Source organism: Vidua macroura, chromosome 1, assembly GCF_024509145.1.
Source record: "Vidua macroura isolate BioBank_ID:100142 chromosome 1, ASM2450914v1, whole genome shotgun sequence".
Taxonomy (NCBI): Eukaryota; Metazoa; Chordata; class Aves; order Passeriformes; family Viduidae; genus Vidua; species Vidua macroura.
The window spans coordinates 139,680,325-139,824,503 of record NC_071571.1 but is presented as its reverse complement, the minus strand read 5'-3'; the positions used below and the strand labels follow the sequence as shown (position 1 = coordinate 139,824,503).

The 144,179-nt window shown below is 39.3% G+C and overlaps 3 protein-coding genes and 1 long non-coding RNA gene across 4 annotated transcripts in view; 3 read left to right on the top strand and 1 right to left on the bottom strand.

Annotated features, from left to right (window-relative positions):
• The window catches only part of RAD21 (RAD21 cohesin complex component), a 21,203-nt gene extending 16,701 nt beyond the window's left edge, over nt 1–4,502 (top strand). Inside the window, exons 12-14 of the mRNA XM_053976657.1 lie at nt 274–423; nt 890–973; nt 2,705–4,502. Of these exons, the coding sequence (XP_053832632.1) occupies nt 274–423; nt 890–973; nt 2,705–2,896 (426 nt within the window). The 3' untranslated portion in view covers nt 2,897–4,502. The remainder of the gene's footprint in view (nt 1–273; nt 424–889; nt 974–2,704) is intronic.
• A 26,347-nt stretch (nt 4,503–30,849) lies between these two features.
• UTP23 (UTP23 small subunit processome component) lies at nt 30,850–34,968 on the bottom strand. Its single transcript, XM_053999911.1, has 3 exons — nt 34,708–34,968; nt 32,502–32,676; nt 30,850–31,623 (listed from the first exon to the last, which is right to left on the bottom strand). The coding sequence occupies exons 1-3, from the start codon at nt 34,893–34,895 to the stop codon at nt 31,237–31,239; spliced, it is 750 nt and encodes a 249-aa protein (XP_053855886.1). The 5' UTR covers nt 34,896–34,968; the 3' UTR covers nt 30,850–31,236.
• A 13,785-nt stretch (nt 34,969–48,753) lies between these two features.
• On the top strand, nt 48,754–134,702 carry EIF3H (eukaryotic translation initiation factor 3 subunit H). Its single transcript, XM_053992162.1, has 8 exons — nt 48,754–48,906; nt 66,659–66,815; nt 116,665–116,832; nt 118,334–118,433; nt 119,827–119,976; nt 128,087–128,207; nt 132,290–132,422; nt 134,438–134,702. The coding sequence occupies exons 1-8, from the start codon at nt 48,787–48,789 to the stop codon at nt 134,533–134,535; spliced, it is 1,047 nt and encodes a 348-aa protein (XP_053848137.1). The 5' UTR covers nt 48,754–48,786; the 3' UTR covers nt 134,536–134,702.
• On the top strand, nt 48,997–51,019 carry LOC128815428 (uncharacterized). Its single transcript, XR_008439633.1, has 3 exons — nt 48,997–49,282; nt 49,846–49,991; nt 50,260–51,019. It is a non-coding gene; the product is annotated as an uncharacterized LOC128815428 (long non-coding RNA).
• Nucleotides 134,703–144,179: the final 9,477 nt, after the last annotated feature.

The window sequence follows — 144,179 nt, the reverse complement described above, 5'->3', positions numbered from 1 at the left end:
GTAGTTTGGATGGTGGCATAAGTGAAGTTACTGGAAAGCCTTTTTACTTTACAGTGGTAGAATTTCTGGTTTGAGTAAAATCTAAAGGATTGAAAATACACATATGGACAGCAAAACAAAATTGGTTTTTGGTTTTCAAAAATGAAAAATTCTGACAAATGGCTAAGATTATATACTTGAATTTTATTAAACTGGTCTGTAGCACCATCATTCTATTGTAAAAGAAGTGACAAAATGATACTGTTTGTTTAACTGTATTGTGTGCTCTTAAAGCATCCACCATCACAACAGCTGGAAATACCACCTGTAGAAATGCCTCCAGAGGAGCCCCAAAACATCTGCCAGCTAATACCAGAGCTAGAACTTCTGCCAGAAAAAGAGAAGGAGAAGGAAAAGGAGAAAGAGGAAGAGGAGGAAGAAGAAGTAAGAACTCTGTGTAGAATCAGTTTGTGTGTTTCCCAGAAGTGGATGAATGTTTGACTGTGGATTCAGTAAAAGGCATAAGAAATAACTCTTTTGTCTGTTCTCATAAATAGCCCTTGGAAATTTAATTCTTAAATTATTTCATGAGCATTTAATAATATTTATATTATTTAATTTTATAAATTACATATACATTCTGTTTTGAATTAGTGTTCTCCTGTTCTTACCCATGGCTGGATTAAGCCAGTATATGTTTATGATGCCTTAGATAAGAACTTTTGAACTTCGATGGTGTGGTTCATTTTAAGTAGCTTGTGCTACTTGAAGAAAGTAGCTTTCTGCAAGAAAACCAGCCATGTCCTCAAATAAGATAACTTAAGTTGTCTCTTAGCTACAGTATTTAATATCCTGTGGTAACAAACAGACCAAACTTCATTGGTATCTTTTATTTTACATTTGCTTCCAGGAAGAAGATGGCACAGGGGGTGATCAGGATCAAGAAGAAAGGAGATGGAACAAGAGGACTCAACAAATGCTCCATGGCCTTCAGGTACACATGATCATTTGTTTTCTCTTAAAGTAGCTTTTGAGTGTGTCCACTGATGCTTTTGAGCCGAGTTAAAAGGTGAAGAAAAAGCTTTTTTTGCAGTTGATGTTACAGCCTAAAATACCAGTGATCTTAGAGGGGGAAGAATGCGTGTAGTTGATTAAATATGTATCAAATAATTGTATTAAAATTGAATCTATAATTTTATAATTGTCACTTACTGTTTAGAGAACACTTGAAATAAAATTCGCCCAAGTGTTTTTCAGCCTTTAAGTCCACACTTGGTGTGCAACTAAGATTCCCAGAAATTTAAATAATAAAGCAATTGACTGTATTTTTAATGAAATCGTAGCACCTCTGACTTTGTGCTATGTGTCTTCAGGCAAACCACCATAAAGGTCTAGGGATAACACCATTGTACAGGATATTTACTTCCTGGCTAGGCTAGTTGGAAAACTTTAATGCTATGAGAAACTGAATCTCTTGACAACTGCGGAAATGTGACTTTGGCTGATTTCTAGCATGTGGGTTCAGTCTGCACACACATATATCTATCTATTGCTCTCTGTGTTTGTCCTCCACGTACTCTTGGACTACCTTTGCCTTTCAGCCTGGTTTGTAGCTCCTTTGTTCCCTTAAACATTTTGGCAGTTCGTGAGATTTGGCTGTCACTGAATGCCACATCCCAAATGGTCATGCACCCCCCCCTCTTCTCTTGCCCAGCTTTAAATGCAGAGCATGATGCCACATGACATGGATTATGCTTTTGGCCAGTTAGGGTCAGCTGTCCTGGCTGTGTCCCCTCCCAACTCCTTGTGCACCTCCAGCCTACTTGATGCAAAACAGCACCATATGAGCTGTTGTGAAGAAAATTAACTCTGCCCCAGACCAAATCAGCACAACTGATTAAAATGAAAAAAGTTTAAAAATAATTTCTAAAGTATACAGATGTTGAGTTGGTAGTGTTGTGTAATGTTTTCCTCCCTGAATTTTTATCACAGTTTCTGAAGAGAGCTTTAGAATTCTCTTTGGCCATAACTGCTTTTTTCAATTCTTTCTTCCACGTACCCAAAAGAGCATCATATTGGATGGCTGAAACATTAAATCTACAATGAGATTTGGAGTGAAGGTCTGATTAATATAAAATAATTTGGTTTGGCCAGCCAAATACCTTTTCATCTAGTTGAAATCCATTCCAGGGCAGACAGTTCTGCTTTAAATCGAACACAATACTTTGATAAAATCTAAGTGACTTTGGGTACTTAGTTTAAGACAGAGGAGTTTTAGAAATAAATAGGCTTTCACCTTGGGAAATTATGCATCTTTTAAAGAACGTTAGCTCTTGAGATTTTACTTTATTGTTTTTGGAATTACATTTATTTTGAGAAATAAAACTTGATTTTTCTTTATTTTATTCCGATTAAGAAAAAATTGTCCTGTAGTCAAAAAAGACTGGTTAGCTGTTGCTGCAGAAATAAAATCTTGTGCTATACAACACTGTTTCTGGAATACATCCAGCAGATTCAAGAATGATTTTTCACACATCTCTGGGAAGCCTACTAGATTTCATTTAGCTAAGATCCATGAAGAAATTCTCATGTACATGTTGTAATGTTCCCATTCCTCTGAATCCCTCAGTGTCCTGTGGTTGACAACAAACAATCTTGCCAAGAGGCATTGTTGTTTCTGTGTAGTTCTCTATTTAACTTGTGGTATCAATGTTGTTTTTTTCAGAGAGCTCTTGCTAAGACTGGAGCAGAATCTATCAGTTTGCTTGAGCTGTGCAGAAATACGAATAGAAAACAAGCAGCTGCAAAGTTCTACAGCTTCCTGGTACTGAAAAAGCAGCAAGCTATAGAGCTGACACAGGAGGAGCCCTACAGTGACATCATTGCCACCCCTGGTCCCAGGTTTCACATTATCTGAATGGTTTCCTAGAGCAGAGCTAGTGCTCCTCTCACCAGTGCGTGCGTGTATTGCCCCGTCCATAGGGCCCACAAGACCATTGCAGAAAATTTAGATTTTATTGTCTGTATAAAGTCCTTGGTTTTCTCTTGGGGTTATTTTGGGGTTTGTATTTTAACTTTACCACTCAAATTTTTAGTGAAACTGCTGGCTGGGTTGGGTGACTTGAGTTCCAGCTGCAGAAACCAGACATCTCAAGCACCCAGATAAAGATTGTTTTAGCAGCTCAGAGCAGATGTGTGCAATATTGATGCATGTGATGTTGAGTATCAATGAAAATGTCTTACAATAATTTGACTAGTTGATTCAGTAGAGATATTTTTAACCTATATAAGTAAATCTGAATGGCCAACCTTTTGTCTGATTAAAACCTTTGCCAAACTCATCTGAAATGTTCAGTCTGCTTCTCATAGTAGTAGTATTTTTTCTCCCCTTCTCTAGATCTTTGTGCATACCGTGGGTCTCTTAAAGCTGCCAATATGAAAGGTAGTGCCTGATATGTCAGCTTGCTGTGTCACTGCATTTTTGCAGTCAGATTTTTGTAGCCCTTGATGCTAAGGGGAAACCAGTGTCTGTGGAAAGCACTTCCTCTACATGACACATGAAAGGACAGAACATGTGAAGCGTTTTAGACGAAACATTCCTTTTCACTTATCACCTTGTTATGGTCCACTACTGATAATGGCTAATTACTGTTAATAAATGACAAATGAAAGCTAGTAATTTCATTTAACCATTTAAGAAATCATAATGCTTTAGGTTTGCTAGAGCTGTATATAAATTCCAGACTTTTTAAAACAGACTTCTAGATTGTAAATTATCTGATTTTTTTATTAAGCAAGCATCCAACAGTAAGAATAAGAAAAATTGCTAAATTCAGATACCACCTGTACCAAAAGAGCAACAAACTTTGAATATAGAGTACAGATGGGCACAATTCCACTTAATTGTGTAGTGTATTAATGGCTCTTTGGATATATTTATGGTTTTAGTATCAATTTTTTCTGATAATGTACACTCCCATGTTCAAAATGTTTTATCAGTTTTGCGAAAGAAATCCGGTTTGATTTTATTTCTAAAGAATGAAGCTTTACTGTTAGACCAGGTAGCACCAGAAATTATGTGAATATGTTGATTATGGAGACCTGTCTTAACTTTTTTTAGGGCAAAATTATTCACACTGAAGGTTCTGGTTTTAATGTTGGCACTTTTGTGAAATAATTTTGGGACTCTTAAATTTCAGTGTATACTCAACTGTAAAGTTATGTGAATGTTTAAAAAACTCTGAGACTACATGATGACCATGTTTTAATAATCCTTGAAAAAGTTAATTGTACAAAGTTACTGCAGCTTTATTTTCAACATGATGTGCCTGTAAAACCATAATTTTCTCCTTTGTAAAAAGAGACATTGTAGATAACTTGAATGTTTAATTATAGAAAAGGTCATTAGTTTCTTGTTACACATTTTTAGTCTGTTTTTGTTGCTTTTCAAAGTTATTATTCTTGAAAATAGTTGATGCTGTTATGTATAACTTTTCTAATAAAAGTTGTGTTATAAGCTGTTACGTATTAGATCTGTGTCTTGTTTGAACACCTCCCATTTATGTAGGAGAGACTGAGCACTATGAAATTGGTTATTTTGGTATTAGGTATGGAAAGATTTTGCTCTTTAAAAGATTAAACTTGAATATGTAAATAGAATTCTTGCCATTACTAAGGAAGTGTTACTCTACTGGCTGTACTGTGCTTTTGTTCAAGGATTCTATGCTAGGAATGTGCATGTGGAAAAATACGGGACACTGTCTATAAAATGTGATTTATCTTTGTGCCTGTCCCTTCTGAATGCCAGAACATCTCCAGCTCGGATTCTTGTAGCTCTGCTCTTCCCTTGCTTCTGGAATTGCTTCTGCATGTATGTCAGTGCCTCTGAAGGTACATGCTCCTCCTGGTGCGTCCAGACTCTTGGATCCAAGCCTGCAGCACATGGAGTCGCTTACCTCTAGAGTTTATATATATATAGGGGCAGTGAATTCTGACTGACACAGGCTGAGTGAGCTGACTTAGTCTGGGCTCCACACACAAAGGACTGTCCTGCTTTTGAGTGACCTGTGGAAGGGCCCAACCTGTGTGTGCTGTAATTCCTGTGGGATGCAGGCTGGCCTGTGCTGAGCCAGCCCAAGTGTGTGTGTGTGTGCAGGTGCAGCACTGGAAAAATTACTTTCATTATTTTGGTTCAATCTCTGTGAGAGAGAACTGTGGGAATTTGGGCACTTGGACTAGGATGAAAGCTCTTCTGGCTTTCCTTATATCAATAGATTTTATCAATAATCTAGTGCAGTTTTATCACCAGTTTGGCTCTTTGTTACACCACTGTGATCAACACTCATGATAAAGTGGTTTTGCTCAAATGTATGCCTGGTGATGCTCTAATCTGGGACACTGAATGCAAGCTCTGCTTTATCATGTACAGGATTTGTTACTAGTTCTGACCATGGCCTACAAGTAGTACCAATAGGCTTGCATTTCTTGGAAAGGAGGCTTTGTGGTAATGCACTGATCAGCTGTTGAATGATGTGTAAGGAATGGTGATAGAGCATTGGTGTTGATGGTGAGATGGAGAAGGGCTCTCTGTTGCACAGCATTCATTGTTTTCTCTATGACTGCTGCTGTTTTTTTTTTTAAGTGCTTCAGTATCTTGGTAAAGAAGTACAGCATCTGCATTTTATTATGGTTCCTCCTCAAACAAATGTTGAAATGGTTTTAAAGAAATTAACCATAAGCATTCACTTAGTGTTTACTGGATAGGAAGACATTTTTGTCGCAGCTCAGTGAGTAACATCTCTTTTCAGAAAGCTGTCTTGGGAGGGATTTAGATTTGATCGAGAGCATTACTGTAAAACGTGTTCTTCACTGCTTCCCAGTCAGGCTGGACTGGCTCTAGTGCCTTTGGCTGTCGTGCTGCACTGCAGCAGTGAGGGGAAGAAACCGCTGTGAATGCTTCTCTGTGCTCCATCTTCACATTGGTGGCACTTTTGTTCTGTCTGCAAAGCTTAACTGCTCACAGTGGGGGTACTATGCATGCCTGGCTTTCCAAATTACTCCTTCTTAGGGTGTAAAAAAGAGAACAGTTCAGGATTCTAAGGAAGTATTTCTTCAATGAAATGGAGTAGTTGAATTCCTGCCATAAGTGTGTGATCACCTTAAAGCCACACTGCTCTTTTATTCCATTGGGGTGGAAGGAAAGAAGGCAGGTGATGTTATCTATTGCTGGAGGTTAAATGAGGTTAAATAGTGCTCTGTTTCTGGGAAGAGTATGAGTAGAAGATTCTTTCTAATTCACAAGATATGATTTAAACCAAATCTGCTTGGGTCTTTCCAGCTGACATCCTACACTGGCAAATCAAGGAAGTCAAATTTCCAACGTTTTTTTTTCCACTCCCTGTTGTTCCACTGCTACACCTGAGTCTGTGTCATGGTATTTAATATTACTTTTTTGGGAGTAGTGAGGTTAAGGTAAATTTTTCTGTTTCTAAACCTCTTAAGGGTCCATAGATTGTACGTTTCCTCAAGTGGTTGTGTTTATCTTTGTGCTTTTTAAGACCTTTCTTCTGTTTCACCTCCAAGAAGCGGCTGGAGTGAATATACTGTGAATTTCTGTAACATGAACATATAGAAAAGCTAAACTACCAAGAAATAAATTGTCCCAACACACAAGGAAAAAAGGACAGTTCTCTGCATTTTTTGCTGACCTCTAAAGGTCTAGTAAAGCTATGGAAGAGACAAGAAGAGGAAGTAGAAGGGAAGATTTTCTCTAGTTCTTAATAACCTGGTTTTATATTTGTTTTAACTTAAAACATTTTCATGCAGAATAAAAAAAAAAATCCAAAATCTCAGGTAGGAGAACATATTCATATTAGCCAAACACTAATTTTAGTGTTCTATTATGAGTAGGATAAAGTGCCAGAAACTTTCTAGGAGAACACACCCTCCGATTTCATTTGGGCTTGATATTCCCCAGCAGCTAGGAAAGATGCAAGGGGTAGTTTGGTTGTCATGAGCTGTGTCTCTGCATGTTCTACTTTCCCCAGGCCCCCTGCTTTTCTTGTTTGCCTAATTTTTGTTTTCAATAAAAACATTAAGGATCATAGCATAGCCTGAAACTAACACTAAATAATTGAGGATGTGTGATTGACCTTTAATCATGGATGTTTATAAATGTTTGACACTGATTAAGAATACATGTGATGAGAAACAGAGAGTTGCTCATGACACTTGGCACCAATCTAGAGCGGATGGGGGTTTAAAGCCAGTGGTGTTCTCCATGCAGGGACTCCTCTCTAAATTAAACTGTACTGCTACGTTCTTGAAACACTTTCTCCTTCCTTGCCTTGCAGTACCCAGGTAGTGCTGGCAATTATGTGTACAATTTAGTTTTCTAGGTTTGGGGATATTGGGAACTGATTCAGGGTAAAACTCACCAAAGCAAACAGTGGTTTTTTTTTTTTTTTTTTTCTGAGCTGGATCAATTTCTACATCCTGTGCACTGGGCAGCCACACAGAAACTTGTGCCAGCATAACACAAGAAGCACCAGGCAGGAGAATAGAGAAGGGAAGGAATAAGGATTTCTTTTTTGTATGGCTGTGCCAACTTTGCATGTGTGTTAAATCAGTTTAAGAAAACTACTCACAAAGTTGCAGTTTGAATTCAGGAGTCCCAGTCCTGGCTAAAACTGTGTACTGGCCTGTTCATCATCAATTTGCACACCACTTATTAATATTCTGTTTTTCCAGGGCAGACATTGGAAGTTCTCCTGAAATCAGGTATTTCTGTGACAGAGCCCAAGCCCAGCCTCTGCCAGCAGATGTGTCTGCACTAATTTTCTGTTCATTTTGTGAAAGTTAATATAGCCAGTCCTCACGTTACTGGAGAGGAAGCCAGAATCGCAGTCAATTCACCGGCAGCATGTACCACACATCGCACTGGATTGCGAGCTCTGAAACGAAGGGATCAGATTACCATAGAACGTTCCACTGCTGAGCATTTTTACAGAAAAGTTCAGCTAAATTTGTCTTTGTACAAATTAAGCTGCTTCTCATATTTCTTGACTATGAGACTAATCTCCAAAACAAAAGAAATGCTGATGTTTAAGGAATAAGAAACCACAGTCAACGTTGTAAGAAAAAATAGAAGGAGAATCAGCTTAGCATTTGGATTTCAAAGCCAAATTTGATGCTTAGGAATGTTTCTCTGGTCAAGTAACTAATGAGAGACCCTGAAAATAAACTAATGGTACCATTTTGCACTTTGTAATTATATGAATGCAAACGTATACCTAGTCCTGCTGATGCTGAGGGGGGCAGCAATGAGCTGGAAAAGGCACACATAGATTTGTTATGGTGGCAGCTACTTAGCAACACAGGCTGCAAGCTTGATCATGTCTCGAGACTGAAATAAGTGCAGGAGACACCAGTGCTTCCAGTGCTAAGTTTCATCTCCCCATCTGTGAGAAGCAGTTCCGTTTCATTAACGGTGGCAGGCTGCTTCCTGGGCTGTGAGTTGGGGCTGGGACCTCTGGGATCTCTTGCCTTCACCACTGAGCCTATGGAATTATATAGAGGCTCTCTGATAAAAAAAAAAAAAAATTAAAAACCAAGCCCAAAAAGAGCAGACCCACCACATGCAAAGAGGAATCTATCAGGAATATTTAAATCATTCTCATGTCAGCAGCAAAGCCACCATCAATCCCATCTCTCTTGTGCTATTCCCTTGGCAGGGCAATGTGACCATCGGAGTGTTGCAGGTGTTGGGCAAGTTCTGCTGATCACCAAGGAGCTGCTTTTGGTGAGGCACAGCTGAGCAAGCAGCTCGGGCCCCAGTGCACACAGCTGTGCCGGAAGACTTGTACTCCTGACCCGATTGCTCAGAGTTGCTCCCTGGAGGCTGATGCACGTTACTCTCAACAGACAGAGCTGGGGAGGAGGAGGATGAGCCTTCCGCAGAGAACAATGTTAAATCCAGCAAGAGGGGAGCACGTATAGCCTTACATGAAATTATTCTGCATTTATGGCACTTTATTCTTATGACTTAGTACTGCCATTTCTATTAGGAAAAGACCCTTCTGGCTCAGTGTGATGTGAGATCATTCAGATTCCCTCATGCCCTGAGGAAAATACAGCAGGTACCAAACCCAGCCAGATGTGCTGGGCACATGTATAATGGAGCAATAGGACTCTGAATCCCTAAGGCTGGACTGAAAGTGAGAGAACTGTTACGTTTTCATTGCAAACAAGGAGGAGACATAAGGTCTGCTAGCTGTGCAGGTGGATTCAGCAGGATGAGCGACAGGGCCTGCAGTTTGGCTGCTGGGACAAGGATATGAGAGTTTCCTACCTGCTCAATACAGCACGAGTTCAAATGTGAACATGCAATCTCTGTGGTCTTTCCTCAAAACCTCTCTTCTTCTATCATCCCTGAGGCCCAGTTTTTCAGCAGTAACAAAGTTTTCTGCCTAATCTGAGGGCCAAGACATTTTCAATTGAAGGACAGAAAGGGTAATTAAACATTTGAATGGGTTGCCCAGGGAAGTGATAAGAGTCACAGTCCCTGGAGGTATTTAAGAAAAGACTGGATGTGGCACTTTGTGCTATGGTCTAGTTCACATGGTGGTGTTTGATCATAGGCTGGACTCAATGATCTCAGATGTCTTTTCCAACCTAACTGATCCTGTGATTTTGTGATGACATTTCTGGAACCAAGGCATACTGCAAAGCAAAGCACACCCTTACCTCACATGCAAAATAAGGCATCATCACTAGAAAACCACAACCAAAACATGCTTACCATACTGGAAGGAAAGGTGAGACTACTGTTTCTAGATTTTCATGGTTACACACTCTTACCTCCTCAGCGTGGCACTTCTATTTTTGTATCAATGTGTGTGGTTTTAGTTAAAAACTAAACAACAGTAATTTTTTGAACTTGATGCTTTCTTCCTTACAGTAAAAGAAGCTAAGCATAAAAATGCCTGAGTAAATGGCAAAGCAGTACTTGTGATCTGTGAAGAAAATGGGACATGGTATGGGTGGTTGTGCCTGGTTGAAGCAGGCAGCACTGTATGAGAAGGGGACCGAGCTGTTGAATTGCAGTAGTGTAGTGACTGAATAAAACACACCACTCCTGGCTACACAGGTCAGAACCTTGGCTGGAATATTCTTTTGCCCAAAGGGAAAATGGATGCTGTTATGCAGTGGCCCCAAGTCTGGCAGTCAGCTGTGAGCTGTGAGCTCCCTGGCAGCCTTGGATTCAGGGTTTGCCAGCTCCACAGAAGCAGACTGTGCAAGAACACAGGAGTAAACACTCCTCCATGAACGACACTTGGCAAGCCACCTGGACTACGAAGTTCCACTCTCCTCCTTCCCCTCCAGCAGAGGAATTTCCCAGCCTGTCCTACTAGGAAGCCCAATTGTGCCTACCCAGGGTGAAGCCCATGTGAGAGAACCTTGTGAAGATGACTGATCTGTGTGCCTGACATTCCTCTCCTACATCCCATCACCTCAAGCAGATCACAGCTGCAGAGGAAAGCCCCATCACAGCACAACCTGCCAGTGGCAGAGGTGAGGAGCAGGGTGGAGAGATCATCTCTCACCAGGAGCCTCACAGTTAGGACAGAGTCCTTGCACTAAAGTCATCGATGCACAATCAGGTCTTTGTCACTTGGGAAAGGCTTAGACTAGAGTACCAGGACAAGGTGCTTCTAAGCAAAAATCAAGCTGGTTTCATCTGAATGTTATACAGATGTGAGTAATGAATGCTCATCCATGATTCTTTTCCACTTACTCCAATGGAGAATTATCAAGTCGGCACCAAGTTTTAAATCCACCAACATAATTTAAAGTGCTACAGTAAACTTGGGTCTGACATTTAAAGAAAAAATTGTGTTTGAAGGTCATTGAACAAACCTACTATAAAAACTATCTATAATTTGAAAACTTTAGCTTCTAATTAATGTTTTTCCAAAGAATTCTGTTCCAAACACAAGATAGAGAAATCCAGTTTAACTAAAAGGTACAAATAGCAAACAAGCACAACATATTTGATTGCAGAATGTATAATTTGATAAATCATCACCATAATGTAGTCTGTGCATGTTTAAAACATATCCTCCCATAACCAGGTCACAGATTCCCGTTAAATGTAGTAGAAGTAGCGAGCATTTAAAATAGTCCCCTACAAACTGTATTTTCTCCATAATTTTTTTCCTTCAATCACCTAAATTAGAGCCTTTTCAGGTTTAGGGTTTAGAAGCTCAGTTGTCTGGTAGGTATGAGTTCTTGATGAAAACCATGTAACAGTGGGCAAAAAGTCAAGAAAATATTGCAAGCAGTTCATTTCCTGTTGCCTGAAGGATGTGTGTGAGGTTAAATCTTTTGTTGTGACTCCATATTCCTTTCTGGAAGGGAAAGGATACTTGTCTTCATGACATTTCTGCAAGAATATTTTAATTTTAGAAGATCTCACTGTAAAAAAAAGGACAAAGCTGAGCAACTCAGGGAAGGCTCTTAAAGTACTATGAGGTGGAAACAGTCCACAGAAAAATATCATCAGCTCCTTGCTAACAACCTAAATATCTCCCTGTTTCACCACTGAGGACTGAGCTAACCTACTCCCTCCATGTCTGGATTGGTCTCAAAAAGCCAGAAACTTTTCTCAGAAAAAGTCTTTCCCAGAAATCACATTACTGAATATCCTTTTCGTGAGTTTGCAACTGCAGTCATTTGGCTTTCAGTTATTTTTCTCCAGCATTGGCAATTTGTTGTTTCTCTCAAATGTTCATCTGGCTCTGTTTTGCTTAATCATAGTGTCTCCCAAAGGTCTGCTCTAATGAGTTTTTGCATTCGTACCATATGCTTTCTTTGCCATGGAGAGGTTTCATTGTATACAAAACAGATTTTGAGACTCTTTCTATTCCTTTCTCTTTTATCCTCATATCTGAAAGGTCTTCCAGGCAAGAGTTTTCTCAGGTCTCTTTACCCAGCTAAACAATGCTCCCATGTAATTTAGGTATGTGACAAAACTTTGAAAGTAATTGTCCAGTTGCTTGATTTGGATTTAGGTTAACTAGCTTTTTTGGAGTCCTCATTTGAAATCCCAGAGGCCAAGGTCATCCACACACTAAGAATGTGGTGGCAGCTCCCAGTGACAGGAGACACCAAATTCTTAATGAAGGAGCTGTGCTTTTAAGGGTGGTAGAATTATATAAAAGGAATAAATTCTTTACTGTGAGGGTGCTGGGACAGGTTGCCCAGAGAAGTTGTGGAGACCTCATCCTTGGAAGCATTCAAGGCCAAATGGGACAAGGCATTGGGTTGGAAAGTGTCTCTGCCCATGGCAGGGGAGTTGGAATGAGATGATCTTTAAGGTCCCTTCCAACATAAACCATTCTATAACTCTGATTCTATGATTACCACCATTTCTGGTAATTTTTCTCTCTCCATGACCACAAATTCCCATTCCATTTTTCTCTCTCCATGACCACAAATTCCCATTCCACAGATCTGTTATTCACAGCACTGCTTAGCTTAGAGAAGATCTCAATTCCAGTTCCAGTAGCACAAAAGAATTCTTTCCTGCATTTTTCCTATATAAAACACTGTCTCTAGTTTTCTCTTGTAGATCAGTGGAAGCACCATTCAAGTGGCATTCCAGTTTTTCTGATTGTCCTTCAAGCTGAAAGCCTCCATGAGTGTTCTTTCCACAGCCCGTTCTCTGGTACAAAATGCAATCTGTTGTCAGGGAACATGGGGATGCATGGAAGAACCTGGTGCTTTTGGTCTTAGGAGCAGCAGGGATGAAAACATCTAGTTCCAATACAGCTGTGTCAGGAAGTCTTCTGGAAGGGAGCCATTCATGTACTGGCCATGTGTGAAGTACAGGAAGATGCTGACTGACCTGCAGGATGGAGGCAAGGACTGGTGTGCACTGGAGCTGGGACAATTGTGTAGAGGAGTTCATATTGGTGAGTATTGGGAACACTTGTCAGAACAGATTTGTTTAGAATAACACTGGGGAGAAGTAACAGTTTTCCTATAGTGAAGGACTTTATTATTTATGGTACTAGATTAAAAACAGTAACACTCCCTGATATTCCTCAGAAAGACACTATTTACCTTTTGGAAGCTGTCATTTCTCAGCCTGTTTGTTACTGGAGGCTCATGCAGATCTGATGCGCTTTGTCACCATCCCAGAGCAGCATTCAGGACAGTCAACTCCCTCAGCAGTAGTGCCAACTAGAGCTCAACTCAGAGCTGTGCTGAACCTACCTTTGCATCCATTCATGGCACTGAGAAGGATATCTCAGATCCTCTTGGTGATGAGAAATCCTGTCTAAGGAGGAGACTCATCACAACTGAAGTTCACTGGTGATGTCCTGCCCTCTCTGCTTTGCAAGTCGCTTGGCAAGTAAGCAGAGCACTAACACCAGAGGATGGTGTTTTTCTCTGAGACATTATCTAACTATCTGACAATGGTATCAAATATTACCTGCTTATCTAGACACTGCCAGAAGAGCAGAAGACAAAACTGTGCTTATGTCTCCAAGATCAGTTCCAGTTTGTCTGCTGAAGTTACTGCTGCTACAACATTTTACACTATTTGAGATTTTTTGCCAGGGTGTTTGTAATACTTTTTTTTTTTTTCAAATGGATTTTCAAATTATCTAGTTGCGTCTTCTTTTGCCTGGTTTTACAGACACTTCCCAGTGTTCAGGGTACTTTAATGCAAACACTGGGCTTACCTGTAGGATGTCCCCTGGTAAACTTGACTATTAGTTATACAAGCTCAGATTTTTCATAAGCTGACCTCTTGGAACACTCCAAAATATGTTGCATTAATGTATGGGAAGAGGCTTAATCTACTTTTATATCCATTTTCAATAAACCACAATTTTCTCCAAAAGATCTGCCTAAAACCCTTGTCTCCCAACTTGAAATATGTTTCTGAAAGCAATAACATTTTCCATTACACCATCAAAGTAGATATTAACTTTTATTTCTCTCAGTATCAGAACTTCCCATCCCTAAAGGGATGGCTTCTGTGTATCACTGCAAACTTGATAAATGACGTGTAATGAATTGAATTCACATCCCACCTTCAATGCAGGGTTATTAGAAAACAGAGGGAGCTACAGTAAGTGGAAAAAAAATCTCCTTCTGTTCTTAGCATACTTGGAGATTTCTGGCAAAAATTAGGACAAGGTGTTACCTCTGTATGTGCCCTTAACTGTAAGGGCAGCTTGACACATGCTTCACTCATTTAGAGAAAACATCCCTGTGATGGATGACCCAACTATAGAAAAATAACAGCCTGGTGAAAAATTTAACCTCCTGCCTTTCTAATACTTATGTGCTGCTGTTTTGCTTTAGCTGGCAGAGGAGGAGGGAGTCCAAGCAGGGACCTTCTCATCTGACCCACCACCCACACCATGACTACTACTGGAGAAAGGAGCACAGAAAAGCATCTCTTTCCCCAAGAATACAAATCTACCAAGCACTACAAATTCCAAATTATAATTAAACCCCCAGTAGAGAGAAGGAAGACTACCCCTTGATTTTTTGCACGTTGAATAAGATAGAAAAAAACTGTGGTAGCTCTCGGAGTTTAGAAAGGACAGAACAAATTGCCTGTTGCAGTCAGAAGCCACTTGCTGTCTGAAGAGACTTAGGCACAGGATTGGCTGCTGGGTGAGTATCATGGTTCAGCACTGATCACTGGTTTGTTATTTAATTTTCCTGTTTTGTTGTCCTATTGTAGCTGCTGTCTGCCTATTGTTTCCATGTCCAGTTGAAATCTCATGGTCACCCTCCTCTCAAGGTGATTGGTGTGGTGAAGGCAGGTGAGTTGGGCATGTGCTATAACAGAAGCCTGTCCTCTAACCCTGCACTTCAGATTTCTTCTAGTCAGGCTGTCCTGTTCAACAGCTACACTGAAAAACTCCAGTGAGAAATGGATCTGGCTGCTGTCAAAGAACAGGAGATTGGATGAGATGTTTGTTAATTCTTTAAAATAACCTTAGACAAACTGCAGCTTCCTTGGACTATGCTTCCATCCAGATATTCAGGTAAGCTATGTATAGTGGGGGTCTCTGATGCCTCTCTGATGATTCTCCTCACACTTTATCAGGAGCAAAACAAAAATGCTCTTGATGCTGAAATAAATTACCCTGATGTACAGATGCCTGTGTAGTGGTCAATCTGATGTCCAGACACATTCCTGGAAGAAGACCCTCAGATTACCGACATATTTTGTCCAACCCGAACCTGCAGGCATCCAGCCCTGGTGCTTGTTGAAAGGTGGGTACCAAACCAAATAGATGCTTCGTTTGGTCTCCTGCTCTTAAAACCCCACTACTTTCTTGAAACTCATTGTGTCCACCTCTTCCAGCCAAGCTCCAACCTGTACAGTGCACTCTGCTTTCCAGCAGCAAGCCAGGGCTAGCACAGCATTCATGTCTGATGGAAATGGCAGTTTCATTACTTCTAAAATGATTTGCTCAATGTGAAATGTGAGTGTTTGGCACAGAAAGATGCATAGCAGATACTACAGATAAAGCCAAAGGGTTTGGGGATATCTCATGCCTGCTAAAAGGCATGGCTAGAAGAAGACCCACCCGTTTCCCTCTAAAATGTTTGTGTGCAGGTAACAAAGATATGCAGCCTGAATGCTGATAGTAGATGAAAATGTTATAAAATACATTTTCAGGTCACATCTAGCAGGCAGACAGGCTGTCATCAGCTCTGATTCTGCCATTTCATTTTCACTCACTCTCATTCATGTGGAAAGATCCTGGAGCGCCCTGGGCTGTGATCTGCTCAGTTCTATTTTTGACTGTCTGCTTTCTGAAGGAAGGTGATTTCTCACATGTGGTGTTTTCCAATTATCACTTGTTGAGACATACCCCCTGGTTATATTACAAAGAGAATCAGGTGGCAAGTACATATTTACAAGTCTTTATTCTAGGGCACATGAGTACTTTATTGATCTGAGCTTTGAACTGAAGCTCTGGGTACTCTTGAGAATCATGTTTCCTCTAAGTTGACCCAGCCTCTTACTCTTCTGTGAGAGACAGAGAAAATTAAGTATCATCTAATTTATCTGTGTGTACATGTGAATAGGCTGTTGGTGGTCAATTGTACAATATTTAAAATATGCCTCTCCTACAATATCCTGTATTGTATGTGATATTAAACAGGCTTTTTTTTCCCCAGTTACTGCTCACCCACTTCTCACCAAGCTGTGGTTCAGCTGCTTCCTTCACTTCAAAAGCTTAATCTTTTTGGTCTTAAGTATTACTTTGTAAAGCACTTTATCAGGAAAGGCATGGATTTCTGGGGGGATGAGTGGATGAGCAAGGACCTTGCTGTGGCCTTTCTGTTTTCTCTGTCCCACTCTCAAGATACACAGGATTACCTCGGAGCTCTCTCAGCAGCCTAAGTTTGAAAACTGAAAAAAGCAAGTTAATGATGATAAATGAAATATTTCCATTAGTAGGGGTGTATTTTACAAGAAAAATGCGCTCAATTATTGACAACATTACAGTAGCACATCAAAGACAGGAAAACAAAACTCAGCAAGGAGGCTGGGGTTGCACAAGAACTTGGGAGGGGAAAAAGCTGGGACAGCTGACCCCGACTGACCAAAGCGATATTCCGTAACATATGGTGTCACCATCAGTGTATAAAGCTGGGGGAAAAAGAAGCAAGGAGGGAACATTCAAAGTGGTGGCATTTGTCAAGTCACTGTTATGTGTGATGGAGCCCTGCTTTCCTGGGAATATCTGAACACCCACCTGCCCATGGAAAGGCGTGAATCAATTCCTTGTTTTGCTCTGCTTGTGTGCAGTTTTGCTCTACCTATTAAATGGTCTTTGTCTCAATCCACACAAGATTTCTCACTTTAGGACTTCCTGTTCTTTCTACCATCTCACCAGGGGGATTGATTGAGTGGCTGTGTAGGGCTGAGTTGCCAGCTGGGATTAAACCATGACACTTCCCCATCATCTGCTGAACCAGCAGAGTCCTGGGGCAGGTCTCAGAAGTTCCCCAGTGCATCTCAGCTATGACAACAGGACCAGCAGGGTCTTGCTTGGAGCAGCCTTGTCATCAGTTGAGAGTTTCTGTGTTAATGTGCAGATCAGCAAAACCTCCAGTCACTGGTTTTCCTCCATTCCACAAGCTCCCAGAAGTGGCAAAAGTCCCAGTGAGAGCTACTGAGAAGAGAGGATCTGCTTTGTTGATGCTGTGGATGTTTCATGGCTAATAACCTTTGACTGTTTTTGGCAGCCACCTTTTCCTTTGCACCACAGTGGTCAGCAGTCATCTATTCTTGTTGAAACTTGAACAAATTTGACCTATTTCTGCAGCTGCTGTTACTTTGATGAGCAATTTATCCCAGGGTCTTTTTACCGTCAGTTTCCTTCTTCCAGCTGTTTGCTCACATCTCTTGGAATGATTTCATTAGATCAGCTTCAAGCTTATAGTAGTCAATACCCCAGTTTCTTTTACAGATCACTGAGATGTCGTTCATTTTCTTGTTTGTAGCTTTGGAGACTGAAATTGAGATGCATCAACATTCCCTTAATTTCTGATTCTTTTCTACCTATCTTTTTATTTAGAGACATCCTACTTTTTCTAGGCCAATAATAGATCCTTTATCCCCCTTCTTTTAATGCACTTTTTTCATTCAGAAAATCACAAATGGAGAACCAACTCATAGGGCTTATCATCTACAAGTACAAATATTCAGCCTGTGGTTAGTTGTTTTGGCTCTGGTTCAAATAAAAAAGAGTACCAGATGTAAATATGATACCTGTAGGGCCTGGGAAACTGAAAGAGAAAACCAGAGGTTTTCTGAGAGTGCCCTAAGTAAGTGTAGGAGCTTCCTGTCTAAGATACGAAGTCCACAGGTCTGGATGAAGTGTAGGAGCTTCCTGTCTAAGTCTGGACTGTGCAGCCTTACTTTGCACTGGGGCACCAGTCTTGGAGATTTCTGTAAGCAACAGTGAACAGAAAGAGTGCTGAGAAAGAAAAAAAGGTACGATCATGCTACAAAAAACATGGGCAACAAATTGCAAAGTTCAATAATAGCATCAGATAGCCAGGATGGAAAATGCCCTAAGAATGTATGATTACTCTCTGCAGAGGCTTGCAGTCGAAATCTCAATACACTAAGTGGACTATTTCCTTATCAAATGTGACAGAGGGCAGAGCAGACTGTAAGGTGCTGTACAAATAAGCCATTATTTAAAGTCACCCTACTGAATAGTCTGACACCTGAAAATTCATCTACCAGCGAGATACCGTGCCTAAGTCATTATCCATGCCTAAGTCATATTTCTGAACCTTTTCCACCTGTCAGTCATTAAGTTAGAAATCATTATGAGATTGAATAGTATGTTACTGGAAAAAGAAATGGTATGAGGAAAAAAAGGTCATTCTCCTCTACTCAGCTTTGTTTTCCATGCTGCCTTCTGTGCTTTTCCTGCTTTCTGTGTATAGGATGGATTCATCCTAATCTGAAGGAAGAGTCCAGTGGACACTTCTATATGTGCATTTCTGATCCATAGAATCACAGATTCAACTAGGTTGGAAAAAACCTTTGAGACCTCATCAAGTTCAACCTATGATCAAACATAATCTTGTCAACTAGACCATGGCACTGAGTACCACATCCAGTCTTTTCGTGAACAGCTTCCAGGGATGGTGACTCTACCATCTCCCTAGGCAGCCCATTCCACTGCCCAATCACCCTTCCTGTGATGAACTTCTTCCTAATGTCCAACCTAAACCTTCTCTGATGCAGCCTGTGTCCTCTTGTCCTATTGCTAGTTGCCTGGAGCTGCCTGACAAAATAAACCAGCGTGGTAGATTTTATTGAAATGGGTTTTATTGAAAAGAATAAGCAAAGGAGTTCATTTTTAAGGCCGCAAGGGTAAATCTGCTACAATTTTGCAAAGTTAATTAAAAACTGAACAATCTCATGATTGTATCAGTGTTCCTATTAAGACTAAATCAATAAACTAAGGGGTTCGAATCACGGAATTGGTAAATTAATGCAGTGAGTAATCAAACTGGAGGTTGGCAGTGAAAGGAATTACTTTATGTTAGTCCTGTTTTCAGCTCTCATGAGAAAAAGGAGCAGAATTCAAGGAAAAGGAAGGCAGCTTCCCCTCCATCTCTGGTTGCAGGCTGTAGTCTAACTAACTCATGAAACTATTTAGTCAGTGAAAAATCATTTTGGTTTCAGGGCCATGCCAAGGAGACATTGCAATCTCATCCTGTTTCACTTTGAGGAAATCCGATTTAGAGAGTTCTCAAAGGTCCCTCTTTAACACAGCCTCTTCATATTGAGCTGCTGCCAGTGGTTTTGGGTTAACTGCTCTCTCCGAGTACCACAAAAGCTATAAACTTCCCAAAGATGAAAAAAACCTCCTTCCATGACTTGCAAAATAAATGTTACTAAGAGCACCCACTGCCCCCAGGCTATTTGCTCTTTCCCTTCTCCAAGAACTTCTTCCCATCAGCAAATTGCCAGGTACTGCTCTCATGACCCATCTGCCTTGTGGAAAGGTTATTCCAGCAGAGAGCTAAACATGTCCTGTAGCAATGATTCTAGCTGAGTGGCTTTGGAAGTGGAAAAATTACCTATGATTAAAGACACTTTTCCTTATTATATCCATGACTCTGAATTTGCTATTCCAGTACAAAATGTCCATCTAGTTATTTGTGGCACATAGAAAGCCACTCACATGGATGCCACAGAACATCCTCCCTCCAGACCTGAACTAAGTGCCCCTACACGGACCTGCTGTCCCTCCACTCTGTGCCCACTCATTAGCTAAATATGTAGCAAAACTTCAGAACTATTTGAAATAATGACTTTGTTTTATTGCTTGTTTTATTTAAAGCCCCTTTAAAACTCAAGCTGTCTTATTTCTCAGAAGAGAGACCTAAGCCTCCTTGCTGTGTCTGTGACTTGCTGCCCTGTCTTTATCCAGTCCATTTCAGGAGGCTATACTCTGTAAAACTAGATGCCATGCTATTTTCCAAACATTTCATGCACTTTCTTGTCAATACAGAGTAATGCAAGGAAAACAGTGAAATTTTACCGGTGGAGATTTGATTCAGGCTTCACTGGTAAAATCTGGAGAGACACATTTTTAAAGATACTTCCTGGCAGACAGCTTGCAGGATTTTTAGCACTATCTTCACACCTGATTTGTAAGCTTTTGAGTTTCTAGCTCTCACTCAGACGAGTTCCTTCAGAAATCAGGTGTAATGCCAAGTTGCACCTTATGGGTGGTGGGTGCTTTGAGAAAACGTAAAATTGTTCTATTTTTTACCCATGTTTCAAACCCCTCTGTTACTCAAGCATGCTACTAGGCAAAGTGTCCCTGTAGGTATCTTTTCCTATGCTTGTCCTTTTTGGTGTATTGCTTCAGTTAGGAGGGTGACTGTCAGAAGAACACACTTTTTAAGAATGGATTAGGATGTTATGATCAACACAAGATAAGAAAACCAAAATGCTGTAATTCTTATCCCTCACATATAAAGTGGAAAAGATACTTCTGCTTTTGTTTTCTTGTGTATAACATAGGGTCAGGAAAGGTTCACCTCCTATGTCCATCAGTACAGGCTATTACAGGATGGAGGGTCAAATCCTAGTCAGGGTGGCTCTCCCCCGATGTAGTACTATCAATATTGTTCCTGTCCAAGTGCAGTGAAGTCCTCTAGGGTCACTGGACCACAATAAACAGTCAATATAACCAAATTATTTCCTCCAGCTGAAATCACTGTTATAGTCTAAGGACTGGGGGCTCAGCCAGCTGGGCACAAACTCATCCCATCTGGCAGAGCAGCTCTGCCACCACTGAGTAACTCCAGAGGGCTGGGTAGGCCATGGTATTATTGTCAAAGACTTCTGTGGGAGAAGGGGAAAATATACAGGCAGGTTAGTGCACTTCACTGAATTTGACATATTTTTAATGAATTAGAAAAAATGCATGGTAAATTCATTAAGACTTTTCCATGGGGGTCTCTAACCAGAATCCCCTAGCTGGGATTTGAAGGACTTGAGATAAGATGTAGACGTTTTTGCCTTGGATGAAGCCCAGAGAACATACTGGAAAGATAAATACATGCTTCTCTCCTCATCTTTTCTTTCTCTGTAAAACGTTTAGGCTTAGATCTTCCCTGGAGATAAACTGGCACAGTTTCAGTCGTTGCAGCAGAGCTGCAATAATTCACAAAGGGCCTGTGCATTTTAAATCACAGCAGTTATGGCAGAGAGAGAGAGGGAAAATCGCGAACCGCGGTCACTCCTGAAGGACCACGTCCCCTCCAGCCCCGGTCCCCTCGGCTGCTCTCCCTGAGCCCACTCCAAAGCCGGGCTCGGCGGAGGTTCTCTCTCATGCGCAGCACCCAGTGTGAGCAGGGTACAAGAAATGTGTGTGGAGCAGAGCTGCATTTTAGTGCCTGTCCCGGGCCCACCCAGCCAAGTCGTCCCCGCTGCCTGCGGAGCGGGGTCCCGGGCCACCAGCCTGGCCCTGAGCCCCTGGGAGCTCGGGCTGCCCCGCTCCCTTGCCCAGCACAGCGGAGCGGGGCCCCGGGAACCCAGCCTGGCCCTAAGCCACCCTGGGGCCCGGGGAGCTCGGGCTGCCCCGCTCCCTTCCCCAGCACAGCGGAGCGGGGCCCGCCCGCGGCCTCCCCACATCCTGCGCAGACCTCCGGCTTCCCAGTTAGCGTCCTTCACAAGTAATTAATGCAGAGGGCCGTATGCTGATTCCGCAGAGTCCATTAATCACTTGTGCTGAGGCACAGGGACTGTTTGTACAGAGTTTGCAGAGATTATCGCCCTGGCTCCAGGATTTGTCACGCTGCATTACAAATGGTGCTTTAGTGAGCTCCTGGGGTCCCGGGGGGCATAACCTGTCTGAGGCAAAGGCAAATATTGTCAACCAGCAGAGGTTTCCCAAGAAGGGGCTTATCTGTTCCAAAGTGCTTGATCATATAAATAGGACTTCAATATGAGATACCTATGCAATTAATTCCTCAAGGGTTACATTTAATAATGGCACAGAAATTAATCTTCAGTCACAGAAATAACACTAGCTGTTTCAGAGAATTCAAGTAAAAGCCTGTAGAGATATCCACTATCATGAATATTGCTTTATTTCCTCTTTTGATAAAAAAATGTTGTTATTATTATTGTAACCTGCTGAGATTTCTGTTTGGAACATGTTCCAACAGGGGTTAATTCATTAGTAACCAAAGGGAAGGGCGCAGCAGCCACAAAACAGCCAAGCCTCGAGCACTGTCCTCCATGAGGGCTCGCAGCTTTGAGATCCAGTCTCCCCTCCACAATCTGGTAGAAGGATGACCCACTCCCACCTTTTATATATTTGAGTGTGTCCTGATGGGACACACTCAAATATACAAAAAATGTGGTGCTTATCACTAGGCAGGTAAGCATGATGTCAAGAGAAATGTGTCCAGGGACTGGAATATACAGTTTTGGCCTGGAAAAAAACCATGCTGAGAAATCCTTCAGTAAAAAATCTGAAAGAGGGCATTCACATTCTTCTTCAGCATAATGCTATCAGGTATGTTTGTGGTGGAGGTAAGCTTGTGTATAACTGGAGGGTAGTTGAGAAAGCCTTAAAATCAAGTGTGATTTTATAAAAGTATACATGAAAAAAAGTTTTGCTACTTAGAAGTTTGGTAATTATGTGTTTTGAGCAATCCTACCACCTGCAGCTTGAGTCAGCTAGCTACTTCAGAGAGTTCTGGAAGGCACAAGTGAACAGATGGTGTGTTTGTTGACACCATCAGGTAGTGGGCAGTGAATATTAGTAAACTGGCAAGTGCCCACCAAAAATTATTCTAAAGTACATAATTAAATAAGTTATAAATAATAACAACAGCAACAACAACCCTAAAAAGTAATAATTAAAAATCTCATTAGTTGAAAAGGAAGGAGTGGGGGGAGGAACCAAGATTTTTTTTAGATTAATTATACAGCCTTATTTCTTACCATTTCCTAGTCCATTACACACAGAGTCCAAGTAAAAATCTAATAAATTAAACAGTCCTCAGATACTCTACATAACTGAAGCTAATTGTCTACCATTTTTATACTGTCAAGCATATGTAATAACAATGTTCTAGTTCTCACTATCATTAAGAAGTAAATACAGACTTGAAAACAAGTCCCCCAGAAATCACAAAAATGCAGTGATTTGCATGAATGCCATGTCCCCATTTTAATTTTACTATATTCTTCTCAGAAGCTTGGCAGGCCTGTCTGGGTTTTGATAGCACCAACCTTTGTGCAAATTTATCTCTGACTTAAGCTTAACACCAGTGGTGTTCTTTGTGTTTAGGGCAACAATAAATTTGACTTCTTTACTGCACAAAGGAAAAAGAAACACTGCAGTTCTGTGGGCATTCTAATGATGATGCAGAACTCTTTTTTTTTTTTTTTAATATCCAGTTCAATTAATTAAAAAAAATCTAATATGAGCAGGCAACTCATATTCTGAAAAGTCATTATGGATACTGAGAGGCAAGGCCTACAAATGGGATAAAAATACCAACATGGGACTTAAGGGAAGATTCTGGCTATGGACACTAGCACAAAACCTTTGAGGACTACAAGAACCATGGCAGGGCATGCAAAGAGGCAATCAAGAATGCTAAGGCTCAGCTAGACCTGAAATTAGCCAGAGATGTCAAGAACAACAAGAAATGGGTCTTCAGACACATAACAAATAAGGTAAGACACAGGACCATTGCTAAACATGGCAGGGAAATTAGCTACTTCTCAGTGCAAGGCCACTATCTATAATAATTGAAAAGTCATGGAAATCAAGGGTGGATCCCCCACGGATTGACACTGGGCCCCATGGTGCTGAACATCTTCGTAAATGATCTGAATGATGGGACTGAAAGCAGCCTCCACAAGTTTACTGATGACACGAAACTAGGTGGTGAGGGGGATATGTCAGAAGGAAGAGACATCTCAGAGAGACCTGGGCAGGCTGGGAGAGCAGGAGAGCAAGAACTGGATGAAGTTTAACGAGTGCAAGGTCCTGCACCCGGGACAACATAACCAAAGAGCTCAGAAGAGGCCACGATCTGTGCTTGGGGAGCAGCATCACTGAAAGGGACCTGGGGGTAGATAACAAGCTGATAACAAATCAGCAGTGGGTGGCTGCAGCCACAAAGGTAAATTGGATCCTGGGCTGCATCTGCAGGGGTTTAAATTGCAGTGGTAGGGACTTCACCATCCCACTCAGTGCTTGTCAGGCTGTACTTGGAGTACTGTGTCTTGTTCTGGCCCCCACATTTCAAGAAAGATATAAGCAGACTGGGGAGGGTCCAAAGAGGGGCCATGAAGATTATCAGAGAGCTGCAGAATCTGCTCTGTAGGGAAGACTGAAGGAGTTAGGTCTTTTTTCCCTGGAGAAGGCTTAGGGAGAATCACTGTGTTTAAAGAGTGACTACAAGAGGACACTGCCTCTTCACATAGATCCACATGGAGAATATAAGGGGCAACATGAACAAGTGGCACTGGCAGAGGTTTCATATCCACATAAGAAAGACATTTTTTACACAAAGAGCCTCATTCAGTGAAACATTCAGTGAAACAACCTCCCTAGGGATGGGGTCCCCATTACTGGAGGATTTTCAGACATCATTCAACAGGATGCTAGATAATCTCATTTAGACTCCCTGTTCTGTGAAAGGCTGTACCAAATGATCTTTCAAGGTTCCTTCCAACCTGGGCTGTTCTATGATTCTGCCTTATTCAAATTATCATTTACATCTTAATTTTAGGGTACAGGGATACAATCCTAAGCCTAGTGTGCAGCTGAGTTATATTTAGGATTTACTGTGCATTGGGTGAAGACTGGGCTCTTGGAACAGTATAAGCACAGGAGCCAGTTGAGCTGTGAATGCCAGTCTCTGGAGAGCTTGGGAATCAGGGATGCACATTCGCTGTCATTCCACGGGCAAGAAGCCCAGACATGTTCAAGGGCAGTGGCATTCAGCTCAAGCACCCATGGAGTGAGTCTGTGACAAACAAAGAGCTGAATGCAGAGTTCCTGTTCTTCACCTTTTCCCACAAGACTCTTCCTGTCCACACTCTTCCTTGAAGAACATCCATCTGAAGGCAGAGACTGTGGTTTTCTCAAGTGTGCCTGACTAAACTGAAATCTGCTTTTGTTTTAGGTACTGCTCTTTGTGATGCCAAAGACACTTCAGCTTGGAAAAGAGATGAATGAGGGGAAATATCACAAATATCAATTCAGGCACAAGTGGTATGGGAAGGATGACTAAGGAATGACTCCTTAAACTTTTACCTGTTATAAGGGCCAGCTGGTAGGCAGCAGATTCTTAATTGACACATGAAAGTATTTTTCGTAAGATGTGTTCAAGTTATGCAACTCCTTGCCACAGAAAATTAGAGGTTTAAAGTTTACATGGTTTCAAGGAGAGATTGAACAAATTAGTGAAACAGAAATTCATTGTCTGCTGTTAAAATATTTTTCTTGGGTCAGGAACTCCCTAATAAATTGTCAGAAAGTTGGAAAGTCATTTGGGGAAGCACCAAGAGGATGTTTTGTCAATTTTCATTCTACTCCTGAGAACAACATTCAGCCACTATAAGAGGCGTGATGCTGGCTGAGACAGATTTTTGGACCATCCTAGAAGAGCCCTGCTTGTATTTTTCAGAGCTAAAAGAGAGGTCAGAGTAGAAAGGGGGAGCCAGAAGTTCTAGAAAAGTGTTTGTTCTCTTAGTTTTTTTTTTTTTCTGAAAACCTGGCTGTCAAAGTGTGTGCCAATTCACAAAGTGAAAAATTTCCTGTGTTTCTCCAAGACAGTCTGAAAGAGTATCCACCCTGAAGAGTCAGATCAGTAGCATCTTTGGCCCCAGAGGAATTAATATGGCAACAAGATCATTCTGGATCAACCGCAAGTCAAGACTGCAACAAGAAACTTTTGAGGTCCCCTACTGAGTTCTTGGAAGGAGATTAGACTTTAAAAAGAACCCATAACATGCCAGAATTGCTGGCTGGCTATCCCAGAGTATTGCTGTGAGTACCCTCAGAAGTAATTAACCCTATCAGTAATGGCATGAGTAGGGTTGCTCCTGGATGTAATATCTGCATGCTGGGCAGTGAGCCACGTGCAAGGTCAGGCAAGCTGTACAGCAGAATGATTTGGCTGCAAACCTGCAATGCTGCAAAGTGAGTGATATTGAAAAACCATAAAGACAGAAAGTGTTTGGTGGCATGAGACTGACATTCTGCAGGACTTCCTGGGCTATCAGGACAGGATCTGTGAGCAGATCACTGAGTCAATTCAGCTTGCTGTTTTGAAAAGGCAGAAACTGAGCCACAAATGGTAATGGGGTTTTCTTAAGGTAATTAGAAAGATCTAAAAAAAAAAACTTGTTTATGGTTTATTATTGTGTTCCCTACTCTCCTTGACTGCTGAGCCATTTCTGGTTCACCTTTCACTGCTGACCAATTCTTTCCTCCAGTTAACACAGTGAAACCCTCATACATATTTTTTATCTTCCTTGGTTTCTTTAAATCTCAGTGACTAATATTGTCTTTTTTCTTCCTTCCAGCTCTCAGCTCTGTGTTGTTTTTAATTGGACCCTTGTTAACAGCTTCATTGTTTCCCTGTATCCATACACAAAGCACAGCTGCATGCTCTCCCTCTCAACTGCAGAAGAAATCAGAAAACAAAGTCCCCCTGAGGGAGTCCAGCCTGTCTCTTCTATAACAAGCTGTAGCAACTTTTACAAAATGACTGCCTCTACGCAGACAGCTGAGCTCTCTGAGACAAATCTGGGGCTTGGAGTGCACAGACATAATAATTACCAGAAATACATCACAAGCCCCTTTCCTGGCATTAGTTAGGCCATTCCTAAATCACAAGGTGCAGTCTCTCTCTCACTCCTGACTCTCCGGGTACAAAAAACTTTTGCTTTCTGTCATTCTCTCTCGGAACACTGCAATTTTTCTCCCTTAAATTGTAAATGATAACACCTGCTGGGGCTCTTATTTGTTCATTCCCGTATCTCTGGCTGCTCCCTGTGTGAGATATTACGCCCACACAGAGGTATGAAATATACAGTAGCTGTTTGTGAAACAGCTATATGAAAGATGCAGTGAATATAAATAATAGTATTGTTCCGATGTTCTTCATCTTGTATCTGACAGAACATGTTCAAGAAACTCCAGGAGCACTATAAAGCTGATGGAGAAGTCATTCACACTGTATCAGTGTAGCTGAAAACAAACGAGCAGGACTGATCTGGACATCCTATTTTATTTTCACCACCAGAATGTATTCCTCAAGTCATACCATATTTATATTTACTTTAATGGTTCATAAACATCCCAGGTTCCAGAAACTTCTAATTAACTCATCTATTTAGTGCCATTAACAGATGCCCAGGGAGTGATTTGTTGTACAGTACCGGATCACACTAACATATAAATCCAGTCAATTGAATTGGCAGGCAGTCTAGGTAAATGTCTTCTGCTGCTTGTAGAGGAGACTCCATCCTAAATTCAACATTAATGCCTTGCAGACTGTGGCTGATTGTTTTCTTCCTCTATTACTCTGCACACATAGCATACATTGTATTGTATAACACTGGTTATTTCCCTGTCTTTTAAAAGAAAAAAAAAAGATTTAGTGCGCTGCTGCCTAGGATTTGGGGTATATTTTTATAGTGTCTGAGAAAAGAGGAAATCAATAGCCCCAAAGAAGTTTTTGGTCAAGCTCCTTTTGATTTACTTCTGGCTTCTGTAGTTTCAAAACTGAAACCAGTCTCTCTAACACCCTAGAGCAAAATAATCCTAAACTTCATGAGAACAGTTATATTGGGAACCCTGTCTATAGCAAAGTTGTGACACAACTCCAGCCTTTTTATTGATAAATAAGGCAGTGGCTTTTTGGGCAGTACATGGAGTGAACATCTATGACAGCAAAGTTGGCTCTGTGGGTGCTCCCACAGTGGTGTTTCTCACAGGCCTAGGGATGCTCCTAGAGATTCACACTGCTGAATACCTAGAGGAACTGGGCCAGCTAAACCTCACAGAACCTGGCAGGCAGAGTCAGTGCAGCCCGAGAGCACCCACAGGGACTGCTCAGCCTGCAGCCACAGTGGTGTGAGCTGCGAGAGCTCGGCCCGGGCAGAGCCGGCCCGGGCAGCTGGGCTCGGTGTGACTGGCTGCTCCCAGGGTTACTGATTTACCAGTATAAACACAGCCAGTCAGCTTTGCCCTGCTGGACTTGCTTCCCTTGGAAACTAGGTGAGCTTCTCTTTCAAATTGCAAAGGGGTAAAACACATGGTCAAATAGTCTCTGCTTGTTGCCTGGGTGGGAGTTCTCTCCCAAAGCTCACAAATTACTTACCAAGCAGGATGAGAGTTGCACGTATGCAGCAGATAAATTTTACAGTTTTTCTCTTAAGAACTCACTCCCTTTTTATTCCAGTTCCTCCCAACAGCAGCACCACAAGTCAGTTTGTGTTCAAATGCTAAGGAAACAGATAAATGCTGTTTTAAATTCTGTAAGGTGGGAGTCTTTAGAGGACTGTTAAAATATTCTTTTTTTTACAGAAATTATGTTTGTGTCTGTTCACAGTCTTTAAAAAAGATGAATTTAAGCTTTGTGTTTCAATGGCACTGAAAGGGACTGCTGTAAATAATTAGCGTGTTTTCTGCTCAATTTTTAAAACAATATTTTTAGTAAAGTTTCTGTGTTTTAATATACTTTTGATTCAGAATGAGATTTTGATGGCAAACCAACTCTGCTGTCTGCTCCAAGTTTTACTTACAGCAGTGATATCTGTGGGTGGGTTTCAGGAGGGGGAAGAAATATAAGCAATATTTATGAAGGAATGAGAAGAAAAAATACATTAACATGGGACTGTACCCAAAGAAGTGAAGGTATAGGGACTATGACAGCTTGAGAAAGGTGTCAACCAAATACGCTGCATTAAGGTATTTCTAGGAGTTACTAAATTTCTCCTCAGAACTCACTTCAGCAATCCATGTGGGAACAACACCACGATGAGCATTTTAAGTTTCAATTAAAGCATTCATCTTGACTATAGTACCCTTCTGCCCTGCTTCTGTCTCTCAAAGTCTGTTCCGAAGATGCTTATGGTCTCATACAGAACAATGAAGGCACAGCCTGCTCCTAACAGCTGTGTTGCGAGGAAGGCCTGGGCTGGGGCTGCAGCAGTGTCCCATGCTGCAAGTACAGAGCACACCATGCACCTCTCTGTGCTGGCCAGATGTGACCCTGCAGAGTCTGCTACGACTGGCCAACTCCCATCACTCAAGCTGGCCAACTCGCATCACTCAAGGTTTAGCTGGCCCAGTCCCTCTAGGAATTCAAGCTGTGAAACAACTGTCTATATAATTTGAAAAGTCAACAGAAAGTGTCACAGATTATAGCTATGTACTCCAGACATTCAAGAACCTGTGCAGACAGTGCACAAGAACTACTTTGCAAATGCATGGTACACAGGAGAACTGTTTAGAACACAGTTTAAACCCATGTAGGTCAAGAAGCAGAAAGCTTTCCTTTTAAGAACATCTCAGTTAAGAAGAAATGCATTGAGTAAAGTTAAAATCTGGCAAGAGATGACTGGGAACACTGTGAGAGCACACTGATGCCACAGCATGTGCTATACCACACATCTTTCTATTGTCATTTTGGTCACTCACTTCAGACTAATGCCACCAAACATTTAAGGAGGCATAGGGAGCAATAGCTATTATAGAAAATCAGGTACTTGAAACCATTTTAGAAACACTGTCCTTGTGCTGCTTTAGGCTGGGGTAGTTAGTTTTCTTCACAGTAGCTGTGTTTTTGGATTTGTGCATAAGTGTCAAGATGTTTTTGTTATTGCTGAGCAATGCTTACACAGGGTCAAGTCATTTTCTGCTTCTCATCTCATCAGCAAGTAGGCAGGGGGGACACAACAAGTTGGGAAGGGACACAGGCAGGGCAGCTGATTCCAACTGACCCAAGATATTCTACAGCATAAGGCATCACACTCAGCATATAAAGCTGGGAAAGAAGGTGGGAGGACATTTGGAGTGGTGTTTGTCTTCCCAAGTCACCAATACACCTGATAGAACTCTGCTTTCCTGGGAGCGGCTGAACACCTGCCTGTCCATGGGAAGCTGTGAATGAATTCCTGTTTCTGCACTGCTTGTGTTTTGCATGCTTATTTTACTTTCCTTATTAAACTGTCCTTATCTTAACCCATGAGTTCTCTCACTTCACCCTTCCAATTCTCTCCATCCCAAGGCAGGGGAAGTTGAGTGAATAGCTGCATGGGTCTGAGTTACCAGCTGGGGTTAAACCATAACTCTCCTCTAACCCAGTTCTGATCTGTTTCTAACCTTACAGAACAGCAGAACAGTCATCAGGGCCCAAGTCCCATCACCCTCAGCTGTTTGTATTCCAGGAGTCCTGCACAGCTCTGTTACTGTGATGGCATTAGGTGCTACCAGTGCTTTGATACAGCATTTTTAAGTTGCATTTTTCCTATTAAAAATAAAGAATAAACTACAGGTGAAATAGGCAAGACTAGAGATGCCCTTATAATGTCAGGAATAACAACACAATTGCACACCCTCCGTGATTTTCTTAATAAATAAAGATCAACACCCAGAGATGTATTGGTTCACATGGTACTTAGAGAGAAATTTAGGCTGGGCTTTTGAGGGCAACTCTTTGCAAGAGTTAACTTTTGTATTCAGAGATAAATAAGCTATTGTGCTATTTTAGGTCAGTTTCATAATCTCTAACAGGCCAGCTGTAAAAACGAGTTTTATTAAGATTAGCAACCTTGATTTAGAAAGAAGTTTAATATCCCACTGAAATCTATATGGAGGCCAAGAAGCATTTCTAAAAAACTGCTACATAGCATGTGAATTTTAACACAAACCATGATGCTGGAGACAATAATGAAATACGAGGGTTCCTAAATATTTTTGTCACAAACCCAATACTAAATAACAGAATAAATTATTAGGACAATAACCTGCAAATACTGAGATACAGTAATAAGCAGTACCACCTCATAAAAATAAATTTTAATATTAACAACTCAATTTCATATGACTGCATATTAATCTATCTTTTTTTTTTTCAAAGTTCAAACAATGTTCAAATTCTGTCTTGTCTACAAAGATGGGTTTATTTTCCTTCATTCTTCTGCACTGACTGCATGGCTTCTGCTTTGACTCTATTTCGTTTTCTTTTTCTTCTTTTCTTTTTTTCAGCAGAAGGCTCCTGACCCTCCTGTGTTTTCTTCTTTTTCTTCTTCAGACAGCTAAGAGGATTGGGGCCGCCTGCCCTTTTGCGTTTTCTTCTCTTTTCACCTTGTTGCTTTACTAGTCCTTCTTTTTCTTTAAGCTCCACAATACTTTGTTTTTGGTACTCTGGAACAAGCTGATTTGTCTGCAACTTTTGAACAAATGCCAAAGATTTAGGAGAAGGTTTGTCTAGAACCATAGTGTTCTGAATAATAAAGAGGAGAGGAATTCCAGGCTTCCTTTTCACTTTGTTTGATAAGTCCTGGTCCTGCAAAATTAAACACTTTAGTCAATATTTTCAGATGAAATGGTATTTGCAATTCAAATGCACCTACTTTTAATACAAAACTATGAAGATAAATTACATTATGAAAAAGATAAGAAACTTAATTTAGCAGATATACATGACTTTCAGAGCAACTAAATTTCAGTTTCTCTCCTGAGTACCTGTACTTCTGATGCAAAATTTACCAACATTTTCCTTTTTCCTGCATGTATATGCATACATACATTTTTTGAGGAAAAAGTCCCAATTCACTTGTATGCAGACCACCACAACACAAGAAGTAACATAATTTTTTCTGTAATAAATAATTTTTAAACTCCTGTAACTTACATAACTATAAAGAATTCTGCTATAAACTCTTTTTTATATATTGTATATAATTTATACATGCAGTCCCAGTAACAAACCCCCCAAAAAAGCCTTTTTTATTTGTATAGTTATTTATTCTTTAGTTCAAAATGTCTTTAAATTTAAGTTATATGGATGTTAACACTTAATTTCATTTTTCAGAGTACTGTGCAAAGCAGTTTAGAGAGGAGGATGCACACACAAGCAGTATGCAAATTGACATTCACGAGTTGTTTTTTTCATGTCAATACCTAGTCAGTATGTTTTCTTACTCTTTCACCTAAACTAAGCAGTGTCATTACAGAGTAAAAAAATCTACTTGTTCAAGTAGGAGAAAAGATTCCCTGCTTCATTATTAGGAAATACATTAAAGAGCAAGTCAGGCTTTACATGATTAATTCCCACAAACTATTTAAAAACCTCACAATCAAGGTTACTGTAGGCTTCTTTATCCTTAGGTATCAAAATATCATTTCAAAAGAAATGGAGCTACATTTCCCATGAGCTTTTACCTGTGTAGCAATAAAGAAGCGATGAGGGTTGCCATCTTCAATCATGGAAAGTAAACAGGTTGAACCACTCACAGGATTCTTATGGTGAGAACAGTTTCGAACTTGAAATCTCTGGGCAATTAATTTTGCTCCATACAGTGCTTTCCCCAGTGATTCAAGTTCTTTTATAACACATCTGAAAACCAGAAGAGACAATAATTTTTAAACAAAAAAAACCCTCATATTTTTTACAACAGCAAAAGGCTGATGTGAGTTACTTAGGAATGAGCAACGCCCAGTTGTTCAGGCTCTGAACTCCAGAAAGCAATAGCCCATCTGAAGACATCAGCAAGGTTTCCTTGGCTGTAAACATGATTGACCAGTAATAAGATTAGGATATATTAAATGACTTAAAAATTCACATCAGTGACAATGCTGAGTCCTTAAATTTATGCTTGAATACCACTGAGCATATGAACCACTACCTAACAAATAAAATTATTTTTAAAATTTAATTTATTTTTAAATTAACTTATTATAAAATTTGAAAATGTAATTTATTTTTAAAAATGGAAATAAAAGATCTGGGGAAAAACAGTCCAGTCAGTCTAACCTCTGTGCCTAGCAAGAGTATGGAGCAGATCCTCCTGGAAAGTACATAAGGCATGAGGAAAACAAGGGCAACATGGCTTCACTAAGGGGAAACCATGAAAAATATGGTAGCCTTCTGTGACAGAGCTACAGTGCTGATGGATAAGGAAGGGCAACAGATGTCACCCAACTGCACTTAGGCAAAGCTTTGCACACTGTTCCACACAACTTCCTTGTCTTTACACTGGAGGCATGGCTTTGACAGATGTATCAGTTGGTGGATATGGATTGACTGGAGGGCTGCACTTGAAGAGCTGCAGTCAACAGCTCAATGTCCAAGTGGAGACCAGTGACAAGTGTCGTTCCTCAGGGGTTGGTATTGGAACATGTGACATCTTTAGTGTCATTTGACATCTTCAGTGACATGGACAGTGGGAGCCAGGGCACCTTCAGCACGTTTGCCATAGACACCAAGCTGTGTGGTGCTGTTGACACTCTGGAGGGAAGGGGCCTGGAGAAGCTTCAGATGGGATTGTGTAATCCTTATGAAGTTCAACAATGCCAAGTGCAAGGTCCTGTATATGGGTCAATGCAACCCAAGCACAAATACTGGGAAGAGAATGGATTGAGAGCAGCCCTGACAAGAGTGACCTGGGAGGTGTGTTGGTGGACAAGAAGCTCAACATGAGCTGGCAATGTGTCAGCAATGTGAAAGCCAGCTGTGACCTGGGCTTCATCAAAAGCAGCGCAGGCAGCAAGGCGAGGGAGGGGATTCTCTCCCCCTTCTCCACGCTAGTGAGACCCCACCTGGGGGTCACAGCGAGCCAGCTCATTTCCCCTGCAAGGCTCTTTTCATAACATTGAGGTGCTGTCTCAGCAAGTCAGCATTCTGACAGCAAACATGTCCATTCAGCTGGCCTAAGTGGAAGCTGGTCAAAATGACCAACTGATATTGCTGACAAAACAAGCAAGAAGTGACGTTTCAACATGACGGGAATAGTTTGGATCAAAGCAATTCCCAAACCTTTCACAGCTAAGGACATGACTCAATACTTTATACTGTTTAGAAGTGCAGGCCAGTTCCACAGGCTGTGCAAGAAGGCTCAGTGTGTTTTTTGAATCTCTTCCTGCTATTTTCACTATTTGCCTCCATAGCAGGCAGTTGACTATTCTGTTATTGCAGACATACAATGTAACTGTATTTTTGTATTTTAATATATACACTATACCTAATCAAATAATAACAAAGGCAACTTAGAGACAACTTCAGTATGCAGTGTGCATGCTTTACTTCCGTATCTTTGTCTAGCCCATCCTTGTCCTCCCTCGCGAACAGCTGCTTTGGAACAACCCGGCACTGGCAAGCTGCAGCTCCTGCCAGGCAAGAACTCCCTCCAGGCCCAGGAATCTCCGCTCGCCCCTGCTGTTACCACCTCGCCAAGCAGACGCTGCGGGTGGGACGAGACTCACCCGGCCCTCCCTCACACCGCGGGGTTACCGCTGGCCCCGCAGTTCGTGCCACTTTCGGAAAGGCAGCTGGGTGCGAGGGGATGCTCCCAGCCTCCTGCGAGTTACCCTCAGCCCCCAGCACCACCGCCTCCCCCGGCCGGCAGCCGGAGCGCGCTCCCCGCCGTACCGCGTGGTGCAGAGCTGCGCGGCGCCGTCCAGGTACCCGGGCAGCTGCTCCCGGATCTGGATCTTGTTGCGAAGCGCGGCCTGGCAGAAGGTGCCATCCAGCAGCACCTGGAAGGGCTCGCGGAACTGGAAATTGTGCTTGTAGAAGCCCATGATCTTCTTAGCGTGTTTCTGTCTCGTCACCCCCATGGCGTCCGCGCCGCCGCCCGGAACGGCCGCGGCTGCCCCGGAAGCTGGGCCGGGCCCGGGCGGGGCCTCCCCCGGAGAGCCGGGACCGGCCGGGGCAGCTGCCCCGTGCCCGGAGCGTCGCGCCTGCCCGTCCCGCCCTGCACACGGGTAACCTCAGGGTTGGTTCATTGCCCCTTGTTCTGCGGTGCTGTGCTGGCTCCTGCCGTTTGCTAAGATAAGAAATGCCGAGTTTTTCTTTTTTTGCTAGTTCACTGTACTGATAAAATTACAGTTGCTGTCGCTGAGACTGCAGTTTAATCACACATCAGCATACAGAATCACAGAATCAATTTGGTTGGAAGAGCGCTCTGCGGTCATCGAGTCCAACTTAGGATCCAGCACCACTTTGTCAACCATACCATGGCACTGAGTGCCATGTTCAGTCTTGGGCATCTCCAGAGACGGTGATTCCACCTCCTCCCTGGGCAGTCCATTCCAATGTCACATCGCCCTTTGTGTTACAAAGTTTCACCTAATGTCCAATCTAAACCTCTCTGGCACAGCTTAACGCTACATCCTCTCATCCTGACACTTGTTACCTGGAGGGCTTAGGAATACTTAAGAAGGCTTAGTCAGTGTCCATTTATATTTTTTGCCTGTATTGGCTACATCAGTCTTAAGTTCAATGTGCACAAAACCGAATATTCTACATTTTAATTTTTTCCCAAGACAATTTAATTGCACTGCAGTCTGGGGACACAGCTGTCATTGAAAAAGTGCACAAACTACTCCCTGTCTAACACAAAACATGAACACACCAGATACCTGACATTAAGAAACCAAACTTAATGCCTCTGTTTTAGTCAGGCAAGAGGATGTGATACCTTAACACCCTCAAAATGATAATTGGAGACATCTGTCTTGATATGCAGGTTCCACAGGAGACATCTTTCTGCCAGGAACAACTGTACTGCAAGCAAAACCATGGCAAGCACCTGCCAGTTTGTTGTAATCAGTCAGGCTGCTCTAAGATCATTTGAGCAAATACTCAGCTGTCATATTGGCCTTTTTGCTAGCAAATAGACATGGAAAATAAGTGCTTCCAAGTAAGTTAGTTAGTGTCAAGAGAAAGTGATTACGATTCTAGAAATTCAAATGCTTACATGGAAAAGTATTTTCAAGCACTTAGGATGAAAAGTGCAAAGAACAGGTGATTGAGAATATTTTCCATGGATCTAGTTGTGCTGTTGACAATATTTTTCTGCCACTGAATCCTTCTTTCCAGCTGTCTTCTGTGTTGTTGTGTGTGCTCCTGGCTATCATGGACATACATGGCTATATGCCTTATTATGAGCTAAGTGAAATGTTGAATTCATAATTAGACATAGTCTTATATATAAAAAGTCTTCATTTATCTTCAGTCCTGTAGCTGACGTGTTTCCATAATGCCATGATGATTCAGTTCTCCTATCTAACTGCAGTTTCATTGTTGAAGATGTTGGACAAAAACATTCAGCAAGACTCCAAAATAAAACCTTTCTAGAGAAATCATTTTTTCTTCAAGTAGGTTTCTGCTTGTTTGTTTCTGCGTTCTGTGTGTGTGTGATGACAACTAAGTAACTGCCCAAAGACAGGCACTTACTCCATGTTAAGAATATTTTCCACACCTTACAGCTAGAATGAGGAATCTCCAGTGATAACAGCTGCTATTACAGAATGGAGATAAAAATGAAAAACAAGTAAAGAAGAAATTGAACTAGTTTTTGAACTAAGTGCAAAGTAAGATATAATCCAGAGTCGGGTGTTAAATACCATTGCAATGAGACACTGTTCCTCTGGTAAATAGTATATTCACAGACAAGTTGTAATGTAGTTGGTATATGTGGAATATGTTCAGAAGGTTGTCTAGCAGGCAAAACACAGCATAGATTTCTCCTTCTTCATTGGTCAGAAGATGGCATTAATTGGATGATAAGCTACTTTCAGTACAATTATATTTCATATGTATGCAATTGTTTGAAAATTTATTTTTAATAAATTTAAAATATTAAAAATAAGGTCTATAAGACTACTATAGCAGTGCAGAGAAGTACAGTTCTTTCAGCATTTTCTTTCATATTTTGACAGTATTTTTCATAAACTAAAATCCACCATATTCCTTCCAAGTTCAAATCTTTTACTATTCCCATGAGCCATCTGTAAAGTGGATTTTTGAAAAAAATAAGCCTAGGGATATTACTAGAGGTGTTGAATCCAGACTCCTCTGGTACCTGGGGTTTGTTGCTGCTTCTGGTTGCTGAAATCCATCCACATACACTCTCTGGACCCAGCAGGATTCTTATGCTCCCATGTGTCCTGGACAAGTGTGGCACACACAGAGGGCACTAACAGAGCCAGCCAGTCAGACTACCACAGCACACAGAACTCTACCAGAAATTACACGTAATGCACATTCAGAGAATGAAGTGCTGCTCCCCCTCTCCAGCTGAACAAGACTGAAATGCCCAGGTGATCACTCACACATCCTCACTCCCTGTACTCACCAGAACACTCTCATTCACAAATCCCCATGGTCCCTCGGTCCCTCCAATGCCCATGCCTGGACCCTGGCTCTCCCGGACATGTATGTGTGTCTCCTGCTCACTGGCTAGTCCAATTTAAATCTGATAGCAGATTACACATCCACAGGATTAAATTCACTGGGGCAGGAAATTGAAGTGCAAAAGAAAAGTTAGAAACAAGCTTTATAAAAAGATAGGACTAGTTGCTGTGATCAGACAGAGAGCTCAGTAAGACAAATGTATTGAATGCTGCCAGCTCACATATGAGTCCCCTTACATCTCATTTTCCCATTTGTCTTCTTAGATCCTTCCTGATCCTTCCTTTCCCTGTCTTTGGCCAATTCTGTGAACACCCCATAGAAAATTTTGCAGACTCCTGCTGATACACCATAAGAAATTTTGCACAGTGCTATACACCCCCTCAAATATCTTGTGTCACTCATGGATAATCATGTTTTCCTATTATTACCAGAGACAAAGCTCAAAGAGACCCTCTTCAGGGTGTCTTCCTGGACAGCTCCTTTAATGGCCTCAAAGCCTCTGCTCCCCACTCTTGTCTTTGTTACCATCTACTTATTCAGTAAATGTTGTGCACCTGTGTGTGTTTCATAGTTCACATGCCCTCCTGTCATCTTTTATACTGAACAAACGCAATGAACCAGATGCTTTTGCATTCCACATACACTTACAAAGACTGTCAGTAGCACAGCAAAGCTTGTCATAAAGCTCAGGGAATGGTTATGTTTTAGAAATTTCTTGCTATTGTATTTTTAATTAAGAAGTTTCATCAATTATCTGGCTGCACTACCAAAAGACTGAGTTTAGGGTTTTGCGTGTTCCAGTGTTTTGGGGGGGTTGGGTTTGGTTTTGGTTTTTGTCTTTTTTTTTTTTCTTTTTAAGGTGAACATTTTATTGAAGCACTAACAAACCACTTGCATCTTCAGTAGCCTGCCTACCAGCAGTGTCATTGCAGAAGTGAGCCTGAGGAGCAATGTGGAGGTTGTTTTAAGATTACCTTTATTAATGTGACTTGCTTTGTCCAAGGACAAGAAACAGAATTTGAAATGAAGAACTTCTTTTTCTGAAATACAAGTCCTTGTTTGCTGCCAGACACGATACAGGTTTCTTGGTACAGTTCTGATCTGACAAAACAGTTCCTGTGTCTTTATCAATAATATTAATACCTTGAAGGTAAATAGACAGTTTTTATGAAAAAAGGGATCACTGAAGAAGGAGACCTTCTTTCTCTGCATCCAAAGTGGGAGGAGATGTTCATGCTGAACTTCCCAAGCCTGTGCAGAGGTGAACCAGACATTACAGGAAGCTGGGCTTCACCAGGCACACTGCACACAAAATGTGCTCCAGCAGAAAATTAGCTCTCTGCAGAGCACTATCTCTTGGCATAAATGAGTTCATCTCTGGTTTTGAGTGCTAGGTACTGCAGTAGTAGAATTAAATAACAAAATTGCAGTGACATGGATTACTTGAAGTGAAAGCTGTTCTTTACCAAAGGAGCTTTGATGTAGGCCTAGTAACAAAGATTTCCTCCTAATAGCTGGCACTTGTCAAATGCTTGTAGTTGAGAAAATAGCTTCTGATTCTCCCAAAGTTGTCCTGTGTCAGACCTTTTTAATCTGAATGTGTTGCTTTGGGCAAATGTGCTGAGTGGTTATCTGCAGTAAGTCTTATTACCATGCTTAAATATGAGAAATGAACTGATTTACAAAAAAAATAAAAGGGTAAGGTTTTAAATTCCAACATTTAAAAATAAACAAAACTGTAATAAACACAGCTCATAAATCATTTTTGGAGGGTATCTGAAAATACTTTCCTAGGTGTATTTTTTGATAATTTTTCTGAGGTATGTATAGGCCACAGAAGAAGATTCAGATACATTTACTGCTAAATTGTATTTGTCAGAATGTATATTATTCACTGGTGGCCCCTCCTGTCATTACCTTGGGGTTGGTATTGAGCTTTTGAATTTTAGTCTTTATCATGCATATTCTTCTTTTACAGTGCCTGTTTTTCTGATATCTCATGGGAATGCAGTATCTGGATTTATAATAACTGTGGCTGTGACAAGTTCTGTTTTTCCTTCATGGGTTGGTATGATTTTAGCAGATGAGAATTTTGTGTATGACAAAGCTTTCTGCTTTTCTGGCTCTATTGTTACCATAGCTAGAAAACTATTTCTGGCTTAAATACCATAATGGTCCATCACTAACTGTCCCACATTAACTGTCTTTTAAATTGTGTATCATAGGAAGCACACATTTAATGTAGAGTTCATAATATTTAGTTTCATAAGGGTAAGAAATAAAATACAGAGACTATCAATGCAGGTTTAAAGTGACTGCTTATAGTAGCATGTATTTTGAGAATGCTCTGGAGAACAAAGATTTTGCAGGCGACCTTATCTTTCTTACTAGAGCTGAAAGAAATTAGAGGGATGAAAATAATCAGTGGGATTCTTGACAGTTTCTCAAATGTTAAACCAGCTTTGCTGTCTTTTTTGACCTTGAACTAAATTCACATGAAAGATCAGAACAGATCAGAACAGAATCAGATCTTATCCAATGTAACTAAACTTTCTGGATAGATACACATCTCTGATGCACATAATTTAGTTTATGCAGCATTTTTGGTTAATGCAGCTCTTTATGATGTACATGTTAAACAACTGGTTTCATACTCCTGTAAGGACACACAAGGACATTGTTTTGGAGTAGCCTTCCCTCCCTGCACTGTTTCTCAAGATCTGCACCAGTTAGCTGCCATTCTGCACCACGTGTGACATACTGCAGTACTGCTCCCTCTGTACTCACTTGTAGAAGCCCTTGAAGGATGTAAAAGTGCCATAATGTAAAAAAATAGGAAGTCTTAGTGGAGTACCCAGGACTGGAATTGTAACTTCAATTTGTGAATTGTGAAGAACACAGGAGAGAGGAAGATACCTTGCCAAACCAAACTATCCTATATCTGATGTGCAAGATGGCTAGAGGGAAATAACAGAGTAATGCTTTACACCTCATCTCCTATTGTACCTATTGGTTCATTTTGAGCAGAACATCCCTCTCCCCCTTCTACTGTTTCTGATAGAAAGTAACTCCATTTTAGTTCTCTTAAACACCTACATGGTCTTACCTTGGTGATCACAGGAAGCTCAGAAGACATAAAACATTTTTGATTTTTGGTATGCTTACTTCCATGTCCTCAGTTCTTGTTCTCCTTAGAGAATGTTGTTATATTCATCATGGGATGGCTTGTGTGTCATTAAGAATCAGAAGGGTCAATTAATTGATTGATTAATTAACTGATTATGAAGAGAAGGCTGAACAAATTGACATCAAAAGAGAAATTATGTGAGAAGCCTACCTCCAACAAGAAATTAACTTATGGCCAAAATTCTGATTTATGCCAGAGAACTCAATTCAGTTGCCTGAGACACTATATGTATCTTTTCACCTTTTCATTGATTTCAGGGAGAAATCAGTTTACTGGGAACAGAGAAGTGGAATTTTTACAGTGTGGTAATAAATCATACATGCTCCCTATATTTACATAATTTTCTAACTTGATACTCTAGAAAAGTGTTTAGCTCTGCTTAGAAACATGTGGTAACTTTGTGAAATACCTTGTCTTTGTTTTCCAGGCCAAAATTAGCACTTAAAATGTCTGAGTTTGTTTTATCAAATGCATTTTCAATTAGGCAATTTTATTGTTAATTCCATTGTCATTGTTTTGCTCCTGTTAGCTGTATGCTAATGGGTTTGAGATGCAGTAGTAAATGATCCATTAATAATAAAAAATAGCTATAAACACTTGAAACATAAGAGTTAGTAAGAATAGAAGGTAACTAAAAACACTTATTGGAAAACATCTATTGAAAAAAACAAAGAAAAAAAAGGTTGAGTGGTGAAAAAACCCCCAAACTTTCTCAAGGAAAGAGCTTATATTTTTTAATATTTCCTTCACATGCAGAATTACCTTATTATACTACTGTCCATTTTATTTTAGTATAATGCTTATACTTCTGTCCAGTAAATGCTAAAAGGTTGCCTGTGTAACAGCATGGCTGAAACCTTCCATGGCCTCTGAAATCTCAATTCTTACAGGAAAGAAATTTAATTTTCCAAGTTTATATTCTAGTCCCATAGTTCCTTATTTCATTTGATGTTTGTCCCTGGGGGTTTCCATGCTGTTGCAGCTCCCACTTCTACAATTTTTCTCTCTCTCCTGCACCTTATTAGTTTCCATTTCCTACTTCAAATTAAAACAAAAAACCAAAACAAACAAACAAACAAAAAAAAAACAAACCCAAACAACAGCAATAAAACCAATTTCTTCACTTTGATTGTCTTGAAGAAAATTAGAAAAAAAAATGTGGGATAGACCTGAGTGTTGGTATCATTAACTTCTAAAATCACAACTAGCCTCGTGAGAAATAATAGTAATTAAAAATCCATCTGCACAAAATGCCCATGCATTTATGTAACCTGATCTTAAATTTTCCCATTGAGCTCCTCTGTGGAAAGTAGTAAACGTTAGATGAATACCTGACACTTCAGAGGGTGATTATTTATCAGTGAAACAGAATGTTGTAAATGCTGTAGAAATAAGTATGCAACGGTCCTGATTTCAGTGAATTGCAGCCGGTGATCAGTGATATCAGAACAAATTGGGAATGGAGTGCTGCCTCATTTATCAGGGAAAACCTACCTTAACATGGGTTGGTATGCCTGGGGATATTTTATTTCTTTGAGTCTTAAATTGCTGTGGTCAGCAGGACACAAATAGCTGAAACTCCTGAATTACACAAGACTTATACACAAGGCTGCTTCCTGAGGCTGGGGCTGGAATTTGGAATTGCCCTGCACGTAGCAGACCATGCTGCTGAATGTAACTGAGGTTATAGGTTCTATACTGTTGCACCTGGCAAAACTTCATCTGCTGGTGAGACATGAGGGCTCCTGTTACATCTTTTTTGGGGGGGGGGGGGGAAACAAAGGTAAGAAAAGAATGAGCATTTAAGGGATCTTGTCTGTTCCATGGCTTCAGAAATGTTATTCATGGGTCTTCTTGTTATCCTTCTGTTTTTCCCCCATGCTGGGGGATGAGAGCTGAGTAGCTGTTTGGCAGTTGGCCAGGGTTAACCCACCACATATATCTTCACAAATACACAGAGGGACCTCTTGTCATTAGGATTTTCACCCTCCCAAAGGGATGTGAGAGTGTCATGTAAAGGAGAGGCTCCTATCAAAAGGTGTCCTGTGAATTAGAAAGGGATTTCAAAAGGAGCAGACGCCATGCCAAGCATAGAATTATGTAGAACAGATTTATATTTGAACGTGAGGATTAAGTACAGCCTTAAAATCACTACACTCCTCCCAAATACAAGCCTTACTTTACATGGAAAAGGTGTTGGATTCTTAATTCATTTGTAAGCAGTGCACTGGCCTGCTGAGGCAGCATAAGTACATTCCCTTGGTGGCACACTGAAAAAGGTCACCAATGTATTTATATAGAGATGTGCCACAAGCCTGTGTTTCCCCATGTTTGAAAGCCTGAACCTGAATACATCACCTCTTTCAGAACACTGAGATTTTCTGAGCTTGAAACTTCTGTTAACTGCAAGATATTATAAGGCAATTTTAAGTTTGTGTTAGGAGAATCTTTTGCCACCTAGTTTTGGAGATTATTTTACTGGAAACAATTATTGCTCTTTTTGGAGATTATTTTGCTGGAAACAAAAATTTCTCTTTTTAACATAATTAATGTTGGTTTAGGCAACTCGAGTTATTTGTGCAAGGTTGTATTTGGTTGTTGTTATGTCTCAGTGCAAGTACAGACTGCTATGTGTATCCTAAGTGATTCTTCCCTATTCATTTACATTTTGTGATAATGAAATTAAAGTACTCATTATGCTTAGAAATACTTGGAATTGCTGAGAGGGCAGGGAAGAAAAACACAGAATTCAGACATGACCTATTTACCAAGTGGTAACAAGTCATTGCAGGCTAGCCCATCTCTGGTGCGTGGTCTTAGCCTGCAGCATACATAAATGAAACTCAAGTTGGTTAAGCCCTTAAGGTAAAGTCAGTCTGATGATTTGGAAGGGATTATATCTTTGAACCCTAATCAGATAATTTCTATTTAGTAACTCTAGTTCTGCTCATAGCCCTGATAGGGTGCAGAGGTGCTCTGGGGGTTATGACACATCTCAGTTTCATCAAGGTTTTAACTTAAACAGGACTGGGGAATTAAAGGGTTTCTGGTGGGTTCCAGCTGTCTTTTGATTTAGAGTATAATTTAAAAATGATTTATGGAGATTGTGCACTACTTGAATTTTCTAAACTATTTTGTGATGAAAGTCTTCTGTTTTGTGGTTTTCCTGAGTAGCTTAGGCAATGTTTCTGAATTCTTCACATTGACATCCTTTCCATGGCCTCCTTTTCAAGAATTCAGAATTTTCAATGGTGAAATTTTATCGCCTCTTGCCCCCAGTGATTTGGTGAGTTTTGTAAAGTAGAAAGTTGATATTTGTTTTTCATTTTTCATGTTAATCATAATTAACAAAATTGACTCAATTATTCTGGCAGTTCATTACGCAGTGAGCCCTATGCCAGTCCCTTGAATAGGGATATTTTGGGTGCCCACAGCAATATCTCTGAATATGGTGATGTTCCATGCTGTAGCTACTTGTTGGGGTTTTCTGGTGGTTTTTTTTTGTTTGTGGGGTTTTTTTTTTGTTTGTTTGTTTTTGTTTTGTTTGATTTTGTTTGCTGTTTGTTTGTTTTTGGTGTTGTGTTTTTGCTTTTGTTTCTGTGGTGTTTTTTGTTTGTTTGGTTGGTTTTTTTACATTGACTTTCTGTTCAGAAATTTTGTAGGCTAGGATAATATATCACATTCATATTATCCCAGGAGTTTACATTCTTTTTCAGATTCCTAAGAATTTGCCAGTGGTAAAGCACTGTGCATTTCAGAAGGTATGTTTTCCTATTTAAATACCCTTCAACATCTTTGAAGTATTCCACAGATCTCCAGCAGTCCATGGATGGGAGTTGATAATCACTGTATTACCACAGTCCTGCTTCCTGCTCTTTGTTTTCTTTAATTAAAACTATTTGATCAGATTTAGATTAAGGGTTAAGGGCAAGTGCCGGATTCTGCACCCACGATAGGGCAACCCTGTCTGTATATGGACAGGAGAAGGAGACGCTGGAGAACAGAGTCATGAAAAGGGACCTGGGGGTTTATGTCAAGTTGAACATGAGCCAGCATCACCAGCTGGGCAAGGGAGGGGATTGTCCTGCTCTGCTCTGCACTGGGGCGGCCTCACCTCGAGTGCTGGGGGCAGTTTTGGTCACCACAATGTAAAAAAAGATATTAAACCATTAAAGAGCATCCAAAGGAGGGCAACCAAGGTGATGGAGGGCCTTGAGGAGATGCTGTATGAGGAGCAGCTGAGGTCACTTGGTCTGTTCAGCCTGGAGGAGACCGAGGAAAGACCTCATCACAGTTTACAGCTTCCTCAGGAGGGGAAGCAAAGGGGCAGGTACAGATCTCTTCACCCTAATGACCAGTGAAACTCAGTCAGGGGAGGCTTAGGTTTGATATCAAGAAAAGGTTCTTCACCCAGAGGGTGGCTGGGCACTGGAACAGGCCCCCAGCGAAGTGGTCACAGCATGAAACCTGACAGAGCTCAAGAGGCATTGGGACAAGACTCTCATGCACATGGTGTGAGTCTTGGGGATGTCCTGTGCAGCCAGAGCTGCACTTGATGATCCTGATGGGTCCCTTCCAACTCAGCATATTCAATGATTCTATGACTCTATTATATTGTAAATTAAAACTGGATATTCATGTTACTACAACATCTAAGTGAAATATTAATATTGAATTAAACAACTTCATTGTCTAGGAAAACTTCAGAAGGCAATGCCAGTGGGAGTGCAGCCTTCAGTCATGGAAACCTAAGGGCAGGACTCAAATTTTCAACACGTACATGATAGCTGAGCTTGCTGGCCACAGCACACTGCCCTGAAGCTCAGGGATATTATTGCATCAGCCTCTCTACAAACTGCTTGTAGGAAATTCCCCATATCCCACTGCACATGCACTTCAGTTTCTTTGGGGCACAAGGCACATTTGACCTCAGTGTGTTTCAGTTTGGAAAGACAGGTGTCTGCTAAGGAAGGCAGGAGCCTCCTCTGAAATGGGAAAAAAAATGTAGACCCCCTCCCTCTGAATTGTTATAAATTTGAAATTAAAGGAGGCTTTCAGGCAAAAATATGGGAGTAGGAATAACAGGTCTTTATTAGGGAAGAAAAGAAAAAAGATAAAATAAACAATGCAGTGAATTAAAACAACACTGACAGAGTCAGAATACAACCTGACACCCTGTTAGTCAGGGTATTGGCAGCAGTCCAATTGGGAATTATGGCTGCAGTCTTCCTGGAGTGTCAGGTGTGGTTCTGTTGGAGCAGTGATCCTGTAGAAAAGGGTGTAGTCTTCCTCTGAAGATGCAGTGGGAGAGGCAGCTGTTCCTCTGGGAAATCCAGTGCAGAAAAAGCCATGCTAGTGTTCCAGAAACTCAAGATTAAATCCAGGTGGAAATGCTTGGCTCCTCTCACAATGGGATGCTGCAACTTTTATCAGTCATGCAGTGACATTCAATAGGCCATTAACAGCAGATGTCTCCCCAGGAGGAAAGATTGGTTTGTAGAAGAGAGAAAGAAAACTGTCCAATTAAGAAAAGATAACTGCCACACCTCTAACAGATGGCGACTGAATACATCTTGCCTTGCAATCTAAGACACAGTGATGCTGCCATTCTGAACTGCCCCTTCAATCTCCATTTAAGAATTATTTTCCCAATGGAAAATGTGAAGTGGGATTCATCATACCCTGCTTTAGACATCTATCACAAGGTGTCCTTAGCAGAGCTGGATGTCCAGATTTCTTGTTAGGGTCAATGCAGTTTAGTCAGTGATATCAGTGGCATTTAGGATACATTTTGCCGTGTTGGGATGATTATTATACTGGATTCTTTGCTTGAATTTGTTCCAGCACCAATGCAAGCAACTGATATGGACTATTCTAAGTGATGTTCGAATCATTTTATAGGAACAGGCAAATGTTGGGTCTGTGGCTGCAGACAAATACAGATACGTTTTAATATTGGTCTTGATAAATATGTTCCTTACCCTTAAATGACTGTTAACTACATTGTTGAAAAGATAAATTTTTATGAAGTCACATATTTGGCATAGTGTCTGAACAGATTTGGGGGGTTTGGTAGGGCTGCGTTGCATTTTTCAGAAGGAATTTGAAGAGTAGAGTTTGAAATTAAATTAAAAAAAAAAAACACACAAGAAACTCCTACCTCAAACAAAATAGAGCAGCAAAACCAACTCTTTTAATGCAACATAAACTCGTTCCTGAGAATTGCATGAGAAGCTGATAGTTCAGGGATTTGTGTAATGTTAAGAGTTTGCACTGATGCCTCGTTATTCATGCTCAGGACAGATATTCACGTCACTCCACAGCAGTTTGCTTTTTGTAAAGATACAAAGCTTTCAAATCTATAAGAAGTACATGTCCTTCAACATTTGCAGGTTTATTAGGTGTAAATTCTTCCTCAAGACCAGAGTCTCTTCAAGCATGCCGGGGAGCCCTCGCTGCAGCCCAGGGCTGGCCCAGCAACAGGGCTGGGAATTCACATCACTGTGGTGTCAGAACTGCCCGAGGTGGCCCCGGAAATGCACAGATGGAGGTTTCTGGGCTGTCAGAAATGGTTTTCCAGGGGCCAAATGGCAGCTGGACCAGGGCAGTGACCCTTCCTCTCCCCTCAGCACTGGTGAGGCCATACCTCAAATCCTGTGCCCAGTTCTGGGCCCCTCACTACAAGAAGGACATTGAGGGGCTGGAGTGAGTCCAGAGATGCACAATGGATCTGGTGAAGGCTCTGGAGCACAGGTCTGATGAAGAGCAGATGAGGGAGCTGGGAGTGTTTGGCCTGGGGAAAAGGAGGCTCAAGGGGGACCTTATCACTCTCTACATCTCCCTGAAAGTGTTGCCAAACAGGTTCTTTCACCTGGTGTGCAAAAGGCCAATCCACAGAGTTGAGGTATTTAATTTATTTACAGTTCTGTGCAGAAAGGTGCTGGGTGGCAAACCCACAAAGCCAGCACAACGACTAACAAAACTTTTCACTATTTGTACATTTTAGCAAAGGCACTAATGTTAATTCGTTAGAAGTTACTTAGTTCTCTTATTAATTAGTGTTCTATCTTCTATTGGTTAATGATTCTCTTGCTTCTCATGTTTATTAGTCTGTATGCTAAGTCTTTCTCTTCCTTTGAGTTGGTGGCTTTCTTGAGCCATCATTTTCCACTGCTGGAATTACTTTTTACCCCATGGGAGCTGATGCAGCACAGTTGTTGAGTTGTCCTTATTAGTTTCTTCCTTATCTTGGGGGTTCTGCCAGATGTCCTTATGGCCCATAAATTCTGCATTCTTTGTGTCCACTGACAGTGGCACATCCTTCTTCCCAAGCTCATTGTTAGCTTCCCCCTAGGTCTGAGATCATTGAAGCATATCCAGCAGTAGACCTTAACAAGGCAACAAGTATTTTTTCTTTCTAATGCCTGGACATCACTTAGCCCTTGTTAGCTGCTATCTAATTCACAGATTAAGTATCCTTTCTTGTTTATTAGGTTTGAAGGTATACAAACAGCAAACGTGAAAGAACATCCTTTCTTAAATGTTTTTTTTTTTACATATTTCACATTTTGGAACCAAAAAGGTTGAACCCAGATGGAGGTTGGCCTCATCTCCCAGGTAAATAGCGACAGGATGACAGGAACAGAGGACATGGCCTCAAGCTGTACCAGGGGAGGTTTAGGTTGGAGATCAGGAAGAATTTCTTCCTAGAAAGAGCGATTAAACACTGGAATGGGCTGCCCAGGGAGTGGAGTCGGCATCGATGGAAGTGTTCAAGAGACGCCTGGACGTGGCACTTAGTGCCATGGTGTACGTGACAAGGTGGCGTTTGGTCATAGGTTGGACTCCATGATCTTGGCGGTTTGTTCCAAGGTAAATGATTCTGTGGAGAGGCAAGCCGGCAGGGAAGGCTCTCTCGGCTGTCCCATGCCGGATGAGCTGGCCCAGGGCCCAAGGCCCAGGCCCCAGGCCGGGCCCGCAGCCCTGAGCCGGCAGCGCCGCCACGCCGGACCCCGCGCGCGCCGCTCCGCGTTCCCGCCCGGGGTCGTTTGGCCGCGCACCAACCCTGCCGCGCCGCCGCTTCCGGTATGGCGCGCTTCCCTTTCCGGCCGTGCGGGGCAGCCATGGCGTCGCGCAAGGAAGGTTCGGGCGCTGCCGGCGGCGGCTTCGGCGCCGCCAAGGGTAAAGGCAAAGCCGCCGCCGCGGGAGACTCGGCGGTCAAGCAAGTGCAGATCGACGGGCTGGTGAGCAGAGGGCCTGGGGCTTTCGCGGGCGGGGTGGCCGCGTGGAGCCGCCGGCGGGGCCCGCGCGTGAGGCGGTGCCGCGGCGGAGCCTCGTGTCCTGCTGGGGCCGGCGCTTCTCGAGGGGCGAGAACGGCTTCCTATCCCTGCCCAGCTCCCCGGCTGTGGCTGGGACCCCGTCCTCGTCCCTGGTAAGGGGAGCGGCTCCCGCCCTGTGTAAGCAAAGGCCGGGCCGGGACAGAGTGATTTGTCTCTAAATGTCCATTTCACCTTTCAGTTCCGCCGCCCCTGTGCTCGGAGTTGCTGTTTGCAGCTCTCCTACCTCATAGTCATACCGTATACCTAGAAAATGCCGCAGGTGTAAGAGCTGAGAAGCACGGTGGGTTTTTCCTTCACCCTTTGTGCTTTTTGCCTTCTCTGTCAGGGCTGCCAGGATCTCCTGCGTTTGCTTAATGGGAAATAAAATAAAGTGATGGGGTGAAGTGGCTTAGCAGAGAACAGAGCCATCCTAATACAGACAATCAGTGCAGGCCTAAAGTGCAAGAGCATCTACTAAAGTTGGTTCTTTGCTTTGCTGCTGGATCCTTTTGTGTTGGTTCAGGCCTTATAAAGTTGGTAACACTATTAATGACACAAGGAGAAGAAGTTACTTAGGGATAGAAACATTGTTTTTTCTTCATTAGCTTTGCCAAGTGTCAGTAGAACACTGTAGAACTGGAGTGCGAAGGAGAGAGTTGGTACCCTGGGTATGAGAAAGAAAATCATAGTTTTGAGACAAGCTTTGAAGCCTGCTTGGCATTATTAGTCATCGTCCTCTGCTCTTATCCTGGAGATATACAGTGTAGTAAATATTTGGGAAGGTGAAAAATAATTTATTTGTGTGTAGTAGGTCTTGTGAAAGAGGAAATCTGAATCCCATTTTTTCTGCCCTGTTCTGTCCAGCTATCTGTGTGCCTGTGGCTTTGGTGCATGGAACATTTTCAAGGAGTGGTGAAAACTGACCAGTTGTGAAACGTTCCTAAAAACCCAGCAGTGGATAGCAGACTGCTCCTGCTGCAGGCTGGTGCCATACACTTTGATAACAGCTGGTAAATTTGATTTATTTTGCTTCTGATTGTTCTCTATCAGGCACATAATCTGCTTTGTGAGCTGCTGTTGATTCAGATCAACTGTGAGTGGCCCTGATGCTCTGCTTCTGACAGTCCAGCAGGTGCTTATGGTGGTGTGGTTTTTAGGGTTTTTTTTTTTTTTTTTTTTTTTGTTTTTTTTTTTTTTTTTGTTTTGTTTTTGGTTTTGTTTTTGTTTTTTTTTTTGTTTCATGCTTTTTTTTCCTTCTTGTATTTTCTTCTGGTGCAGCACAGTGGTGCCTCTCACATGGAGTCACTACAGAGGGAGGTGATTTACTGAAAACGATGAAAGCTTTCAACTTTCCACCTCCTGAAGATGTCTCTTAGACAAAGTGTTCTCAGGACATTGACTTTGGTTCATAAACTTCTGTGACATCTGTGATGGAGAGAAATGTTGGCATAAATTTGCTTGCTTTGCAAACAAAGTGACTTCTGTTATAAGTCCTTAAAATGTCTTACTGAAATTCTTCTGAAGCATTTCTGATACCTCACTGGTTTAAATGTCTAGTCTGCTCTCACAAATTAACAGGACTTCATCAGTCATCTTGATGATGATGACCAGGGTGATTACATGCCAAGAATTCTGAATTCTGGTGGGCATCAGGGGAGTTGGTGATCTCTTTCTCTTCAGTGGTGTCTCATCTTTTGACAGTGTCACAATTAATCCTTCAAATGGGGCTGCTTTGAAAGCAAAGGCATGTTCAGGTAGGCTGCTTTGGAGTCTGTGAGTGCAAAATAGAAGATGCATCAGTCATCTCTGTATGTGAGAAGGTGAAAGTATGTTTAGAAAGCTTGATGTTTCAGAGGAATAATAAAGTAAAAAAAACCCAGTATTTGTAATGAAAAGAAGTTCTAAATGTCAGGATGTTACCTCAATGTGTAACCGTGCAGCAATATCTGCTTCTCGAGCCTCTTTTTAAAATCTGGTACAGATAAAACATCCTGGAGTTAACTTCTTTCTTATTTTAATCTGTTCAATTTCTTAATAAATAAACCTAGATTGAAAATAGATTCCAGTGTAGATGGTCTGGTCTTTCTAAGAAATTAGAAAATGCAGGGTAAAAAATAACCCTCCAGAAGCACATTATAAAATGTGTTTTTTCCTTCAGGTGAGATGTAAGAATTCACGTATTTGTTTTTGGCCATCCTGACAAAAAGATCAGGTCAGGTGCCATGTATTGCATCCTGTTGTCCTTACTTCCTGTTCTAGAAATTTGGATAGATATTCCATCATGTTTTCTCCAGTCAAGGAGCCCAAAGAGAGCTTGTGTTTACAGTAGTGCACAGGCTTGGGAGAGAGTGACTGGTGGGAAAGAACCTGGGGGTGCTGGTTTACAGCAACCAAACATGAGCCAGCGTGTGTCCAGAAAGACCAATGGCATCCTGGCCTAGATCAGGAGTGGTGTGGCCAGCAGGACCAGGGGAATGATCGTCTCCCTGTACTCACCACTGGTGAGGCTGCACCTCAAATCCCATGTTCAGTTTTGGGCTCTTTGCTACAAGGAAGTCATTGAGGGCCTGGAGCATGTCTGCGGACGGGTCTGGAGCACAAGTCTGATGAGGAGCACCTGAGGGAGCTGGGGGTGTTTAGCCTGGAGAAAAGGAGGCTCAGGGGAGACTTTATCACTCTCTACAACTCCCTGAAAGAAGAATATAGCCAGGTGGAGTTGGTATCTTCAAGATAACAAGTGATAGGACAAGAGGAAATCACTTCAGGTTGGTATAGAGGAGGTTTAAATTGGATATTAGGAAAAATTTCTTTACTGAAAGAGTGGTTTGTGGAGTGGTTAAATATTTTAACAGGCAGCCCAGGGTGGTGGAATCGCCATTCCTCAAAAGTGTTTGAAAAAACATGTAGACGTGACACTTAAATACGTGGTTTCATGGTGAATATTGTGCTGAGGTTGGGTTGATGGTGGGACTCGATGATCTTAGAGATCTTTTCCAACCTAAACACTTCTCTGATTCTATGATTATCACAAGCTGTCAGAAATAATTGTACAGAAATGCCATAATTTGCTTGCGTCTTTATTTTTTGCAAGAGGTGTTGATGGACTCGGGTTTGTTCTATTCTAGACATTCTTCAGTGGGAGCCAAATATTTTGTAATTCAGCTGCTAAAATTAATCAGATTTGGTTCACTGATATTATAGTATTTTCTTTCAGTAAGGTGCAATAAATTTCAAACTATAAGCTGATGTATTTTAGAACATAAGAAATAATTATTCCTTTGAATGATTTTTAGGTTAACGGAAGATTTTAGATTTCCATCAAGTCTTGGAGACTTCTCTAAAATGCTTCCCTAGTGAAACTTCTAACCATACTACACTGTCTAAAATTGCACTTATGGAGGACTTCCTTGGCATATTTATGCATTTCTTGTTATTTTAGTAGTGATATCAGGCAACACAGAAAACTGTCAAGGCAGAAGTGAACTGGTGCATTATTCAAAGGCATAAGATCTGCTAGGGTAACTAAGTAGCATTTTTACATGATGAGCATCAAAGTCTATGTCATTCAGAAATTGAACTAATATCCAAAACCAGATGCTCCATGTGGTGGATTGTGGGTTGTTGATAGTGGATTAGACCATTAATATGTGGGTGATAGATACATGGAAAATTTCTTCTGGAAAATAGCAGCTGTGGGATGGGAGATGGGCAACTCTTAGCAAGGCCAGTGTGCTGCCAGGCCAGATAAGTGGTATTATTAATCCCATTTGCCTTCAGGGTAGTTACAAGGCACTATGTTTTTACTGGGAAGGTGTTTCATTCTCTGCAATCTTCCGCATGAGGTTATTCTAGGAAGGAAGGCAAAAATAATTCATCTAACTAAATTCTTAAGCTCCAAAATTACTTCATCTTTTTAAATCCTACCCTTGCATTTATTTACACAATCAAAAAATTACATGCTCAGGAATGGTTCTGAAGAACAGTGTTAGCTGACTGAAAAAGGTTTGCTTATACATGGCTCTTGCAGAGTAATATAACTAGATCCGTAGCTCATGCTATAACAATATGTGCATTGGTTTTATAATTTCTTTAATGGGAGTGATAGTTCCTTTTTTACTCAGCCACTGCATATGATTTTTTTTAGACATATGTCCATTGCACAGAATTTTTACATATTGTAGGAAGTAGCAAAAGCTATATAGGCTTTTCAAAATGCCTATAGGTTTCTGTTCTTATATCTTCATAACTGCAGATGTGCAAAAGCCTTAATGCTAGTAACAAATTGCCACTACACCTTAAGATATCTGTGTAAGTTTGTTTATAGTAAATACAAACGTACATTGGCCAAAACTTAAATATGTTATGTCAAGAAAATGGTTAAAAGTTGTAGGCCTTGTCTACATTTGTGCACCATCATCACCAGTGGGGCTATAGTGCCACATTCTCTTGTGTCAGATACAACTGATTTAATCAAAGATTGTTACTTCAAGCTTCATTACATCATCCCTGATTTGGTGATGGTGTAGTGTGCCTAGTGCTTTGTATTCTTATCTGTGGTAAGTATATATAGAGGATTTATTTATTGATTTATAAAAACATAGATAATAATATATGAGTCTACATTTTTAAAAAAACCCTCACATCATTACTGATTTTTTTTTCAGTAGTTGCTGTATTCCTAATTGTGATATTTAAGTTGCATGTGCCTTTTTTTTTTTAATTACCATCCATTTTTGCCATAAAGGGGTTGGATACATTGGACTGTATCCTCAGCTCTTCATAGGCAGGAGCCCTTCAAGATGATAGTTTGATCACAGTAAATGAAATAAGGTACCATGGTTACTGAAAATCAATTTCTAAGACTTTTCTTGCAAATGTTTGTGTCAACTTTTGATACTATTGAAAGAAAGGAGGTAAAGCCTATATTGAACTGACTGAAATCTCTGACATTTCTTAAGTTGTGAATATTGTGCTTTTCCTAGCATTTCTTGTGTTTCTTTTTTTCCTTCTTTACCCTTTCTGAAGACTTTGCAAGAATGCACAGTGGTGGGTTCTGCATGCTGTTATTTGTAGAGTTTCTTGATGTTGCAGAGCTGTAGAGTAGTATTTTAGGATATAACATCCTTCAGGCTGTATTGTATTTTGTGTGTCTTCCAAAGGAGTTAAAATGGAATTTTAAGTTGAAGTTTAATCTTGTTGACTTTTCCTTGACCTGTTTCCCTAAAGAGTTAGATCACATTATGCTGGCTCTGAGAGTTGATGTGTGAATTGAATACTGGCTTGATGTATTCATGGATATCTTGAACCATGGAGAAGACAGAAGAGCTTTGTTTTATATTCTATTAATCTTCATGTGTTAACAATGAGTTACATGAATCTAACCCAGAAGGGAACTTCTCACATATAACCTGTGCTTAAATTCAGAAGAGAAAGAATGAATGTGTGCTGGTAAGTTGAAAGGGCAAGAGCCTCCTTGGAATTTAACAATTTTCAGGCTTAGTGAAATTTCTTGAACTGCAGTGAAGTACCCATATCATGATGTTCTGAGAATGCAAATTTCAGTGTGTTTTGTCAGTGGATAGGAGTGGATATGTGCTAACAGAGCACAAACTTTAAATGATTTGTAAGAGTGAAGTGGTGCACTCAGCATCTCCTAAGTGTCATGGTAAGTGTACCCTAGTGAGGCATTTAGAACTGGAACATCTGGTATCGCTTCATGCCATCAAACTAGTGTGCTGACAAAAGGAGTTACTCTAAGTGTGAAGGTAGCTTAAATGTGTTGAGCAGTGTTACACTTCAAGACTTCAAGGGGAAAGTCTTACTTCAAAACAAGCTTTTCTTTCTTTTGCTGCATGCAAAGAGAAATAATGTGTTGCCCTCTACACTGCTGTCACTAGCAGTTAAAATCCTCCGATTTTTGGCCCTCTTATGTGCACATTGAACTGCTCTCTGTCGTGGTAATTGTGAATTCATAGCTCCTATGAAAACAGAAGATCGTGCTCTTGTGATTCTTGTGATATTTGGCTGTGCTGATACTGAGGACAAGAGTATTTCCACCAGATAACTTTCAAATAAATTCCTACCTTTAGTGATTAAAATGTTGCATCTAAAATGCAGCAGATAATAGTCATTACCTTTTGTCCTGGTTGGTGTTAGCTTTGACTCATTGCATTGGGAGGTGACCAGTGATGGCTTTGTTGCTGAGGCAGTGCATTATGTTTGCTTGCACACTGAAATGTTCTCCTTTAGCTTTCAGCTCATTGTAAGAGGATTACAGCTTTGCAGCTGACATTTGGTGTGGTGTAGATGAGGGAAGTGTACACAGAATTGCAGGCCCCAGGGAGAAACCCAGCAGGTACAGATACGTAAAGGTCCTTGGTGATGTGTATGAAATGAACAACTCCTAGACCCTATTCAGTCTTAGAACTTTTTCTTCCACCTTTTAAATAAATCTTACAGACTGAAAGGCCTTCTAGGAAGAGGAGCAAACTTTTTTGGTTTTGACCCCTAATCTTTGAAAAAGGATCATGTATCTTCAACTTATTTTGCTATAGTATTTTATCATTAATCTTTCTTTGCCAGAGATATTTTTTGGATATGGTTACTTTCGATGTTGTTTTTACACATATTTACACACCAGCTCAAAATACCTTCTCAGTGATGGTTTTGAGCATACTTTTCTCAGTTTTGAGCATACTTTTCTTTCATATAATTGTTAATCTTCCAGCAGCATTATGATTGCAGAGATGTGATATTGGCTTTACCAACAGTGTGTAGCAGTTTAATTACGCTACCACATAACAAAATCATATCAGCTTAATGGAAAGTAAATTATTTGTTAATGTACCAAGTGGAAAAAATTTAGGCTTATATAATAAATATTCTTGTTAGTATTTTGTACGATTATTCCATAATCTAAAACTAAGACAATAGAGCTTAACTTTGATAACGTCTTTTTTAATATGCATATACAAAGTTACTTCAGCATAAGTGTGGGAATATTTTTGAATGACTTTTATATGGATATTTATTTTAGATAAGCATTCTGTTAATTTCTTTTGTCTTTATCAAATTTTAAAGTTAATAGACAGGCTTATTTACTCACTGTAGTTTGAAGATACGCCTGAATTTTGCTTTGTGCATGCAATAACAGGTTTATTCTCTTTTGTAAATATTTGGGGTTTTTTAAGGAAAGAGAGAGTTTGGATGTTGCTTTGAGCATGTAAGTCTTGTTGGTCTTTGCCTTTGTTCTGCTTACGTGTTGTATCCTGCTTTGCAGTGTGTTTGCTGCACATCCTTCCTGTTCCTTGGAGCCCATATCTGTGCAAGAAGCAATGTGCATACCCCTTCCTGTTTAGCAAGTTCTTTGGTGTTTAGGAACTTGGAGGTGTAAATCGCTTACCAATATTTGGGTGTTTTTTTGTGCATACCTGAGAAAAGTATGGAGTCTGACAAAGTGCTTCATCAATGTAGGGCTGAGTTTTGAGCACTTAGGTCTTGGGGTTTTTTACTATTACATTATTATCAATGCAAAAAAAAAGAGCTGTTTTAAAGCTTTTTAAACTTTAGATGAGACATAGGATATTTACTGCAGCTGTCATCACTCCTTGAAAGCAATTTGAAAGAAGTACTGCCTTCTCCATTGGCATTCTCAGTGATAAAATTAGAATGGTTGTTTTTAATCTCTTTGTCACAGTAGCTGTTATTAGAAATGGAGCTCTGCTGGAAGTGATTTTCATGTGGCAGTGTTCAGATGATGATGAAAGGCAAATCTCTGTTCGAAAGATGGGAAAGCTGAAGCAATAACTGACGTTCATGGTTTGGGCTTTTTTTTTTTCCTCCATTTTATACTTTTAAGTCAGCAGGAAAACTGAGACTCCATGCAGGCTTGGTTCTCTGGATTGCACTAGCTGTTACTAGGAGGATCTGTCTCTGTTGCAGCCCCTTAGCACATAACCAAGTGTTTGCCAGAAAGGCTGAGTGTTTCAATGTGGAAAAAATCGTTGTGCAAAAAGTTATAAATTATTAAAATGATATGGAAGTCATGCTTTAAAGGCACACCCTTAAATAGCATGTTCCAGTTTCATTGTGCAGGGTATGTTTTTTGGAAAAGATCAGTGGTCTCAGATGAACCCCCACTCCCTCATCCCCATCTAGGTCTGCCTTACTTTGCTAATTTTTGAAGGTCAAATAGATAAGGGTAACTGTCTTGCAGTTTTTCTTCAGCTTCAAAATGGTAGTAGTGTGGCACAATCTGATTAAAGAATAGGCTGTTAAAATTGCTACTGCTGCTTTTTTGGCTGTCATCTTTAAATCTTTTTATAGGAAGCTGCTAGAAGTTGATGCTGAAGAAAACTTTATACTTGCAATACACTCCTTGTTCACCATGAATTTTGAACACTGGTGAGTCACTAATACACAGAGCATGTGTATCAACTGTATGTTGAAGGATAAATGTAAAGTTCTGGTGTTTCAAGCAGAAAATGTTGAAACTGTGCCTGTCTCTACCACTTCTATATCATTTCCATATGTTGTGCTCTGAAGGAGTAGTCTTCAGCTTTCATTCTCGAAATGATGGCTAGATATTGAATTAATTAAAAATAATAAATATTAATTGTATTGGCAATTTGCAAAAAATTGCCTGAAATACTGAATGTTTTCAGAAGTTTTTTGTTCAGTGAGATTTGAGAAATAGAAGAAATAATATACTAAGTAGTCCCAGGGAAATGCTCCATCCTGCTTGCAACCAGCAGAATTTTGGATGTTAATCTCATCACATCCCTATCCCTGCTTCTGACAGTGTGCTAATAATGTCTAATGCCCTGCCCTTGCACGATGAGGTCCTGGGGCTGTCTTATGGAGGTGTTTCGATAAGGAAGTGATTCTGCAGTGCCCGTGGCCTTGACGGTTTCCATGGGAATGTGCATGAATCCATGTACTGAGAAGTGTGTTATGAAACTTTGTATTGCAGAGAACTACATTTTACCAGTATGTGAGCACAGCAGTGGGGAGTTTCAATGCACGTATGTCATGGTGCATTTTTACTTACATTGAGGCAATATTAAAGTGTGCTAATGGCTTGTGATTAACCCTGGAGATGGTTGTTAACCTGAACTGCTGTAAAAGTCAAGTGTAGTGGGACAAAAATGAAGAAGAGACTGGTCTATTTGGTAACACACACCTTGATTAACATTCAGTATTTTTCTGTTTTAATAGCCTTTGCTTTTCTCCACTGTTTAATTAGTTTTTCCTTTGATGTACTGCAGTTTGTGTTTAACTGCTTCCTTTTGCAAGAACAAGCAGCTCACTTGGACGTGAGTAAATAAATGACTTAAACAGATATTTCATGGTACCTACAAGACATTAGCTGATGAATGTAAATTCCAGACAGAGTCAAGGAAAACTACAGCCTATGAAAACCCAACACGCCTCTAGCCAAAACCCAGTACTCTTCCCTTCTAATGTTGAACTTGTGCAGAAACAGGCTTGGTGTCTGTACTGTTTCAGTTCTTCAGTCTGAACTCCACCTACCTGTGGAGTCTTTGTCTATTCCATTTTATAATTTGACTATTAACCAGTTTTAGTTCTAGGTATTGAGAAATGGTCTCTTTCATGTTCTGGGTCTGATTTTACATGAAATGAGTAATTTTTGTAATTTGAAGTAGCTTTTTTATAGGTTATGATTTTTTTTTAATCTTTGTGACTTTGAAAGTGTCCCAGTAATAGAATGAGGGAGCAGCTAACCCATATTTGCAGCAGCTAAGCTTGCTTCCAGTGAGTGAGCAGCCTGTGTGTCAATCACTTGGCAGTGTCTGTAGGAATCTGGGCTTGCACTGTGGGGACAACCACCTTGACTGGAAGTGGGGGCTATTGGAAGGTGCAGCCAGGCTGTGTTGCTGTAGGGAGGTCCCTTCTTGTTAGAATGGTTTTCCCTCTTGCTAGTAGGGAAATTCTAGAGCTCTTGAGTCACAGCAGTTCGGAAGTAATTCTTCTTAAAAAGAGAAATCAACTGAAAGAGCAGGTACTTTAAAAGTGTTTTCTGTGGGGTATTTTGGTGGTGGTTAAAGTTTTGCTTGCAGTTTGTGTTAAACATGCTGCTGAGCTGCACATAATCTATGCAAGAGTGTTCAGAAAGTGAAAAATGAATGTCTACTTTTTCTAGACTAAGCTTCAGGGTAAGCAAGGTAGAGCTTTTTCAGACACTCCAAAAAGTGCACATAAGCAGTTAATGTTTAGGAAGAACTGATAAAATGCCTCTTGGCCAGTCACTGACTAAAAATTGTGCTTTGAGTCAGCCATTTTCTGAGATAAAGTAGCAAGGGATGTTGTATCTGGGTTATTGCTGTATATGGATATTATCACATTCTTTGTCCTGTTGGAAAAAACCCCTAACCAAATGCTGAAGAAAAGTGAGATAGCTATAAGTAAGAGGTAGTCTGGGAAACCATCTAGATTCCTGTAATTACAGGGGGAAATGGTTCCTAAACCAAGCAGAAGTGACAAAAAAGACTTGTTACATCAATAATCTGTTATGATTTGGGTAATTTTCTTTAGCCTCATGCACATATTGTAGAGCAGAAAGGTTACTGATGTTCCCTCTTGCAGTTAAGTCATCTGAAGTCTTGAGGTTTACAAACTAAGCAAGTGTTACAGTACTAAGTGATGAAGTAAGACACCCAGGGAACAAAAAGCTTTGTATGCTTCTCATGTGCTTCTTAATACTCAAAAATATTAATATAGTACAGAAGCATGTAACATCATCCCCCCATAGTTCAAGATGGACAATTTTCCATTCAATTTAACATGGATTTCCAGAATGGTTTGATGCTGAGGACCTACACGAGACAAAATTGACAAACTCCTATAATTTATAATTTCATTGTGAAAATATATGTAGCATTCTCTGCTTGATGCCCGCCTCAGATCAATACACATTGTTCATTGTTGGTGAATTTAGTCTCAGCTCCAAGAAATCTCTGCTCATGTCAAAAGGTTATTTTGATATTTATACCCAATTGAGATGGTATGAAATGCATTGTTCTGTTATGCTTCCTATATAATTACTGTTTTAAGCCCCAAATTTTTGTCAAGTTCAAAAATAAGATTTTAACATCTGGTGTTGAATTAGCTGTTGAGTGACATAAAATGTAAGCTTACTATTCCAAGAACTGTATTTACAGTTCATAAAGACTTCATAAATGATGCTGTTTTGCCTCTAGCAAGTCAAGATAAAGGTAAATTATTGCAGGACATTTGAGGTCTTCTGTCCAAAAGATGACTGCTGTACTTACTAGTTAGAACAGTGAGGGCTAAGGCTTGTTATTTCTGAAGTTGCTGTTCAGAACAACATTTTTCTAAAGCTACTTTGCTTTTAAGTCTACTCAGTCTTGGCCTTAGGTTTTTCAACAGAATAGTTAGATTAAGTAGCTTTTGATTACTTCTCAGGGAATTAATTTTTTTTTTTGGCCACCAAACATAGTTAGAACTAAAGATAGCTGCCAGAATAATTATTTTAAGATGTTGAAGGTCTTAATGGTAAATGACTTTTAAAATTTTTTTTCTTTTACTTCTCCTGAGATAAAATTGGTCTAACAGCTTTAAGAACTTTTATTCTAAAGTTAAGTATGAAGAAGAAAAGAAAAAATGTCTAGACATCCATGATGTCAGAAATGGTTAAAAATGCAGTCCTGTTCAATGAGAGAATCTAGAAAACTTCAAAGATCTCTGCAAATAAGCTGGAATATGCATTTAAATGAATTCTGTGTTTATCAGTAGAAATTGTCATATTTATTGAGATTAGTATAATATGTAAAATTCAGTTTCACCTCTAATCTTAGTTTCATAGGATGGTTTGGGTTGGAAGGGACCTTGAGAATCATCTAGTTTCAGCCCCCCTACCATGGGCAGGGAAGCCTTTCACATGACCAGGTTGCTCAAAGCTCTGTCCAACCTGGCCTTGAGCACCTTCAGGGGTGGGGCATCCACTGCTACTCTGGGCAACCTGTGCCAGTGCCTCACCACCCTCACAGTTAAGGATTTTTTTCTAATATCTGATCTAGAACCACTCTGAGTTTGAAGCCATTCCCCCTTGTCCTGTCACTACATGCTCTTGTAAATCCTCTCCATTATTCTTATAGGCTCCCTGCAGGTGCTGGAAGGCCACAGTCAGGTCACCCCAAGGCCTTTTTTATCAGGCTGAGCAAGCCCAGATCTTTCAGCTTTTCCTCATAGGAGAGGTAACCCCCCAGCCTGTGTTGGTACCAGGGGTTGCTCTGACCCAGGTGCAGTGCCTTGCCCTTGCTCTTACAAAATCTCATGCAGTTCCTGTGGCCTACTACTCGAGCTTGTCCAGGTCCCTCTGGATGGCATTCTGTCCTTCAGGACTGTCAACCACACAACTCTGCTTGGTGTCAAACTCATGCCATGACTTTATGTGGTGGCAAGTCTTGTGCCATGAAGATTCATATCCAACAGCTATGAGACCGGGGTATCAACCTGTTGATTTTGTACTTACTTCTGACATGTTATCTGTCACAGTGCTTTCTAGAGCCCATTTCTGTGGCCTGCACTGATTAAGGTGGAATTTTCTATGTGTGTCTATAAACATCTGTCTCCTTAATCATCTGGAAGAATGCGTCATGTATATCAGACATGTTCTCTTAATGTTAATCGTTGCAGTAATGTCTTTAATTTACTTCAGAGTTCCTTTACTCCTGGCAGGAAAGCTGAGCGTCTCTGTTATTGTCTTATCAAATGGTGCTGTAGCCAGGAGACAAATCAGCTCAAGGCAAGTTTTTTTGGTCAGCTTCCAGAACTTGACTTTTGTAAGTGTAGGATAAGCACTTATCTGTAGTGTGTAAAAACCTCATCTGGAACTATTAAATTAACATTGCTCATGTTTCACGATATCTAGGTTTTTTGTATTTTTTTCCAAGTCTTTGTTTAAAAACAAAGCCATGCTTACTTGAGGATTTCAGAACTGTTTAATTAAATTTCATTTTTTCATAGCTAATTGGTTGTTTCAGCACACCACCAGTTGCAGATTTGCTTTTGATGTAGGGTTACCTGGGGAAGGCGACATGGCCACTAAATTAGAGTAAAATGTGGTATGTCTTCACGTGGGTATTACTTGCTAAACAGTCCAACTCTTTATCCAGAGGTGGCATATATGCATTTTATGTGTATCAAGAAGATGTTGATTCCAGGCAACTTTGAGGTTAACATGATTGTCTGAGTCATTGTTAATAATGACTAACATTGTGATCTGTCCATTTACAAAGCTGCATTATCAGTTCTCTCTTGAATTTGGTTTATGCTAGGAGTTTAAGTAAATTGCTCATGCTGAAACACTCAAATATAAAAGTTCATGGTTTGAGTTTTAAGGGTTTGTATGGAGAAGGCTACATATGTAATATGGATGTATTCAAATTGTATCACAGATTATTAGCAGTCATAGCTTTCAAGACCCTTTTGCCAAGCTAACTATTGATCACCGTTGCAGTAGTGTTAAGTACCTAGAGGATGTGAGTGAGCGTCTTGGCACCTTCCATGTGAATGCTGAAATCAGCTACATAACACAGAGTTATTTAGACTCTCTCCCTGTCCTCTTCCCCAGATGCTGGCAGTTGATGCTAATGGTTGTGACCACAAAGCTTTCTTGGGTGGCAAAAACTGTTAAGCATTTAAAAAGATATAAATGCCTAATTTAAGACTGTAGATCAGTGTGCTACATCATGTATTCATTGGGCTAACAGAAGCTCACTTGTTTGATTTCACATGTGTAAGACATGGCACAGGTACTGGAAGTCTGGTTTCAATGTGGTGACATTCGGCTCTCTGGAACACTGCCATAAATGAATCGTCAGTGCTTTGATTTACTGTTCTTTCTCTTTAGATAAATGCAGAAATGTGCATCTTGGTATATTCATGTCCCTGCAGTGGGATCTTCACAGAATCCTCTCCCCAAAGGCTTATGATACTTCAGCTGTGGGTTCATGTTACATGTATTTTTGTAGTGAGGTACAAACTTTTGAAATTAACAACTATGATGTCAGGATATAGCCCAATTTAAAATTTGGCAGTGTGCAGTTAAAATGTGTATCTTTGATGTTCTTAATAGTTTCAGAATGGCTTTTAAATATTTTTTTAATTTTTTTTTACTTTATTCTTAATGTTTGAGCTGTGCTTTGAAGATTTCTAGATTAGAAGCACTGCAGAATTGCAGCGGTTTTTTTTTCTTTAATTGAGGATTAATGGTCATTAAAATCTGACAAGTGGCTACTCCAAGTGATTAAATGACTTTGGTGTTTTGAACGCTAAATTTGGGGGGCCTCTTGAGTTTTACTTAGGAATTATTTGTATATCCTTTTCTAAAGAGTCATTCCGTACCTGAATATTTCTTACATGCTGATTTGCTAAATCGTGCTGCATATGATTATTGACTTGTGTTCAGGGCATTAGAGTTTAGAAATCTGAGGGCTTTTTTCTTATGTGATGCATTTTCTCCTTAAAAACATAGCCTTTTCTGGCTGGCCAGCTGTGTTACTTTAGTAACAGCAGCAGTTGAAATGGTTTGGTTCAGGTACTGTTAATTTTGTGTAGCTATGGCATAGCAGTGAAGGGTCTACAGGTATTTAAAAACAATCATAGCTTGTACAGAGGAGCAATATCTCCTATTCGGGGAATAACTGGATAGGAATTATAAATGGTGTTTCGAAGGTGAATCAGCATTGACTGAAAGATGCTTATACTGGTGTTCATTTCAATTTATTTAGGATTTTTTTAAAGTGTTATTTGGAAAAATGGATATTTTTCAATGTGCTGTGTTACTTGCATTGTTTATATTAACACTTACTACATTTATTTTCAGACCAAAATAACTACTCTGATTCTGTTCCAACACTTCACAAACATAGCATCTTTTAGGAAATATCTAGATACAAGTTAGTGCTCATTTTTCTTGGGTATATGTGGTTTATTCGTATGAAGTATTGGTTTGTACATTCAGTCAGAAATGTCATGGCGTTGGTGTTTGCATAGTGGTCAACTCTTCCTGCTGTATCTAGACTAGCAAACAAATGGAAATGACATTTTTAGTGTTGTAGCTGATGTTATTACTAGATAAATAGTTCTGCTTTACACCTGCAGGTCTGTTTTTAGTACTGAAACACAAGTTTCAGAGCACATTTCCTGCTTGGTCATATGGTAGTGTTTTGGTGGCAGGTTTTTCAATCTGCGTTGAAAAGTCTGCTGTACAAAAGACTGCTGTCTTATGTGCTAAATAAAACTGTCCAGAACCAAGAACAAAATGAAAACAAAAATCCTCTGTCATTGGATGCATCTTTTTATAAGCTATTTCAGTAGCTAATGTATTTTCCAGTGCAGTCATAAACACAAACTTCTGCAGTGTCCTAATGGTTGTGAAATTTGGAGTATTGAGTTCATGAACTTCTCTGCTCCCTTTCTCAGACTCTGTTGGAAAACAAGGTTGCAGGTAGGCTTAAATCCCTGGGGTCTGTATCTTCCTGGGTAATGTCTGCTCTGGTCTTCAGTCTGGAGATGGAAAAGTGCAGGCTTGTGTAGTAACTTAATTGTGTATTGGGGCATTTGATTAACATTTAAGAGCCTTGAACCCCTAGTTTTCTTTCTCCAAAAAATCATTGATACTCTGTGACAGCCCATGCTTGTTTCATTTGTGACTGCTTTCTGTGAGCAATTGTCATCAGAAATGCTGCAGCAAATTGGCATTGTATCACAAATGCTCCTGGAATTAAATCAAACAAGCAAATAACACTCATATTTACAGGGACAGTCAGTGTGCATAGAGAGCTCAAGAGAAAATGAGAAAAATACTGGAAAAGGTGAAGCTTACAAGACTGTAAAGGTGCTGAGAATAGTTGTATAGTAGACAACTGAGTATACTCTATGCTGTATTCTGGCAGGGTAGTTATGGATGCCATGACTGTGAAAGACACAGCTTATGGCAAATATATGATAAACCTTAGCTTTACACTAAATGCAAGTTGAATATTATTTATGTACTGACTCTGTGGTACATTCATCTGCTATGTCCAGGTAATCTCAAGCTGGTTGTTGCTGTACTGCTTCCATCACTGTTAAATACTGCTTCACTGCCCACTGATCTTAACTTCCTGTTTTCCCATGAAATAAGATGTATATAACCAAAGTATCTCTTTGTGTCTCTGCTCTTTAGACCTGTTTTAGCAAATTGAATAAAAAGGTGTGGCTGCAAAGGATTTGAGTGACAGATGTGGATGAATGTTGTTTTCTATCTATGATTGAGAAGCTTCAATACAAGTATATCTAGATTAAAGAGGAAGCACAAATGAGTGATACTGTAAATTGACAAGGAATCAGTGGATGTTAGTCCTGTTTGATACTGAAATCCACCTTACTTGAAAATGGGTATTTCTTTTCAGTTTTAGCCTCTCTGCCCTGCCTCCAAGTATGAAGCTCATTTTCTTATTTTAGCCCAAGAAGGCAGTGTATTTGCAAATAATTTCTACTCTAGTCTCCTTTTTCTTTCATTTAATCTGTATTGTGGCACTTTAATACATTTAATGGTGTTTTACAAAAACTGACATCTGCTAACCAACAAAGGAGAAAGCTAGGGACAAATATATGTTCCTGATGTGTAAGTATGAGCTTAACTTCCTTTCTTCCCCCCCGTAGAATGTTCATTAGAAGCCAGTACTTGTACAAAGACTGTTCTAAGGGCGATTGAGCTGAAATCTACTAAACTAGTCTGTTTGCCAGCAGATGTTAAAGTAGTATTGCTTTAATGAAAACATAATCATCAGACATTTTCTGTTGAATTTTGAATGGATGGATTAGGGTTTAGTAAAATAAACCTCTCTTACACTGGACAAAACCTAAGTTCTTTCAAGTCAATGTTTGTAGTTAATGTCTTACCTTATTGTAGTTCTTGTCAAGTATAAAATGTTATTCAAGTATGAAGTGTTGTTAGCAAATGACTGACTGTTTTGAGTGGTTTTGTTCATACTGTTCCAATTTACAGTATCATCTCATGAGAATTATTCATTGTAGAGTTCAGATTTAAGGAAGGAAGTGGAAATTACATTGTTTAAAATATTATGAGTAATTTGTGCATATTTTTTTTCTTTAATCATTGATTTTCCTTAAATACCCTATGACACACCATTCACATTATATAACTTGAACTATCATCTGAAGCAAAACTGCAGTGAGATGTACTTTAGAAGATTAACGTAATTGAAATTTGATGGGATCTGCACCTTTAAAAAATTCCTATCGGTTTCTGCATAGTTTTTTAAGATGTTTTGTTAGTTCCTTGTGCACTGTTTCCCTTAAGAGGGGGATTATTGGACCTGCAAGATACTGTTAAAAGCTCACAGTTAAAGCAACAAGCTAAAGTAAAAAGGATCAATATTTCATTTTAGAATGGTGTTTCAGAAAATTGGTTTAGAACTGCATTTTGATGGTTAATTTAATGGTCTTGTTTTTTCCCTGTAATATTAGGATGGCTGTCTGTTCCTCAACCTGTATTAAAATTGCTGGTGCTTAAGCTCACTTGGTTTGCAGCTCTAAACCATGCAACAAATTTGAATTCCGGATACATAGTTTGAGGACAAAAATAATACATTGCATATTATGATTTTATTGTTTTGTGTTCTAGGTTGTGTTAAAGATCATTAAACATTACCAAGAAGAAGGACAGGGGAATGAAGTGGTCCAAGGAGTGCTGCTGGGTCTTGTGGTGGATGATAGACTTGAAATCACAAATTGCTTCCCTTTCCCTCAACATACAGAAGATGATGCAGACTTTGATGAAGGTAATAGTTACAGTTTTGTACAACTTAGACTAAAAAAAAAGATTTGTATGAGCTAAAAAAACCTTTTTCCATAGTGAGCAGAAGCTTGTATGTACACAGGGAGATTTTTTACTGTGGGTTGAGGTGTCAGTGGGTTAATAGGAGTGCTGTCCTGAATATCCAAATAAAGCCTGTCTGTATAAGGGAAGTTATAGGGGATGAATACTGTATTATATGGACATGTAGTTTAGGATGAGACTCCACACAGGAAGTTACATTAGTTTCCTGTCTGTAATTCATAATCACTTCAAAGCTTTTTAGGGAAATGGCTGTGTGTACGTGTGTGCATATATATACATCTGGATAGAGCTTGGCACATAGATTGCCTCTCTGTGGATTTAATTGTATGCATTAAGTACTCATTGAAAACCTGGAGAGCAGAGCTTTGTAAGTTTTGAGAGGCTTTGGCTAATTTGAAGTCTGGTTACTCATTTTGCTTTCTAAGTGAGCTAGAATGTAGCATGGGTAATTTCTGTCTTAGTGTTTTTTTGCTGGTCCTAGTGATATTTTGTTATTGACACTGTAAGTTAGTATGATTGGCTTGGCATAGAATGACATGAAAATTATAAAGCACATTTAAAAGGTTTACAGTTCTAATCTTGATATTATAAGTATGTATGTGTGTATTTAATGATACTAGTAGAAGAACTTTATTAGGGCATGAAGAGTCAGTTTAACTTCAAGAGTAACTAAAGAGGCAATATAGTCAAAGTAGTTGCAGTTGATTCTGTTTTGATAATTCAGTTTGAGCAAGATTACTTAATCTGTAAGTATAAACTGTTTTTTCTTGTTTATAATGAGATTAGGTATTATTAAATTAATATTTTATCTTACAAGAAAAGAATCTTGGACTCTGCTTTTATAGCAGAGATAATTTTAAGAATTCTTTGCAACTTGGTAAGGTTTCATCACTGTTTATTGCTTCCTTTGTCTGATTATACAGTTAGGTCAAAGAAAATAAGAGTGCAAAACAAAAAGGAATCTTAATTGTCCTACAATAACATGGTGCTTGAGTCAGAACTATATTTTACTAAAGCCTAAAAATATTTTAAAGATTCCTTCTCTTCTGGAGTTCTTCAAAGATTTAAGTAATCTAAATTCTTAATTGGACCCCATGCTTCATTTTTTTCTGTAGAAAATGGCTGAATTATTTCCATGTAGCTGATAGGAGAGCAACTATTGAAATGAATTTCTCAGTGTCAGGGATGGATTCAGCTCACTGTAGAATGGCTCCCATGCTGAGCTGTAAGCCTGTGATCTGGTATGCAGGGTTCAACTCTTCATGTTTGGGAAAAACTTCCTTCCAGGAAAGTGATTTTTGGTACAAGTCTTTCCTTTTTTAGCAAGTAGGCAATAATCCTGACATTAAGTAAGGTCCAAAGGCAAAGCTTCCCTCACCTGGACCCCTTACCATGCTGTGGGCACAGAAAGCAGAGCAAACTCTGGCCAGAGTGGGAAGTGAACCTGTGGCAGTGAGACTGATTCTACCTCTGGCAGTGGTGGGGAATCTGCAGCCAAGTCAGGGAGCTTGCCATGCTAAACCCTGTAAGCTAATTCAGGAGAATTTCCCATTGGTTTCCATCTTCCTTAGGCTGTAATACATGGATCACCGAGATGTTGCCTCTGTATTCTTCTCAGTGAAATACAGTTAAATAGAGTGAACCACTTAGGAAATGCAAAATGCTCGTGTTCATTCTGCATTCCCTTTACTAGGGGTCTGTTGAGCATTTTAACCTATGTAGTAGAGCCTAGGGAAGATGAAAACCTAAACAAAATGGCTGTTGAGGTTGCTAGCTTGAGCCTTTAGTATCTTTTTAGGCTCAGAGTTGTCTTCTGTCTTGCCAGTGTGAAAAACAATAATGTTTTATAAATGCCCCCTGTTTGTTTTCCCTGGAGCTATGTTTCCCTATGCAAGCATCCTGCCAGATTTTCAAAAGATTCTTTTTTCTTCTAGATGCAGATAATTCAAGTAGAGAAATCTCTTGTTATATGCCAGAATATTAACATTCAGGATGCTAAAAACCAAAGAAAACAAGGCACCTTGTTCCCCCTATGACTTGCATGTTACTTCAGTACCCTACCTGGCTTTGCACAAATTTGCACAAATTCAGGCCCACAGATACGGAGGGAAAAAATACAAATGCCTTAGCACTTCAGCGCTGCTATCACACAGAATAATATTTAATGTTGTGCTCTTTTTTCAGGATGATGTTGCATCATCTTCTGCCTTTGTGTAGGCCTTAGTGGTCTCGAGGTGATTGTTGTTAAGAGAATTTGAGCTTTTGTACAGGAGGGTGATATTTGAGCAAATACTGTTGGGTAATTGGCAAGACACATTTACGTGAATGTTTTCCTCTTTTAAGCTGTGCAAACCTAATATAAAACACATTTTTGAGGGTGCTAAGAAAATATCCTTAAATTGAACTTGAAATAGGTATGCATGACATTTAAGAATCAATTTGATAAAGATGTATTTAAACTTGCTTACAACAACCATTTTTTTAGATATGCTTAGTTTCGCTTTTGTTATGGTGCCATTTTGTTTCTTGCTACTAATGCCTGAGATAGTATCAAATTTTGACTATTTGCTGTTACAGAATTCCTTCAAAAATTAATTTAAAAAAAACCCCATATCTGAACTTGTTCTTTTAGTGCAAGAACATTTTTTAATGCAGTTTGAATTGGACTATTTCTGAAACTACAGAAAACAGAGAGAGGTTTTTTAGCTTCAGGTAATTCTTATTTCAAATGTGGGCGGGCTGTCCACCACATATGAGTGCACAGGTGTTTTTCATCTTAGAAATTTTCTCCTGCACTGTTGTCTTCCTATGATTCTTTTTACAAAGTGCAATTTTTTTGGTTAGATTTCCTGTCAGGGTAGTCTTAAACACTTAGGCTGGCCTGCTGCAGCATGAGATTTTTAGTGGGGGTGAGAGGGTTCAACCCAGCTCTCTGTTAGAAATCTGTAGGTGAAGTTTAGTTGATGATGTGTGAGCTAATAGAGGAAAATTGCAGAATTGTTGAGTCCTCAACAATGCCTCAAAGATGCTTCAATGTGAATGTTCAGTATTTTAGGGCTGCACTTTGGGCTTTTGGTTAGGCATTTACTTTTCACATAATTGTGTTTCCTTATTGCTGGTGCACTTAAATCCTCATAGACATTGATTTTATTTTTCAAAGCACTGATCTTAAATTTCATAAAGATACTTTCAGTGATTTACACATACAACCCCTGCTCCTGTGCCCCCTGTCTCCCCTTCCCCACATCCTCCACCCCACAGATTCAACTCTTGTTTAAATCAGATTTCTGCTGTAAGGATTTTTGGCTTAGGTACTTCTGTGAAAAGTTGTAGTATTCCAGCTTGTTTTACTGAGGGTAGTTTTCTGAGAAGTGCTTTCACTTTAGGGCACTTCCAGGCCTTTGTCTGAGCATAGTTTTGCCGTCTTTCAGTTAAGGTTTACTAAAGCCCTTATTTTCTCTATGTTCTTCCTGATAAATAAATGTACTTCTCATATCTGTATATTTCTAAGCAACATGGTAAGTCCTTTGCACTTTATTGAGTTTATCTTTGGTCCTTTTCACTGAGTAGCTTTTCTCCCAGTTTAAAGGAAATTTATATTCCCTTCTTGGAAATACAACAGTTAAAAATTAATCATACCTCTTGTCACTCATTATAGATGTTGTGAGACATTATTTTGAAACAGATTTATTACAGTCCGATGTATTTTAGTAACTTAGTTACAAAGCTAAGGTAATAAAGTCCTGTGGTAAATACGCGGTGCGGAACTTTGAGACAGTTATATAATTATACATCAAAATGAGTTCTATATGGTTGTAACTTTCTCTTCTTTTATTAGATTCCCTCTGAAATGCTCCAGAAGGAAAGCTGATGCCTTCTCCCCCATCCCCCAACATGATTTTTACTTTGTTACTTAATAAGATTAATTTTGGTTTTCAGGTTAGAAGTTAGCTAGATGATTAAAGATTCAATTACTGTGGTTTTCTGTGCTTTAGATTGTATTTAGTTGTGTAATCATTCAGTAACAACTAGAAAAAACATAGTGCAAGATTTCCACAAACCCACCATTTTTTTAGCCTCAAATGGGTGCAGTTGCATGTAGACAAAGGTGTCATAACTCATAAATAGTGCTTATTCAGGGTTTTACTTGGCCAGGGGCAGCAGCAGTTTGAGCTGCTGTGCCTTACCTGCAGTGCTGCCTGGGCTCACCTGCGGCATATGGTCCTTGCAGAAGCAGAGGGCTTCAGGTGAATCACAGAATCATCCAGGTTGGAAGAAAACAAGATTATCAAGTCCAATTATTGCCCCTGAATTATATAACCCCTGAATCACATCTCCCAGGACCACATCCAGATACCTTTTAAACACCTCCAGGGCTGGTGAATCTGTCACCTCCCTGGGCAACCTATTCCACTGCCTGACTACCCTAACACTGGAAAAAAAAAAATTCTAATACCTAATCTGCATCTCCCCTGTCTCAGTTGAAGGCCGTTTCCTCTGGTCCTAACTGCAGGCACAGCAGCATAGACTGGCTTCCACCTCAGTACACCCTCCTTTCAGAGAGCAATGTGGTCCCTCCTGAGCCTCTTCTACCCAAGACTGAACAAACACAGCTCCATCAGCTGTTCCCTTAAGACATATTTTCTAGACCTTTCATAAGCCTTGGTGCAGTAGGGTCCAAATGGACTCTGTGAAGGTTGATTTCTTTTGCTAGTATTGCTGTAGAAGTCCTGGTGTCATTAAATCATACCCCCTCAGCAGTGTTGGTTCGTCTGCTTTCTGTAAAGGCTTCTGTCCAGGCTACATTTTTCAGTTTTTCTTGTTTTATTCTCAGTTTAAATCAAAGGTTTTATCATTGTATTTATCATCTTGTATTTCTCTTGTATTGTGTGACAGACCTTGAACATGCAGTGACTGTAACTGTTCTGAATAGGCAGATACAATTTTAGCTGGTTTTGTTTTTGCTGTTTTTGATGTGTTTTTTTTTTTTTTTTATATAGTTTTATTCTCTTTAGATATAGCCGTTGTAGCTCATGTCTATTGTCATTTGCTTTAAGAAAATGGAATGTTTATGAAATGAAGAAATCAGGTTACATGAAATTTGAGTTTTATTTCACTAAGGACAGGAGCAGATAACCCAAAAGCTGAATCACAGCCTTGGTTCTGGTTCCAGTTGTAGTCTGTTTATGTAAATTCCTCATCAGTGTTTTTTTGTAAGGCCTTTGTAATTTAGGAAGAAAGCCATACTGTGTAAATGTTGACTTTTCAATTACTGAGTGCTGGTGAAAGCCTGTCAGGTTTGTCCGTGCGCGTATGAACTTTGTTCTCTATGTAAAAAAGGATATAGAATTTTAAGGTTTTTTTGTTTGGTTGGTTTTGTTTCTTTTTTATCATTTGGGTGTAATGAATGTCTAAAATAGTCCATAGGCTCGATAAGGTTTAATTTATATAAGGAATTCAGATGATTATGACAAAGGGTGGATGGTCAGTTGTTAAGCACTCAAAATAATGTCATTTGATATTTGATTTTTTTTTTGTGGTTTGCCAGAACTGATATTGCAATATACTAATGGACAAAAACGTTATTTATTATGTGCTTGTCATCTAATAAGATGTATCACATATTCAAGGTTCTTTAATATAACTTCTAATCACACCTGAATTATTTCATACTTTACCTGCGCCTAGTGCAAACCCTTGATTTGTTTCCTGAAAGGAAGCAAATATTGACATGGTTTGTGTAATTGTGGTGGTTCAGTGGAGTAGCAGGCATGCAGCCTGTTAAGTGTTTTGCTTAAGTTTTCATACTGTGCAGACTTACCTGTAATACCTGGAGGTTTTTATCTGTAATGGGTAAGAAAGAAGAAATCTCAATAAAAGGCTGCTTTACGGGGTGCGAGCTGAAGTGCGCCTTGGGTGTGTGGATGCGTGTACTTGTCTCTGTCAGAGGCGGCAGTGTATGCCAGAGGATGGTTTTGTAATCACAAATGCTAAGGAACGGTGCTTTCAACTCTCGTACCCGAGGCAAGTGAATTGTCCGGGCGTATCCCCCCCCCCACTCGTGGCCGTGTGTCCCCCCCCCCCCCCCGTGGCCGTGTGTCCCCCCCCCCCACCCGTGGCCGTGTGTCCCCCCCCCCCACCCGTGGCCGTGTGTCCCCCCCCCCCCCCCCGTGGCCGTGTGTCCCCCTCCGTGGCCGTGTGTCCCCCTCCGTGGCCGTGTGTCCCCCTCCGTGGGGTCTCCCGGTGGCTGCGTGTCCCCGTAGCCGCGGAGCCGCCGTCAGAGGGCGCCCGTGGCCATCGCAAGGCCCCAGCCCGCGCCGCCCTCCCGGCCGGGTGCCCCGGGGCGTGCGGCAGCGCAGGGGTACACGGTACCTTCGTCTGATACGGTGCATCTAATCTTTTACACAAATGAATTCAGAAAATATATTACAAAGTGCATTGACTGTCCTGACTCAGTGTTTTTTCTGTTCTTAAATCAGCCTAAATGTGGTGTGTGCGCTAAGGCTCAGTGTAGATGGGAAGAATTTGATTCAGACTTCCATGTGTGTGTATCCTAAAAGCAGGACAGGAGCTTGCTTGTTCTGCGGGTTTGCTTCTTTGCATCCCAGTTCTACCACACGTAACTAAGAAAGAGGAGGCAGCAATTGTGATGTAACTCCTTGGTTTATCTAAGGGGATTTACACTACTGACTGTGCAGACTTAAAAATTGCTTATCAACTATTTCTCTTCCGACAGTATTGCACAAACTGCCTAAAATGCTTTGTTGACTGTATTTCTGGATTTTCAAGTTGATTTTTACTGTAGGGGCAATACTTTAAAGTGGTAGGTTAATCCTTTTGTTCAACATCTAATTTTATATCAAGAAAGAGAAATAATTTTCCTCTTTAAAGTATTATGCATATTAGTTTATTTAAATCAGTTTCCATTGAAATTCTGCTGCAAAATAAGTTAGTGTAATTTGATTTAAAATGCAAAATGTTCTACTAGCTCTTAGATTTTTTTTTAAAGAAAACATATTTAATGGCTTTTTTCCTTGAGCAATTTTAAACAGAAAAACCTAGCCTAAAATCTGTTGTAGGTTGCTTGATTTTTTTTCCCTGTAATTCGTAATTGCAGGAATATTTTTATCATACTTAATAAACTTACATGCTCTACTTTACTGAAAATTGTGTTTAAGGGTATTCACTTACTTAGCCTGAAAATGAAGTTAGAAAAGTCTGTTTTAAGAGCTAGGTAGTTAGATGTACATAACTGATTTTTAGCAGCATTAAAATGAGCTGGGAGATTGTATCCAACTCAGCCATGCATTTAAACATTTTGTTGTATGGAAGATTTCATCTTGAAGCCAGAAGTTTTTACTTCATAGCTTGTGTTCTATCTTACCTGTATTCTTTATTTATAATCATGATATACAGTAATTTAGTTTGTTATATGGATATTTCATATAATTTTGTAAGACTTGCGGAAGGTCATTAATTTTTATATGGTCAGCAATATGAAAGCCCAATTTATTTTGCCTTCAGTTTTGGTAAAATACTACAAATGAGCTATTCTGAATTTAATGTTTTTGGTGTTAATATAATCAGCTCAGCATTGACTAAAGATATAAAAGAGCACAGAAGCATATAACCAATTAAATAATGAAAGTGTGTTGAGTGTATGTATATATACATATGTATGTATATATATATGTATATATATATATGTATATACATACACACACACGCTTAGTATATGTTCTTGTGTCTACCTCTGTGTTTGGAGGAACTAAAGCTTCATTCAGAAGGAAGCCCAAACCTTGTGAATACAGCATTGTTGGTTCTGCTAAAAACTTTCAGCTTCTTCATCCTTGATGATTATTCCTTGGTCTTGGACAATGTGGTACAGGAATGGCTGTTTCAGTAGGATTGCCTGGATCTCACTCTGTGCTTTTTGCATGTCTTGCTTGGGTCTGTAGCATGTCCTTTCTTAAGGGACCAATTGTTTGTGGACCTTGTGGTTCCCCTCAGCCTTGGCCATACATTTGGACTCTACACTCATCTGTTCTTTTCCCAGTGGGACTGGACCAAGAGGAAGAGAGAGTTCTTTCAACACCTTCTTATTACCTCTTTCCATTCCCCCTCCTTTCCTTTTTTGCTAATGCAAGTATTTAGCCATTTCCTTTCCCAAAGAAAGCTGCAATAAACTTGAGGGAGCTGAAGGAAAGCACAGCAAAATGAGCAGATCACCTATTTTTTTTTCTGAGAGCTAAAATTAAGGAAATGCCTATAGTTCTATTGAGAAGCAGTTCAAATCAATACATCTGCGTGAGAGGTAATAGAAACTGATTGAAATAAATAGTAGCAGTAAATTATGAAAAATCATTTTCATTCTTATTTCTTGTTCAATAATGTTTTATGGACTTATCAACTGCATAATGTGGAAAAATTATGTAGCATTATTCTCTAAGAAAATGTTCCATACTCAAGTACAGTACACATGAAACCTAAGTTGCACCTCTTTTGTTCATAGTGTTCACATTTATTTTTTTGATGGAAAGGCAGAGACAAGAAGCTGGCCCAAGGTTCAGGACTGAATTTGCAATTAAATAGTTGAGGAACAGACTCGAAATCCGTTCTGCTGGCAGGAAACCCACTGCAGCAGTGGAGTTAGAGATAGAAGAATTTTTGTCATAAAAAATTGTAGAGCTTTAAAGGTGTTCTAAAAATACTAGTCTTTGGTAGAAAAGAGAGAAAAATCCTTAGCAGAATTTATGTTTGTATCTTTATTTTAGCGTTAGTTGTTTATGATTAATATGTATTGTGAAATCTAGTGCTGCAGTCAAAAATATATGGAGAAACTGAGAAAGCTCAAACTGAGCAAATCTTGCTTATCTCTGTAGTGTGAAGGTAATCCAGTGTATAGGATCTTAATATCAGCATAATTTAAGAAAGTAAAAACTACTTTAAAGCTCTAGTGAAGATGAGCAGGGTGTGCATAGTTGCACATGTAATAGGGTACAGTAACTTAGATTTATATAATTCCTTACTGACTGCATCCCCAAAATGTTTTTATTGCAGATAAGGCTCTCACCCATCTAACTGAAAAAGTTTACTCTGTTTTGGTTTATGGTGTATCAAATGATAAGTTGTAGTAGTAGTATGTAGCTTATAGTATGTATCTTGCCTTTTGTTTCACTGTGCTGAATGCAGAGTTTGATTTCTTTTATTGGATTACATGCTTCAGTACAGCATAAATTCATGCAGTAGAAAAATATACATGAAAATAGGTTGTTTACAGTAAAATACTTACATGTTTTTTTAAGTTTAGTGTGATAAATCCTCTGTACGTATTTATAGCCAACATGCAGACATGTGGAGTTCTAGTCAGTAATAATAATGGAAAGATTTCTTAAAACTTTTTTAGAAAACAAGACAGGCATATTCTTTGTGTGATATATATAGGTCATAAGGGACATCTGCTAAGGATAATTTTCTAACACTTGCTAACAATCCCAATATAATATGGCCTATTCATCAGTCATATTGTTCCTGACTTGGCTAGCGTGGATTTTAGTGATTCCCGATGTGCATTTAGACACTCTTAATTGCTAGTTTCTTGCTGTTCTATCTTATTGTTTTGTAGGACAATGCATAAGCGGGCACAGAATAATCAAAATGGTTTCCCTGGCCATATTAGGCACCTAACAAGAGATGTATTTGCTGTGCAATGTGTGCGTGTTTTGGCAAGTAGAAGTCTCATTGAAACAAAATAAATCTTACCAGGGAAGTAATTCAAGGATTTGAACATGCTGTTCGGTGCCTCTGTGTGTGTGTATATATTTATATGTAAAAACCTGATCCATGTGGTGTGCATTGCAGGTTTTATAGTGTTCTTTTATGCAGCAGAGAGATCGGAGGGGTAAGGGAGGAACTGCAGACTCTGAACATCATTATTTTGAAGTTCTCGATAAACTGTTACATTGTGCCAGTTTTGTGTCTTTGGTTGAGAAACAAAAGCTTCTTTAGAGATATTTGCAGTGGAGCTGAGATCTAATCTTTTAGGTTTTAATGAACTCAGAATTTCACTTAGCTGCAAGGCATTTGACTCCTGAAGAGGTGCATGTAATGTTCTTGCAGCTTGCACGCGTGAGGCAGAGAGTGCTGGGCTTCATTGTTTGAGGGGAGAGATGTTATGGTGGGGGTTAGGTTTTGATATTAGTGAAGCAGGAAAACTGACCAGGTGAAGTTTGGCAAAACTACTGAAAGGGGTATTTGCAATTTGACTTTCACATGTAGATGGAAATAGGGATTTTTTTTTTCTTTTTTTCTTTTTTTTTTCTTTTTGTTGTTTTCCTATTTTTTTTCTTTTCCTTTTTACCAATTTGTATTGCTCCATTGTTCCATACTGTGCTCTTACCTACAGATAGAATAATAACTGTTTAATGCTTTAGGATAACTGTTATAATAATTGTGTTTTTTCTTGATCTGTTTTTTTGCTACTCTGTGGTAGTGAAAGGAAAAAAAAGCTAGAAATTGTAGCTTTTGCAACAATTTGGGGGAAACTTTTCTTTATAACTTACCCCAGGTGTTAAATCTTGTTTAAAATTAAATATTGTCCTTCTGATCAGTTTTGGGAAGAACAAAACAATTTTATTTTCTAGATTTGTTACTTTCATTTTTACTCAGTTGTCTCAGCCAAGCAAAGTAGATGATCTTTAAAATCCCGCATAGCTGCAAAACATGAAAATTGTTTGTTGTTGCTTTGTTGTTTTGGATTTTTTTCCTAATTCTTTTAGTGATTTTTACTTCTGTTCTAACAAAACATGTTTAGGAAGACTGGATTGGACTATTAAAGCAGTGCCAATGATTGAGAATAAATCAGCCTGGGACTGTGAAGTCAGTTGTTGAGTATAGTTAAAAGACCATAGTCTATACAAATGTTGATTTCTTTCAGAGTTTAAATCTGTATCTCTGTGGCTTAAATGAAGTATTTTACTGGACTTAGTAGTTGTTGTCCACATTGAATAGTTGAAAATTTTGTTCATCTGTGCACATTTGATTTAAAGAGTTTGACAAAAAGTGTGTGTAAACTGCTTTGCTTAGAGTATATGCACAGTTTAAGCGGAGAACTGCTGATTTTCTGTAACTGCAGCCTGGGAGAAAGGAACAAGGAGAGACTGAGGAGGGAAATGAAAACGCTGTTGTAAGGATACAGTTTGGACACTGGGTGCCACTCCTGGTACACACTGAACCTCGAAAGACTTTCTCACGCAGTGGAACAGCAGGCACTTGTAAAAATGGAAGTCTTTGTATACTCAGGAAATTCTGATGGTCTTTGCCCCCTGAGCCTAGTGGTTCTTGTAGCTAAGAAACATTGTCCTCAGTCCTACAAGGAGTAACTAAAATACAAGGGCAGGATTTTTTTTAAATTTTTTTTTTCAGTTCTACGGAGAATGGTTTTCTAGACTTGGTATGTTGCTGTCTAGTTACATACCTCCCATCACGTATAAGAGAGACAAGAGTGCAACACCAACTGTTCAGGAACTAGACCAAATATGACAATTCTCCTCAGAAATAGAAAAAATAATTACAAAACCAATAAATGTTAATGAAATGTCTGCCTGTAAGCATATATATATATATATATATGTATGTATGTATTTTTTAATATACAGTTTTATTCTGCCATGTGCTTTGCTTTTAGATCATTTCAGTGTCAAATTCATTTGGTGGTGCATTACTTATGGAAGACTAGAGGAAAGGACAGTTGAGGATGGCTTTGGGATTGGTCAGTTTACTGGACTTGGAGGCAGTGATGGTTTCCAATCGGCACCAAGTGTTGAAGATATGAGGAATGCTGAGGAGATGGAATAAGGAGTGGGAGTAAGAAATGTTTAGATGTAAATTGGAATGAGGTTAGTGCTTCCACCCTGAAAGCTGTGTAGCTCTCAAACTAGGAAGCGTGACCTGATTTATGCTTTACTGTGCTCATGCCCAGAGGCGTCAGCTGGCTCTGGGTGTCCTGAACATTATACAAACACATACTTGCTCAAACATTTTAGAAACAGCACAGGAGTTTAGGTGTCCAGTTCTTAATGGCTTTCAGTGGAATATTGTTGGCATCTCTTCCTGGCTAATTTGGAAAATGAAATTTCAGTTATAACCGAAAGGCAAGTGGGGGTTTGGAAGGTGAAATGCCATAGCATTTCAGAAAGATTAGACCCCTAAACCTTATTTCCATGCAAAAATTTTGTTTCTTTTGTATGAAAAGAAATTGAAATAGTGGGTCAGAAAATAACACGTGCTTCGAGAGGAAGCAAGACACTACTTGAAATGATGAATGACAGGGTGAGGGATGAGAAAGTGCCTTGTAAAATTCTACTTTGATGCAATGGTGTAGAATTAAAAACAAAACATCCCTCTATCCTCAAATGTAGAAATCTGAGCTCTTGGTTTTACTGTTTAAAATGACACTTGAAAAAGATTTCTGCTATTCACAGTGCTCCATTGTATGATACTTGACCAAATCTTCCAAGGCATTTTTCTTATAATGGTGTTTCAAGTGAAAAATTAATTGATGCAATTGGACATATAAAGCACAAAGTTAAATAAAGAATAATTGTCAAATCAGGTTTTTTTTTCTCTTTGTCTGCTTGCTGTCAGATCTTATAGTAATTTTAAAGGTAATTACTTCCATAAGTAGTTAAAATTTTTAACTGTATTTTTACATGAAACTTTCCGATTAAATCTCTTAAAGTTGACATTAAATTTTTAATTTTTTGGACTTTTTTGGATAAACATATTGGCCCACAGAAAACTGTGGCAAACATTAGTCATTTGGTATTCCTCTGTAATTAGCTATGCTTTATGTAGATGGTGAATAATACAAAGACACACTGGTTTCTGTGGTTTTGCCAACAGTGGTAAAATGCCGGATTTTAAAATCAGTATTTTTTAAACTTTTTTTTTTTTTTTTTTAATATTACACCCTCTTATCAAAAGGCACCAGATATATAAACAGAGCCAGAAATGAAAGAACTGGCATAAACCTTTTGTTGACACCTGGAAATCTATTAAATGGGACACTTGAAATAATGAGTATAGCATGCGATAAGCTAGAGCCACCTGGGTTTTACTGGGCTACTTGATGCTTTGATCACAACTTTATTTAAAGAGGTGTCTGTTTACAACATCAATGTTCCTTGTCATCACTGTGATTTAGATTTTAATCTGACACAATACAAAGAGGAATTGCAAAAATCAAGACAGTACTCAAATGAGAAACTGGTATGGGAGAGATGCTAGTTCAATGTGTCAACCTGGGAACAAAAGCACCTGTTTAAACAAGACCTGTAATCTGAAAGAGCAGTAGATGACTTTCAGTAGATGTGGGGCACATCATGCCGTAGAGAGAGTGGTAATAACTCAGGCTTGCTGGCAGCAGGTAGAGGAGTTTACATGCAATGGGGTGCTCTCATCTTGGATGGAGGGATCAGGGTAGATGTCAGTAAGGCCATGTGTGTGTTGGTTTGGTGCAGCTGTGTCCCTTAGGAGCTGGTGTCACAAGGAGGCACGGCTGTAGGCCTGGAGCATAGCTCTGCAATGCACTTCTGGTCCAGCCTTGGGTTCTCAGCACAGCCCTTTGCACAATGCAGACATGCTCTTTAAGATTTCCCTTTGCTTTCTCTTCTTGCATTTAAATGGCACTTGGGTCCAGCCTCTGATCCTGCTCATCCTTGCTAACCAATTAATAAAATCTGATCCATTTTAATAACTTGAATAGGGGAAAGATCTGTTTTTATTCTTTCAATTGATAAAACTTTGATACAGTTCTGCAGCTATGAAATAAAGCCATCACTATATAAAAGTCGTGTAGGTTGTAAGTCTTTGAGGCTTTGCTGATTGGCAGAGGTTGGAGAGCTGCTTGTTCGGCGGCATCTGGGTGTTGGTTTGGTTGTGGATACTTGAGCATATTATTGAGCCTTGAATGACACTGCTTTTTTTGCTGAGTTATCTGCTGCTGAAAATTCCCTCTCCCCCACCTTCCCCCCCTTTTTAGTATCACAGCTATGTAACAGCTAATGTTTTATAGTAATGGTGATGGTAGTTCTTAATTGGGATTGTTTCTGTTGTGTGCTTTTGCTTTCTTCAGTATAGAGAGTATAAAGGGACATTTGATTAAATCTCTCTAAAGAAAAATGGTTTTGCCCAAGATCTTTTCCTGTGTCCTGGATGGTTGCAAGAAGAAGCAGCGGGTTCAACTGTATTAAGGGTGAGTCATGAGGAGAAACAGCATAAGAGTAGTGGTACAGTAGGGCAGGTTGAGTGGAAGTCTGGGGAGGTCGTGAAGGATACGTTAGCCAGATGTTTGCTACAAACAGTGTGTAATGGGAGGAAACGGCTATCAGATGACTTCTAGCTCTGTCCCTATAATTTTGATATCCTATTTATGCTGAATTTGAAAGAGACTTTTAAATTACTGAAACTGATGCATTTCAACTACTGTAATTTGATCAACTAGTTAAGTAATATTTTCCATACACCCTCCTATATGTGGAAGTCTTCATTTGTGCAGGGGCTGATGTGAAGGTGGTTTGATTTAATTTGAAATACGTACAGTTATGAAATGGAAACCCAACGTTTGAATGAAAACATCTCAACTGATGTAGTTCATGTATGTCAAAATAGTATAAAGAAGAAAAAATATTTTACTTTTAATTATTTGTCATTTTACTCAGTTGTATATGTTGCAGGTTTTTCCTTTTTAACATAAAGGAAAGTAGTTGATGTGAACATGGTAAACATAGAGTAATGCCCAAATGTCTTTTAAGATCTGCTGCTTTATAAAATAAGAACAGGTGATTTCAGTAGGAAGTAGGGCAAATTTGGGGGAAATAGGGCAAATCCTCCCCATTTTTAAATGTCTGATTTTGGTAGTTTTTCTTTTTTCTGTTTCCAAATTGCATACAAAAGTTGAAGCTTCCATATATATTTTTTATTGGAAAATCTGTTTTTTTCTTGATATATTTAACAATTGTAATGTTAATATTAAAATTCATTAAGTATGTGCACGTGATTGTTTCGTTAGCCCACATTTTCTGTTTCAGAACAAATAATGTTTAATAATTAAGCTAAATTTTAAAATAACTTTTACCACTGACTTTTTTGCATTCAAGGAAGTAGTACAGTCGTAGTTGAAATAGCAGTAGGTCTGTATTTTCAGGCCATGCACATGCACTCTGTCTGTAACCTTCCTGCTTATTTCACTTTTCCTTGCTTCAGAAGGTCTCATCCTTGTGTCACTATGCTTTTACTCACTTTCAAAGCTTAGAGTGAACCTCTAAACATGGCCACAGGAGATGCTGGGCTGCCTTGGTGGACTGAGGTCCTGTCACTCCTCCTGGTGCCCAGCTGGTGTGTACCCAGTGTTGCTGCACGCTCCAGGCTGGGGTCCTGCTCGCGCGCTTCACTCCAGCTGCAGTTCCAGCCAAGCCCTTGCTTGTACAGGTGTGAACTGGGAAGTGCCATATAAATGGGGACAGATGGTCACTGCCTGAGGTTATCTGGACCTAGCCTGTGTGATTAAGAGACTTTCAGCTCTCCCTCATCAATGGGTTTGTTTCTGTCTGGATCAGGTCTCAAATGTGGCACTCTACTTAATGTTAAAAAGGTATTGGTGAAAAACAGCAAATGTTAGTGGTCAATTTTTGTATGCAAGTGTCAAAGCATAACATTAATGTACATTCCCAATCCCCATTAACTCATTAAGTTACTTCCATCATACTTTTAAGTCTTTCAGCCAAATATGTGTGTTTTAAATATGGAAATACATTGATAAAATAACTTGTTTATTGTAAATTTAGATTAGAATAGTTCTCATTTCTAAGAGCACATTTTTGGATAGGCCATTTTTAGGAAAGGTGTTGCTAAGGTTCTTGGTCTTCAGCTCAAGTAGACTTTTTTGGTTTTATTTCTTAGTAAGGTATTGGAGATCCTTGACTCAGGTAAAGGCCTATCTCTGTGTTTTTGAAGATTACAGCTAACAGTTATAGTTACTGTTACTGCAGCTCTCCATGTCACAGGTTGCCAGGAGTGCCTGATACCTCTCCCTGAGGCTGGAGCCAACAGTTCTTTTGCAGAAGGTGTGCTGTAGTTTAAGAGCTGTGGCACCAGGTGAAGGAGCTACAGGAGCAAGTGTATAGGCTACATAGTATTTCAACAAAGGAGCAAGAGATTGACCGGTTCTTTTCAGAGACACCACAGTCTCAGGACTCTCGGGAGTCTTAAACCTCCATTGCAGAGGAAAAGCAGGTGGATTCAGAACCCTGCAGGGTAATTAGTCGAAGGACTGTTAGTCAAGGGTCTGTTCACGATGAAGGCTGGAAGCAGGTCACTGCACATTGCAGGAGGAGGGTTCCTCCTTGGAATTTGACAAGTAGGACTGGACCTTCTGCAGAGGTGTGAGGCTCTGGAACTAGAAAGCCAGACAACTGATGAGGTGAGTGAAGGTCTTTCCAGGATAGTGGGGCCTCCTAAAGCAGCACCACCTCTACCCTGCATCACCACCTCCTCTGTTAACAGAAGAAGTGGGGAAATTGCAATGGGAGACTCACTTCCAAGGGGAACAAAGGGCCCAATATGCAGAGTGGACCCCACTCACAGGGAAGTCTGCTGTCTCCCAGGGGGTCGGGTAAGGGACATTACTGAAAAACTCTCCAGTCTAGTAAAGCCCTCTGATTGCTATCCACTTCGGTTGTTCAAGCTGGTGGTGACGAAATAACAGAGAAATCTGAGGGCAGTCAAAAGAGATTTCAGGGCCCTGGAGCAATTGGTAGAAGGATCAGGAGCATGGGTAGTGATTTCCTTGAGCCTTCTGGTAACAAGGAGTAATATTGATAGGAATAGGGAGATCCATCACCTGATGGATCTGAGGTTGGTGTCAGTGAAAAAATGTTGGGATTTTTGACTGTAGGATGGTATACTCAACACCCAGTCTATCACCTGACAGTATGCATCTGTCTTAAAGGGGAAGAAGAGCCCTAGCACAGGAGCTAACGAGGCTCATTGTTAGAGCTTTAAACTAGCTTGGAAGGGAGAAAGGAGCAAGCAAGGCTTGCCAGTGATGAGTGATGGGACTGTGTGCCAAAACTTGAGGAAAGGAGTAGGTATTAGATACAATCTACCACACTCAAAATGTTTCTACACTAACATATGCAATGTGAGGAACAAACAAGAGGAGCTTTAGGCTTTGTCCCAGTCCTGGAGATTTGACATTACTGGTATAAGCTAAAGCTGGTAGGATGAGTCCCGTGTCTGGAGTGCCCTGTTAGATGGTTATAGGCTCTTCAGGAGGGACAGGCAGGGCAGAAGAGGCTGGGGATTGTCATTGTACATAACAGAAGCGTTTGAATGTATGGAGCTTACAGCTGGCAATGGCACAATTGAGATTCTCTGTGTGAGAATCAAAGGGCAAACAAATAGTGCAGATGTCTTCTAGACAGAATCCAGAGAGGTCCCAGCTAACTGGAAGCTGGTAAACATTATCCCAATTTTCAAGAAGGGCAAGAAGGAGGAGCCCAGAAACTACAGGCCTGTCAGTCTCACTTCAGTGCCTGACAAAGTTAAGGAAAATATTCTGAGAGATATTGAAAAACACCAGAAAGACAATGCAGTCCTAGGTCACATCCAGCATGGCTTCATGGGAGGAAGGTCCTGGTATCAAACCTGATTTCCTTTCATGTCAGGTAACTCACCTAGTTGATTAAGAGAAGCCAGTTGATGGAATCTTTTTGGATTCCAGTAGAGCTTCTGAATTCCTGTCTCTCACAGGATCCTTGTGGACAAAAATGTCCAGCCCACAGCTGGATAAGCACATCATGGAATGGGCGAGCAACTGGCTGATGGGTCAGGCACAAAGGGTTATAGTGAACGAGGTGACATCAGACTGGCAACCTGTCACTCCTGGGGTTCTGCAGGGCTTTATCTTGGGCTCTGTGCTGTTCATAAATCATAAATAGCTTGGACACGGGACTGCAAGGGACACTGAGCAAGTTCACAGATGATACAAAACTGGGAGGAGCTGTTGACTCCCTCAGAGGCAGGGAGGTCCTGCAGAGAGACCTTGACATATGAGAGGACTGGGCAATCCCAAACAATATGGAGTTCAGTAAGGGCAAGTGCCAGATTCTGCATCTGGGATGGAGCATCCATGAATGTACAGAAAGACTGGGGAATGAGAGGCTGGAGAGAAGTGCCATGGAAAGGGACCTGGGGGTCCTGGTCGATGGAAAGATGAACATGAGCCAGCATTGCTCTGGCAGCCAGGAGAGCCAACCCTGTCCTTGGGGTCCAGGGACATCAGGGAGAGCATCACCAGCTGGGCAAGGGAAGGGATTGTCCTGTTCTGCTCTGGGGCAGCCTCACCTCAAGTCCTGTGTGCAGTTTTGGGTGCCACAGTATGAGAAAGATAGCAACCATTAGAGAGCATCCAAAGGAGAGCAAAGAACATGTTGAAGGGCCTTGAGGGGAAGCCATATGAGGAGCAGATGAGGTCACTTGGCCTGAAGAGAGACCTCTTCAGTCCACAAGTTCCTCATGAGGGGAGGAGGAGGGCCAGACCCTGATCTCTTCTCTGTGGTGACCAGTGACAGGACCTAAGAGAGCAGCCTGAAGTTGTGTCGGGGAGGCTTAGGTTGGATATCTGGGAAAAAATTGTTCACCCAGAGGGTGTTGGGACACCAGAACAGGCTCCCCAGGGAACTGGTGACAGCAGTGACAGAGTTTGCGAAGTGTTTGGACAACACTTTGAGGCACAAGGTAGGGCTCTTGGTCATTTGCTGTGCAGGACCAGGAGTTGGACTGGATGATCCTTGTGGGTCCCTTCCAACTCATCTTATTCTGTAATTCTGTAAAGTGGTAAAATAATACACCTTCCAGTGTCATCAAAGATGGCTGTCATGTCTTGATTAATACCAGGTCACCATTCTCATTTTATCAAGTTGTGGCTAAAAGTGATAAAAGAATTGTAGACATGGATGAATAACTAGAAATTTCATAAAACCTATTTACTAATGCTAAATACATTTTGTCTGTATATATACATTTAAATTCTTACAACTTAAGACTACCCTGGTCTTCCCACTTTTTGTTATGTAGGTACAAAATTAATACAGTGTGACATAAAGGGGAGTCAGTAGACATCAGTAGTCTTTTAATTTAAAAAGTATTAACTGTTAGAAGTCCTGTTGATATTTTTCTTCCCAAAATGCTTTTCTCCTGTCAGAACTTGGGTAAAGGTATATGCGTGTTTCCTTTTGTCTCTGTGTAGAAGAGAGGTGTATAGTGCACTGAACATCTATAAAATGCTATTGCTGTTGGCTCTGTGAAAAGGGAAAATTACTCAAAAGAGACTTGGAAGAAAAGAATGGAAAGGGACAGAGGTTTCAGGCTTGGGGAACTGCAAAGCACTTCTGAGCTGTTGAAGGGTAAAAAATGACTTTGTTTATACTAGTAAATCATAACTTGAAGCTATAGTGAATGCAGGACTAAAGTGGATTTAGCCAGTGCTGTGTAACTTTGATCATCATTATGGTTTGTTTTGCATTTCCTTCGCGGTGTCCCAGGCTATCTTTGAAATGGCTTTGTTGTCATCATGTCATCCACACGTTCAGACTCCAAAACTGCTCTTCTGCCCTATATGGAACCTTGCAAATGCTGTATTTTCTTCAGCTTTCTAAAGTGTTTGGTGTCTTATTCCATCTTTTTGTATGGAATATCACTCTATGATAAATGAATTTTTACTGTCACCTCTTTTTTAAAGTCTCTCCCATTCCCTGTCAAGATTATGGCATTAGGGTTACATTTGATTTATAGTTCTCTTGTCTCTTGCCTTGATCTTCTTCTTTCCTTCCCCCAGCTTGTCCTGTTAACATAGAACAGAACTGCCCTAGCTTGCACTGCTGCTCTTTTTCCCCTGCACTTCCTGCTTGGAAACCTTTTTTCTGCTTGGTCTTCTGACCTGCAGACCAGGCTGATAAAAACACTATTTCTTTGCTGCACTGTCCTTTTTGCTACTTCTGCTGAATCTGTATCACCAGTGATCCTCAGTGTAAATTTTCCAGTGTTTGTTACTGTCTGCTCCAAACTTAAAATTGTGCTATTAATTTAGAAGGAAGTCTCCATCTAATATATTATTTAAATAACATTATGATGAATGAAGTGTAAGCATTCTAACTGGTAATAGAACCAATGCATGTTTTGAAAAATATGCAATTAAAAGTTAAATTCACAAGGGTGGCCAGTGGTCCTTTTGCTGCTTCTACTTTACAGCTTTTACGCTCATTAGATGGTATCTAGCAACAAACATTACATGCAGCTGACAGAAGTTTCATGGATCTTGTAGTACTGCAGCCAAACACACAGTCTGTATCCAACTTGCAGGCTGTGTGTTCAGGCAGTCTACCTGAAGCTGTGGATGTCTTGAACCAAATGCCCTGTTTTATGTAGGAAAGTGTAGGTAGCTGAACCACAAAAGTGCACTGTGTCTAAGATGTCTGCTGCAGGGAATCGAGCCAATGTGTGTAGTAGAGAGTTTTAATGGTTGTAAAGCTGCCAACACTAGGTAAAAGGTGGGATAAGAGAATGATTTGTACCTGGAGTGTGAGATTAATACCCTGCACTTCCATAGCACCTTTCATTTGACGATCTTGGCGTGCTTTATGATCAGTTAATTGCCTCATAACCTCTCTGTGAGGTAAAAGCTATCACTAGTTTACGGTTAAAGAAGCTGATGCATAGAAGAATTGAAGCAACTTCCTTGAGATGCCTGCGTAATTGTGGCAGAAATATTTGAAGTTTGTGTCATGCTAATTTTGGAATGTCTAGCGTCACAACACTTAATTTCCGTATACAAAAGGCAGTAATTGATTCTAGCTCTTTCTGTTCCTCCAGCTCTTCAGTTGTGTGAGTTCCTTCCTTGTGCTTTTTTTCCCTGTGGTCCTTTGAACTGTGGTCTTACAGGTGACAGCTGTTGAAAAAGGAAATTAAGTTCATTTAACTGAGTTAGAGCAATGCAAATTGTCTGTCTCTTTTAAATGCTGAAGAGCAGAGTTTTACCATGGAAATGGTTAAGTCTTGACTTTCTTCCCACTCTTCTCAAAATGCAGGTGTCAATATACATTCTTCATATGTTCCCTTTTGTTCTTGTCACTTAAAGAGATCATAAACCAGTAATCCTATAGTGCCTGAGTTGCCATGCTTGAAGCTAAATACATATTTTGCTGGTGGTGGCTGCACAATTCTGGGTGAACTAAAAAGTAGCTAACAATGCTGCTGTGAAGGCATGGCTTTGTCTCTGTTAGAATTTATGAGCAATAAATAAAATTTCATTTCTCTTTTAGTATGTGGACACACCTCTGTAGTAGTAGCATATGTGAAAAGCTATCTTCAGAAAGGTGACTCAAAATAGTAATTCTTAAGGTGTACTTCAGAATTGTTTTTGAACTGTGACAATATATATTCTGATTTAAAGGATAAAAATGGACACTGCGTACATACATACATCATGAAACATGATTTCCATATTATGTGTACCAATTATTAGTTGTGACTTCCTTTTGGTTTTACAACACTGGACAGTCAAAGGTAGTGAGAAAAATATAATAATAGTCATGTGCTCAGTAAGCAGAACACATTTTTTGACCTCGGCTTTGTAGAGGAAAAAGAAAAAAGTAAACAGGATTTTCTCTTAAAGTACTGTGGACTTGACAGAACTGGTAATTGGTTTTAATCTTTCATTTCAGCTGCTTTGCTTCACAAGATGAAGTAGGGTTTTTTCTACTTCTTAATATGCCACAGTGCATCTCATGCTGAAAGGCAAAATCATGAGGTGAAGTATTCAAGATAGATGAAATTTTTTTATTTACTCTTTTTTTTTTACTCCAGACCTGCGGTTTGTCTTTTGTTTCTGATCTGCGTCTCATTTAGGAAGGCCATACAGTACTTCTTCCTTAAAATAAGAGTGACTAGGGCTGAACATAATTTAACTAGTTTCTTAAAGATAAATATTTTGAAACAGATGTACAAACCTGGTCTTTGTTGCAGAAGACAATCTTAGAAACTTTTTAGGTGGCACAAGGTGATTGCTGTGATGAGAAGGATTCTTTCTAGGGAGAAAACTTAAAATCATTAAGGTTGGAAAGACCTCCAAGATCATTGAGTCCAGCCTTTTACTGAGCACCATAGCTTGTAGTGCCACATCCAGGCAATCCTTGAACACTTCTGGTGATGGTGACTCCATCACTTTCCTGCGAAGCCTATTCCAATGCCTGACTACCCTTTCAGTGAAGAAATTCATCCTGATGTGGAACCTGAACCTTCTCTGACACAGCTTGAGGCCATTTCCTCTTGTCCTGTTGCTTGTTGCCTGTGAAAAGAATTTAGCAGTTTTAAGTTTGACAAGTTGACAGGTTTTGAGCCAAGTGCAGCTGCTAATGCTGTTTTTAAAAACTGTAGAATCACAGAATGGCCTGGCTTGAAAAGGTCCTTAAAAATCACCTACTTCTACCCCCTCTGCTATGGAAAATAATTGTATTGTATTGTATGCATACAGGTAATGTTAACCAATTCATTCCAATTCATCATCCAACTCCAAGAAAATTAATTAGGGTCACAATTTGTGTGTTACAACTTTCAGAGGTTCATCCTGGTAAGTGTTCACACTGGCAGGGTAGAGAGTGGAGCAGAATTTGTCTCTTGTAAGAATACCTGCAAACCTTCTCACCGTGACTTTTCTAGTGTTTGGTACTTGTTCTGCATTTGGCAATTTAATTAAAAAGCAGACATTACCTGTTGCTGTAACCTAGGTAAAGTTATGGTCATCCTGAAGAAAAGCAAACCCCTTTGGTTGTTTTTCTCTTCTGTGTAGTACAAAATGCATAGTGTTCTGGGTGTTTTACTCATTTCTGTGCTCTTCCTGCATGGAGTTTCTCTCCTGCCAGACTCGCATGCTTTTTTCATTGTTGAAATGGTATTGATGCTTCACCCATTTTCAGTGCTCAGTTCATTTGTCACACAGAAGAGAACTGACTCTGGTGCCATAAAATTTGTTTTATTGCCAGTACATTTAAACACTTTTGATAACTTTTATTGGGGCCATTTTATTAAATTTGATGCCTGTGAATATCATGCTGAGGTAAAGATTGCTACTTCAGATGCCACAAATTTTATTAAATTATTATCTCAGAGCATGGTGGTTCTTTGTTCCTGGCCTGGACATCAAGTTGATTTGGAATCTGGCAAAAGAACACGTTGTTTGCTTCTTTTAAATTGGCATCCTGCTAAGTAGTAGGGCTTCCCGGTTGTGCTTTACACAATTATTTTTAAGATATGCAGAAAACCCCAGAAATATGAAGAAACTTCTTTTAAAAGCTTGATGTTTCATTGAAAGATACATTTATTTCATTTGCCTCTCCTACAAAACAGTTTGTAAAATAATAATGCCCAAGAAAACGTAGCTCTTAGATGCAGTGTTATTGTCTTTACAGAAAATAATCCAGCTAACCTATTTGAAACACCTATTTACTGTTTTCCCTTCACAGTGGGCTGGAAATGGAGTTTTTAGCATTTAATGATTCAGCCCTGAAGGAAGAGATTTTATTTTTATTTTTAAAATTGAATTGACTACTTTTAGTGCAAGTTAATGAGGCTTTGCTCCCAAGAAGAGTAAAACACTAGTAATCTCACTGCAGGTCAATATTGATTTGAAGATTACATTTTATTAATTTTACATTTTAAAAATTAATATATTTTCATTATTTAAAAACTTTGCTGTGTAAAAGCAGGTGTCCTTATATTTGTTGATAATAAGTAATTTTTACAAATGTAATGGATGTCATGAGATTCTGTGTAATGGAAACTATGTAGTAATTGATTTATATCATAACAGTGAAATAGTACTATAGGTCCATTCTGCTGAGGATAGAGATGTGCCAGTTACATCCTGGGACTTGAACAAGCCAAGTGGGTTACTAAATTTAAATAGTAAATGGACTACAAGATAATGTTCACTTACAGTTTTAACTGGGAAAAGAATGTCTTTATCATTGAGAAAAAAATCAGATGAACTAGCCATAGTTCCCAGTGGTAAATAGGCCAAGAAGGATTGGCAAAAAACATATCAGTGAGAAAATCAGAAAATTATAGTGTACTACTTTTATGTTTATAAGATGGTAATTTACTAGTTTTGTATTTACTCAGTGAGAGTTGCATAAGTAAACAGACAAAGCTTAAGCAGCAGGGACAATGGAAAAAAATATGGTTGTTAAATTGGCTAAGAGTGGAATGAGAAAGAAGAGAATTTATACATGAAGAAATAATGTATTTACTGTAGTGGGAGTTGTAATTCTGTGTTACTGGGAGTGAAGTGGTGATGGGAAGTAGAAGTTAAAAGGCAGGGTGTTGTTTTTTTTTAGTATAGTCCCTTTCTGTAAAGATAAGGCTGAAATGGATAAATTTATTTTCTACATTGTAAAAATCAAAGGATTTGATTCAATGCATAAAAACCAGTATTTGAGAAATTTGATGAACTGTGTGCTAAGTGATTATTTTACCTCCACAAGAGACCCTGAGGCCTGCAAGTTTTTGACACTGAGGGAAATGTGTAATTTTTTAAAATAACTCCTGCTGTTAACCTAAGAGAGAACTTCCATATGGAAACCTAATATATGTTCCCTTAGTTATGCCAGAAATGCAGATACGAGGTTTCATATAGGCTTTTCTGTGACTCCCAGACTCACAATTGCTGAACATCTGACAGCAAAGAATGTATTTCACCATAAACTGGTAATAAGCTGTGTTTTGTATGAAAAGAGGATTAGTAATCTTTGCCTTGTGCCACCTAATCTGATAACACTACAAAACACTACAAAATGAAAATGTGGGCATCTGTTCTAGAACATGTGGTGTTTTCTTTTTTAATAGTAATTTCTATTTTCAGTTTATGTCTTCTGTTCAAAAAAGATTTTGAAGCTTTTTCTTTCCCTGGGCTTTCATGGACTAATCCTCTACATGTGAAACCATGCTTTCCTTTTCTAAAAATGAAGGGAATGGATATGAAATGTGTAGTTACTTGAGCTGTAGGTAGATCTTCATGTGAAGGGCCAAACCGTATCAGACTGCTCCCTTTTTGTCGGAGGGAAAGGCTTTGTATGTTTTCTAAAAATTGCTAGAAGTACTTAATCATTGTGTATTCCATTATGGTAGGCAGTATTTCGCAAAAACCACATATAAAGTACATATTACAAAAACTTAGTGTGCTCTGTAGCTATTCTGAAAGGTGATCTGTCTGCATACCAGGAAAGATGTTTGCTTCAAACATACTCAAGAAAACAAGATTATTTTCTTAAGCAAAGTGACCTGTTTATACAAAATATTGTCACTTCAGGACACGTATGAAGTTAATGACTAGAATCTGTTTGAGGTGCTGTCAGATGGTAGTATATGTTTTTGGTGCACCATGCTTACTAGTATTCTGATGTTTCAGGCTAGATTTTATTTTAAACATAATTTACCTGAAAACTGGGCATGTAAATAGTGCTCTCCCTCCTTCCCAACAGAAACATAACTTCTAAAAATTTTCTTTGAGATTTTTAAAATGTGTCATTATAAAACCAGGTGGGGAACAAGACCTGAACAGTTATAAGAGTCACAGTATTTGAGGTCTGCTCTGTCTGCTGCTTATTGTAGGTATATTGTTTTCTTTAGGAGTAAGAAGAAAATGCATTTCAGTAAATTACTATAGCTGGATGGCCTTCATGGTAGTTGAAAAAGAAAGAGAAATAGCTAATTGCTAATAGGTTGTGTAATTTGTTATTGAAAAAAGGATACTTCACATCTATTAGAAGACTGCACAATATTATAACCAGCTAGACAAAAATGGACTGTAAGTCATTCCAAAATAAATAAAGCTTGTGGTTCTTTCTGTGATACTGAAAAGGAGGAAAAGTAAAATCTTTGGAAATATTTTAACACTTTATTTTTCTAAGTATAATTAATTAATGGCTCCTAACTTTTTCCCCGTCTACTTTGTATAAGTCAATTATTACCAATGGGAAAAAAATTCAAACAAACCAAACAGATTTTCAGTTACTTTTTTATACATTTCCACAAAAGATGAAGTCTGGTAACTTCACTGTTCCATGCAATGGGCAGCTTAGATCAGGATTTTTAAGCGTTTCTTTAGAATAAGCCAGCTACTTACCTGGTTCTAAAAATTCCACTAGTCTCACCTAATTGAGGAAAAATATAATGACGAATTGACCATCATCTAGTCACGCTTAACACCTAACATTGCAGGCACAAGGAATCTACTGTTTTTCAGATGGCTTTTTTGGCTATTTTAAATAGCCAAAAGGTGTTAACATGAAGGTAACATGCAGATTTTTCTGGTTCTTCTAATTTTTTTGAGTTTTTGGTAGCTGCTGTGGAAGTGTGGGCTATTGCAGACAAAGGGAGCAGTTTACAAAGGTGGAGGAAGGGTAGGGTAGAAGCTTGGGAATGTCCCTTAAAATTTCAAAGGCCAGATTTATTCTATTGAAACAAATCTCCCTAGGCTTACTTTGCACTTACAAAATTGTAAATTTACTCTCTCTGTCTTAGAGAGTAGCAAATTTGGTGGCAGGGGAAATCTGAATTGACATTTCACCCTAGGATGAGAATGTACCTGTAGTCTGGCCATAAAAAAAAGTACAACAGTGATCAGAATTAAGCAACAAATGGTAAAACCCAAATATGCTAAATGTTTCAACCTGTTAAATGATGAAAGTATTTACTGGAGGAGATGATAGTTTTTCTTTCCAAGTTTATAAGGCAGTACTATGTTACACTCTCACAGAAATATGCAAGTAAAGAGATGATAAGGTGAGATATCTTCCAATTTACTAGACACAGAACTACTTTCAATGTATAAACTTCAAGGGTAACACATTTGGTTTACAATAAGGTACATGCTTTTAATCAGGTTTTTCCTGTACTTTAGCTGATGCAGTCTGATTTTTTGCAAAACCTCTCATGAGTTCTTTGTTTAAGTACATTTGAAACTGTAATTGCACTCAGTATTCTGGTGAGATGGAGGGGCCTGTATCCCTGAGTGTTTTGTTTGTTTTGGTTTGGTTTTGTTTTTAAGTATATGCTGAAATAGTTTTTAAAAAATTGTTCTGGTGTTTGGATTCTTACAGTACCTCAGCCTTTCAAGTACTCAGTTTAATGAACTGTCTCTGTTAAAACACAAGCATATTTTCTCTGCTGTTTTTTTATGTGCCTAGAAGTTGGATATCTCAGAGGATTTTTAGAGTAATTTGTAAGCTACTCACTAATTTTTCATGGAACTCAGTCTTTTCCCATAAGTTGTATTTAAGTGACTCAGAAAGTGTAAATGGGTTCTTCAGTTCCTAGCAAAGTGTCCTCATTGCTTGCAGCATCCATTTGGTGGTGAGGCAGGTAAAACCAGCACTAGAATAGTGGCCCCAGAGGGGTTGCTGTACATTTGCTTATTTCTGTCAAGGTACCTGTAAACCAAAATATATGCTCATGCTGCATTTGTGTAATGCACCAACTGCCATGTTCCCTTGCTTGGAAGTGTTAGCAACTTGAGTGTTGGGATTATAAAATAGACCTGATAAATTAATAGATTTTTATCAAGCTTTCTCGAGCATCCTGGCAGAGGAGAGGTTCCTCAAAGAAAAGTGAGAATGATTTGCAGCTGGTTTTGGACAACTCTTCATAAGCAAAGTGGGCAGCGTTTGTGCTTTTTGTAAAAAATGTAGCTGAAATAATGCCAAAAGCTGATGGGAAGTGTGAGAATAGGAAAATGGAAATGAGCCTTTAGTATTGAAGGAGTATTTACATGCAGAAAATGGAAAGCTAGACAAAAGCTTAAAAGTGGAGAGATAAACTTATATTTCTTGTAACAACAGCTTTTCCTTTCCCCTCTAGCGTTCTTTATTAATGTATTCAAGCAGTTGAATAGGAGAACTATCTGTATTAGCTTTGTGAATTGATATGAGGAAATTATCAGTGTACTGGTCAAAGCTAAAGGAAGACCAATTATAATGATTTTTAAACAAGAAGATACCAAGAGACTGGACTGTTTATTTGTTGCTTTGTGGATCCTGTACATAGGAATGGCTGTATTTTAAGTTGCGATTGACTTCTTTTAAGAATGTGTCTAGGAGACAACTTGAGAGGATCCCCGCATTTTGACTGTAAGCATTGCATTTAGTGAACTTTATGTGTCAAAAAGAGCAGATGTGTTTCAAGGTGGGATTTTCTGTGCAAACTAAAGCTTGCTTGGATTGAGAAGAAAATGAGCTGTAGGGAGCATCAAGCTAAGGAAGAAAAACAGCTGGGAATAATAAGAAGAAAATACACTGGCTAGTTTTTATCAGCTGTCTTACTCAGAGAGGAAGTTGAGAGGTTTTGAGAAATGGGTAAAAGGTGATTCAGTGGGTTGCATAAAGCCTCAACTGGTGAAGTGGCTTTCATTGAAGAGGAAGATGCCCAAGAATGTCACTTGCCTAGAAAGGGTGTGGAGGTGTTAACAGGTGCTATGGGAACATGCTGTTGTGATCCAGTCTGAAGGATCAAGCTTAATTCAGGGACTTGATCCTGCATTTGCTGTAAAATTAAACATATGCCTCAAGCCGTTTAAGTTATTCTGCTATTTGCCAATCTATCAAGAATAGAAATCTCCTCTCTCTCTTTCCTCTCTCTTGCTCCCTTTCTCTTGCTCCCTTTCTCTTGCTCCCTTTCTCTTGCTCCCTTTCTCTTGCTCCCTTTCTCTTGCTCCCTTTCTCTCTCCCTTTCCTTTTTCACAGTTGAAATTTGAATAATATTTTTTTGTGATTCATCTTGTCTGCCTAGCATTATGCAGAGAGGAAGACACTTTCTTTGATGGTTCCTGTCTTATTTCATATAGTTTTTAATTGGTCATAGATTGAAATGCACTGTGTGCCATCATTTCCTCTGCATAACTTGATCGTACTCCTATTTGCCAATAGCACCAGAGATCTGTGTGTATGGATGGGGATAGTGATTTGCACACACTTGCGGATAGAGAGAAGACTGCAGAATAACTTAAAACAAGATATGTCAATGTTTTCAAGTCCTGCAACTCTGCTTGGCGATAAAATTTTCAGAAACTATTTCCTAACTTAATGTTATGTGAAAATACTCAAATCAGTAATTCTAACACCAGCAGTCTCTGAAGACCTTGACTATTAATGCGCTCTTCTATTGCATGTTTTTCTGTCTTGAACTGGATTGGATCTTCAATCATTAGAATACTTTTTGTATTGATATATGGTGCCCCTCAAATGCCTGTTTTCAATGACAAACCAAATGCTTACTCTTTAGACAGCTTTCCACACAGAAGTGAGGGGTTCTGTGGTTGGTTTTGTTTGTTTTTTTGTTAAGAGAAGATTTGTGCTTTGGAATTCTGACACTCCTTTTTAATCATTTGCTGCATAAATCCTGTGTTGGTATGTAAGGCACTCTGACTATGTATTTATCCTTCACACTGTAAATTCAGTGAATTAAAGTTTCCAGGTAATGACACGGGGCCCTTGCTTTTAGTTTTGCAATACTTTTTCAGTTTCTCAAATGTAAAAAACAAAGTACATAGGTATTATTTGATCAATTCTGTAAGTTCTGGATTACTTTAAATGATTTAAATGTTATTTAAGTGTCTTGCTGGTGTTTTTCCCAATCTGTTATAGCTCTTGTTAGGGCACTTATTGCTGGGAGCAGACCATTTCATTGCTCTGCAGTTTCTGAAGCAAATGATCATTGCTATTGGAAGACCTTTGTAGATAGAGTTAAATTTAAATATGTTCTTGGCTGTTAAATTTTGTAATTTAAGCACCCCTGGCAAAGCAAATCTTAGCTAACCAAGGCATTTGTATTGTGGTTTGAAAGCAACAGTTTATTGATTAAGTTGGATAGCTTCAAGAATGGTAAATTAACCGTAACATATAATTTATTCCTTCTTTGATATTTTTAGGACGGTTTTTTTTTAAATGATGAATAGGAAAAAAATATAATTGATTGGGCATTTCTAGTTACAGTGCTGTTCATTCTAGGAGTGATTTGTTCTCTGTAGTTGAACTTTCATAATGCATGTGATTTTATCTATCAGCCGAGGGATGGGAGTGGTCCCAGTTGTTCCTCTGTGCATTTGGCTGCCTGTTCCTGCCTCCTGCCTTGTGCAGGATCTAGGGCTTGCATGGCCACAGAGCAAGTCACATCAGCTTGTTCATCTACTGGAGAGTGAATCCAACACATTGATGAAGCTCGTGTAGCTGGAGGAAGAGGGAGGATTGGGTATGGACCACCCATTTCAGCAGCAGTTGAGGGTAAAGGATTGAGTGTGACATGAAACAGTCTAATTTTTGTTCCCAGCTTATTTACTTTTTTGTCTGTTAACACAGCAGAGAGTTTATCATAAAATTACGAAGAGCTGTAAACATTATTGTCATAACTTATTTTATTCTTAGCTAAATACACAGATAATGTCAGATACAGTAATTCTGAAATAAGCCTGAACAAAATATTACCTGTTTCACAGCTGTAGACTGTCAAAATCTGTAAAAAAGCTAAGCAGCTGCCATGACTCTAATTAAGGGAAAAACTAAATTTGACCTCACAAAGACAGAAAGACAGGTTACTTGAGCATTTCGATGACACTCGAGATTCATCGAAACTGCTCTACTATGTACAAGGCAGTGTAAATAGATAATGATTCCCTAGACCCTAGCATGGAAGCTTCATAGGGCTCTCTGCATCAGATGGACATTTAGGTTGTTTGTGTTGGTTTGGGTTTTTGGGGAATACAGGGTGGATTTTTTTACCCTACAGCTGCTTTGCGTTCTGAAAAACTTTTGCATCACACTTGTCTTCAAAGTATTCCAAAGTTACATTGCAAGGTGGAATATTTGCAGCAGTTATTTGGTAGAGAAGCTGGGGCTTGCTTGTTTTTTCTTAAATCTGAACAAATGCAAGTGCCCTCTCCACATCTCAGATCTCCTTGTGTCAGAAGCGGTCCTTTTTTGTCCATTCTTCTCCTGCAACCTTTCATCCCTTTTCTGCAGGGTGTCAAAGAGCAGGACACAAGTAACATCTAATAATTTGGTATGCCTGGTATTGCAATTTTATTTATGCATGATAGATTCTTGGTATTGTGCATGATTTATATAATGACACTACTGGCTTGTTCATGTTTTCTGTGGCCAGTCCTTAATTTCTGTTCCCTAGGTGATCACATTACATTTATCTTCTTCCTGTTTTTCTCCCATGTCTTGCATTTAATAGATATAAAACTTTTTTTTTTATTTTTCTAGTAATTTCATTTTTGCAAATTAAAGTGTGGGAAAAGGGCCCTGTACTGAGGGAGTTTTTTGCAGTACAGTTTGTGTTACCATGTAATCTATTTTTTAAAAAGTTTCCATGTTCCTCTGATTAAATATCTTAATCACTTTCAATTCTACTATGAAATTTTTATTCAAGAAAAATAAGTTTGGATGTGGATATCACTTCTTCATCTTCTGACTAACCAGATGCTTGCTGGGTATTTATGCTTTTTTGTCCCAGGTTTGATGTTAGAATTGTTTAGTGACCAATTTTGTTGGTCACCAAACAATGTTTAGTGATCAGTTCTGTTTCCACTGCCTGTAATGTTCCTACCATTTATAACACTGTATAAAATCCAGTCTCTCTTTCGTCAGTACTAATGGAAGTGAATGATAGTATGAGGTGATGGAAACATTTTATTTCCTAAACACTTCCCAGTTTGCAGTTGATTTTGGTTTCCCTGGTGGACTGATCTTTCACAGCTGTTGCAAAATATAAGTGCATTTTTTTCCCTGCTGTGCAGATATCTGCCTTTTTCTAAACTCTTCATGGCGCAAAAGGGTCTTTTTAAAATGTCACAAATATAAAGCAATTTCTGTTGGCATTAAATGTAAACATTTTTGCTGTCATTGTTTATGGAAGAAATTGAAAGTTTAGGAGTGATTGGGTAAAAAAAGATAAATATTGAGCAATCTCCTTATAGAAACAGGAATGTGAGTTACACATAGCTTGTTCCTTAGGAAATATCTTACATTCAGTTTTATCAGTTACTGCTTGAAAATACTTGGGGCTTCACTTCTATACAATTTTAGTAACTATGCCATCTAATGTCTACTCTTTGTTATTTTGTCAGTAAGTTTTGTCAAATGTAATGACATACGAGTGAATTAACTGTAAGTTTGCTTGCACTCCAAAACTAGTGAAACTGTATATATATGTATATATATATGCACATATCCAGTTTTAGCTATATATATTTATGTATATAAATATGCCTAGATAAATGGTTTCATATGTTTAAAACTGCCTAAAACCTCTTATGATATAAAATAATAGGGTAGGTTTTAATTGAGATAACTTTACTTTTAGAAATTATTTTCCACTGAGGGTTAGCACTGGGCATTAATGCATACATATGGAAGCATAATGTTGATTCAGATGGAAGAGGAAATATCAATTTAGATTGAGGAATGTGTTCCCTATAATCCTCCCTGTTCTCAGTTATTCTTGTAGAGCTTTGCATAGAGCTTGTAGCTATGGTGCAGGAATACTAACTTCAGTAGCAGATGTGAGCCCGAAGCTTATTACATGTTCTACCAGATGTTTCATTTATCTTTAGGGCAACCTTCTGGTTTGTTTTTTATATCAAACACTGTGAGAAATAAAATTTGGAATATGTTTTAAACATGTTATGAATATTTGGAGATAAAGGAAACCTTTTATAACTTGAAGAACCATTGTAATGTCTCATATTAAATATATTTTTCTTTTAGATTGTATTTCAGCAAGATATTTTATATTTTCCATTTGTATAATGATCCAATCTGACTTAGACTAAGCTTGCTTGTAAAGATAATTTAACACTAAACAGAGCAGACTTTGGATGTTTATGTAAGCTTATTGTCTACATCTATATTTATTAATAGTTCATGTGATTTGATATCTTACATGTTTACTGCTAGAGTTTGTTCACAGCATAAAGTAGTCTTTTGGATGAAGAAGCCTCAGTAATTTCAGTAATAATTGTGAATCTTAAGAAGAGATCCCTTAGGCTGATGCAGTTGATATTTCTTGAAGAAAATTCATCTTTGGGCCACTTGTGTGGCTCACTGGTTTTGTCTTTGCACACAGGCTTTCACATCTGTGCAAAATGGGCTATCAGAAATTCAGCTTCTGTCCACCCACAGCTGCTCCCATGCTCAAACCATGTGCCGCCCTTGCCATATTTGAGTTACAGCATTGTCCAAAAGCTGATGTGTGTCTGGTGTCTGTGAACAAAAAAAAGTGTAGCAAACCCATGTAATGGAATGTTTTACCAGGGAAAATTGTAGAGGGTAGCAAGTGAAATGTTTATCTGTTTAGTGAATTTTGTTCATCAACACGTTTAATAGTGTGAGGACACGTCAGGGAATTTGGAGGTCTGTTTTAAAAGCTGATTAGCTTATCTGCAAGTCCAGGGTAGTATTCCTGACATCGTCATGCTTCCAAAGTAATGCCTAAGAAAGGAGGCTGTGAGAATAGACTTGGATCACCACATGGCCTTTTGGCGAGAGAGGAGGAGAGGAGAAGACCCTGGCTTCCTTCTCCTTTAAAGGACAGCAATGGAATGGGCAAAGTTTCAGTTGTGTTGGGGTGATCATATAGCTCATTTAGCCAGTTGCCTGGACGTCTCTCTGGAGGAGTGGTTGTCTGTCGCAGAAGTGGCATGGATCCCCATGTTATGATGAGTCCCAGGTGGAGCTCTGGATTTGTGAAACCATTGTCAATTCAGCTCTTCTGCAGAGAAGTTTCAGTAGAGCAATTGTCACTTCTAACTCTCAGGACTTTGGCAAGGACAGTTTTTTTTTGTGTGGAATCTTCCACTTGCTGAAGGAGTGGGACATGGTTTCAAGACTCCTGAACTCCTTAAATGTAAGAATTGAAGAAAGATTATTTGTAAAAAAACTTTATTAGACTCTTAGCTAATCAGCAGCTGAATGTATTGGGCAGTGAAAAAAAACTTGTATTATGCTACCAATCAGCATGATTTGGTTGGTGTTTTATGGCTAAGGCTTTGTGCATATACACCACAAGCCCTGTGTCTGCGTGGAAACATTAAGGTTCTCTAATAAGCATTGCTGACTCAGTCTGCCCACAAAAAGAAGGATTTTTTCCAGTCCCCTTGAGTATATTCTAATGATAAAATATGGAGGAGGTGTTTAAAACACAAATTACAGGTTTTTAAGTAGTTGTTTAGAGACTCTTGAGAATGATATAAATATCTTTCATCTAAGGTAAACTTCTTACAGAGTTTGCAGATTCCCTGCTGGGACCTGATACTGTGATTGTTATACATAAAATATATTGGGATATTTAAAATAATTAGGTGAGCATAAATTGAGGTTATTCTTACTGAATTGTCACCTTAACAGATACCTCAAAGTTGCCACTGTTCCACTCATTAAACTTGTATTATTTTGAACTGTTTTCTGATATAAATATGTAATTGTGGCAAATGGAAGTTTTTAGTTTCTTCAGTGAAATACTTCAGGAGATAGCATTCTTTGTAATATCTTGCAGAGAAGGAGTCTTCAGCAGTCCATCTACATGTAATTCTGGTTATATTGATATTAAAGAGAACTTACTGAGTCTGTTCTTGATGACTACAACACTATTTTTTAAAATTTAAATGCAACTTTAAAAATAGGACATCATGGTCAATGTACTAAGATTCTTTTTAATTTGCATTTCTTTCTGCCACGTTTCTGTTGAACAAAATGAATTCTCTAGGCCTCTATTTTCAAGTCCTCTTGACATTGCAGTTCAGTGTTATTCAGTCCTTGGCTTTGTTTCCTTTTTGTCCTTTGACAGTTCTGTATTTTTGTATTTGCTTACCATATTGAGCTGCAGATGCAAATCTAAGCACAGTTTGTATAACAAAATATTTTCAGACTGGCTTACCCGTGTTAATTTTTTTGAAACAATTTCTGTTACTTTTTTGACATTCAGTGAGAGTGTCTAAAATAAATATAGTCTGTGGCTGTTAACCAAAGATTGTGCACCTATTGTGACTGGTGTCTTGTTTGCATTTGAAAAATTATTTAGGCTGAATCCTTTGAGAATTATATAGTCCTCTGTATAATTGCTTCTAACATTTTCAGTAACTAATGAAAAGATGAATGCAGAATGAAAAGAAATGCTTTTGAAACACAAAAAATCTCCTTCAATGAGATTTCACACTATGGTTGTTTGTTTCTAGAAACCTATATTTTATTCAAGCCAAACTTGGTTTACTTACATTGTGATATTTTTATTTTAGTAATTAACAGAACTTTGTGATCTTGGCCCCGTTAAAAAAAAATGTTTTATGTGACTGAAATTAATGTTTGGCATTTCTTTTGTTATTTTTCTTTACTGTATTCTAACTTATTGAGCCATCTCTTCCAGTCAAAGAATCATTGAATTGCTGAGCTTGGAGTGCATAGAGGTCTCTGGTTCAATCCTCCTGCTCAAAGCAGCACAGCTAGAGCAGGTTGTACACACAAGTTTTAATTGTCTCCAAGACTGGAGGCTCTACAGCTTCTCTTGACAGCCTGTTGGGAATTTTACCCTTCCTCAGAGTTTGAAAGCAAACAAATAAGCTGTTTTGTCATATATTGAAGTTGAATTTCCAAAATCTTCATGCACATGGATAAGATCCCTCTGAGTCTTCTCCAGCTCTCTCAGCCTCTCCTTGAATGACAGATGTCCCAGTCCCCAGTCATCTTTGTGGCCTGTCCCTGAACTCTTTGCTGAGGAGCTCTCATGCTGAGGAGCCCAGAACTGGACACAGCACCCCAGATGTGTCTGGCCAGGGCTGAGGAGAGGGGAAGGATTGCCTCCCTTGACCTGCTGGGAATGCTTTGCCTAATGCCCAAGAACTACTGGCCTGTGCTGCAAGGGTCCATTGATGGCTCAACTGAATGTCCATCCAGGGCTCCCAGTTGCATTTTCTGCTGAGTTTCTTACTAGCTAGTCTGCCCCAGCATGTGCTAGTACCTGGGGTTCTTCCTCCCCACGAGCAGGACACTGCATTTGCCTTTGCTGAACTTTTTTCCAGCCTGTTTAAGTCACTCTGGAAGTCAGCAGAAACCTCCTTCTGGTTTTTATCATGGCAAACTAGCTGAGGGTGCACTCTGTCCCATCATTCAGGTCATTAATGCAGATGACAGATGTGTATTGGACCCAGTATTGATCCCTTGGGCACACAAAGAGTGACTGGCATCCGGATGGACTTAGTGCTGCTACTCACAGCCCTGCATGGCTCACCATCTTTGTGGCTTTTTTCTGAAGTCTGTTTGGATAGTATTAATCTTGTTGTATTCTTTTTTTCCCCCCTCCAACTATAATTTGAGTTTGTATTTACAATGTTTTTACAAAGGCATTTTGGCAGTCAATGAAAAATAGGTACCACCAAGTGATTTGATGATTCATCTCTTCCTCAGATGAAACTGTTTTGCTTTGAGGCTTTGTTCAGAATGAATGGTGAATGCTGTCCCAAGGGTTTGTAGTCTTCAGAGAACAAGTGGGAGTGGAAAGAATTGACTTGTCCAGCCCCCATCAGGGAGTCCTTCAGCTGAGCAAGCAGTGGAACCGCAGCCTACTGCCTCCAGCTCTGATGTACTGTGTTTTTTCTCTTACTCGTTAAAGAATTGATTGCAGTGAGTCTTCCCCTCTGCTTTCCAACTTGTTTCTAATGTAAAAAACCTTCTTTAAATTTATAACTTTCTTCTTGGCACAGAGCACTTTTTCTGCCTGTTCATACCGGGTGTGAGTTCAGCTCTTGGCTACTTTAAAAGAACAAGCCACACTTAGGTACAGAAGTTGCAAGTGCTATGTTGCCGAAATATTAGCTTTGGCTTGCAAAATCCTGCCATATGATGTTACAAGCCCTAGAAAGAGGAGGAATTCATCCTGACTCTGTCTTGTGTAGCTTGATCTGAAAGCCATTATCTTTATTCTCTAAATTAAATATTCTTAAACTGTTGTGGGTTTTAATTTTGTTAAAATTATTTGGTATCTTTGCATTTGAACATAGTGCACAATCTCAAATTGCTGTGTGCCAAAGGCTGCTCCTGCGAAGGCATGGCTGTCTTTTACCTCAGATATCTAACCACTCCTGGTTTTATTGTTCCTCTTGCTGGGCTATGGAATAGACTTCCTGAATCTGGCCTGAATTAATTGTGTTTTTGAGGATGCATTGAAGAAGTGATACTGAGGCAGGCATTACTAGTGTTAGCTTGGGCTTTAGAAACTCCACTGAGTAATACCAATGATGATGCCATTCAGTAGATGTTGTGCAGTGTTGTAACACTCAGTAACGCAGCAGAAACACTCAGTGAAATGAGTATTTCTGTTCTGAGTTACCTTGGCCTGATTTTCCCTAACCATCATGTTATTATCTGGGCAGTGGTGAGAGATCGTAAGCTGAAAATTTTTGCGGTCGGGGGAGAATGGGGGTAAGGATTGAGATGAACTTTGTGATGCTGGAGACAAATGCTGTCAGCCTTCTGTGTCTTGTTTGTTGTTGAGAAGTTGCCATTGCCTTACTTTTTCTAAGTATGTAAAGCATGGTCATTAACATTTACCATGGGAAATACACCTTAATTCATGGTTAAATATATATTTACATATGGGGGGTGTGTGTGTGTATGCATGTATTCTTTCCTCTCTCCCTCTTCCTCCACCCCCCTCACATCTGTATGTATATATGTGTACATATATACACACACACACGACTGAAAATGAAGGAGGCAGTAAGTGATGATGATGCATCTGATTTCATTGGGAAGAAAATGGGACATGTAGTAACTAACTATGCAGGTTGTCCAGAACAACGTTGGAAGTCTGATACAGAAATAGTTTGGGGATTTGAAAAATGTCAATGCAGTTAATGTACAGTTAGTCTGGATCTGTCTTGACCAGTTGAAATGCCATTCTGGTGTACCAGGTTTTACTTTTCTTACATCCATGTAGAAAGTCTCTGAAAACGGAACCATTGTTGCTTAGGTACTGCAGTAGATTCCTGTGTGTTAAAACAAGATCTGGTGTGTGTGTCTCCCTACCTGTGATAGTTCTTGTGTTAAAGTGGCACGGTAGCTGCCACTGAGCCTTTCAAAACTGTACCTGCTGGCTTTCCATGGCACCTCTGTTGTGAGTTGCTAACCCTGTGTTACAGCATCATTTTGGAGTTATTTAGAAGTCTGTGCTGTTATGCCTGAAACGGTACACTTTCAAAACCTTAAGTACTGTAATACTCTTCACTAATTAAATGTTGCCCATGCTAATGAATTGATAGATGCTGTGGTAATAGTAATGTAAGGAAACAGCACAATGATGTATTAGTGATGTTCTTGAACTTTTCTGTTTTGGAATTGGCATAAAAACAAGGTTTTACCTAATGAAGCGTAACACTGGCTTTTTTCTAACATCATTGCTTAGCTCTGTGGGATGAGATGTTGAAAATTTGGATGCCATCAGTTCTGCGTGATGAATTTTTGGTCAGTGTCATGTCTCTTACTGCAAGCTCTTGCTGTCTGCTAGCATATGTGGCCACTGTATAATTTCTTCCAATACCCTGCTAATGCTACCTAACCTGTCATGTTGAAACGCTTGTAATATTATTATATGTAATATTTAGGGAGCAAAGGAGGAGGCTGATATTCACATGCAGGAAGGGACTACCTCTATCAGAATTTGATTTAATCTGTTGTTTCTTGGTGCAGCCAACAGCTTCCAAAATAACTGTGCTGTGACTGTTGGTTGGCAGGGAAGACTTAATAAAAAAGCAGAAAATGTCTTGTGATCTAATTGCAGTAATTTAGGAGTCTTTTGGGCAAATGCTTTCACAGGGTTTTAACCACTAGGCATATTCTTCCTCCGAAATTGAATGTTTTTCCTCAAGCTCCATAGAAAACGCTGATCAGTGTCTTCTACTTTTGAACCCATCTAAAATCAATTTCCTTCATATTATTTCACAAACTTAAAACTATCCTGAAGAGAATTGCAAACAGCTCTTAGTAGCCATCATGCTACAATAAAATACTAGTGTAAGGTGTGCCCCTCAAAAAATGGAGTTTGATATACTCAGTTCTGGCTCTCATTAGGCATCATCTCAATATGGATCCATGTCTTCCACATATGCAACGCAAACCTTTCACTTCATCTAGAGAAATCTTGAGGTGGAGGGTTTTTTTACTTATCCTTTTGTAAGCCTGCATGTTAAGAATTTTTTTGTATTAGAGTTTGTATAATAAAAGCTGAGTTTTCCCTCTCTTTCGAAGAATTGCCTAGTGATGTTGAATATGTGTGTCTGTTGTGTAGTGGCAATCATTAGCTCAAGAACTAAACCAGAAGGGAACTTGTCACTCTAATCTGCCTGCAAGCTAAAGAAGGGCAAAGATTTCTGTTGTGGCAGGGATTGCAAGCAACAGAACTTCACTAATTTTATCTGAAGTCAGTGCTTGGCAAAGCAAATGTCTGACCCTGGATCTTGTAGTGAAGAGATACTTTGTCATCTGCCTGCTGGGTAGGGCTTGGCTTGAATTCTGACTTGTACCTCCTGTGAATTAAAGTGCTGCTCATGGCTTGAAGACCTGGCTGACAGCCATGAGGAGCACTTATAGATGGTCGTACAGCAGAGATCCAAGTGAAGCTGCCCTTTGTTAGAGCTTTCAGCTTAGTCATTGCTCTCTAAGCTGGTCAGATGGGATGTCTCAGTCTGTCTTTATGTCCTGGACTGCTCAGTGGGATGTTACTTGGAGATGTAAGTGGGGTTCTAAGATGTTGTAAGAGGTGTGCTGAAGCATTCTTGTGACATTGTGTTCATCTAGGTATTAGACAACCTCCTAGTTGCTGTGTTAAATGAGGGGTGATAGTTAAGTGCTGTTCTTACTGAAGAGAAAGAAGATAATGTGGCATTTCATAGCTGTTTGCTCAGCAAGTAACAGCACCTGGGCTAGACAGAACTGGTAGACTTTGTAAAACTAGTTGAATTTTGGGGGCTGTGTGGGGTCCTTCTGCCTTCCTGAAAGGAGCAATAGATGGTGACTGCTTCAGGCCTTCCTGGTGCATGGGGAGGTCTTGCCCTGCACTGTAGGCCCCCAGCAGAAGAAGCAGTAAGGGCAACAGTGAAGATACAAGCAGCTTTTTATTTTTTAATAAAATACCTGTGTAATTTTGATTCAAAGGATGAGTTTATGGGGGTGGCTACCATGTTCTTCTGTTTCGCCAAAAATTAGAACTTCACTGATTGTCTCTGCTAAATGTTTAGTAGTGTTATCTCTACATAACGGACTGATAGAGGTCACAGAAAAATAGCTGGTGTAACATTCAACTGAAGAAATAGGCAGTAACAATGAATTGCTATAAAGACAATTCAGGAAAGCTGCTATATGGGGGCTGTGTGTGCTTCAGTGTTCAGACCGTGTTTTATGAGCTTGAAACTTAAGAACAATGTGAGAAATTATTGAAAGCAGACTTGTCCACATTTAATACCAAGCCATCAGAAAACCACTTGCTTCATTGTATCTGGTAACACAAGATGGGTGTTTTGACTTTAAATAAGCTGTGGAAGATGTCCCTCCACTTCCTACTGCCCTTTGAATTTCAGTAATGTAACCAGTGACTGGTAGAAAATACCCAAACTTTGAAGCTTTACAAAGAAGAAAGATGTTTTTTTTTCCTGTGTTTTCAGGGGAGATGAGGAATTTAAAAGGCCCAAAACCCCTTATATGAAGTCATAATTTTTCTTCACTTACTGAAAAGTTATTAACTAAATGAGACTGACATTCTTGTGATGCATGCTGTATGAAATTACTGATTTTCAAAATGCAGGGATTTTTGAGTTGTTTCCATTTCAGTCTGTTCCTGTTCTGCTTTCAAATTGTTGAATATGAAAATCTGTGTTATATTAAAGTAAAAGTGACTGTGTAATTCATTAATCGTTAAACATTTCCAAATTTTTCCAGGTAATTGAATAAACCTCTCTGAGTATTTATGTAATATAAAATTTCATAAAAAATACATTAATCTGATTGACATTTATGTAGGAAAGGAATTAGTTTCACCACACATTTTTGTGTTATTGTGTGCTTAATTGCTTTGTAACTTTGAGCATTAAGGTAGATATGTTGTAAAGAATATGTTGATATTTTGTAAAGAAAGAGCTTTTACCTGTTAATGTATCCTCACTAGAGTAAATAAGCTAAAACCAATGGCTGTTAAACAAAGTTAAGGATATCTTAGGAAATTTTAAAAAGCCACTTTTTAAAAAAGGCTGTGCTTTGTTAGATACGAGGTTACTGTAACACAGAGTTGTTTTTTGACCATGCTGATTCCTTTTCATGCCTTTAATCCTACTTTGCATGTTAGCAGCTAGAATGATACTGGACAAAATTGGTGTAAGTAAAGGCTTCAAGGTGCTGAAGTTCATGGGAATACACTCCTAATATAAACCAGTTGATGCTTTCATTAGGCATGTGATGTTTATTAGGAAATGAGATATAATTTTCCTGCCTTCTTACAAGGAAAGCAAGCTTTAGGCTGCACAGATGGCATTTTTAGTAGTACAATTTACTGCTGTCATGACAATGTAGGCTGACTGAAACTTTTTCTCTGGATAAAGATTTTGATCTTATATCAAATTTGTCTTCAATCAATGTAGAAATAATAGTGTAGTAAGCCAAATGGATGCTTAGACAAGAATAATATTTACCTGCCATATAGGAGGAGATGGAGGATTAATTGGCGGGTGTTTGTAAGATGCTGTGAAGATGGAGATAAGTGTGATAAATTTCTAGATAAATGTGGAAAAAATTACTCCAAAGATATGGCAGAAAGCCTTCAAATATGTTGCTTTTTCTTTTAGCCATTTCTTCTTGATAATCATTGCCAACAAAATAGTTGAATTATATTGCTTCATTTTAACTTTATTTCAAGATGCTAATTTGTAGTGGATTTCTGAATTAGAAATGCTTTTTGAAAACTCAGTGTTTTAATATTTCTGAAAGGTAGTATTATAATGCTTTTGTCCTTTGGAATAATGTTGCATACCTTGGAAGACAATTTCACAAGTTACCTTGACAGTCCTACCCATCGTATTTAGTCATCTTGAGGCTTGAATGTACTTATTTAAAAACAGGACGAGTTTCCATTATCTTGAATTGTGTAGAGAATTGTGTGGTCAGTGAGATTTAGCTTGTCCAAAGGCTTATCTGAGTGTTTGCTCATGTGTTAATAAAATGCTGTAATAGGTTGATGGCTTTGATTGCCTGCTAATTCAGTGGTTGTGTGCTTAGACCAGAGTCCTAAGCTCACTGTCAGAAAACCCTGGGCGAGTGCCAGCACATGTGCAGGAAGTGGTGTGCTTCCATTTTCTGCTTTCCCGTTGTCCTGTCACGCACATCCCTGTGCTCCCCATTCCCTTGTTTTACTCATTTGCTCTCAAAACTTGTCCTCATCCTTTATTCCCACCAGTGACAGAGCTGCCCTTTCCTTGCCCTTGCCCTACTTTGTCAGGAGCTGTCAGCGGTCCTTGTGCTGGCCTATGGCTTGGAGCCACCTCTGTAAAGTAGCAAGGTAGTCATGGGCAGTCACTGCTGGCTGTGCTGGGGTGTCCCAGATCCCAGGACAGTTCTCCCTGTCCGTAATACCAGGGCTGTGGTCATCAGCTCTGGTGGGGACTTTGCTCTGGCAACTGCTGGCTGAACTGGTAATAAATAACAGTCTGGAGGTACATGCTTACACTTGGTAAGTATCTCCCGACAGAAGCACTCCAAATGTTGGTTTTTATTTTTATTATGTTCTGTTACTTTTCACTGTTCACCTACCGATTGGGATATCTCCTCTGGGTGTCCTGTACTTTATTCTGTTGAGCACAATTAATATCACATAGTGCTGTCATAAAACTAACATTGAGTTGTGGTCAAGGTTAAAAATGAATGAGTTTACTGAGTGCACATAATGAATTGGTACTGAAGAGTCTTTCCTCTTCTGTTTCTCTCGTTCTTTCTCATAAAAGCAAGGACCTTTTTGTTTTAGAAAAACATGAAGGTACTAGCAAAGCCTCAGTTGCTGTAATAAGCATTCACACGGAAGAGGTTGGCTTTTATTAGAGCAGTAGAGTTGGTGGCATAGATGGAGGGAATTCCTAAAGATTTGTAGCCAATTTATCTCATAGCCTATACAGAAAATGGAGATTTATGAATGTTCAGTTGTGGCAAGCAACATTCAGTTTTTCTTCCTCTGATGCTAACTCTTAGAACACAAAATTCCTTATTAAAAAAAGGGCTGGTGAGAGGCTTGGAACACAAGCCCTGTGAGGAATGACAGGAAGTTGGGGTTGTTTAGCCTGGAGAAAAGGAGACTCAGAGGTGACCTTATCACTCTCTACAACTTCCTGAAAGGTGGTTGTAGTCAGGTGGGGATTGGTCTCTTTGTCCAGGCAGCAACTGACAAAACAAGAGGACACAGTCTTAACCTGTGCCAGGGGAAGTTTAGGTTGGATATTAGGAAAAAGTTTTTTACAGAAAGGATGATAAAGTACTGGGATGGTCCATCCAGAGAGGTGGTAGACTCACTGTCCCTGGATGTGTTTTAAAAAAGACTGGATGTGGCACTTGGTGCCATGGTTTAGCTGGGGTGTTAGGACTGGGTTGAACTTGGTGACCTTGAAGGTCTCTTCCAACCTAGTGATAGTGAGTCTGCAATTTGGCCAGATATGTTCTACCAGTTTTTTCATTCTACAGTTTAAAATGGGGTTGAATTAAGTCTTTTGACTTGTTTTTCGTTTTGTGCTCTTATCACTATGACTCTTGGACTTTTGCCTATTTTCACGTGATTTTTTTTCCCATCCAGCTACCTACAGATCCTGGTCTGCTTAGCTTCCAAGTTTAGACGATGTCAGGTGCTTTCAGTCCTGTATAGTAAAAGTGCATAAAATAGAGCACTGTTTTGTAACCCTGACTTGATATTTCAGAGGAGGAAATTAATATTATTGAGGAAGGCAATATTTACTTTAGATTTTTTTTTCTGTGAATAGGAGAATTGTTGAGTTACTGAGCTTGTGCATTTGTCTTGGGAGAAGTGTGTATGTGTGAGGTGGTGGGATATAGATAAAAATCTGTAAATATTTGTATGCATATGTGGTGCACACTTTGGATAGAGAAATATATTTCAACAGTATCTAAAGGCTTTTTCAGATGAAATAGAGCCTTTGCTGGAATTAATTCTGAATTCCTATTTCTCTTTTCTCATTCTTTTTAGTTGTGTTTTTTAACCATAACAAGTTGGTTGTGGCATTCTTTTTTTTTTTCTTTTTTTTTTTTTTTTGTATCCTCACAATTGGAATTGTTATCAATAGATGCAGTTGTTGTGATTCATAGTTTTTTAGACAATTAATTGAGATTGTGTGTGTGGAGGGAAACCAATTAATCTGTTGTCTCCATAATCCTCTGTGCTACATTAAATAAATCAATTTTCCTTCTTTTTCAAATGCATACACTGGTTCCTTGAACTAGCATCTGCTAACTTGGTTTAGTCATTGAAGATACTGTCTGAAGCATACATGTGGTTTGGCAAAGTTAATATGTATAGAAAAACACAAATTTTTTTGTGCTGCGAAGTGTATAGCACTTGTTCAGTACGCATGCTACCACATGGTAGCACTTCAAAACAGATAAATTATTGCATCAAAAATACTACCCACATTAATAGCGGTCCTATAAAAGGAATATTTTGGTTGTTTTTCAGTATATTTTGACCAGATTAACCAAAATTTGCTGTGTTCATATTGCTAGTTAAATTCAGAGAAGTGTTAGCACAGAAACTAGATGCTGTCTCTTATGATGGACTTCTACGTCCCTTGGACAGTAGGCCTAGTCTTGACTAAATTTTAGGTAGCTTTACTTCAGCTGTCTTCTGGGTGCTCAGCATTCTTTGAGGAAACAATATTCACCCTCAGATTCATTCTCCTTGAGGGTATCTTTGTGAGGAGGCTGTAGAAGTTTTGGGAGCAGTAAAGGTGCACTTTGTTCTTGAACCAGTGACCTGCCCTCCTGAAGGCACATGCAACTTCTGCTCTTTGAGCACAGTTAAAGGACAAATTTGGGAAACGTGAGGCAAACAGTAAGTTGTGAGTGGCAGACCAAAGGCTACACAGATGCTAGCAGTTTGTAGCTTAGAGTTGGTTGTTACTTCTTTTGTACAGGGTCCACTGCAGCAAGCTTGGTGATGAACAGCATAAAACCAGTCAGTGTATGGCACCTAACACTGGTACAGAGTCCTTCCATTTCAATGGGGCATGGCTTTTTAGGAGGCATGTGGATTGCTGCTCTTAAAATCAAATTTCTTAAGGTGTATCAACTTAAATTATCTTTTGGAAATTAAGGCCTTGAGCCAGTGAGGTGTCATCAAATATATTGCCTCCAGGCCACTATTGATCACATGGGTTTCACTTGTCACAGTAGTTACTGATAGTCTGAATGTGGCCAGGCTGAAATGCATCTCCTCTGATGATAACGATAACTATTTAAGGACTGAATTTCAGTAATATGCATATGTGATCCCATGAGAGGTGAATGCTATTGAATTTTTCTTGGTAAAGAAATAATTTAGTAATAAATAAGCTTGCATTATTTGCCAGTTGTTTTTGAACTCTAGGGTTTTAGATTGTTTGCATTTTAGAATAGTGATGGACCTTTTTTCAATGCTGCAGCTGATTTGACCTATTCTGAAATTAGGTTTTCAAATAGTGAAATTACTGACCAGATATTTTAAGGTATAGAAAATGTGGCTCAATTGTCTCAGTGTTGAATGGGCCATTACATCAGGGTTCAATTCTTTGTCTTGCATCTGATATATTATGTATTTTTTCTTTTGGTTGTGTTTTTTTGGTTTGGTTTGGTTTGGTTTTTTTTGAGGGTGTGTTTTGTTGGTAAGGTAGGGTATATATAAAGTAGATATATATAAAGTTTCTAATATTGGCAGTACTTTCTAGAAAAGGAAAATGTCTTTATGTTATTCTATTATTTTTAAAAATCTTTTATAATATCTATTAAAACAAATTACTGTAATAGGGTTTACTGTCACAATTTTTCAGTCAAGGCATTTTGGTAATACAAATCCACCCAAGTCAGTAATTTTCAAACAAAACCTCATATTGTATAGTTTTGCACTTTGTTTGCTTTATCCAAATTACAGTAATGCTTTCTAGCTCCCTTAATTCCCTCCCCCCGCCCATTTGTTTGCGAACTAAGAAAAAAATTGTCATTTTAGAGGAAGGAGGTGGTGTTTTTTAATATTAAGGAAAGAGAGAATCTTCTAAAAAAATTTAATAATCTGAAAATCTCGGAAAGGTGCTCAGGAGGGGGTTGATGGCTCAGGAGAAAGAGTTTGCACATTCTGAGTGCAAGCAGCACCTCTGGGAAGTGCAGGCATGGCTATTGGCTTTCCTCATCGTAAGGATATCCCTGAACAAATAGTTTGTCTTAAAACGTAGGTACACTGTCTAAATGTAAGGGAGAAGGAGGCAGCATCCTGGTCTGGCTATTCCACTGCCATTTTCTTTGCTTACCTCAGTTCTGGGTGCTGTTAGACTAATTGGCTCTTTCAGTGTCAGCTTTGCAAAGTGGCTTTGGAGGGACTGTGACACAAAACAGTGAATTCATTAGAAAAAGTGCACAACTGTCCCAAATGCTAGCAGATTGAGTAATTAATAGAAGGAGAGAGGGAGCTCTTGCCCAGTCTATGCTAAGCTGCTAGGTAAAAAGATGACGTTCTGTAGATTGGGCAAAGGATGTAAAGAAACAGTGGTAACGGTATCAACAAAAGCAGCTTGGGGGCTGTTATCCATTTGTGCAAGTTGGCAGCTTGTTGGAGCTATCTAGCTACTAATACATGTTATAAAATATATATGTTTGGTTAAAAGAGTTTCCATTTCTCCCTGGTGGGGACTGCATCATGTTTTAATTTCTGCAGTTGTTTTCCCAAGGCAAAGATGTTAGCTATTGATGCTTTATTGGTTCTTTGACATTTTTTCCACTATTGCCTTCATTATCATCTAACTGCTAACAGTCATGAGAGGAGGAATTGCTGACATGAAATCTGGATGGTTTTCAGTGAGTCCTTTTTCTTCTGGATAGTATCTCTTGTGTCGCGTTACATCTCTTACATGTTGCTGGGTGTACTGTGTTTAAGAAAAGTGCTTGTCCTGGAACTTGGTTACCATTTAGCTCTCAGAACATTTTTGAGAGCACGGTATGTCTTTATTCAAGTTTATCAAATATCTGGATGTTTTCCTGCTCTTGAATGTTACACTTCTCAAGGTGGAAATTATCTGGATGTATCAGCCACATGATTTCATAGGAATCTATGTCTAAGTAGCTTTTTCCCATCATTACATGACCACCTCTACTTTGAGAGTGTCCACCATCACAAGAGAATTGCCACTGCAAGAAGTCTAGCTCAGCTATCTCAAAAGTCCACATTTAATTTAATTTAATTTAATTTAATTATCACAAAATCCTTTATCTGTTTCAGCTGCTTTTGAAGATCCTTTCTAGTTTTTCCTCTTAATGACTTCATTTTGCTACAAAGGATCTAACTATAATTTCATTTTTAGCATGTTGTAGCAAGTCATGTGCGAAAGAAGTCATTCTTGCTTTCTACACAGATATACCTTTGAAAAGCTTTTTTTAACCAAAAGAGTTTATTCCAGCTACATTTAATAACTGGATATACTTTTTCAATTCAAAATCATGTTTACATGAGTAGTCTTTTAGTTTGTTTTAGAGGAGGTCTGTGTTCTTGTTTTAATTATAAAATTTAGAAACTTACCATTTTCACCTCCAAAAAAATCCACAAAAACTTAAAGTTTAAGGACTGAGCCTCTTTGACAAACTAGATCTTTGCTTTTGAGCTAAACACTGAGATGCAAAAGCATTGGGCTCTGGGTAAGTAGCTTCATTCAGCCTGGCCTCTGTTTCTGGAAGTAGTACAATGAGCTTGCTTAGGTCTGGCAAGGGGAAAGGTTTTCATTCTGCCTTGGAAATAGCTGTTTGCTCAATTGTGCAGGCTGCCCTGAAGAGTGTAGAGGCACCTCCAGATTTGCCTTGGTTTAGAGACACCCACATCAAGCAGGTCTCCCCTTCACTGGCTGTTAGAGCATTTCAGAACAAAGCCTGGGTGGTTTTGCTATGTTAGTTTTAGGATGCTGTATTATCATGGCCCTGGATGAAACACAAATTTCAAGTAATTCCTGTTAAGATAGGATGGTATAGAATGCAATCACCAGCATATACTGATAGAAGTCTGCAAGGGTTTCTTTAAGTGTATGTAGGTTACTTCAAAACAACAGTCAGTCAGATATGGCAATTTAATGAAAAGGCAATTGAAGAAGACTGCAGAATGTAGTTTGTGCTGCAAGGGTGAGTGATAAGTTGGAAAAATATTTGTCCAGTCTTGAAGAATGTCTGCTGATATGTTTAAATAATATGTGCGGATTTTTTTTCCCCCTTTGAAAGGATATGAAGTGGGGTCTGAGAATGTAGCACATTCTATGGCTAATTAATTTGTGTTTCTTTCTTTTATAATGAATATCATATTTGCATCAGTACAAGGAGAAGCCTTGAAAAAAATTGCCAAAAATGAACACATGGGGGATGTGTGTGTGTGTTATCTTTGTAATTTTTGCAGCTGCAGACAAAACTTAAGGATTGTGTAGTGTTGTTGCATTTGATTTCCTATGAGTTGGCTCCGAATATTGGTTCATCTGATAATCACACTTGATTTCTCTTTCCTGAAATTTAACCAGTAGGCACAGTATCTGTCTGTTTAAAAGGTCTGATAAGCGATAAAATGTGTTGTTCTGTTTGATGGGATTATGTTAAATATTCCTGAACAGAACTCTGTTCCATGAAGGTGATCTGTTTGAATGAAGCATTTAATTTTTGTGTTGGTTCAATGAAACATTACAGCTGCTGGTGTGAAAAGCCTTAAAAAAATATGTTCTCTACTGTTTATGGTAACTTGCTGTATTTAGATATATGTGTATTATAAAAAATAATATGAACGTGCATGCATCCTTTGCATTTATATACACCTAAAAAGAAGAAGCAGTGGTGAAAATTGGAAATAAAATGCAATCAAAACTATCTAACAGCTATAGCTAGTTCCCCAAGCTCTGATACTGAAAATGTAGCTTTATGTTGTGTAAAAGACATAGTTTATAATCTTTTCCATATATTCATTAAATAATTCTCCTTTTGATTCCAAAAGTTACCTAATTCCAGACAGTATTGCAACTTAAATCACAGTAAGTCTTTGTTACTAAATGGTAAAATGTTACTGCTTAATGAAACCCAGTATCAGAATTTTTTTTTTTTTTTATGAATGCAGAAGGTAATGCACACTGTAAATGACATGTAACAGTTTGTTGATCACTTTAGCAATTAATTACAGCTGAAAAAAGTCTGCTTACTCAGGCTGGTCTTACTCTCATTCTCTGAGGAAACTTTGGATTTTAGTGAAGACAGTCCAGTGAGTAAACACATTTTTAGGTAGTTGCAAAAATGAAAATAAAATACAACATACTCATTTAATATCAAGCTTTCTCTTTAAATAGTACTGATTGTGTAAGTTTACTTTTTTAACATGCTTTTTATTTAATCCAGTCCAATACCAGATGGAAATGATGCGAAGCCTGCGCCATGTAAACATTGATCATCTTCACGTTGGCTGGTACCAGTCCACATACTATGGCTCTTTTGTCACCCGTGCCCTCCTGGACTCCCAGTTCAGTTACCAGCATGCAATTGAGGAGTCTGTAGTTCTCATTTACGGTTAGTATGAGGTTTCCTTTATTACTCTTTTCCCCTCTTAATATTATTACTACTATTTTTGTATTCTGTCTTTTGCCTGTAAGAGTAGCCTGGCAGGCCTTTTCGAGTAAATACCAACCCTGTGTCTACGGCAGCCTCAGCAGCAGCTAAGTCTAGACAGGGTTTCCTTCTTTCTGTTTATTTTTCTTGCTATCAGAGCCCTGATGTGTACGTTTTGGAATGCTGGAGTAGCTGCTTCATTTTTATTCCTTCATCTCCCCTCCCTCGTGGAAGGGGCTGGTGGAACCCGACCAGATGTCTAACAAACCCCGCTTGCTAGCGTGTCTGGCTCTGTACGTGACTGACCAATCATCACACGAATTGCCAAGTTTTTTTAATACCTCTGACAGAAGCATACAAAACCTGGACTGTTTCTTAGCACAAAGATTTTTTTCTTTTCTGCCTATTTAATGGTGTTTCCTCAAGCTCTCCAGACCAGATGTTCTGTGCTGTATCAGAACCGTAGGCAATTTAACAGCTTTATAGCCTCCCCCTCCCCAAACACTCACAGTTTGCCATATCTGGCAGACTTGCATATAGTTTCCAGCTGAGAAGTAAATGTAACGTCCTGAGTATCTGTCAGAAAAAATACTAATGAATACGATCAATCTTATGAGCTGCCCCAAAATTGTTTCAGTATGTTAACAATTGGATTACAGTAAAGAACAAGTTGTTAAAGTATACTTATATTGGCTGGAAACATTGCATCATCAGACCTTGATGAATTTTCCACTTGTTTCAGTCTATTTTGGTTTTCATTTTATCACCGATTGCTAAAAGTTTTACTGTGTTAAGTTTCAGACAACATGAATGTTAACACGGCTTTTATTCTCGTGTTGGCATGCTTCAGCTGTTATCATGCTGCAAGTGTTAAGCTTCTTTGTCCAAGGAATGTAACAGTTTGTTTAGAAAATTTCCCCCTAAATTCAGCAGAATATGTCAAGGCAAAACAAATCTTTGTATATACCAGTTACATTGTCATGCACAAAGCAGTGTGGCAGCTTGATTTGAATTAGCTTATTGCTACTCTAAAATTACTTTCTTTTCATATAAAATGTTGTTTAATGAATATTTTAATTTGCTGCAGAATGACTGGAAGGAAGAATCTTTATTTAAATGAGGTCACTCTTACATAAGTTCTGTGGATAATTCATATGAAAAAAGGAAATATGAATTGGACCTTTAATGGGGAAATAATACAAATAGAATGGATCAAGATTGCCCCCAAGTTCTCCAAATTAAGTTTACTAATTGGAATCACTTTATATTGTTGGTTGTATTTTACATAGCAGTGCAGTAGGACTGCCTCTGCTATAGTGTCTTTTCTGTGTTTGTTGTCTTAATTTTCTTTTCACTAGGACTACTTAGTAATTTTCCTCCTGTTTATGTCATTCAGATATTTAAAAAGAAAAAGGCAGTCTGGGTTTGGTAATAATAGGCTTCCTTCCATTTTTAATAATAGATCCCATTAAGACTGCCCAAGGGTCTTTGTCACTGAAGGCGTATAGGCTGACTCCCAAATTGATGGAAGTTTGCAAGGAAAAAGACTTTTCTCCAGAAGCGTAAGTAACTTCAAATAATGTTTTCTCATAGGGCTTGCTGAGTTATTGAGGTGCAGAACGGTACCTGGGATTATGGAATGCTGTATTTTAAAATCTCGTGTAACAGTGTGTGCTGGGGAAAACGAGCCTCTATGGGCTGTGGCAGTCATGCAGTAGCACAGTGGGCTGAGGAGGTCTGAAAGGCTGGCCGGGCATTTCCAGAAGTGGGGGCATCCAAACTGGGTTTGGGGCTAGTCAGAGGGTGTGCTGTGAGGACCACGGAGCAGATAGCTGTACATGGGAAGAGAGCCAAAAACAGAGGAAAAAAAATGGGGGAGGGAAATAGATGATCTGTCTTTAAGCTCTTTTTTCCCCAGAATTAAAATGGAACAGGTATTCTGGAATAGCTGTCCCAGTGTATTTGTTCCAAATTAACTCCCCATGTGGACACCATCTTCTGGAGTAAAGTGGGATAATTACTCTGTTTCAAAAGATTAGCTACTTGTTACAGATGTAGGCCTTAGCATCCTTTGCCTCCAACTGCTTGGTGTTCAATAGCAAAAGCACAAACCACTTGTTAAAATCACTTTGTTGAGGAAAAATGTATTCATTTCATTGCTTGGTGTCTTAAACTGTAATGATGAGCAAACAAATCTGTGATCAGTCAAAAAAAAATAGGGGAGGTGGAGGCAAAAAGCAAATGTTTTTGTTCCAAAATCCAGTATGAATCTAAAGAAGTTAAGGCTCTATTTCTGTAGAAACTTCTAAATCATGCTTTTATATCCATATTTTATGAAACGTATTACTGTCTACTTTATTTACTTTATTATAAAGCACAGCAATAGTTTTTTATGTGTATATTGTAAAAATGCACACTAAAAATTTATGTTTTAATATTCACCACAGAATTGAATTATTCCAAAACATACAATATTTTGTGAATCTACTTTTTTGGTCAGTAAAATTTTTACTTATTCAGCTGTTGGGAAAATTGTTCTTCATTGTAGTAGTTATGATATTTAAAGGTATTTTAGTATCATGAGGTAACGAACTGTTTAGTTCTGCTCAAGAAACGCTGATGGCAGGAAAATCAGTAAACTATTTTGGAAGGGGCAGAGTTAATCCTGTCAGTACAGTCTCTTGCTAGAGGCTTTTTCATGTAGGTAATCTATTAACAAGCAAGGCAGCTGCTTGTCTTCTGAGAATTTTTCCTAGAGTAGCTTTTCCTAGTCTTTGTAAATGTGAGGTTTTGCCATGCAAATGCTTTCTTAACAAAACTTGACTCTTGTTTAATTGTGGAACTATGAAAATCAAGAATTTTTACAAAACTGTTGTTTGTTGGAGCAACAATTCAACCAAGAGAATAAGAGAGATACTATTTATATTAGTAAATATTCCATAACTTTTTTTACAGCTTGAAAAAAGCAAATATTGCATATGAAAACATGTTTGAAGAAGTGCCTATTGTTATTAAGAATTCATACCTGATCAATGTGATGTTGTGGGAACTGGAAAAGAAATCCGCAGTAGCCGATAGACATGAGTTGCTCAGTCTGGCTAGCAGGTATGTACTTGTTACAATAATAGATGTACTTTTATTCGCTTTCCCAAACCACAGTTTAACACCTTGGGTGAAATCCCAGTCTCATTACAGTCCATGGAAGCTTTGCCTTGACTTTTAATGGGGTTAACACTTTACCCTTCAAGTTCTTTTGCTGAAGGAAAAACTGCATGGAAAAACTGTAGCATTAGATTCAAGGACTAAATTCAGTCTCTTAATAGTCACATACTTGCAGTGCTTGAAATGTATAAATGTTTCAGAAGAGTGTGTTTTTTTGAGAAAATATGGGCACTCAGAAAATTCAGGCAAATAGATCTATAAAAAATAGGTTTTTTAAAATATTTTATTAGTAATTGCATAAATTATTTTAATTAAAAAGAAATTGCATTTCTTTTATTTTGGTAGCAGGATGAATTTGAAAATGAAATAATAAAGGCTTTGAGAAACTGGCAAAAAATGCCACTGATTGTCATGACAGACAGCATTCATGACGTCAGAAATTGTTTTAAGAGTTTCTAAAATGATCTTCTCATAACTTTGTCTAGGAATAACTTTTTCTTCTTGCAGTACTTTGCCCTGAAATATACTTTTTATAACAAAGTAGACATGACTTCTAGCAGTATGATCAAAAATTTGGCGGTATTTAAATCTTACACAACACAATACAGTTGGATTATTATTGGGCTGACCAAAATAACGAGATACACAAAATAATGCAGTATCTTGTTGCATGTAGAAGCTAGGCTGTATTCTTTAATAGGTTTTTGGGGTAAAATACTTCACTTTGGCATCAAGCTATTGTCTGCCAAGATTCTGATCCTAGTGGCCTTTTTTCTTCCTTTTTTCTCCTGCTCCCCTTCCCTTCCCCATCATGTAAGGCTGAAGTTAATGGATATGTATTTCTAGTGGTCCCTATGTTGCCTAAGTTAGCAGAAATTTTCCACTTTCTCTACTTGAGCTTATGTAGATATTCAGAGGGATCTAATAGCTTTTAAAGAAAGTGATCAAGAGAACGGGTATAGGGTTGAACTCTGCTGGGGTATTTACAAATGCCACATGTAATACTTAGTCAGTAATTCTGTCCAGTAAAGTTGTTACTTTGCACATTGGAATTAATGAAGTGAAGAATTCTTGCTGAGATACTCAGCGTGCTTGACTCTGCAGGTGTTCTATAAGCCATTTTCTTTCCATGGTCAAAGATCACAAAGCTTTTCCCATTTGAGGAGAGGGTGAGCCCTGGATGTAGGAGATGACAATGATTTGATTCCTTGAGACCTCCATCACTTTGTGGTGAAAATGAGGACCATGCTGAGGATACAGAAGGTTTCCAGGTGGCCTGGCAGCCTTGCCCTCCATTGATCCTTTGGGTTTCCTCCTGTATAAAGGGCTGTGACTACCTGGCACCCTAGATTTAGTAAGGGCTGTTGCTAGTGACACAATACAGTTCTGGAAATGGAAAGTAATTTGAACAGATCACAAATCACAGCTTTAGGTCTTATGTAGTAACTGTTCTGTGCCACTGTCCTGACTCAAGATAAAAGATAAGAACTGTACAAATTACTTTCCGTTCTGATGTTAAATGTCTGGTGCAAGACAGGCTTTTGTGTTGGTCTTTGTATCAGTAAATGGAATGAGAGGTGAGCAAGAGAAGTACCAGCCCAAAACTAAAAACAGACTTTCCTGGCAGATTTTTGAAGTTCACCTGGTCTCTTTAAGAATGGTTTGAAGGAGAGAAAGTTTTAGAAATTACTCCAGTGGGTTGTTTGAAGGTTTTTGTATGTGTCCTTTGTTTAATATTTGATAGCTGCTTTTAGTTACCAGGCAGGTTACATTCAGTAATATCTTATATTGGTATAACTGGCAAAGCAGGTGGCAAATTAAAGCATTTTAATGCTTGTTTATTCAAGGTTAGGAGACTTGTACTACCAGCTGAAATATTTAGCTAGTTTTTACTTGAATTCAGCTACGAAGATTACTCTGTCAAAACATATATTACCTGAAGTAGGGAGTTCAAACCTCCACTATTCTGGAGTTTTATTTTCACATTTCCTTATTTTTGTCTTTCAGCAGGCTAAAACATTTCAGATAATGACTTAATTTTGGTGCATATCTTCCTCACTTAACTTTGCTGTTGTTGACAGTAACTTCAAAGCTGCTTTTTGGGTTTGGCCTTGTTTTTTGGTTTTTGTCTTAGTTTGTTTTGTTTGATTGTGTGTGGGGTGTTTTTTTGTTTTGTTGTTTTCTTTTGTTTGCTTGAGTTTTTGTGATTTTTTTGTTTGTTTTTATTTTTGTTTGGGTTTTGTTGTTTTATTTCTTTGGCATCTTGGATTTGTTGGGCTTTTGGGGGGCTTCTTTGGTTCCTTGGGAGCATCCCTGAACGTCTGTACTCTCTGAAGCAATGATTTTGGCAATAAAATTATTTACCCATAGTTCCTCTCTTCTGGAGAGTTTGCTTAATCAAGATTCTCACATGTTCAGCCACCCACCTTGTCTGAGTTTAAAACCCTTCCTATTTGAGGTACTGTGTTTGCATCTTAGTATCTTTCTCCATTTGAAGCACATTTGTGATAATTGTATAGAGTAATTTACTTCGTTGGACATAAAGTTGTGTTTCTCTTGTGAAATGCGAATTGACTCAAGTACTCTAGGCAAAGAGGTTGAAGGCAGAGTAGCACAGGGTTAGCAAGTAATAGCAAGTAAAGGCCTTTTACTCAAACAGTTATCCTGCTACCCTTAAGGACCAAAATGTCTTGAAGACCTTGGAGTACTGCCAGTCTTTTGATAGAGACTCAAGAATTAAAATCCTGTCAGATAATGTTCCAGATCTGCAGGGAAATAATTACAACCAACTTTCTCATTCTCATCCATCTCTTCCTTAGTCTATTGATGATCTAGTTTAAATTAAAAAAAGCTTTTTTGTGGTCTAGCTTCATAATAGGGTTGTTCTATAATATCTCAATTTGTCTCAAGCAATTTTTCTAATAGTGTGCGTCAGTAGAAGCAAACATGTGCTGAACACTTACTGCACTAACATCTACTTGGCAGTTTTATTTTTCAAACATCAGATGCAGTATTTTTGCAGAAGTAACAGAAGGGTTTCTTTGGCGTTTAAAAACAATATTAACCTTTACACATTGCACTACTTATTCAAAACTCTCAATGTGCTTAACGGATTATTAAGATAATTATGAAAAGCTCTAATTTGCAGGTGGGGGAACCTGACACAGAGAGAGTAAATGTGTTGCCCAAAGGTACACATCAAAGACAGAAAGGAACTCAAGACTCTTGACTTATATATCTCATTCAAACAAAATCCTCTTAAACAGCACAGGTTGAAGGCAGGCTGAAATGCTGAGACGTAAACAAGTTCTGCTAAGTGGTGGGAACATACCTTACAAATTTTTAATGAAAAAGATGTGCTTTGCCCAGCAGTACTTCTCTAATCCACCCAAAGCTGTTCCCACCGGGAGGAAATTTCTATACAGGATGGCACCTTTCCCAAAAAGCAGTTGCTGAGAGGGGGCCTCAGTGGAGCTGATGGAAGGTGGAAAAAATGAGCAGCAGATCCAGCATTTTCTAACTCTTCCTCTTGCTGTCTCTTGTTCTCATCTTCCTTAGCCATCGTACAAGCAAAATAAAATTAAATAAGTGAGGGGGTCCAATTATGGCAATTGTAGGCAAGTTTAGGGGGCTGTCTTTTTTGCACATCTCCAGCTTCAGGACTGTTATAGCCCAAAAAGCGGTGCCTGCAGCACCGTGACTCGGGTCTCAGAGGAGCAGGGAGACGCGGGCTCGCGGGCTGTGCCAGCTGAGCCCGGGAGCTGCACCTGGGCACAGGCAAAACTAGTGAGCAGCACACGGGCACTGGGAGCCATGGGAACTGCTGCTTCTCTTTAAAGCTTGAGTGTCTGACTTGAAGTTTGATTTTGGGTGTTTCAGACCTCTAGCAAGTGTGTCTGGAGTCCTTTTCTGATTAAAGATGCTGAAGTAAATATGGGCTTCATGTGTAGTTCCCCATTATGAATGCTACAGAAGCGGAGCCAGTTTGAGGTTCTAGTCCCAGCTGCTTGTCTTGTTTCTCCCCACTACCCCCATTTCATCTCTACATCCCTCCCACCCTCAAAGATTTTTATTTCCTCATCTGTTTCAGAATATGGCTGCACAAATAGCTTTTGTGGCATAGTCTGATGGAAAAAGTCAGACTCCCATTCCTCCCTTCCAGCCTTCCCCTCTGCCTCCCTAAAAAAAAAAATAGAAACCCCAGCAGGGGGTGTTTTTGCATTTACAGTAGACTGTTTCACTGAAAGAGTTTGAAGTGTGCCCACGTAAACAGCTGAATCCGTACAACTCAAGAGTGCTGTAACCTGTGGGCAAAGAGGGAGAGGCAGGGAGATGCTGATGCTGGAACCTCTTAAACTGCCTTTGCTGGCAACAGTGAACTGGACATTTGGTCTCCTTAAAATATATCTGCAAAGGGAGCCTTTGGTAGTATGAGCACTCCCTTGGGAAGAGGAAGGCTTGCATTCAGGTCTCTTAGCCAGATCTGGATCCTAAGAGGATGCCCTTGTGCAAGTGAGTGATCTGTGGGTTTGGTTAACGTATAATTGTTGCTTTCTCCTTCTATGGGTGCTGGATTCCATCACTGCCAACTGCAGGGTTCCTAGCAGGAAGAACAAGACAGGAAAGACCATCAGTGTTATCTGCAGATTGGGCTACTCTGCTCACAGGTTTCTACTTTCACCCTCAGAATTAATTGACCCTTGTATTTGACAATTGTTAAACAAGGAATCTGTTAAACAAAGAATCTCGCGTCAATGACCTGATCTTATATCTGCTCATGTGAGTAAACAATTACATCCCATTACATATAAGGCTGTTAAAGAAAAAATGCACAGCTCAAGAAACTGCTTTCCAGACTATAGTTTCTAGTGTGTTTTGTGATGTAAAGAGGCTTTGACAATTTCCCTTTGGCAGTTTGCATGTACTAGTCATTTTGGGGCATTTTTGATTATGCTATCTAAGCTACACAAATAAGTCTCAAATTATAAATTTCCAGAACTTCTATGGGTCACTCCTTACAGGTCCATGATTCTGGTAACAATTGTGGTGAAGGAGTGTTCTCACACTAGATTATTCTTCATTAGATGTGTAAGAATCCAAACGACAGGTACTTTTTCTGATTTTTAATTCCCGCCCCCCCCTTTCCTTATCTATATTTCTCCACAAAAAACAACATAGTCCCCATGTGAGAGGGGGGGACTTTGTGATGGAAGCTGATAGTTTTCTTCCATGAAGATTCACTGTACCAGAGGAATGGTGGTCTCCTGGTGCTATCTTAAGGTGGAGCTGTCTTCTAGCTCAATTCAAGAGTGCCTTCAGGTCACCACCACTGTGTGATCTCAGACCTGATTTGTTTCAGATGAAACTAAACTGAAAAGAGGCTTTGGGAGGATAATTATTGTGCCTCAGCCACTTGCAGATCACTGGACCATGTCAGAAGTAGTGATAAGAACCCCCCCAAACACATGTAGCATGGCCATTGGTTTCTCAGCACCAGCTGTTTCACTTTATACGTCTGTTCCTGTTGGTCTGCATTAGTCACTAATTTAAATGTAAACTCAATTTAATCTACTCTTTTGCTGAATCTGCTGACTGAAATGCAGCCATTGAAATAGCAGTTTCTTTGTTACTGATCCCCCCCAGAACAACAGCAAATGCAAGTGCTGAGCTCTGCATTGTCTACACTTGACAGTCACAGAGTCCTGTAGGGAAGTGAGTCTAGATAAGGATGCAAGGAGCACTTACTGGCAGTAGTTATCTATATATCTATATAATTTTTTAAAAACTTTTTAACAAAATTGTATTGATGCACAGGGGGCATTTAGGTACCTGGCAGTGTGATCTTTGAGTTCTGCTGTAGGGAATGCACAATGTATGGAGGTGCGTAAAGCACCCTTTGGGCAAATTAAGTGTATGATGAGTGTTATGGGCTGGAGCAATGTGATCTAATTTCCAAAGTATCAGCAGAATAAACTTTAGTTGAATAAAACTTGCTTAGAGATTGCACATATACATTTTTACAATCAGCTTCCTATTTGTCTTTCTGGTTTTTTTAAGAGATGGAGCAAAAAAGGGTATCAGCCACACGAGAACTGAGGGAAAAGCTGGTCCTGTATTTGCAGCGTACTTATCACTTCATGTCTCAGTTCACATCTGTTTAAGTTATCTGTTTTTTGTTGCCCTGGCAATGAGAGCAAACACTGTGTTACTGCAACTTCTGACAATAACTCTCTGTTTCTGTACTCTGTTGTATTAAGCTGGTCCCAAAGAGATTCACATAAAATCATTCTTTGTAACCAACTATATTTCACATGGACACTATCTGTAAAATAATTATGTATTTCTGTTGTGCACATACCTTACAAGGCTCTTAGTGTGTACCTATACAGACATTTCTGATTATACCCAGTTCTAACACTTAACTCCATACAATATAAACTCTATTAAAAACTGAAAACATGCACGCTCCTGGCCATGGCAATATTCCACTGTTCTAAATATCATGTGCTTGAAATGTTCAACTAAAAAAAAAAAAAAAACAAACAAAAAATCCCAAGAAGTTTAAAAATAATTATTATAGTGGCGCCTTTCTTGCTTTTGTGGAGCTGAAATCCTCCACACCATCTGCCTCTGTATGCAAGTGCAATTTAACACTCTGGCTTGTAAATAAATTGTGGTCTGAAGTTCCTGATGCAGACCTTTGTTCAGTGAGAAGCCCAGTGAGTGAAACAGCTGTCCTTGCACTCAGAGATAAGGGTGTCTCCAGCTCTGTTCTCTGCAGGTATTCCTAAGTGCATGATCAGCTTCTGTCTCCAGCTATGAGTTCTAAGGATTCTGGAAGCAATTTACACTTAGAGAGGGATGTGCATAGTATTACATGTGTGGTTCTCTTTTGACTTTATTCTTGTGTCTTCCAGTTAAGAGTTTCTCCAGTCCATAGGCTGTAGGATGGTAGGAAAGCATTGTGAAAGAAGAGAGAATCTCAGATAACATGGTGAAACAGTGATTGAAGGGTGTGATTCTGACATTGAAGTGCACCAAACTTTAAATTGGAAAGAAACTCTCATGATTATTGGTAAATTTCAGCTGAGGAAGAGAAAGATGGAGTTTAGCTTTTGAGTTGTTTGTCTTCAGCCAAGTAGGACAACAGAGCCAGCAAAACAGCTTCTGATCAAAGGTATCAATAGAGAGCAAAGTGAAAGTGAGAAAGTGTCCTTCTTTTACTGCTCTACCCTGTAAACACAATTTAGGAGGATGTCTCCATGGGCACCAACCTAAAAACTTCCAAAACTTTGACTTGGAAGGTATACCTTAAGTTGAACATTTCTGCAAAATACTGAATCCATTGCTAAAAACGGTAACAATAAAAGTTGTTTAACAGACTGCATTTGTCTGGCCAAGGCAGTAGATCGCATAACTGGAACTGGACACGCCCAGCCTGCTGCTTCCATGTTGCCTATGGTATGGAATGTGGAGCTGGCTGGACAGGACACAGACTCCCTCTCAACAACTAGGATCAAACCATATCTGCTGAACTTCCAGGCATGGTTAATGAGATGGAGTTCTGAAGAATATTTAACTGTTCTTACTCAGAATAATATTTAACAGAGGGATAATTAAAAATTAGTGCAAAACCAAATTCAGGTAGTGAATTTTAAAAAGTAATTTGAAACCAAATACTTTGAGCACATCTCCTTGGGTGTTGCTTGGGTTGCATGTCACAAAAGCATCAGACTTTTTCTTTTAGATGTATGAACTGCATCTCTAATAACTGTAAATTCATGCAAAGCATTGTTTTTTCATTAGTGGTAGGTTCCTGGAAAGACCAAAACACTTAAACTTGGTATTTGCAGTGAGGCAAAGATGCTAGAGGAGGAGATGCCATGTAAAGTTTCATCAAATAAATATATGAGCAAAGTTAATCAGGAACTTAAAATTTTGCAAACGGTGCCATTAGTGCAGAAATACTGTTCAAGAGACAGAATGAATTTTTAATTTTAAATATTTTTTTAGTAGCAAATTTAATCTTTCATTAATGTTTCTCTTATTTCAGTAATCATCTTGGGAAGAGTCTGCAGCTGCTGATGGACAGAGTGGATGAGATGAGCCAAGACATTGTTAAATATAATACCTACCTGAGGAATGTAAGCAAGCAGCAGCAGCAGAAACATCAGGTTGGTAACATGGAGAAACTTAAATGAGAGCATTTTTTTCCACACAAAATACAGTTTGGGTTGTGTTATCCAAGACAGATGAATTGGGATCTAAGCAAGATCTTTGAAAAATATACCTGTTAGGCAGTGTGGTGGGTTGACCCTGGCTGGGTGCCAAATGCCCCAGAAAGCCAATTTATCAATCCTCTCCTCAGCTCGGCATGGGAGAAAAAATGCAGAAGTCTCATGGGTTGATCTAAGAGCAGGGAGAGATCACTCATCAATTACCATCTTAGGCAAAACAGGCTTGACTTAGGGTAATTAATTTAATTTATTGCCAATCAAATCAGAGTAGGGTGATGAGAAATGAACCCAAATCTTAAAACACCTTCCCTTCACCCGTCCCTCCTTTTTGAGTTCAACTTCAGTCCCAGTGTTCTCTCCTTCTTCCCCTCAGTAGTGCAGGGGGACAGGGAATAGGGGCTGTGGTCAGTTCATCATAACATCTCTGCTGCTCCTTCCTCCTCAGGGATAGGTCCCCTCAAATTCCTCCCCTGCTCCATGGGCTGCAAGGGCACAGTTGCTTCACCATGTTCTGCACCACGGGCTGCAGATGAATCTCCTTCCTCACTGACCTTGGTGTCTGCAGGGCTGTTTCTCTCACATATTCTCATTCCTCTCTCTTAGCTGGCATATTTCCCCTTTTTTCCCCCATCTGAAATGTTTTATCCCAGAGGTACTGTCACTGTCACTGTTGGGCTTGGCCTTGGCCAGTGGTGGGTCCATCTCAGAGCCAACTGCTGTTGGCCATATTGGACATGGGGGCAGCTTCTGGCAGCTTTTCACAGAATCCACCCCTGTAGTCCCCCTGCTACTAAAATCTTGCCACACAAACCCAGTACAAGAAGATTTATGAAATGGGTTAGTCAGTGGGCAATTACTAAATGAATTCACTTCTAGTGGTATATGGCATGGATTTAGCTTTCTTTGCTATTTTACATGCTTATTAGTGATTTAGGATAAACCAAAATAATTTATAAATACACCATGTGTCACGATCCACTTGTGCGGGGTGTCATGATGGTTCTTTTCACTGACCCCAAAAGTGCAAAAAGGCAAACAACAGGGGACTTATCAGTTAATCACAACAAATGCACCTTTATTAGGGGCCAAAACAGTAAATGCGATAGTGGGGGATCAGAAAGGAGATAAAAGGATAGAGAGAGAGAGAGCAGGGGGATGGGAATAGCTACCAACACAGGCGAGATCCTCTGTGGTCCGGACGATGGGGATCCGTCTATCATGTCGGGGGAGTCTCCGAAGTTCTGGTCAACTCAGGGGTCCAGTTATAGTCCACAGAAGAAAGAGGGGGGAACATGCAGGACAGTGAGAGTCTATTGTGATTGCTGCGGGGGAACAGGTGAGTCCAATGAAACCACCAAGGCAGGATGAACACGATGAAGAATAAGTCCATTGGAATCACTGAAGAAGAACAGATCATGTCAGTAGTGGTTTCCCCACTTCCTGTGGTAGGGGTCTCAGTCTCAGTCCTTAGGAGGAGGGTTTTCGGTCTCCGTCCGTCAGTCACAGTGGTAACGAGGCAGATAAGGGGTCTTCAGTGAGAGACCACTAGAGTCACCCCAAAAGTTCATTTGGCTTAAATGGTGGAGAGTAGGTGAATTTGCAGTAGGCCGTTCCTTGCTGGGTCCATGCCAGGTCCTTGCCAACTCCTCGCTAAGTTCTTGCCGGGCCTTGTTCGGAACAGCTAACGTAACGGTACAGCAGTCGCACCTGCACTGCCGCTCCCTCCAAGCCGGAACTCTAGTGGGGGGGAAGGGGTTTCTCCTCGTGGCAATCGGTAGGCAAATGTGGCAGCTTCAGACAGCCTCTTACACCATGGACACAGGAATAAAAGATTCAGTAAATGAAAGGGGTGAAACTACAAGTTTTGCTCCAAACCAAACTGTGTCTTAGTACCGTCACATGTAGTCATGCATCTAGAAATCTCATCCAGTGGACTGCGAAGAAGTTGGACTGTTCTCTGATTGAAAAGGACATTTGAGTCATGTTTAGTATCAATAGATAGTGATGCTGATTGGGTGATGCTGACTTTCAATCCCTGGTGCCAAAGGGCCTCTTTAAAATCCAAAGCATTAGAGAATTAGAATTAAAATCCATTGATTAGAGAATCTTGAGTATGAAGAGCAGGTGACCCTGCTTGAGCAGAAGGGTCAGACAAGGTGATCTCCAGAGGTCCCTTCCAACCTTAACTATTCTGGTGTTTGAAGACAGTATTACTTTCTTTGCTCTTGCTGCACAGATAAAGCAATGCTCTGTCTGACTGTAGGAGGATGGTGGTGGTAAATGGGAAAAAAGCACTATGAGAATGATTTGAAAGCCTGGAGAGAAGATTTTGGTGAACAGAATTCACATAATGTGATAAGTTAACGAGTTACTTGCTTACTCAAGAGATACCTGCATGAAGAATAAATTTGAGCTCTTTTATTTAGCAGACAAGATATGACAAGATTCAATATTGGCCAACTGAAAATGGGCCAGATCACTTTTAAGATAAAACATTGAACTTATTGCCACACAAAGTGATTATTAAAAAGACTTCATCACTGACTGTTTTAAAATCAAAATTACTTTTTTTCACATAAGTAAAGTGTAGCTTGAACAGGGAATATTTTAGGGAAGCAGCACATGATCAGTGGTCTGTCCTGGCCCTGGAATTCCCAAGGACTTGGAAGCTTCATGCATGTTATCTTCAGAATTTTTTTCCCTTATTGCCTAATTTGAATAGAAAGATGACATCTACTTCAGAGGTTTTTGTTAACAACAAGGGGATCTATTTATTTTGAAAAGCAGAGCAAAGTAGGTTCCATGGTGTCTCACTTAATTTCTTTACTAACTATAGCTGCTTTAGTAGTGGCTCATTACAGCATACTTAGTGGTCGTAACTTCATTTCTAAAATGGAGCAATTGTGATTAAGAGCAAGCCATTTCAATAAAGAATAATAGGCAGACTGCTGAGAAGTGAATGGGGTAATGCAAAGAAAGAAGAAACTGCATGCAATTCACATACAAATATGGGCATTTCAGATTTTATTTTTAACATTGTCCAAAACCATGTATTTGTCACTACTACTGGAAAAAAAATACTTCATTTGATTGTGCCACCAAGTAAGAACTGTTTTCAAATTCATTGGATCACAGATACATTTAAGTAAGCAAGAGAAAACACTCTGTACTCTTTGTCTCCTTAAAGACTTTTTTGTTGTGTTGAATGTGAGGACTTTGAAGACAAACTTTAGAATTAAATCCTCACTGCCACATACAGTATGAAATCTCACATGGTTCCTGAATTTATGAGCTTTGCAAGAACAAATGTTTATTTGATAGCTGCAGAAACGCTTGTCTCAATTTTTATAAAGTTTGAGTAATCTCTGTGGCAAAGAGAAGTATGGAAAATAATTTTTTTCTTATATATATAGCAGAAAAAAATTTACAAGCTGCTGTTCTAGCATATTAATGGAGAAATGAACCATTGTGCTTGGTTTCAGCCACCACTTTGTTCTCAGTTTGGAGTTAATATTTTTTGGCTTAAAATATCTTATTTAATCTAGTTCTCTTCCCCTTTCACATTAATATTGTTTTGACCTTTAACTTACATAAAATGGAGAATTTTTGGTTTGTGCAACTATCTGAGGTGGTGGCTTCTCATACCTACATATCCCACCTTTGCTTTTTTCTATTGTGTGGGGCAGTGGAGGCCTTTCTAACCATGTTCTATTCTTTCTATCAGATACAGTGTTTATCTCTGAAAAATTTTAGAAGCTAACCCCTCTATCTCAGTACTGTATGATTCTCCATTATCTCACCTTCTTAAGGTGCCAGTGTGTGGGGTGGGGAAGGCCTTGTTGCCAGTGAATTCACACTAAATTGTGAATTGCATTTTATTGTTTGTAGTAGCTTGAATTGCATTATATAGTGTAATTTTTAAAACACACTTGCTGGTTTGTTGAAAACATCTGAAAAGAAATTTTTTTTTGCAGCTTTGTAAGTCCTGCTGCATTTTGATGCTGTTGTTTTATTTTCAGTATCAGCAGAGACGTCAGCAAGAAAATATACAGCGTCAAAGCCGAGGAGAGCCCCCTCTTCCTGAGGAGGACATCAATAAGCTTTTTAAACCACCACAACCACCTCCAAGAATGGAGTCACTCCTTATTGCAGGTAATATTTAGCAGTGCTTTCAACTTACTTTTTAACATAAGAATATCTGCTTGGGGCAAAGTGCAGTTGTATTCTTTGAAAGCATTTTAAGTTTTCATGACCTTTGCCATTATGGTGTGATATTTTGGCTTGGTAGCATTCCAGATCCTATCCTTGATATTGTAAATTTGAGACTTTAAAGAAGAGATGGAGAAATGCTCCACAGGGAAGGCTTTCTGCATGAATGGGTGTAGCTGCCCCCTTCACTCATGCCCCAGCTCCTCCCTCAGCTACAGAAGTCCAGGAGCTGTATAGACAAGACTCAGGAATAAGCTCTTTGGGCTGGAACTTCTGATTCAGAGCAGTTGACAGCAGCCCCAAGTTATTGATAACATCTCTAGGTTTGAACTGATTGTTGCATCAGCTGAGAAGGTTTTGCTTTTAATTTCAAATAGAATGGAGATAATTTATTTGTTTTGTATGGCCAGAGATTTAGGGAAGCTATCCCCATATTCTTGCACTGCCAGGAGAGGAAAAATATAAATGGGATCAAAGCATAGATAGTTAGAGATACCACCCCCCAATTTCTTCAGTTCACTGGTGGGCTGCAGGCATAGCCACTGTCAGTGCCTGTCCTGTGCTTCCTGAAAGGGACCTCACAGTGTCAACAGAGAGCAGGCAACCTAGGTGCCCTGCTAAGTAAAATAAGTTTGGAAAATGTCATGAGAAAGCAAATTGTTTAACTGTAGCAGGCTTTTTGGACCAGATAGCTATCACCTTATTTTGTACTGAGAGAAAATTCAAAATCCTGGTAACGTACTGTACATCAAAGAGTGCTTTGACATTAAAAAAAAAAAGTGGATTTGAATTACCTGAATTTTGAAGTGACCAAGAGATTATTATTTTAATATTTGATAGTTTCACAGTGATAATAAGTGCTGTGTTTAGAAGAAAGAATATTCTTGATTTATTACTCCTTACAGGGTCTTTTAGAAAACCCTATTGGTTTTAGTTTTTAGCAGTTACTGAATCCTAGCAGCATTAAAGTATTTAAATATTCAGCTCTAGCAGAGCTTATAAATGCAACTGAAGAGTGTATATGTGTAGACGTGTGTTTTATGAAAGTGAAAGCTTAGGATGAATCACCCCTTACAAGAGAAGGAATTGAAAACTATTATACTTAAAGGAAAAGACAGCTTTCAGCCAAAGCACTTTCTTTGTTCTTTTACCATAGTCAGGGGAAGAATTGAAAGCATCCACTTCAACTTAGATGAAGTAAAGTTTGTGGATAAAGAATAAAACTTAGCTCTTTGTCTCTGAGGCATTGAAAAACTTTTCAAATAGAGCGTTAAATCAAGAGTTTATTGGCCTTCTAAACAGCCTTAATTTTGATTAAACTGGCTTCAGGTTTTGCTATTCGTAGCTAACAAGGGAAATAACTTGTAGCTGTAAGAGTATAAAAATGTTTTGATGGGCACGTTTGATTTGTAAAGCACTGACAAATCTTCATACCCTGATGATTTTTGAAATAAAGTGAAATGTTAGGTAGAAAAAAAGGCTAACAATGTCAGAGAGGAATAGCACAATTTTTACTGTGCTGCTGAAGAATACTTCTTGCAAATATTTTAATAGAGAAAGCATATGCATAAGAAGAGAACTGAAATTCACTCTTGTAGAATTTTTAGAGCAGCTAAATTGACGAATTAATGTGACTGAGCTTTCAGTTCAGCAGCAAGAATTTCTTACTCTTTTTATTGTCATATGTATTTTCAGAAATTGTATGTAGTATTGCTGGAAAATTAAGGGATTTTTTGAGCATACCAATTTACCTGTTCTCCTAATTTTGTTTCTTCTTCCCAAACATATTTGGGAATCCTGAAAATGTAAAATTCCTACATGTGGAGTAGTTGAGCAGAGTTAGTGGCTTCTCTATAAATCCTCAGTGATTCACACACATTTTGTTTTTGAAAAACTATGTTCTGGGGTGTCTTTTTGAATTTCAAAACTGACAAGGGTTTACTCTTTCCTTTTGACAGGTCAAATTAATACCTACTGCCAGAATATTAAGGAGTTCAATGCACAGAACCTGGGGAAGCTTTTCATGGCTCAGGCTCTCCAGGATTACAACAACTGAAGAAACTTTGCTGAAGCCTTCAACAAGAAGAGTAAATTACAGCTTGACACTGTTCATGATCATCTTGAAACTTGGTTATATTGGGATGAAAGTCTTGTAAAACAGAGTCAGCTTGGTTTATGTAGAATTCTCTTATAATAGAAAAATAAAGGCACATTTTAATGATATTTTAGTATTTTCTTACTTGTTGGCCGAATTGAACTGGAATTTTCTGTGGTCACTCAGGTTTTATAAATGTTTGGCAGTTATTCATGTTTAGTCATAGCAAATAATACAGGTTTTATTTAACTTGGAGTCAGAAATAAAAACAAATATTACAAATGTTCAGTATAACTGACTTAGAGAAGAAATTTAAGATTTCCCAGTTTTGGTTGAGAAGTTACAACTGCAATGTGCTAGACACTTGGGGCAGTTGCTCATTTTTATTTTAATCTGTTTGGACAGTCTGGTGCAATGGTCCTTCTGTATCATAAATGTTTCTTAGACTTCACATTCAGAACATGCAAAACATGGTGGGATGTGGAGACTGGTCACCACCATATTTTGTTGTGTTTCCATTTCCTCTTGCTGCCACCAGCTGGATTGAAATCACAATCTGGAACAAAAAGCTGGAATGAAAACTAGTTAATGGTTGGACTTGTAGATCTTCTTAAAGGTCTTTTTCAACCTAAGCAATTCTGTACAATCCAGTGATGCTACTGAATTGTTCATGACAGAAAGTCCAGAAGTAGCTGGAGCAGCCAGTGCAGTGTAAAAGAGCAGCATCTGCTGGAGCTTTGTCATGTGGATGAGTCTTTATTCCTTAACTTGGTCTACTTACCTTCTTAGCATGAAAGTTAAAGATTTAGTACATGGCAACTTACACGTGTTGCTGTCATGATTTAGTCTTTTTTTCCTCTTGAGTTCTTGCATATCGTTATATGAATACCAAGAGCCTAAAATGACTGAAGAAGTGTGGTTTGGTCTTTTAAAATAATATCCTCTAAATATAGACCTAGCATGGAATATTTCAGCCTCTAAGGTGAATATTTTGGAAAGTCGTAAGTGTGTGAATCCTGGGGTTTAGACTAAGTACTTATTCTTTTACAGTCTAAACTATAATGATTGCAATATTTATGTAGATATGCATGCAAATTTTGTTCAGCCTTCACATACCTGTCGAATTGCCAGGCTGATATTTTACTTTGGAAATCTTGGGCACCTTTTCTTTGTGTTGGTTTTCATACAGTGAACTCCTCTGAAATCAAAGATCACTGAAATATCCTGCTACAGTGCCACATGATTGAGTTTCGTCTCCTATACAAAAAATATTCAAACTGTTAATTTTTCTAGTTTTCTGTAGCACCAAAATAACCACCAGGGAACAGAAGTAGGAGCAGAAAATTAGGCTAAGATGAGACATTTGAGAGAGAAAAAACGATCTTCTGGATAACTGGGAATAGAAGACTGACTCTGTATGTGTATGGAAGGAAGCAGCAGTAACATTATACATACTAGGAGGTCTGTAAAGTTAGCAAAACAAATACTTGGAACAGGTTAAAAACAACCTGTGTGTTTTGAATTAGTTCTTTAGGATTGAGGATGTAAATGGAGAAAGAAGGCAGTAATAGTCTTCGCTGAAGTTTAATAAGCTCGGTGGTTTTTATTTAGCCAGATTGAAAATATGCTAAATGTCAATTAAAGTCCATTAAGAAATAAGGAAGACTTTAGTAGAGATTTGTAGCTTCTAAAGGCATAGACCTGTGTCAGAAGGGGAAATGAGATACAAAAGTAGGTGAGCTGTAAGCAGATATTGGAGATGATTTAACTGTTCTGTTCTGAATTACACTTTGGTCTTCTGTCATGGTGGAAATAATCAAGAGGAAGCTTCTCTGGGAGGCAGGAGAGGTAGAGTCACTTGAAAGTGTTGATCAATAAAAGAGAATCGACATCTGTGGAGATTGGAGATTAATAGGGATGGGGCTGTGTCTTCATACTGGATTCAGTGTGGACTTTCCCCACTATAACTATAAAGCTATTTCTATAGCTTTGCTTTTACTTGTTCTTTAACTAATGTAAGTGAGCTGGCAGCTCATTCACCACAAGATATGTCCTTTCTATTTCTGATTATGGTAGCACGACCTGTTTTTTCTGCTTTCTTGTCTGTGAAAGGCTTTTTTGTATACTAGTGAGTATGTAGTGATATAGTGTCTTTGAGAAATGCATATAAAGAAGTTAGAACTTCATTTTAGCCAGCAAACCATTGCAGAAGCAGGCATGGCCTCTTCCCCATGGTTCCCTCTCCACAGGTAACAGGTATGCACACAGGAGACCAAATGTGCACGCAAGGGAAAACCTGCCCTGTGGTTACTAGTTGCACACATGGTCTGTATCAAGTTGTCATCTCCTGTCAGGCTCCTAACCCTGCAGGTTTGTATTGGGATAACTGGCTTGTAATTTATTTTTTATTTCTGCAGGATTGTTATCCTTGTAAGAGAAAGTGTTACTATGGTATCCATCTCTAATTGGTGTGAATATTACAGGCTCTCCAAGCTAGATGTGCAAGTCTTTCAAAAGTGACATCTGAAAGGAGAAAAAAGATGACAATTATCTTAGTTTTGATGCTGGAGAAGAACAGCATTTCTTCTAGTTATTTAATACTTAGGATCTTCACCAGTATAGCTGGTGAGATTTACTGCCTCTGTTCCACTGCTACTTGTGAAATGTCTAATTGTACTGATAATTGTGGATGTGAAGCACTGTCTCCCTTAACCACAGCACTAGCTCAGGTCCCAGTGCCATGGCTGCCACTTACAGGTGCCCCTTTCCCAGCACCCTTGTCCTGTGTAGGCAAAAAGGCCTTGCTGGTGAAGGGTGGGGTAGATGCAGCTTGGTATTGTATAAAGGGGCAGAAATTTCGTGCTCTGGTCATTTGAGGTAGTCACAGCAATGGATAGGTGCATGCTCCCACTTGGCTCAAGGCAAAGTAGAACAGGTTAATCTCAGCATTTCTAACAGGCTGAAATGTCTCTGCTTGGATCAGCGCCCCAGTTATGCTCAGGACGGGCCATAGGAAAAGGTGCTAAACTTTGGACCATCTGTTGGTTTAACTGAAAAAAACAAATTTTTAAGATACAGTTAAACTGCCACAGCTGTTGTCAAAATCTAGTCCTTAACATTAATATTTAAGGAAAATGAAACTAAATGGGAGAGCTTTTCTATAATCTGAACATACTTGACATCATGATGATGCACTGTTTCCATTCTCCGTTTGGTATTCTCAAAGTTGGACCAGACTCATCCAAGCTGTAAAGCATTCTACTGCTGCCTGCCCACATGGAGGAAGCACAGGGTGCTCCCCACTTCTGCCCAGGTTATCGTGTTCTTTTTTCTTTTCTGCTCCCATGATGCTCTCCCAAATACTTAAACATTTAGGAGGCATAATTTCTATTCCTGTGTGTCCTGTTGAAGTCTGGACATGTATGCAGAGCTGACCACTGTGGGTATGAGGAACTGCCAGGTAAGGATGGGTAGTGTTTGTGCAGATGTAAACACGTGCACAGAGGGGCAGAGTAGAGAAGGTCTGAGTGAGGTTGCAGATGTCCTTTTTGGTGCTAGCAAGGATGCTCAATGGGATTGGCATTGGCAACCAATAACACTTGTAAAGAACATTTGACATCTTTGTGTTTATGCTCTTTATACTTTGCAAATTTCTGCACCCATGCATTCATCTTGTTGGTCTGTATTGCTCAGTTTTTTGCCTTCTGACGAATCTCTGATATGACAAATCACGGGTGACAATCTGAGGCATCTTTAGGAAGCAAGCACTATTTAATGGTTCTCACTTGGCAGCCAAAGGACTGAATGCTCTGTTGAGACGTCGTTAGGAGCTGGTGGTGCAAATAATATCCCAGTCAAAATCTCTGCAGTGTGTGCAGCAAGAGGAATTGAATTGCTGTCGGTAGAACTGCTTCTCATCCGGATTGACAGCCCTGGGGTGAGAGATATGTCCCTCATGATTTTCCTTGCCTGTGCATTTCTCCCTTTGAATTTTATACTGCCTTTTAATTTTCTTCAGATTTTGCCCACAGCTTGTTGATTTTTAAGTAAAACCAGCATGCTGCTCTAAAACCCATGCTTTCTGTCATTATATTTACTTTTCTATGAATTCTTCTGGAAAGCTTTGTCTGCAATTGGAATGATGCTTTAAATTTTGTGATCTGAACATTCCATTTGTGGTGGAGGTTTGATTTGCTCAGGTGTCAGGTATGATCCCAAGTTCAACTTTCTCATGCCCCTGCCCTTCAGCTGCAGGGCCCTTAAAGCCTTGGCACTGCTCAGGAGATGGTGGTGCTGCTCTTTGGACTAGTCCAGAGGGACTCATTCAGAAGCTTTTCATGTCGACTTTATTACTGGAAGGAGGTTTATACAAAGTTGGTCTTGTGTTTTATTTTTGATCTTTTATTGACAGAACAGATTGCTGTTGACACAACTCATCATATGCTTAGCAGTAGTGAACTGTGCCGAGCTGTGGAGGATGTCTAAAAACAACAGCTTTGCAAAAGGCTCCTTACTGAGAGAAAAGCAAAAGACTCCTTAATAAAAGAAAAGTTAATGTCTTATTCAATTAAAGCAAACATTTATATGTGAGGGAAAATGGTGAGATCCATTTTACAATGATATTAAAAGGCATTAGAGTGTCAGTAAAATAAACAAGGAAGAGTAGCAATGTATTAATCCATCAGAAACACAACTGAAGCCTTCCAACTTCATAAGATGAAAAGGATATGTGTAACAAGGATTGCCATTCTGGTTTGAATGATCAATTTATTCGGTCTCTCTCCATTATTGAGGGTGATGTTGCTTAAATGTCATACGATGCATCAATATTTTTTTCCCTTCTGGGTTTGACCAATACATATGTAGTTTTATATATGTCATGTTTTCATTATTCAGGGTGTGATTTCATCCCTTATCTCTCAGTAAAACTTACAGAGAGCCATATCCCTCAGGTTAGAAAGTTGAAATTGGTTAAAAGTTTCAGGGGTCTCATAACACATACAAGTGTTTGCTTGCTTGCGTATCCTGATGTTTGAAAACAAAGCACTTGAATAGGTTTTCTCTGTCACAAAACTGATTTTTTTTTTTGTTTGTTCCAAAATCTTTCACTTTGCTGCTTTAACATTAGCACATTTAATTTTTAGCTCACTGATTGCGTCTAAGGCAGAAAAGCATATTATATAATTGGAACTCACCATTTGCAATAGACTTGCCTTTTTCAAGATGTGGTAAAAAATTGCTTGAACGGGAAGTCCTGACTAATAATGACCAATTTATGTATTTTAGAAGTAAGTATATCAAGGCTAGTCTGTCTTGCAAGAATTTTAATACATGAGCAGTTTGTTCTGCACCAAATGTGTGATTTCCACACAGATATTTATTTTTTCATTGGAAAAAAAAAAAAAAAAAAAGGCATGATCATATTAATTGCTGTGCAGAAGTCTGGCAAATCTGTTGTTACTGGCTATGAAGAAAATAGTTTCCAAAATGATTAGCAATTACAAATTCCAGTGATGTTAACAATTTCTTTTCATGGACTTTAAGGTCATATTAAAGTTAATAATTTTTAACATGTCTCCTGCAGTCATGCTCTAAGACATCTAAGTTTCTAGTACTATTAGGGGAGAAAAACCCTTTCAGTTCATAGAAGAGCACTTTCTACAGTTATATATATGTGAGCACAAGCAATCATGGGCTTGGTTTCTTGTGGCTTTTTGGTCTTCTTAGTTCAACCACAAATAGCTGTTCACAATGACTCCTACACACAACTGCCACATTAGATGTTCAGTTCTCTCTCCAGGAGTTTCTCACTTCTGAGCGAGTGCTGGTCCAGCTCTCGTGGCCACGGCTCCCAGCCCGCAGGACCGAGTGTCCTGCAGGTCTGCCCGGGATCTTGGCAGCTCCGCCTGCTGCTCTGTCTTGTAACTGTGCTTGGCCAGTGAGTTTAGAAGGCATCAGACGAGCTAAGACACTGCATGACTGTGTTAGCTCTGCCTCGTTAGAAAAGCTCAACATCATCCTTCATTAATGCTGACACCACCAGCTGTGCACAGCACAGAGTGTGTGAAGGGGAGGCTGTGCAGATCTGCATTCACAGGAACCACCAGCATCCATCCTGGGCTGGCTTACATGGAGTGCAGTCAAACAAGCTCTTTGGAAGTGAAGAGCTCCCATTCGCAAATTGATTTTTTGTTAAGACTTCCATGAGCATTTAATTAATCCCCACACTCCAAGGAAAACTTCTGTTTAGGGGGGGTAGCCAGACATTTTAATTTTATGTATCTATAGAAGGGAAATCAGGTAATTTATGAGAGGCTTCTGCATCAACCACCAAACCACTTCCATGGTTGTAAAGTGACTGGTTTGTGTTTGTCTATAAATTATACTTGCTGGCAGAAAAGTCAGCATTTGTGGGTGTGAATATTTCTTAAATCATAAGAACTTTCATTAGATCATAGCATTATTAGAAGAGACTACTATTGTTATATATGGTATTTTTCATCTCTCTTAAATAAGTGGCACAAATCAGGCATCTATCTGAAATTTCTCATCCCCTTCATGGGCGGCTGCTGCTTCTTCCTCTCTTGGGACAACCAAACTTTACTTTTCTCCTACAAAACACAGAAGGGCATTCCTCACTGAAGGAGGTGAAAGAGGACCTGGGCCATGGGTTTAGCAATCCCAAAGGAGGAAACCCCCATTCCTGGCGAGAAGTTTGTCTGTGTCTTGTGGCTCACCAACCACGAGTTCTGCCTGCCACCAGGCCATAGCAGTGGATGTGCCACTCTAGGTACTAGAGTGTCAGTAGTGCTGTTGGAGAGACATGGGTGAATAATTTCTTTATGTAGAGGGCAGCTCTTCTTGATTTGAAACATATGAAGCTGCTTCTTCATTCACATCTGCCTGGCAATACAGATGTGAGCCCAGCAGGAATCGTATCTAAACCCAGATACAGTAGATCCAGATAAAGGTCCTCCCTGAGCAGGCCCTTGAATCCCAGTGCTTCATTCCTCCAGTACAACAAGTAGCAATTCTCTCTTTTGTATTTTCTGAGTGTAAGCTCCTTAAGACAGATGCTGTCATCTGTCATACGCATTTAAAGTACTTCATGTACTCAATCCAGCCCATGCTCAGCAGGCCCTTGATATCATTTGGAGAATCTAAGTATAATTGCCTTATTATTACATCTTATGGAGAAAATAGTACATGATTAGGCTATTAAAAGGTTGTGTACTGAGTAACAGGATGAAGATTGCACTGACAATTCAGGTTTTTCCTGTCTCTTGAGGGCTCAGATTTCCAAAGTCTAGTAAAGCAGAAATTATTGTATGAATTTGTGTAGACTGCCGTGCCAGCTGTATTTGAGGCTGTGTTGGAGACACAGTTACTCTCTCTGAGAGCCAAGAGAGTGGAAAGCAGCAGCACAATGCAATTACCTGCTATGTGTACCTGACAGCAGAGAGGTGTTAATGAGCTGCTTTGCTACCTGCCGAACAGCAAAACCGTGTTGAGGCCAAAATGCATAGATGTGATGAACCCTTCTGGTCTGGTAATGCTACCAGCCAGACAAGGTTGTTCTGCCTCCCCTCTTCTTAGCACCTGATTTTCATTTCTTACGTTTCTTAATTCTGTAATTAGATCACCATGTTACTTATTGTCAGCCTTCATCCTTGGTCATTATTTGAATTTTAAGATCAAAACTCTTATTTTTCCTTATGGAAGTGCCAGAGCTTTTAATATGAGACTCTAGTTTTCCTTCTCTTTTTTTATTTTTTTCCCTTTTCTGTAACCTCAGCCTTGGAAATAGCTGAATCCCTTGAGCTAAAGCTTCCCAAAAAAGATCCTATTAGTCAGACAGCTAACATCAGGAATGTTTAGCCTGAATTGTTCAAAGTTATCCTGAAGCAGAGTATTACAATGGAAAATGTTAAGTAGCTTCCTTGTAAGTGTGGCTACTTCTGCTGCCAGTAATATCCTTGGCCTTGTAGAGAATGTTCTTGTGCTAGCTAAATTAGATTAACTAGGAAATTTTCTCATTCTTTAATGTCTATCAGATTTGAGACTTCTAGGCTTAAGCCTGCTGCCACTAAAGCTGATGGTGAAACTATTGGATTCTGTGTGAATGTGGACTTTTCAGGGGTGATGTGAAAATTTTGTATTGTTGAAATCTGTTAGTATTAAGAATTTAAGAATATAGGCATTACAGTGCAAAACTAAAGATAATAGCTTTCAGACCAGACTTATGTGTGAACAATAATGTGTATGACAATTCAGTCAGTTTTAACATTAGCTTGTAAAAATCTTTTAAGTGTATTAAGAACATAAGACTTCCCATGGCTTCTGGTTAAATTACATTTTTAATATTGTATAAAAAAATTGTGTGATGAAGGGTTTAATTCAATTTTTCTGAATGCTTCATATATCTGAAGAATTACAACTCTTGGGAGACCATAATATAATATCTAAAGTCATATTGGTATTTAATGTTTTGTCATTGTAGTTCTGTTTCAGCCTCTGCACCTTATTCCATTATCCTCAGATATGCTGTGGAATTATTCAGATTTAAATAGCTTTTACCTCTCTGTCAGGAAAGCAATTCTGATTGTATTATCTGCATTGTTTTTTTAAAGAAACTGGTAATATAAACTCCTGCCCTTTTCAACTGGAGATGGCTGCCTGGTGGCACTATTTAATAGCAGGAAAACAAGTAGGCTCCCAGCTGGCATATTGTCACTGGGATGTATAATATGTGCTCTGCTCCTGAGAACAGTTGCGACATTTGCAGATTTAAAATACTGAGCCATTTTGTCCTGTATTTTGTATGTGTTAGGCAATTTTTTTGTCCCCATGAAAATCTGGAGTATCTTCAATACTGTGTCATGTTGATTTTGAATCCCCAGAGCCTTTTTTTTTCAGAGCTAAATACCTGCTGTGCCAGGGCATGGGTCAGCCCAGAGCTGTCTCTGGGAGCAAGTAGTTCAGAGGGATGAATTGCTGCCTGAGGTAAGTCTCCTCGCTGGGCTGTGGTACCCCAGCTAGCTGGAGTCCTTTCTGTGTGCTGTGCACAGCACAGGCAGCCTTGGGCTGGGAGCCTCAGGGAGCACGCTGTGTCTGTGAGCTGAGCCACGCTGCCCAGCCTGTGCCATTCCATGCAATGTGCCAAGGAATCGAGAGGGAGGGAGGTTTCAGGATATCCTCTGTGCCAGCACCTCCCCTGTTTGAAAGCAAGAGTTGATGGTGACTGAAGCCAACACTTTTACTGACCATTCATGGAGAGCAGAAACCTGTTCCTGGCAGAGGAGATCTAAAATGTCCAGGGGCAGGAGTAGCATCCAACCCATTCATATCCACCATACAGAGAGTTTGCAGTAAGTGCTCATACTTGAGCACCTTGCAAAGTGATCAGCTCAGCTACAAACAAGCTGCTCTCTTTTGGATCACTCTGCTGAGCTAAATGGGAGAACTTCTTTGAAGCTTGTTCATGGCTGATTTTAATAGCAGCAGTCTCATCTTGTTGTATGGGGCTTTAATTGTGCATATCCCATTAGTGCTAATGGAGTTGCACCTGAAGTCCTGCACATGAAGATGGGACTATAAATCCAGGG

Coding starts and splice junctions, on each gene's coding strand:
- EIF3H (XM_053992162.1), top strand. CDS start 48,787: ATGGCGTCGCGCAAGGAAGGTTCGGGCGCTGCCGGCGGCGGCTTCGGC. Junction 48,907..66,658: donor AAGTGCAGATCGACGGGCTG/GTGAGCAGAGGG, acceptor TTTGTGTTCTAG/GTTGTGTTAAAGATCATTAA. Junction 128,208..132,289: donor AGCAGCAGCAGAAACATCAG/GTTGGTAACATG, acceptor TTTTATTTTCAG/TATCAGCAGAGACGTCAGCA.
- UTP23 (XM_053999911.1), bottom strand. CDS start 34,895: ATGGGGGTGACGAGACAGAAACACGCTAAGAAGATCATGGGCTTCTAC. Junction 32,677..34,707: donor GCGCAGCTCTGCACCACGCG/GTACGGCGGGGA, acceptor TCTGGTTTTCAG/ATGTGTTATAAAAGAACTTG. Junction 31,624..32,501: donor GCTTCTTTATTGCTACACAG/GTAAAAGCTCAT, acceptor TTAATTTTGCAG/GACCAGGACTTATCAAACAA.